This window comes from Agelaius phoeniceus (genome assembly GCF_051311805.1).
Source record: "Agelaius phoeniceus isolate bAgePho1 chromosome W unlocalized genomic scaffold, bAgePho1.hap1 SUPER_W_unloc_2, whole genome shotgun sequence".
Classification (NCBI taxonomy): domain Eukaryota; kingdom Metazoa; phylum Chordata; class Aves; order Passeriformes; family Icteridae; genus Agelaius; species Agelaius phoeniceus.
In genome coordinates, this window is record NW_027509867.1 from 2,573,656 (window position 1) to 2,715,718 (window position 142,063).

General features: G+C 51.6%; 4 protein-coding genes and 1 pseudogene across 4 annotated transcripts; 3 read left to right on the plus strand and 2 right to left on the minus strand.

The window, feature by feature from the left end:
• The first annotated feature begins 6,319 nt into the window (after positions 1 to 6,319).
• LOC143692646 (uncharacterized) lies at positions 6,320 to 69,074 on the plus strand (annotated as a pseudogene).
• LOC143692571 (olfactory receptor 14J1-like) lies at positions 14,758 to 33,687 on the plus strand. The gene is made up of 2 exons (XM_077172820.1): positions 14,758 to 15,588; positions 33,652 to 33,687. Exons 1-2 carry the CDS (start codon positions 14,758 to 14,760, stop codon positions 33,685 to 33,687), a joined length of 867 nt encoding a protein of 288 aa, XP_077028935.1.
• On the minus strand, positions 58,727 to 64,413 carry LOC143692572 (uncharacterized). Its single transcript, XM_077172821.1, has 2 exons — positions 64,393 to 64,413; positions 58,727 to 59,827 (listed from the first exon to the last, which is right to left on the minus strand). Exons 1-2 carry the CDS (start codon positions 64,411 to 64,413, stop codon positions 58,727 to 58,729), a joined length of 1,122 nt encoding a protein of 373 aa, XP_077028936.1.
• Positions 69,075 to 72,966: 3,892 nt separating the features above from the next.
• On the plus strand, positions 72,967 to 73,899 carry LOC143692647 (olfactory receptor 14A16-like). The gene has a single exon (XM_077172895.1). The coding sequence runs from the start codon at positions 72,967 to 72,969 to the stop codon at positions 73,897 to 73,899; it is 933 nt and encodes a 310-aa protein (XP_077029010.1).
• Positions 73,900 to 137,687: 63,788 nt separating this feature from the next.
• On the minus strand, positions 137,688 to 140,254 carry LOC143692648 (serine/threonine-protein kinase pim-1-like; the record flags this gene model as incomplete). Its single annotated transcript, XM_077172896.1, has 5 exons — positions 137,688 to 137,794; positions 138,043 to 138,219; positions 138,867 to 139,233; positions 139,437 to 139,487; positions 139,616 to 140,254. Coding segments are annotated over 5 exons (1,341 nt in total), but the record flags the coding sequence as incomplete, so codon positions are not given.
• Between the last annotated feature and the right edge of the window lie 1,809 nt (positions 140,255 to 142,063).

Consider the following 142,063-nt stretch of genomic DNA (forward strand, 5'->3'; position numbering starts at 1 on the left):
TCAGCCCCTTGTGCTGCCCTCAGCATCCCCCCCTAGCCCACATCCCAGTGGCCTCAAGGATCTGCTGCAAGGAGTCCCTGGGGAGCCCTGCTCAGCAATGGCCCTGGGGGCTCCTTCATGCTCCCTGCAGGGACTGCAGGTTTTTCAAAGGACTTTGGCTTTGGCTTTGCCTTGGACTCTCTGAGAGGTTTGTGCAGTCACAGCCCCCAATTATCTGCTGTAATTAGTCCCTGGAGAGGCTTTGTCAGTAACAACACTCAGTGGGGATCATTAATGCTTCAGGGTACTTCAGTTATTTTAAGGTATTTGGTGTTTCCCTTTTGATACAGACTCTGTGAGAGGTTTGTGTAATCATGGCCCCAATTATCTGCTTTAATGAGTCCCTTGAGAGCTTTGTACTGACACTCAGTGGGGCTCAGTAATACTTTGAGATACTCAAGGTTTTTAAGGTACTTTGGATTTTCCTTTCCACTCTGAATCTCTTAGAGGTGTTTTTTCCAATTCTGGCCTCCAATTCTCTTCTCCAAGGAGTCCATGAGGAGCCTGTGTTGGGGATGGACCTCAGTGGGACCCATTCATTCTTTGAGATACTCTGAGTTTTTCCTCTGCCTTTCCCTCCTGGAAAGGTTTGTGCAATCTCAGGCCCTGAGGTTCCAGGGCTCAGCTCCAAATGCACCACAGGGCTCATTAGGGTCAAGCAAGTCCTGACAAACCATGGCTCTGCCTTGATTTTCCTCGGCTCTGGAGCGTTTATTAGGCAAATTTCCTTTTACAGTTGTGAAGAAATATTTCAATGAGCTTCTAAGAAATAAGTAATCCTATTTTAGACAGTGTATTTTATTACTGTTCTCTTTAGAGAAGAACTGATTGCAGCTTTCTGTGATTTATATTGATGTAGGGCCGCTCCTAAGGAGGTCTCACCAGGTCAGAGAAGTTTTACCTTGAGAGTTGACCCAGTGTGGACAACCTTGCCCCACATTCCCCAACCTCATGTGAGAAACCATTTTCACTTTCAAAAATTTAAAATATTAAGATCTTATCAAAGTACAACAGAAGACTGAATAAAGAAAATAACACAGTGCTGGGAGCAAAGGATTCAGTCAGCGTGTGCTCATCTACAAAATGGATGTTCTGTCTTTTATACCTCTGGCCCGTCCCAAAGTCTTGTCAGTCAACTCCTTCTTCACTGTCCAGTGGTGGAGATCACTGTCTCACACCTTGATTGGAGGTCAGGTATCGCAGACATCTTTTCATGAAAAATCCTTTCTTTAGGATGTTTCCTCCTGAGAAGCTGAGAGGCCTCAGGAACCAAATGTAAACAATGGTTATCTGCTGCTGTGGAATGCAACAGGTGCATCTGTGATTGGTCTCATAGAGTTGTTTCTAATTAATGGCCAATCATGGTCAGCTGGCTTGGACTCTCTCTTTGAGACAGAAGCTTTTGTTATCATTCCATTCTATTCTTAGCTTAGCCAGCCTTCTGATGAAACCTTTTCTTCTATTCTTTTAGCATAGTTTTAATGTAATATATATAATAAAATAATAAATAAACCTTCTGAAACATGGAGTCAACATTCTCATCTCTTCCCTCATCCAAGAACCCCTGTGAACATCACCACAGTCAGGTGCTGCCATAAGAACAAGCCAACCCTCCCAAATGCCCCAAATACTGAGGCCATCCTGTGATAGCAATGCAAGGGGGAGGGGAAGGATAACTGTACAGCTACAAAACTTCTCCTAACACGTATTTAATATCCAGCCCTTAATTGTGAGAGTCAACCATAGGATTACGCATCTATAACAAGCCCCCTTTTTCTTTTTCTATAAGTCATTTTGCTCAAACAGTTAAGTAAAAAATTTTCTTTGTCTCTTGAATGAGTCATACCACCATCTGTGGATGTGGGCAAGGACAGTGGGAACAGGAGAAAAAATCTCAGGTTTTTCATTAGACACACTCATTAGGAATGGTCAAAAGGGCATCCCAGAGGTCCAGTGTGGCTTTGACTCCCATCTACCGTGCCTGTGTGGCTGCTACCCATAGTTAGTGCATCTTAGGGGTGAGCACAGAGGCCAACTCGGTCCTGCCCTCCAGTCCCTGTTGAATTAAAAGACAACTGAGGAATTACAGAGGTCTGGTCTGGCCTTTTGTCCCTACCTTACCATGCCTACAGGGTTGCTACCCACAGCAGGGCTATGGAGCCTTCTTGGTAACAAACAAAGGAGCCAACCTGGCCTTGCCTTCCTTCCTTTGTCTTATTTTCTTAAAGAAGCTGTCCCATTACCTTTTACAGTCCCTTGTGTGTTTCCCCTCAACAGATGCTGGTAATTCTCACCCATGAAAACAGCAAGACAGTTCCCGAGCTGGTTGGTGGAAGCTTGACTCTACTTTTTGGGTGTCTTGGTGTTTTCCTGGTTGTCTTTCAGTCTCTGCTTGAGAGTCAATCTTGTTTCACCCAGCCTGGATGTTACAGTCCACTCTTTGGGTTCTTCTCCTGGGCCTTTGACTCTGTTGCCATGAGTCCATCCCCGCTCTGCAGCTCGCACGGCCGATTCGGTGGTGAGCATTACCTGAAAGGGACCTTCCCACTGGGGAGTTAGAGGCTGATCTCTCCATGGCTTAATCATCACCCAATCCCCGGGATTAATATTATGGATTCTGAAATCCAGGGTGGTAGTTTGAGGAATTGCCCCTTTATGTCTTAGCCCTCCTAAGGTTTGTGCTATAGACATCACTTATTCCTTGGCATTGGCTTCCCCTTCCTCATGTGTGGCAGCCTTCTGGGGTGAGGTCAGGAAGGGAAACCCAAACATCATTTCATAGGGTGACACCCCCAGATCTGACTGGGGTTGGGTTCTCATTCTTAATAAGGCCAAAGGGAGACATTTTATCCATGACATTTGGGTTTCAATCATTATCTTAACTCGAGCTTTTTTAAGAGTTTCATTCATTCTCTCAACCTGACCAGAACTCTGTGGATGCCATGGAGTGTGTAATTCCCATTTTACTCCCAGGTCCTGAAAAACTTTCTGCAATATCTTCAATGTGAAGTGAGTTTCCCAGTCTGAATCAATCCTGTTTGCCATCCCATATTGGGGAATGATTCATTTTAGAAATGTTTTACTCACTTCACTGGCATTGGCTTTCACAGTGTCTACCACCTCTACCCAATGAGCCCTGTGATCTACTATCACCGGCAAAAACTTCCACCATTGTACCTGGGGAAGCTCAGTAAAGTCTACTCGGATGTTTTTAAAGGGACTTAAGGCCAGTTCTCACCCTCCTCTGGGTGTTTTCCTCATTATTTTCCTATTCACTTGTTGACATATCACACCCTGTTCAGTCACCTGCTTAGCTATCCCAAAAATTCCTGTGCATCCCCAATCCCTTAGAAATTGATCACTTAGCACTTGTGTACCCCAATGTGTTTTCCATGTATGCCTTCTAGCATTTTCCTGGCAACAGGATTATTCAACATTTGCCTCCCATCTGCTGATCTCCACTTCCCTTCGTTATCTTTCTTGGCTACTGTTTTGAGGACTTCTTCTTCTTCTGTCCCATGAATATGGGAATTTCTTGCATTTCTCTCATGGGTGTTAATACTATTATTAGTTTTTCTGTCTCTGATTCAGTTGCATTTTAAGCTTCTAAATCGGCTAAATTGTTCCCTTGCGCCTTTTGAGTCACCCTTCTTTGATGTCCTTTAACATACACCACTGCTACTTCCTCTGGTAATTGTAAGGTTTCTAACTCTTCTAAAATAAGCTTTTCATTAATCAGTCCCTTTCCCTTTGAATTTGATAGCCCCCTCTCTTCCCAGATTTTTTCCAAAGGTATGAACTATTCCAAAAGTGTATTTTCAGTCCTGTATATATTGTTCTCCTTTTCCATGCTAATATTTCCAGAGCTCATTTTAGGGCATATAGTTCACATGCTATAGATCACATGCTGACCAGTTGTAAGGTAACTTTCTCTTTTCTATGGCCACCAACCGTTCATGCACTGTAGCGTACCCCGATACCCTGTGCCCCTTTATTACCTGTGAAGATCCATTGATGTTCAGTCATTTTCCACCTTGGAGTGGTTGATCTGTTAGGTCCTCTCTTCTTTTAGTTTGATAGTTTATAACCTCTAGGCAATTATGTATTAATTCCTTACTTGGTTCTCCATACATAAACTGGGCAGGGTTGAGTTGGTTACTCACAATTAGCTCTAAACCATTATCTCTTAAATGGCTTCATACTTTAGCACTCAGGAATCAGTGAGCCATTTCTCAGCCTTTTGGCTCAGGATACTCCTTACTGAGTTTGGGATATATATCTTCAATTTTCCCCCAAAGGGTAATTTTTTGCTTTCTGCTATGAGTAGGGCGGTCACTGCCACAGCCTGAATGCAGGTTGGCCACCTCCGGCTGACAGAGTCTGGCAGTTTTGATAAATAGGCCACTGGTTTCCTGGATCCTCCCCAGTCCTGGGCTAACACTCCATGTGCTACCCCTTTTTCTATATCCACAAACAATAGAAGGGTTTGTCTAATGCAGGAAGACTCTGTGCCAATGCACTGACTGATTTTTGCTTTAAAGCTTCAAACTTTTGTTCATCGTCTTTTTCCCACCTAATCTCTTCTTCTGCTAACTTTTCATACAAGAACTGGATGGCCTGCATGTATCCTTCAATCCATAGCCTGCAATATCCCAACAGGCCTAAAAACCTTCTGACTTCCCTCTTAGTTTTTGGCCATGGGAGTGAAACAATCCCTGTAATTCTCTCAGGGTTCAGCTGCCAGCTCCCTTGACAAATCACGTCTTAGGTATTTCACTTCCCTTTCTACAAAATCAAGTTTCCCTTTTGATACCCGAAGTCCTTGGTCCCCCAGAAAATTTAACAACACTATGGTAGATTCCCAAACTTCTTTTTCTTCCTGTCCTGAGAAAAGCAAATAATTTACATATTGGATGAGCTTCATCTCAGGTTTGATGGAGAAGAGTTGTGTTACTTCTCCTAGGGTTTGACTGAAGAGGTTTGGGCATTCGGAAAACCCTTGGGGTAACCCAGTCCACTAAAGCTGTTGCTTCCTACCGGAATCAGAGTTCTCCCATTCAAAAGTAAATATATCCCTACTTTCCCCTGCCAGTGGACATGCCCAAAAAATATCTTTTAGGTGTATGACAATAAACCAGTGGTGTGCTGGGGGGACATTACTCAGTCGTGTTGAGGGGTTAAGCACTACTGGGTACCGATTCACTGCTCTTTTGTTCACTTCTCTCAAATCTTGGACAAGCCTGTAAGTCCCATCTGACTTCTTTACTGGTAATATGGGTGTATTATGGGGGGACATACATGGTTCTAAGGTCCTGTCCTCAAGTAGGTCCTGGATCAGTGGCTGCAGTCCTCGTCTCTCCTCCAGGGAAAGTGGATATTGTCGTACCTGGACTGGATAGCTGTCATCAATTAATTTCATTACTATAGGTTTCATGTTCAATTTGCCTCAATCTTTTGGTTTTGCCCACACCATCTCATGAATTTTGCCCTCATCCTCTTCCCCTAATTCGAGAAGTTTAACCACCATTTTTCCTTCCTCTGGGAGTACTCGAATGCTTAACTGCACTTGTAAATCTCAGTCTAATAGATTGCATCCTGCTTCTTGAACTAATAGAACATCTCCAATTCCTACTTTTGCCCCTTCAAACTTTACTTCCTTTATAACTGAGACCTTGAACCCCTCCTGTTTTGCACCTACTACCTGCATGGTATCTTGACCCTTTTTGCACCCCTTTGGGATTCTACAAACACAAGTTCTTTCAGACCCTTTGTCTACTAAGAATTCAAATTCTTCCTCCTGGGGATCTATTTTTAAAGTTATCAAGGGCTCCTGATGGTATTCTGTCCCCAGGAGGTAGAGCCCCTGATGTAGAGAGCTTTTTGGATAATTGGTTAGCTGAGAAAGGACATTTCGATGTGATACCAATGGATAAGGATAGGAGAAACAAGCTGGGAACTGAGCAACCAGTGTCCAATCACTGACAAAGGTCACAGTGACCTTCTCTGAAACGGGAAGACGGGGGAGAAAATTGCTTGCCAGAAAATGTAGTTATCTTAGGTAGAGAAGTTAGAAGAATGCAAACATAGAAGCAAAATAATTGTTAGAAGATAGAAGTAGGTGTGGTTGATCTAAGTGTGCTTTAACCAATAATGAGCTCAGCTTTTGCAATATGTATAAGCTTCATTAACACCAATATAAATATGTGTGGGTTTTCAATAAACTTGGGGATTTGCTATTCACGCATATGGTGTGTCACATTTCTCCCGCCGTTCACGACAAATGGTGACCCCGGACATCGGGACTAGCCACGGTCGGCGGTGTGAGCGGAGTTCGGGTCCTATCGCAGCTGAGGACGGCAAAAGCACCACTGAAAAAGGGAAGGTGCCGGCCCCGGGTGACCCCAGAGGGGGGCCCGGCTGATACGTGCTGCCGGAGACTGAAAAGAGCTGCAAGAAGCGCGCTGTTATCTTCAACATGGATAAAGAAAGGCAAGCAGCATATAATTTATTTCCTAGCTTTTTATAAAAGCGTAAAGTTAAGAGTATAGAGTTGCAGAAGAAGCTTCATGGGTTGTTAGCTCATGGGTATGCTCAAAGACTTTTCGGACTCCTCGCACAGGGCATAGGTTATCAGAGTGCCGTATATTTGGGGATTAGTTGTGGCAGGCAGTCATAGATGCTGAAAAAGCCGCGAGAAAGTTGGGAAATTTATGGCAAGTCGTGCATGCTGAATTCTTGAAATACCAGGTGGAGGAAAGAGCTGCCCAGCAGGCTAGCATAGCCCGTGAAAGAAACAGGAGTTACAGAGACTGGTTTGGGTCCCCGCCGACACTAGCTCCTGCTCTGAACGGCAGTTCCCCTCCCCTGGGGCAGGGCAAGTGTGCCATTGTCCCCTGTGTGTGTGGCCTTCCCAGGATGGGGGTTTCACACCTGAGCCAGTTTGGGTAAGGGGGGTGGTGTTCACCCCCTGAGCAGGGATTCTCCCACTGTTTCAGGCTGCAGTGTAAGATGGAACCCAATGCATGTTTTCAATGCCCATCTTCATCAACTGCTATAAACAGGTGGGGCAGTGTTCTTGATCTCTTCCATGCCTCAGCCCTGGTAACGCCCTCCAGGGGAGATATCTTCTGGGAATGGGCCATTGAGTGTCACTGCAGGACTGATAAAATTCCATCATCCCATTGTGGGATACTCTGCCCAGGGGGAGGATCCAAGCATTCCTACCTGCATATAAGCTGAGCCGTGCAACACCAGGAGCAGCTTGCCTACTGGATTCCCAGAGGACAAGAGCTCCAGAACCAACCCTGGACCTCCAGAGGAAGACCAGAGCCTTCTACAGGATCACTGCTTGGACAGAATCACGTTCATCACTCCCACAGGACTGCAGCCACCATTTAATGGGACTGCTGCCACCACCCTGAGCAACAGGGTGTCAGGTTATATCCTGACTCTTTCAGTTTAAGGCAGTGTTTCTGTATCATTGCCTTGATCTTCTTTTCTTATGAAATTGTAATTATGGTTTAGACTCTCCTCTCTTTTGCCTTGAAACCAGTACAAAATTCAATGCACTCATCCCTTGCTTTTCTCCCAAAACAGGATTTCCCATTCCCAAACCTTTGCCAGACGGAGGAGGAGGCTGCAAGGAAGAGGAAGGAGCCCTGGGACATGCAGGAAGGTGAGGAGGAAGTCAGTGCCCCTTTCCCCCTCTCTCCTGCTCCATCTCCCAGCCCAGCACAGCCCCCGGCTGCAGGACAACCCTGCTGCCAACCCCGTCCTGCCGGGGATGCACTGGGGGGATCTCCTTCCCCTTCCCTCTGGCACGGAGGCAAATCCCATCCTCTCCTTGTCCTTCCTCCCCCAGGGAAGAAACTGAGGATGGAGACCAGAGAGGAGAAATCCCCATAGCAGAAACTCATGGAAGAGGCCATTTTGAGTGACTCCTGGGCACAGGAATCCAATGGGGAGGAAAATCCCCAGAGATTCTGCAAGAAGAGGGGCTCAAAACCCAGCCCAGGGTGCTCTGAGGAGGAAAGACCCGCCCTGAGCCAGGAAGGTGGACAGAGCTTCAGCCAGAGCTCAGAGCTGGTGGTCCATGAGCAGCTTCACGATGGGGAGAAGCCCCACAAGTGCTTGGAGTGTGGGAAGAGCTTCAGGTGGAGCAGCACCCTGATCAGCCACCAGATGATCCACGCTAGGGAGAGGGAGAGGCCCTACGAGTCCTCTCGTCACCCACCGGCGCATCCACACTGGGGAGAGGCCCTACGAGTGTCCCCAGTGTGGGAAGAGCTTCACCAGCAGCTCTCATTTGACAAGACACCAACAGAGGCATCAGTAAAAGAAGCCCTGCACATGTCCCAACTGCAGGAAAAGCTTCATGCACCGCTCCAGCTTTATCCCCCATTGGAGACCCCATGCTGGGAAGAGCTCTGGTGATCCATGTTCCCTGTGATCCATGCTGGGAAGACACCTGTACCTTTTGTTGCCCCTGCCAATGACCTGATGTGGGGTTGGAGAACATGAGGGTCTGGCCATGGCCCTGTCATTACATTCACTCCCATCCTCAGGTCATTGCCAGGGGCAGGAAAGGGACTCTCTCTCTCTCTCCCTGAGGAGAAGGGTGTCCTTTCCAGACAGGAGGAAATACATTGCCAGGAAGAACTAGTTGTTGATGTTGTAGTTTTTTCTGTAAATAGTTTTACTTATCCCTTCTGTTATCAATATTGTTTCTGTTCCTGTTTGTTCTTTATCTCGTTGCTGTTCCCAATAAATTGTTCTTATCCCAGCCCGACTTTGCCTTATCTTTGCCTTATCTTTGCCTTTTGTGCTTTCCACGGGAGGCGGGAGGGCAGCGAGGGCAGCGCGGTTTTAGCGGGAGCAGGAAATTGGGGAATCCCATTCCTGAAGCCCGGCCCGTGGAAAACCGAGCATCCCAGCTGGTGCCAGCCCTGGTAGCCATGGCAACCACCACTGGCATGGGGTCTCCATGGAGCTGCCAAGGCACTGAGCATAGCAACAGGGGGCTGGTGATGGTTGCTATGGAAACTGACCATAGCAACAGTGGACTGGTGATGGTTGCCATGGAAACTGCCCATAGCAGCAGTGGACTGGTGATGGTTGCCTACTAAGGATCAGATTTGTCACAGGCCCTCAGAGGGGCTCCATGGGGACTTTCCAAGAGTCTCCAGGCGGTTCAAGAGCTGCAATGTCACACGCAGAGACAGGGGCTCCATGGAGACCTCCCAGGCGTTTCTGGGATGGTAAAGAGTCCTGGGGTCAGAGGCAGTCACAGCCATTCCATGGTGACATCCCTGGAGTCCCCAGGCTGCCAAAGAGCCGGGATGGCCCAGACACTATGGGTTCCTGTCATGGGCACAGTGGGAGCTTCAGGCAAAGTTTATTAGAGAAGCTCCTGTTGGGTCACGAGGTGCAGAAACGATCCCCAATGCTTCCCATAGATCCCCAAATGTCACTGTTGAATCAGTGTTCCGTGCTTTCTTTCCAATGGAAAACAACCATCCTTATCCTCCAGGTGTCCATGTCTGAAATTGGGATTCCACCTCCAAAATTCTGTATATCCAAGGGTTGCTCCCAGGCACAATCTGCCAGTACCATCAAGCCTGGCTGGCCTTGGCCTCTGGTGGCTGCCCCTGCAACACTGGGGCTGGGTCCTTCCCTTCCCATGGAGATCACTGGGACACTGTGGAGACCCCATGGAACCAAGGGGATCATTGTGGCACCCCTGGAGCCCATGGAACCAAGGGGCCGTGGTGACCCAGTGGGGCTTCATGGAACCCAGAGACCATTATGGCTCTGTGGGGCCTGATGGAACCATGGAGACCATGGGGACCCTTCAGGGCCTGGTGTCACCAAGGGGGCATTATGGCACCTCAGGGCCTCAGGGAAGCGAGGGACCATTGGGACAATGTGGGGCCCCATGGAACTGAGGGAACATTGAACAGGCCTGGCTGGCTTGGCCTCCCAGGGGCCACCTGACAGCTCTGGCTGATGTTGCAATGTCAAGGAATGCCTCTCATCAGCTCCTGGAACACTGGGGCTCCGTGCTTTCCTTGCTATAGAAAGGAACCATCCCTTTTTTTAAATGTCCATTGCCAAAATTGGTATTCTCTCTAAAAATTTTCCTATATGCAAGGGTTTCTCTCAGAAAAAAACCTGCCGCTTCTGGCTGGCCTTGTCCTCTGGTGGTCACCTCTCTTCTGCCTGGCAAACACTGGGGCTCTGTTCCTTCCTTCCTACGGAAAAGAACCAACCTTCATGTCCATGGTCCATGGCCAAAATTAGAATTTGGCTTCCCAAATTCCATATATCCAAAGATTGCTCCCAGACAAAAGTAGTAAGGACAGACAGGTCAGGCTGGCCATGTCTGCTGGTGATTTTCTTAGACTCTGAGTGGAATGCTTTCAGTTGAAAAAACCTTGGAAAGGGGCCAGAGATCTCCCAAGAAGGGTTTTTGAGGACTTGGGCACATGACCGATACATATGGACAAAGGAGCTCTGGGCTCTGTGCAGTTGAGGTGGTTTTGCATCATGGAAGTAATGTTCTTAGAGAAGCTGCTAGCAGTTTCATCTGTGTCTGACAAAAAACCAATCAGTAATCAGCTTTGAGAACTGACAATCTGTTAAACCACTAAGGAGACTGTACACCCCTCTGTGAAGGCACATGTTAAAGATGGGAAAGCCTGTGAGGGTCTCTTTCCCTTCTGGCTGGCACAGAGGTAACAAGGCTGACCCGGCCCCGTCTCAGCCAGGCCGGGCCGGGCGGCTCCTGCCGTGGGGCCGGGCCCCTTCCCAGGGACCCCGCCAGGCCCCATCGGCTGCCGGGCAGGGCAGGGGAGGCCGCGGGGCCGAGGCCGGGCCGGGCCATGGCTGCAGTTGGGAACATCTGGGCCCTGCTGAGCCCTGCCCCGCCGCCAGCCCGGGCCCAGCCAGGATCCGCCGGGCCCCAGGAGCAGCCCCGGGCCGGGCCGGCTCGGCCAAGATTCTGCCACCCTTGGGCTTCAGCCGCAAGCCCCGGGCAGGGGCAGGAGAAGCCATCGGCCCCGGCCGTGCTGCTGCTGTGCTCTGGCCTGGCTGCTGAGATCCTGGCCCTGCCCCAGCGCGGCCCATCCTGACACAGCCCCAGCGCAGCCGCTGCAGAAACCTCCATCGTAAAACAGCTCCGGCCGCAAGCACCGAGCCCGGCCGGGGGCACGGAACCATCTGCAGGCCCCGGGTGAGATATGAACTCTTTCAGTGCTTCCATCCTCCCTCCAGTGAGAGAAAAGGACAACGTGCAGGCACAGAGAAGAGCAACATGAAGACACCGAGGTCAGTGAAGGGGAAGTTGAGTCCCAGATGGGAGGAATGAGGAGATGCCTTGATCTTGGGGCTGAAATCCTCTTGTAAAGCTATGGGGAAGGATGTAATTGATACATAAGACTCTCTTTTTCCCTATAACTAATTGAAAATATGCGTAGATGACCTGTTCAGCAAAAACCTCCATGCTAAAGTAAGCAAATGTTGAAGTAGCTGTGATCCCATGAGAAGTTTCAACAGAGAAAGAGAGAAGAGTAATGAGATCCTGTGGTATCAGGGAGAGAAGAAGAAGATCTCTGTTCTCAGAGATGAAGATGATTTCAGAAATAGATGAAGAGATTCTTTGCTCTTGAACAGCTCATCTTTAAACTCATACCCCATAAGCTGACATGGCCCATAAAAACAGCTGTGGGAAAAGCTGTGAAAAATGGGAGGGACTTCACAATTGCAGATTTTCTGGGCAGCTGCTCTTCGTGGGAATTGAGAGCCACGAGCAAATGTTTTTCTTATGGAGAAGTCTCCATAGCATGAAAGAGAGACTCCTCTCCCTAAGTGAACTGAAGAAAGACTGTTCTAGATGGTGTAAACTGACTGAAACTTTCAGGTTTTGTCTCCTTGCATTGTCAGTAAGAAAGAAAAGGTTGTAGGGAGATGAGAAGTGTTCATATTCTTATTACTCTTTCTTCTATTTACTGGTAATAAACTTTTCTATATACCCTTTTAAAATTTTGAGCCTACTTTGCCTTTCTCCTAATCCTATCTCACAGCAGGAAATGAGTAAATATATTCCAGGGAGTGCAATGGTAATTAGCCAACACTGATCCCACTGCACTAATAGATGCATTGGCTGAGAAATCTCAAATTAGCAAACCAAAATCACTCCAGATACATCCCTGATAAAATGCAATAGAGCAGAGGGAAATCAAGGCAAAGCCATGGTTTGTCAGGACTTGCTGCATCCCAATGAGCCCCGTGGTGCATTTGGAGCTGAGCCCTTGAACCTCAGGGCCTGAGAGGAGATTGCACAAACCTTTCCAGGAGTCAAAGTCAGAAGAAAACCCCAAAGTGTCTCAAAGCATGAATGGGTCCCAGTGAGGTCCATCCCCACCACAGGCTCCTCATGGACTCCTTGGAGGAGAGAATTGGAGGCCAGGATTGACCAAAAACCTCTCAGAGTCTCAGTGTGGAAAGGAAATTCCAAACTACCTTAAAAAATTTGAGAAGCTCAAAGCATTACTGAGCACCACTGAGTGTCATACAAAGCTCTCCAGGGACTCGTTAAAGCAGATAATTGGAGCCATGATTGCACAAACCTCTCACAGAGTCTCTATCAAAAGGGAAACACCAAGTACCTTAAAATAACTAAAGTACCTTGAAGCATTAATGAGCCCACTGAATGTTGTTACTGATAACGGCTCTCCAGAGACTCATTAAGCAGATAATTGGAGCCTGTAAATGCACAATCTTTCTTATAGAGTCTGTATCAAAAGGGAAAGGGGAAGTAGCTTAAAAAACTTAAGTACCCTGAAGTATTAATGAGTCCCAATCAATGCTGCAACAGGCAGAGAATCTCCAGGGACTAATTACAGCAGATAATTGGAGGCCATGATTGCACAAACCTCTCAGAGACTCCAAGGCAGAAGCCAAAGCCAAAGTCCTTTGAAAATCCTGCAGTCCCTGCAGGGAGCATGAAGGAGCCCCCAGGGCCATTGCTGAGCAAGGCTCCCCAGGGACTCCTTGCAGCAGATCCTTGAGGCCACTGGGATGTGGGCTAGGGGGGGATGCTGAGGGCAGCACAAGGGGCTGACAGTGCCCAGCCTGGCTGGGGCTGGGCCAGGAGGCCCCAGGGCCTCAGGACAAGGTGTCTCCTCCCAGCCCTTGCTGGCACAGACCCTGCTGTGCCCCAGGGCACCAAGACTTGGCTTCTCTTTGTCCCCACCTGTCATCATTGCCTGCAGTTCTCTGCTCTGCCTGGGGCCTGGGGACACTTGCTCAGTCGTGTCCCTCACTGGGACCCATTAAAAGTCCAAGAAAGTTTGGAGGTGGATTCTGCCTTGGAGTTCTGGAGAGGTTTCTTCAGCTCCCTCTCAGGGACTGATGTTCAGGGCCTGAGCACAAAGCCCCCAGAGGCTGATTAAAGTCCTTGTGCTGTGTCTGTGCTGCTGAGCTGGGCTGGGCTCCTGGCACAGAGGCAGCTCCTGCTCACCAAGAAGAGCTTCAAAAGCACATTTCTCTTGAGGAGCAGCTCTTCTGCCAGCCCAGCAGGGCTGGGGCACTGCCTGCAGCCAGCCCGGGCACAGCCCAGAGGCACAGAGAGCTTCAATCAGTCAGGGCCGGGAAGGGGCTGAGAAGTGCCTGGGGCACAATCACTGCCAGCCCTTGGCACAGGAACCTCTGGCTGCAGGACAATGCAGCTGCAGCTCCTGGAGCCATCTCCTCAAGCTGGAACATCCCAATGCCTACAGACTCTGTGAGTACAACTCGAGTATTTCTGGGGCAGGGGAGGTGAAAGGTTCATGAAGCTCTGACATGCTCAAGGGTTCTGGTCAGTCATAGAATATTTCCAAGTCTAGGATTTTGATAAAATATAAGAAATTTCTTAAGACTTTGTATTCAGTTTCCTACTATTGAAGAATGGTAGGGAGGTGGTGATAAATATTAAAGGATGATTATAAATTTTGACAGTTGCCTGTAATGTCTGACCTGGTAAATTTTGCTTATGAATTATTATTTATGAAATTTTGAAAGTTCCCAAGACATCTGAACTGTTGCTCTTAGTGATCAATAGGTTCACAGGAGATCCCTAATGTACTTTCAGCCACTCTGCCCATGGACAGCAGCAGCATCACCTTTGCTGGAGCCATCAGGCTCAGTCTGAGCTCTCCATTCTCCAAGCTGCAAACAGAACCTGCCCCCAGCCAGTGCCCAGCAAACAGGCAGGGTTCTGTCAGGCCAAGGAGAGTGCACAGAGATTTGGGGTCTGTGAGTGGTGGCAGGGAGAGATCAGGCACAGGGAAACACCTGGAGGAGGGAAATCTCCAGGAAGCAAAGAGAGGATCAGGAAATGAGGCAAAGTAAAAGCAACAAATGCTGTGGCAGGGAGAGTTTAGAGATGCCCACAGGAGCCCCTGCAGTGCAGCCCCTCCCTCTGAACAAGCCCCCTCCCTCCTGTTCCCCCAGCCAAGCCTCTGCCCTCAGCCTGAGAGTTTCTGATATCTAAGAATAGAAGAAGAGACATAGGGGGAGCTTAAAAAGAACACCCTAGAACTCTTAAACACCAAAGGCTGTCTGTGTGTTCCAGGGGAGGGTGTATGAGAAATGGCTTTGATTTTGATTACAGGAATCTCCTCTAACTCTTCAATGTCCTTTTCTCCATGAACAGGTGCCCATGTGCAGCCCCAGCAAATGTCCAACAGCAGCTCCATCAGGCACTTCCTCCTGCTGGCATTGGCAGACACGCGGCAGCTGCAGCTCCTGCACTTCTGCCTCTTGCTGGGCATCTCCCTGGCTGCCCTCCTGGGCAACGGCCTCATCATCAGCGCCGTAGCCTGCGGCCACCACCTGCACACGCCCATGTTCTTCTTCCTGCTCAACCTGGCCCTCGCTGACCTGGGCTCCATCTGCACCACTGTCCCCAAAGCCATGCACAATTCCCTCTGGGACACCAGCAACATCTCCTACACAGCATGTGCTGCCCAAGTATTTCTTCTAATCTTCTTCCTTGGATCAGAGTATTTCCTCCTGACCGTGATGTGCTACGACCGCTACGTGTCCATCTGCAAACCCCTGCACTACGGGACCCTCCTGGGCAGCAGAGCTTGTGCCCACATGGCAGCAGCTGCCTGGGCCAGTGCCTTTCTCTATTCACTGCTGCACACGGCCAATACATTTTCCCTGCCCCTGTGCCATGGCAATGCCCTGGGCCAGTTCTTCTGTGAAATTCCACAGATCCTCAAGCTCTCCTGCTCCAAATCCCAGCTCAGGGAAGTGGGGCTCATTGCTGTCAGTGTGTCTTTGGTATTTGGCTGTTTTGTGCTCATTGTTTTCTCCTATGTGCAGATCTTCAGGGCTGTGCTGAGGATCCCCTCTGAGCAGGGACGGCACAAAGCCTTTTCCACCTGCCTCCCTCACCTGGCCATGCTCTCCCTGTTCCTCAGCACTGCCACATTTTCTGACCTGAAACCCCACTCCATGTCCTCCCCATCCCTGGATCTGGCCCTGTCAGTTCTGTACTCGGTGGTGCCTCCAGCCCTGAACCCCTCATCTACAGCCTGAGGAACCAGGAGCTCAAGGCTGCAGTGTGCACACTGATGACTGGATGGTTTCAGAAACATTAAACTGCTGGCCAATTTCTGCAAATCACTTGTAATAAAAGTTTTCTTTGATGTTTCTTGTTGGTTTGGTTATAGGGTATTTTTTCCTTTGTTTTAGTTATTCATATTGTCCAGAAAAAAAAGCAACTGTTTGTACCATTTTTCATTTGATTTCTCTCCACCTTCCCTGTAGCCAGAGACTGTGTCAATGAGGGGTTGTGCTCTTGGTGGCTTTAAATGAACTAAAGGAACTCCCAGCAGAGTTTTCTGCAGAGATGCCCTTTAGTTTCCTTCTCTGGAGCTGCAGCAGCAATGTCTGTGTGCAGAGCTGGGGCAGATCAGTGCTGGCACAGCAGCTCCTGTGGTCACACCATTCCTGCTCCTGCTGGCCACACCATTCCTGAGCCAGGCCAGGAGCCATTGGCCTTCTTGCCCACCTGGGCACACTGCTGCCTCATGTCCAGCCTGCTGTCCATCAGTCCCTGCAGGTCCCTTTCTGCCTGGCTGCTCTCCAGCCACTCTGTCCCCAGCCTGTAGCACTGGGGCCAAATATCAGGGCTTGGCACTTGGACTTGTTAAACCTCACCTTGTTGGATTCATCAGTCTCACAATGTCCTCCTTGTTTCCACAAGGCCACACAGTGTCACAGCATTATTCCAGATCCCTTGAGGCCCCATCGTGTCACAGTGGCCCCTTGGTTACACAGGATCCTGCAGTGTCACAATGTCCCCTTGTTCCATGAGGCCCTGCAGTGTCAGAACGGCCCCTTGGTCCCACTGGGCCCGGCAGTCTCCCAATGGTCCCCTTGATTTTGCAGTGTCAAAATGGTGAAACCCCTTGGTTACGCAAGGCCCTGCAGTGTCACAATGGCCTCTGTGGTTCCACGAGGGCCCAGAGTGTCACGGGGCACTCCCTGGTTCCATTTGGCCCCACAGCACCACCATGGACCCCTGGTTCTGTGGGGCTGCACGGTGTCACCATGGTCCTCTTAGTTCCACAAGGCCCTGCAGTGTCACAATGGCCCCAGCGTGTCCCAATCATCAGAGAATGACAGAATCAAATAGGCTGGAAAAGACCTTTGGGATCATCAAGTCCAAGCAATGCCCCAATACTGCCTTGTCACCCAGACCATGCCACTGAGTGCCACTGGAGAGGGACAGTGACTCTGCCACCTCCCCCCTGGCCAGCCCATTCCAGTTCCCACTCACCCTTTCTGTGAAGAACTCCTTCCTATTGTCCAGCCTGAGCCTCCCCTGGTGCAGCTTAAGGCTGGGTCTTCTTGTCCTGCCCTCCAGCAGATCCACACTCACACCCAGCTTGGTGCTATCTGCAATTTGTGAATGCTGGACTCGATCCCCTCACCCAGACCATCAGTGAAGATATTAAACAGGACTGGGCCCAGCACAGATCCCTGGGGACAGCACCAGTGCCTGGACACCAGCTGGGTGCAGCACCATCCCCACCACTCTCTGGGCCCAGCCTCCAGCCAGCTCTTAAATCTCCCAGCCAGGAGGGAACCTGCCCAAGCCGTGGGCTGCAGCTTTTCCAGGGAATGCTGTCAGAGACAGAGTCAAAGGCTCTGCTGGAGTCCAGGCACACAACATCCACAGCCTTTCCCCCATCCACAGGTGGGTCACCTGGGCATAAAAGGAGACCAGGTTGGTCAGGCAGGACCTGCCAGCCCTAAATCCACGCTGGCTGGCTCTGGTCCCTGGGCCATCCTGTGGGTGCCCTGTGATGGCACTCAAGGTGATCTGTTCCATAACCTTGCCAGGCACCCAGGTCAGGCTGACAGGCCTGGAGTTCCCCAGCTCCTCCTTCCAGCCCTTCCTGGGCATGGGCTCACACTGGCACCTCCAGTGCTCTGGGCCCTCCCTGCTGAGCCAGGACTGATGGTAAATGATGGAGAGCAGCTTGGGGAGCTCATCCACAGCTCCCTCATCCCCCTGGGATGGATCCCATCTGATCCCATACACCAGTGAGCATCTGAGTGGCTCAGCAGGTCAGCAGCTGCTTCCTCCTGGATTCCAGGGGGCTGTTCTGCTCCCTGTGCCAATCTACCAGCTCAGGAAAACACTTGTCCTGAGGACAGCCTGTCCTAATATTGAAAATTGAGGGAAACAGGTGTTAAGTAGCTCAGCCTTTTCTTTATCTTTAGTTACTGTATTACCCCTTGCATCCAATGAAGAGTAGAGGTTCTCCTTCTCCCTCCTTTTGCTATAATTTTTTTTATAAAAACTTCTTTTTTTTTTTTACAGAAGCTGATAGGTTAAGTTCTGATTGAGTTTTCAAGTATCAACTTTTCTTTCTGCATAACCTAAAGACATCCTTAAACATTTCCTGAGTTGTCAGTCCGTTTTCCCCTTGCCTTCCCACAAAAGCTCCATGGGCATCCAGGCCAGTCATTTTCCTCACCAGCTCATCTTTTGCCACACTGGGACAGGCTGCTCCTTCCTCCTTAAGATTACTTTCTTGAAATGTGTCCATCCTTCCCAGCCCTCTTTGTTTTTAAGGGCTGTTTCCCTTAAAAAATCAGTACCCGATTCAGTACTCTCCAAATCAGCATCCTAAACAGGCCAAAGTCTGCCCTTCCTAATTCCAGTGTAGAAGTTTTGTTGCTGCCCCTCCTTCTTTCACAGAACATTGAAAATTTGATTATTTCATGGTCACTGTGCCCCAGGCAGCCTCTGAGCCCCACATCTGCCCCCAGCCCTTCTCTGTCTGTGAACAGCAGCAGACAGAGCTTTCCTTGGCAGTGGGAGTGTTACCAAAAATTTGCTAAAATATAAATCTCCTTAACCCCAGTGTAGCATTAAGAAGCAGCATTCTTTATTCAGCTGGATGGACGGGGGAGAGCTCCTCCCAAAGCCCTGCATGCTGAGAACAGGAATATTTCTGTTTATTTTCTGTATTTTGCTCACATATTCATTGATTGTCCTGGACTAAACACACATATGATAATCATTTTCCTGAAGTCATTGACATATTTCCCCTACTCTTTACCCAAGCATTCATCTGTCCTGGGGGTCTCTCTGGTGGTCCCTGGTGGTCGTGGACCCCAATGTTCCAGTGGGCCTGGATGAGCTGGCAGGACCCTGAGGCTGCTGAACTTCCAGTTCCCCTTCTCACACAATGGGCCTTGTGTGGTTTCCATAGGCCTGGGGTTGTGGAGAACAAGCTCCAGGTGTGAGCTCAGCTGGTGTAGGCAATTGATCATCTGGTAACATGAGGTCACAGAGTGGGATATGACATCACAGAGTGGGTAATGTGAGGTCATGGAGAAGCTACAGCATCACAGACTCCCTCTGCGAAATCACAGAGCCAGCTGTGACATCACATGGCAGATGTCTGACATCACAGAGGCAGTCTATGACATCACTGAGTTGGCTGTGACATCAGAGACCAGCTGTGTGACATTAGAGAAGGGGCTGTGAGCTCACAGAGCAGGCTGTGACATCCCAGCGGGGCTGTGTGACATCCCAGCAGGGCTGTGTGACATCCCAGAGGGGCTGTGTGACATCCCAGCAGGGCTGTGTCAGGTCACTGGGTTGGTCACTCGGCCCCAGCTCCCCCTCACAGTTTCTCCCAACAAGTCCAATGCTGTCCATGCCCAGCGGGGTCCCTGTCCCCTGGGATCCCCCCGGCCCACCTGGAGCCACAGCCTCCACCAAAGGATGTTCCACAGGATCCACCCCAGAGCCTGGGACAAGGGGCCAGGGCTGTGTGACCAGGACATCAAGGACGGGGATTATCCAGGTCACTGTGGCCTGGGTTGGGTTGCCCAGGGCAGGAAAGATGTCTGGCAGCTGGAGCAGGGTCTGGGAAGGGCCTCCAAGGTGGGGCTGGAGCCCTTGGGCTGTGAGCAGAGGCTGAGGGAGCTGGGCTTGTCCAGCCCAGAGCAGGGAAGGCTGAGGGGCTCCTCATCCCAGCCTGGCAGTGCCAGCGAGGAGGGGATGGAGAACACAGAGCCAGGCTCTTCACCGGGGGCCTGGTGGGAGACAAAAGCCAAAGGGTGGAAGGGGAAAGAGGGGAGATCAGCCAGGACAGGAGGAGATGAAATGAGTCAGGCTGGTTTCAGCATTTCCTCAACACCAAGAGCAGCCTGACCTCCCTTCTCCATCCACCACTGACAGCTTTGCAAATCAGGAATTGTTGGAGCTGTTTTGCACCCACTCCAGGACGAGCATCCTGATACAAGTATTTAATTGTTTTTATATCTATGACAGAGACACATTTGTCTAAAATTACTTTTAGAATGGATATCACTTGTTGATGGAGGACTCCTCAGATGCTGCTGGGACGTTGCACATATCTCAGGTAAGAGTGTGATTGTTATTAAATTGTGTCCTCTTCAACCATGGTCTGTTGGCCATGAGGAGAAACTTTCTGTGCCTCTGAGTCTCACCAGTTCCTGGTCCCCCAAAGGACACAAACCTGATGAGTTGTGGTTCCCACTCCAGTAGTGGCACTTGCACCTCCCTCCATCCCCAGAGCAGAGCTCCCTTGTCCCAGAGAGTCCCTGGCAATGCAGGGATGAAGGAAACAGGACAGGCTGTGGGGATCAGGGGCAGAGCCAGGGAGAAGAATGACTTTTGCATTTGATGGGGCTGTGCCTTCCCTTGGCTTTGCTGGCTGACAAGAAATGAACATCCCTCTGTGTCTCGGACAGCTCCTTCTCCAAGGAAAGCAGGTTGGAGTTGGAGCCAAGGAGCTGAAAGCTGCAGGTGCAGCCTGGGCTGGAGGGAGCTCAGATTTGCACAAGGCTGCTCTGAGTGCCAGGGCTTGGATGGGGGAAATGGTTGGGTGGGGGTAGGGACAGAGTCTGATTGATTGTCAGCCATGAAAGGTCTTGATTTTCATATCTATTCAAACTGCATGAGGAGGTACTTGGATTCAGTGTCAATTGGAGACTGAACATATCAGTGAATTAACAGGAAAACCAAACTAAACAGGACCTAAAAAATCTTTTTTTGTTGTCTTTTTAAATATCATGTATTCAATTTCAATACACTACTGAGATCTACTTAACCAAAGGATTTGAAAATTAAAATCAAATGATTCCCAGAGGCTTGGCTTGTTCAGGTGTTCGGAATGTCAATGAGCCCTGGGACACTGAATTCCTGCACTGAAGAGCTGAAGGCTGAACAAGCCTCTGGAGCAGTGAAATTCAGCAGCAGCCTCCAAGTTGCCGAGGATGTCAGCAGCCCCCAGTGAGGCCATCCCTGCCCAGAGACCGTGGGGGAATGGGCAGACAAGGAGAGCGTCCCTGGGGCTGGGGCAGCACAACTCAGAGGCACCAGCGGCTCCAGCTGGGCAATGGAGTGTGGAATGTGGCTGGGAAAGCCCTGCCTGGGCTGGGCCAAGCAGGACACACAAGCCCTGACTCCCATTCCCCATACAACTCTCTTAATGAGACAATTAAAAGGAATTTACAGTTGTTTGTTTCCTCTGAATTGGATGTGCTGGAGAAATACCAACAAGGGATTGTCAGGAGCTCAAAGCAACAAAACAGATTTTACTGGCAACTTTAGAAAATCAGAGAAACTTTGGCAAATGGTTTAATACAACATTCATTCAACACAAAACACTTCTCAAAGCATTATCTTGGCCCATTCAACTTCAAAAATTCATAGCTTTTTCAATTTTAATTTAGTCAGAATTTGCAAGGGGACAAAAATAGAAGACACAGGAAGAGAGAAAAATGTGATATAGACAAGCATACACAGCTACCAACTCCTGGATTCCAGCAGAGTTCAGATGGAAATTCCAAGAGGATTCAGGGTCAAGATGTGTGCTTGCCTTGTGGTCAGCCTTCAATAGCCCTTGGTCTCCCTGGGCCCTTCCCCCAGGTGGGGTTGGGCTCATTTGGTCCCTCAGGAGCTGGGCTGGGGCTGCAGAGGTGGCTGTGGAGCATTGCCTGTGCTGTGCCAGGGACTGGCAGCCACTGCTGGGCTGGGATAGAGGCTCTGGGGGGATTGGGGTTCCAGGGCAGGGCAGGGCTGGGGTTCCAGGGCAGGTCAAGGCTGGACCTGCCCCCTCCTCCCCCCCACACACAAAATGTTTCCAGCCAACAATCTCCTCCAGGCTGTCACAACAGGCAGTGTTGGAGGTGAAATCCCAAATTTGGCCATGTGTGCCTGGCCCAGAAGGACAGTTCCTTTCCATAGGAAGGAAAGCACACACCCCTAGTGTTTGGAAGCCAGGTGAGAGCCTCTCTAGTCCAAGGCCAGCCAGACTTGCCAGGAATGGCAGATTTTGTCTGGGAGTAGTCTTTGAATATAGGGAATTTGGAGGTGACTCTTTGTGTCTGTGTGCACACAGGAGTGCCTGTGCTGGGGAAATGTGGCAGAAATGCTGCTCTCTGAGGGGTTTGAGAGCCTTGGATAGCTGAGTCAGTCAGGCCTGTAAGTAAGGTTACATCATGAGGAATAAGGTAAATGGTGTTAAGAGCTTTTTTTTGCTAAGTAAAGTTTAATATGATATAAGCTAAGTTGAATATTGTTTAATGTTATTCTACCATTAAATCATTAAGTCATAGGTTGTAAGTTAGGTTAAATACTGTTTGTGGGAATCCATAAAATTAGAGGGTTCTAGGAAAGCTGCAAAAGACAGGCCTCAGATACAGCAGAATTGTGAACAGTGCTAAAGCAACAGTCATGAGATAGGTCAGCAGAAAAATTATTTAAACTGTAGAAAAGGCAAGGGCAAATAGAACAATAGCCTATGTATTAATGCTTGTCTGAATAGCTCTCTAAGTTGCAGCAAGTTTATCTAGCAAGATATTAGGAAGGTTAAAGCTTAGTAATGGAGCTCTGTGCGTTGTCTCTTACAAACAGGTACTGTATTCTAAAAGAGCAAGCATTGTTTTAACCAAAGGTACGTGTGCTTATGGTGATTGGATAGAACTACTCTCAATATGCTTTTGCTTTGTGTGATTGGTCAAGAAGCTTATAAAGTATGTTGTAACATGAAGTTTTCTGGCCTGCTGCCTGGATTGTGAGCTGCTAGCATCTTCCCATTATCATAATCATGTAATGAGACTGATGCTGAAAAAAGAAACAGCTCGAGACACTTTCCATAGCAGCCCCATCTCGTTTGCATCTGTAAATAAACCCCCGGCCGGTGTTAAAGTTAAGTGCTGTTCTTTTGCTAAATTGTCAAGTTGAAGGTATCAGTTAAGGTTAAAGTGTAAGTTAAGTCCTGTTAAGTTTGAGCTCTGTTCAGCTTTTGGGCCGTATTCCTTTTATCCTTGCCCTCACTGTCCTTGTGTCACACACACACACACAGGGACAGTTCTCGGCTCATTTCTGGTTTGATTGTCCAGACTTTATTTGGTTTTGTTGTTGCTTTGTTTCCTTGGTGTGCCTGAAGTGTCCAGTCAGGAGCAGAGTGACTCCTGCCAAGGAACTTTGTGCTGCTGTACCTTAATATTAAAACTGGTTTTTGCTGATCCCTTGCTGGGGATTTTTTCAGCGCTCTCAAGGCCTTGTTGGTACCAGGGTGAAGGAGCCCTGGCCCAGGCTCTGGCCCTGGGGGACACGGGGACGCTGCCGGGGGGTCCCTGTCCCCCTGTGCCACCCCCAGGGCCCCGGCCCCCCGTCCCCGTGTCAGGCTCTGGGGTCGATCTCGTGGAACATCCTCTGGGGGAGGCTGCGGCGCCGGGGGCGGGGGGACCCGGGGGGACAGGGGACCCCTCTGTGCACGAGCAGGGTTGGACTGCTCTGGGGGGAACTGTGAGGGGGCCGGGGCAGAGTGACCTCCCCAATGACCTCACACAGCCCCTGTGATGTCACACAGCCCCTGTGATGTCACAGAGCCAAATCTGGGATGTCACCCTGGAATGTCATGCAGCTGCACTGTGATGTCGCAGAAGACTCTGTGATGTCAGAAAGTCACCCTGTGATGTCACAATCTGTACTGTGATGTCATAGCCTGCTCTAGGATGTTACACAGCTGGCCAGTGATGTCACAATGCTCTCTCTGATGTCACAGAGCCACCCTCTATGAATTCAGGATCTGCTCTATGGCCTCACACCGTACTCTGTGATGTCACAGACAGATGTGTGATGTCATAAACCCCTCAATGATATCACAAAACCCTCTCTGTGATGTCATATTGCCACTTTGTAAGGTCACAGTATACACTCTGACCTCACAGCCAGCTCTATGATGCCATACAGCCATGCCATGATGTCACAGCCTGCTCTGTGATGTCACAGAACCCCTCTATGATGTCATACAGTTCCCTCTATGATGCTCCAGCTGCTCAGTGACCTCACACAACAAACTCTGTCTTGTCATAGCCCTGTCTGTGACCTCACACAGCCCACTCTGTGCTGTCACACAGCCCCTTGCTGACATCACAGATGCTCTGTGCCTCCATGACACAGCCACAGAGGAGCTGCTGTGACACAGCCCCCTCTGGGACATGCCACAGCCCCTGCCAGTGCTGAGCCCCTGGGAGCTCTGTCTGTGCCCTGCTGGTCCCTGAGGGGCCCTGGCAGTGGCCCAGCCCTGCTGGGCTGTGCACAGGAGCTGCTCCTGGCCAGAGCTGTCTCTCTGCAGCTCTGCTGCCCTTGCCAGGAGCTGCCTCTGGGCCAGGAGCCCGGCCCAGCTCAGCAGCACAGACACAGCACAAGGGCTTTAATGACCCTCTGGGGCTTTGGTGCTCTTTGCATCAGACTCAGTCCCTAAGAGTGTGCTCAAAGAACTTCTCAGGGACTCAAAAAGAGGGTGAAACAAGAACGTTTCTCATATTTTAAATAGATCCATCTGAGGGACAGGACTGAGAAAGTGTCCCCAGGTTCCAGGTAGAGCAGAACACTGGTGGCAGTGATGACAGGTGGGGACAAGCAAGGCAAGGGTGTCTCTGGTGCTGAGCAAACCTGCGCCTCTGTCCCTGCAGGCTGTTGGCATCCCCTGGCACACACAGGGCACACACAGGGGAACACTGGGGCTGTCACTGCTGGGGTGTCACACACAGGGGAACACTGGGGCTGTCACTGCTGGGGTGTCACACACACACAGGGCAATGTTGGGTCTGTCACCGCTGGGGTGTCACACACAGGGCAATGCTGGGGCTGCCCCGCTCCTGCCCTGTCCCCAACAGCTCTGCCAGCGCCTCAAGGGGACACAAAGGCTGAGCCAAAGGGTGAGAATTGCAGAAGGGGCTGAGCTGGCAGGGCCCATTGGGATCAGCCAGTCCAGCCCCTGGCCCTGCACAGTCCCCCCAACAATCGCAGCCTGGGCAGCCCTGGGAGCGGTGTCCAAAGGCCTCTGGAGCTCCGGCAGCCTCGGGGCTGTGACCATTCCCTGGGGAGCCTGGGCAGTGCCCGAGCCCCCTCTGGGGGAAGAAGCTTTTGCTGATCCCCAGCCCAGCCCTGCCCTGGCCCAGCTCCAGCCGTTCCCTCGGGTCCTGTCCCTGCTCACCTGGGCAGAGATCAGAGCTTGCCCAGAGAAGCCGTGGCTGCGCCTGGATCCCTGGCAGGGTCCAAGGCCAGGCTGGATGGGGCTTGGAGCAGCCTGGGATAGTGGAAGGTGTCCCTGCCCAGGGCAGAGGGTGGAATGAAATGAACTTGAAGGTCTCTTTCAAACCAAGCCATTCTGTGATTCTGTGATTTTGGGAGAGATGCTGAAGCTCTGGCTCAGCTTTATCTCAGACCCAGCAGCAGCCATGGGTGGGGTCATCACCTCCTCCCTCTCCCTGAGGTGGGAACTCACCCAGTGGCAGTGTGAAAAATGCCAATCACGTGTTAAAATTTTAGAAGTTTAATAGTAATAAAACAGTAATAAAAATTAGAACAATAAGAATTTGGACAATCAAAGTTAGGACAATAAAAGACAGTAAAGGTAAAGAATTAGGGATGTCCAGGTGCTTTGCTCTGCCACAAAAGCACACTTCGCTAACAAAGGAAGGAACCCTTAAAAGAAATAGCCTGTCGCATATTCATATATCTCATACACTATTCAAACATTCCTTTCACACAAAGGGTGTCTTCTGCTTAATTTCTGCTGCCCCCCCTCATCTTGTACATCAATTTCTTGGCTCCTAGAAGTCTGGAAGAAGTCTGGATTGTCCCAATAAGGGGGCAATAATTCTTCTTTTGGTGTCTTGTTGCTGTTTTCTTTATGTGAAGAATTTCTTGGTTATCTTATCCATTCCTTGTGCTAGTTACAAAAAGTATCTTACATCACATAATTTTTTATTTTAATACTATGCTATAGCCTAAAACTATATTTACCACACTGCTTAAAAAGATTAATACAGCACTACAAAAAAATTAATACAACAAAACTTTCCAACATAACACATATTATATTCATTTTAATACTTGTGCAGAGCCAATCACATAATACGCATTTTTCACAATCAATAACAGATACACATCACATTCTGGCAACTCTCTAGGGTAAAAGCTTTTTAAAGACATACCTATAGGGATAACTTTATTCCCTACAGATCCTTAGAAGTACTGCACAGGCTGTGATTAAGTCAAAGAAAGTATGGCAATATACCATCTTTTCCCACCACCCTATGTGCAACTCATTTATTAAGTATTCATACAGTATGTCAGTTGGACACCAAAAGAGAAAACCTGCATCAGCAGCAGCTGAAAACAAAGCTAGAATCTAAGCTGACACATTTCAAAATTTAATTTCTGGGCTTGAAAAGTCATTTGGCTCAATCCAGAACTCTATAAAACAGTTTATTCTCCTACTGAAAAAAAAAATATTCTCATTACAACACATTTTCCAGTGATGCAGCTACTGTTAGACAACAAGAGGAAACACATAGACAGGCAGATTCCTTGCTCCTCTCTTTGTCGTCTCAATAAATTTGCCACCATTAAGATAAATCATGAGAAGCTGCTAGAACACAAAATTCTCTTCCAATTACATACATGAAAAGATCTTCTATTTATTCTTCTCAAGTTAATTTGTAAGGCTTTCATAAAAGATTAGAATTATGGTCTTCTCTACTCCAAATGGAAAATGTTTCATTAGACTAATTCAAGACAAGACTTCACTTTCAACTCGTAACACGTGAGAATGTCACATGAAAGCTGATAAGCAGATTCTGGCCAGAGCACTGGTGTACCTGCTTCAGGCTGGAGCCCCCTGACTGAGTTCTTTTGGCATGTGTTTGGAGTGTCTTACATTTAAACCATGCAAGAGCAAGTCAAAGGCAGGCATCATAGAAATAGCTACTATATATAAAAAAAGGTAACATATTTTATTATAAAAACTATGCTTTTCAAAGCTGAAAATCTTTGTGCTGAGCTTGAGACTGCACTGTATGGCTGACACGAGGCTTTGGTCACAGATTATGCATGAACAATCCAGAACCTCCTGCATTCTTCATGAATTTGTATCTTGTGTATTTTGTCCTTGCCCACACAAGCTAGAAAATTAAGGAAAACATGCACAATGATAAAGAAAACACAGTGCAATTTAGGAACCATTCAAGAAAATCATGGTTCATTTACCTATATGTTACATCCAGAGACAACTCAAACAATTGCTGCTGAAGAACTTATACCATTAACTTTATTACAAATTTTCAAAGGCAGGTGGATTTCCTCTTCCTGCTCAAACAATTTAACAGGATTCTTGCTATTGGCAATTAAATTATTATTTAATTCTACCTTAATATGATTTTAAAGATTCATTATAGCTCTAAAACTGTAGAATACTGTGTGCTTTGTGGATAAATAGGCCAGGGAACAGTTAACAATTCTAGGGATTTATGTCTATCATATTGATTGGTCAGGGTAACATGTGAGCTCCTGTAAAATCCTTTTACAAAACATTATAGTTTATCATACTGTCCTAGGCTAACTATATGATGCTTTTATCCCCAATCATCTGTTCTGTTTATGATGAATAATAAGTTTTGCACCTTTAAGACTTGTTCCAAGTGCGAAGTGGGGAGAGAAGAAGCACAGAGTTTTGTTTTCAGACACTGCACTCACTCCTCCACATTCCTGCTCCTGGACTGTGTTGTCTGCAGATGGACAGACACTGGGACAGAGCTCCCCTTTGTTTTGGTTAGTTTTAGCTAGCCGAGGCAAAAAAGTTCCCTGGACTGTGAGAATTTTACTTTTCTTTGGACCTGTTTAGACCTGCTCCGGACCGAACAGCAGAAGAGCACCAGCAGCTGCACCTGTGGCCCACCAGGCCAGGCCTGGGCTGTGGCATTTCCAGCACCAGAGGGACTGATCAGAGCCTGAGTGAGCTGAGCTGCAACCTGGGGAGGGACTTTCTGAGTTTGTCATCTCTTTTCCAGCAGCAAGAGGTTTTATTGATTAATCTTGTTTATGTTTTCTTGTTTAATAAATTGAGGTTTATTAAACAAGGTTTTTCCAAAAAACAGGTTTTTCCACTTTTCTCCAAGGAGGTATTTTTTCCCTGACTGGCTGGGGGAGAGGCTGATTGAATCTGCTTCCTAGAGGAACCCCTTAGGGGATTCTCTCCCAAATTTACCCTGAACCAGCACACATACTTAACTTGAAAGGATTGTCTGTCTTTACCAGGTGTTAACTTCAAAGAATCCCAGAATCAATGAGGTTGTAAGAGATCACTGAGATCATTGCCTCAAGCTTTGGACCAAACACCACCTTGTCAAACAGACCAGAGCACTGAGTGCCACATCCAGCTGGTCTTTGAACATATTCAGAGACCCTGGGCAATGCCTTCCAATGCTTAAGAAACCTTTCTGTGAAGAAATTCCTCTGATGTCCAACTTAACCTCCCTGGTGCAGCTTAAGACTGTGTCTTCTTGTCCTGTCACTGCTTGTCTGTGAGGAGAGCCCAATCCCCATCTTACTACAACCTCCTGTCAGGGTGGTGTAGAGAGTGAAAATGTTCCCCCTGGGCCTCCTTTGCTCAAGACTGAGCCCTCCTGAGCTCCCTTAGTTCTCTCAGCCATTTCTCATCAGACTTATTCTCTAGACCCTTAATCAACTTCTTTTTTCTTCTCTGGGTTTGGTCCAGATCCTCAATGTCCTTCCTTGGGTGATGTCAGGATGGGTCAGAGGGCAGATCTGCTGGAGGACAGGAAGGCTGCAGAGGGTCCTGGGCAGGCTGGATCCATGGGCTGAGACCACTGGCATGAGGGTAAACAGGACCAAGTGCTGGGTTGTACACTTTGGCCACACTGACCCTCTGCAGCTCCCAGCTGTGGAAAGAGTGGCTGTGAAGCCGATTGACAACACCTGAACCTGAGCCCAGGTGTGCCCAGGTGGGGAAAAAGGCCAATCAGCATCCTGGCCTGTATCAGCAATAGTGCAGCCATCAGGATCAGGGCAGTGATTGTCCTGTGCTGGGCACTGATGAAGACACATCTCAAGTGCTGTGTCACTTTTTGGGGCCTTCAACAATAATTAAAATTTCCCAAGCAATTGCTTTATTCATTATTTATTTGCCTCCCTTCCCTGCTTGGCTGTGACCAGAACTACACCAAAAGGAAAGTGCCTGCAGCCGAGGGAAAGCTGCCCTTGGGTATCTGTTTCTGTTTGTTGCTGCTGGTGGTGGTGTTTGTTTGCCTTGCTGTACATATTGGTAAAGAACTGTTACTCCTCTTCCCATATCTTTGCCTGAAAGCCCCTCAATTTCAAAATTATAATAATTTAGAGGGAAGGGGGTCACATTCTCCATTCTAGAGAGGTCCTGCAGACATCTGTCTTTCAAACCAAGACAAGCTGACAATCAACAATTTATTAACAATTGTTTATTAACAATTAATTGAGAATTATCAATTACTTATCAATCTAATAAACAGCTAATTAACTTAGGTAACTAAAAGGTAAGATAGAGGTCTTCACTGGAGCTTGAAAGGGTACTGCAGGGGTCCCTGCTGAAGGGGCCATCAGCAGCAGAAGGCACGGTGTTGCTGGCTCCTGCCGGATGCTCCACATGACACAAACGCTGTCTCTCAGGTGCTGCTCTCCACAGCCACTCCTTCTTGGGTCCCTGGCCTTTCTCTGTGTGGTGGTTTGACAGGAAATGTGTTTTTTGGGATGCTGTGTTTTGGGCCAATGGATATTCAGATTTTAATATTGGCATTTAACCTGGCCATTGGGACATTGGACACGCCTCTGAGAGCACGGGGTTAAAAGCAGAGCTCTCCCCTGGGAGGTTCTCTTGGGTTTCTGGCGGGAAAGAGTTCGGGTCTCTGCCCCGGCCCAGCTGCTGGCTGGGCAGGGGGAGGGGAAAGCCATGGCCGGGAGAGGTAGGCCTGAGCCCGGGGGTGGAAGGGTGGAAGAGAGAGAGAGAGACACCGGGAGCCATTGGGCAGCCCCCCCTGAGAGACACAGAGAGAGAGAGAGAGCCAGTGCCCGAGACTGTAACCTTGAAACTGGATAAACATGGGCCTGTGCCGGCAGCACGGCTGGGACGGAGAAGAAGGGGGGGTTGCAGCCGGCCGCTTGTAGGAGCTTTTAACCCCTTTTTGGAGAATGAGAACTTTACAGAACATTGACGTCTCCTAGAAGATCTAGTGGAAGATGATGAAGGAAATGTGCAAGTGTGAGAGGTCTGGCCGAGTGAGAGTGGAAGAATAGAGAAGAATCCTAGAGGGAAGAGATGATGGAGTGGATTTTGCTGGACTCTTTTTGTACAGCCATGGACAGAACCATGTTCCTTGTGACACAGAGACTGCATTCTAGGGGGAGGCAATGCCTCAGAACCAAGAGAGTTCAGTGTTGATGCCCCTCAGCCCCAGGGGGTGGAAAAATATGGGGGGGACAGGTGTCCCAAAGGAGAGATTGTGGGGACAGGTGTCCCAAAGGAGAGACTGTGCCTTTTTTGGATCGGGACAAAGCATCCTTAAAAAGACAACCCTAGAAGCAGCTCTGGTCTGTGTTCAGTGGTGAGAGCACTGGACATGAAAGGAAGAAGTCACGACGGCAGATGGACTCCGGGCGGTGCCACGAGTGACACGGAAACACACGAGGCTTCAGCTGTGTTTCCAGGGGAAGCCCATGGTACAAGAAGGACTCCTCTCCTCTTGATGAACTGAGGATTGATTGTCTAAAAGGTGGTGCTGGACCAGGAGTTGGTGATTTGGGGAATAGATGTATTGTGTTGGGAATTTGGTGGGGGGAGGAGGAAATGTACTTGTAAGGTTTTCATTTTCCTGTGTGTGTTCCTTTTTATCTATAGTTGTAGTGTAGTTAATAAAGTTTTGTTTTCTTCATTTCCAAGTGGGAGCCTGCTTTGCTTATTCCTGGTCACATCTCACAGCAGAAACCAGGGAGAGGGTATCCTCATGGGGGCACTGGCATTGTGTCAGTGTCAAACCATGACAGAATGTTAATGAGCCATGGGACACTGAATCCCTGCACTGAAGAGCTGAAGGCTGAACAAATGATTTGGAAAATTAAATCAAATTATTCCCTGAGGCTTGGCCTGTTAAGGTGTTCTGAATGTTAATGAGCCATGGGACACTGAATCCCTGCACTGAAGAGCTGAAGGCTGAACAAGTGATTTGGAAAATTAAATCAAATGATTCCCTGAGGCTTGGCCTGTTAAGGTGCTCTGAATGTTAATGAGCCCTGGGACACTGAATTCCTGCACTGAAGAGCTGAAGGCTGAACAAGCCTCTGGAGCAGTGAAATTCAGCAGCAGCCTCCAAGTTGCTGAGGATGTCAGCAGCCCCCAGTGAGGCCATCCCTGCCCAGAGACCGTGGGGGAATGGGCAGACAAGGAGAGCGTCCCTGGGGCTGGGGCAGCACAACTCAGAGGCACCAGTGGCTCCAGCTGGGCAATGGAGTGTGGAATGTGGCTGGGAAAGCCCTGCCTGGACTGGGCCAAGCAGCACAGACAAGCCCTGACTCACATCCACTAAAAAATGCTCTCAAGGAGACATTTAAAAGGAATTCAAGTTGTTTGTGTACTCTAAGTTAGATGCACTAAGAAATATCAATAAGAGATTTTTAGGAGCTCAAAACAACAAAACAGGAACTTTACTTGGAACTTCAGAAAATCAGAGAAGCTTTGGCAAAAGTTTTAATATGACATTCAATCAACAAAAAAAAACCTATCACAGCATTATCTTGGCCCATTCCACTTCACAAACTCTAAGCCTGTTCTATTTAAAGTTAAACAAAATGTCCAAGAGAACGTATATAGAAGTAGACACAGAAAGAGAGAAAATATGATTTAAAGAAGTGCACATATGTCAGGACCCTGAATATACCCCTGGCTGTCCTGAGCAGCCAAGAACCCTGCCAGGGGTCTCAGAGACCGTGGCACAGAGCCCAAAACACCTGTGGTTTTGATTATGACCCGTGGAGCAAATTACCAACCTTGTATGAAAATCGGCAAGCCACAACAGATTAAGTAGAATATTAGTGAAGTTATCATGGGGTGGAAAAGTAGATTTTAGAGTTTTTGGTATGGGGGTCCAGGAGGCAACATGGAGGGAACTTGGAACTGGGTATTTTCTCCTTCTTCTTCTTGGCCTCCATCTTCTGCTGTGATGTTGGCACTTAGAGATTGGTTTCGAGTAGAAGCTCACTGTCTAACATAGGTGATAGGTATTGGAAAGAAATTGTAAACATTCTACACGTAGTTTTTAGTATAAAGACATAACACCACCCTGGGGGCAGGCAGAATGCCTTGGACTGTCCTGCTGATCTGACCTCGGCAGGGCAGAAGAAAATTTTGTATAGATAAGGTAAAATAAACAACCTTGAGACCAAGAAATGAAGAGCTCTGACTCCTTCTTCAAGCGCCAGGCTGGGAAAAGAGACTTTCAAACTTTTCTTGGGATCACTCGGACGAGCTAACGATCCCGACATACACACAGCTACCAACTCCTGGATTCCAGCAGTGTTCCGATGGAAATTCCAAGAGGATGCAGGGTCAAGATGTGTGCTTGCCTTGTGGTCAGCCTTCAATACCCCTTGGTCTCCCTGGGCCCTTCCCCCAGGTGGGGCTTGGGCTCATTTGGTCCCTCAGGAGCTGGGCTGGGGGCTGCAGAGGTGGCTGTGGAGCATTTCCTGTGCTGTGCCAGGGACTGGCAGCCACTGCTGGGCTGGGATAGAGGCTCTGGGGGGATTGGGGTTCCAGGGCAGGGCACGGCTGGGCTTCCAGGGCAGGGCAAGGCTGCACCTGCCCCTTCCTCCCCCACACATGAAATGTTTCGAGCCAACAATCTCCTCCAGTCTGTCACAACCGGCAATGCTGGAGGTGGAACTCCAATTCTGGCCATGGGCACCTGGCCGAGAAGGACAGTTCTTTTCCATAGGAAGGAAAGCAGAGAGCCCCAGTGTTTGGAAGGCAAGTGAGAGCCTCACTAGGCCAAGGCCATTCAGACTTGTCAGGAATGGCAGATTTTGTCTGGGAGCATTCTTTGGATATAGGGAATTTGGAGGTGGAAGCCCAATCTCACCCATGGGTTCATGGAGAAGCTGGACAGTTCTTTCCCATAGGAAGGGGAGCATGCAGCCTTCCCCAGGGTTTAAGGGACAGATGAGGTGACCCTTGTGAAACCACTGCAAGACAGACTTGTCCTGGCAATATTCTTATGGGAATAATCACTGGATATAAGGAAATTTGGAGGTGAAATCCCAATTCTGGCAATGGGTGCCTGGAGGAGAAGGAGAGTTCTTCTCCATTGGGAAGGAAAGTGTGGAACCCCAGTGTTTCAGCAGGAGATGAGAAGAGACTTTCAACATGCCAAGGTCAGCTGGACCAGTCAGGTGGTCCCTGGGAGGCCAAACCAGCCAGACCTGTTCCATGTTCTTTTGGTTTTATGGCGCCCCATAAGGTCAGAAGGGCTCCTTGGACCCATGGGGCCCCGCAGTGTCATAATGGTGACTTGATTCCATGGGGTCCAGCAGTGTCACAACAGACCCTTCTTTTGATTGGGTTCCACAACGTCACAGTGGCCCCTAGGTTCCAGAAGGCCCTGCAGTGTCACAGTGGTCCCAATGATTCCATGAGGCCTTGCAGTGTCACAATGGTCTCCATGGTTCCACAGGCCCCCACGGTGTCACGTGACGCCTCTGTTCCATGAGCCCTGCAATGTCACAATGGACCTTTGGACCCTGGGAGTTTGCAGTGTCACAATGGTCTCCTTTGGCTCCACAGTGTCACAATGGACCATTGATGGGAGGAGGCCTGGCAATGTCACCCTGGAGCTTTGGTTCCATGCAGCCCTGCAGTGTCACAAAGGCCTCTTGGTTTCACCAGGCCCCACAGTATCACAATGGTCCTCTTGGTTGTGTGGGGACCCCCAGGGTCACAATGGTCTCACTGGTTCCATGAGGCCTCACAGTGTCACAATGCTTTGCCTATTCCATTCGCCGACATAGCACCACAATGGTCTCCATGATTCCATGAGTCCCCTCAGTGTCACAATGGTCTCCTTGGTGCCATGAGGCTATGTAGTGTCTTAATGGACTCCCCATGTTTCCATGATGCCTTGCAATGTCACAGTGGACCCTTGGCACCATTGTGAGACCATGGGGTCTTGCAGTGTCACAATGGCCCCTTGGTTCCAAGACACCCCAAAGTGTCACAATGGTCTCCACAGTTCCATGAGGCCCCACAGTGTCACAATGGTCCCCCTTGGTCTCACAGGGCCCTACAGTGTCACAATGCTCCCTTGGTTCCATGGGCCCTGTGCTGCTGCATTCCCCCCTGCCCTTCTCAGGCCGCCCTGCCAGCTGAGAAATGCTCCTTGGGGCTCGGCCAACAGCCCCTGGGCTCAGCTCCTCTGCAGCTCCTCACAAACACTGTCTGCTCCAGGCACTGCTGCTGCCCAACCAGCTCCTGCTTTCTGTAGGAGCAGCCCTGGGAACTGCTTTTGTTCCCTCCGTGGCACAACATCCCTGTTCTCACACTGCCAAAGAAAGCTGTTGGTGCCAAGTGCGGCCAGGATGAACCATTGCTGGGACTGAAGCCCCTCTCTTGGGGCCCTGCAAACAGCGCTCCAAAAGGAGCCCTTGGAGCTCTCCTGGGCCAGCGACTCCCTCTGAGTGGGGCCTCTCCCAGCCGGGAACTCTCCCGTTTGCTGCACTCGGGGATCCCCAACAATGATGGAGCCTGGGCCAATCCCCCCAATCCTCCAGGCTCAACCCTTGGCCCACTGGGGAGATGCCAAAGGATCCACAGGGAGCATTTCCTGCCCTCAGGGGAATTTCTCACAGGTGCCTTGCACTGACTCTTTGTGTCTGTGTGCACACAGGAGTGCCCGTGCTGGGGAAATGTGGCAGAAATCCTGCTCTCTGAGGGGTTTGAGAGCCCTGGATAGCTGAGTCAGTCAGGCCTGAAGGTAAGGTTAAATCATAAGGTCTAAGTGATGTTAAATGCTGATTTGAGTTTTTCTTTTGCTAAGTTTTATGTTTAATATAAGTTATAAGCTGAGTTAAATATTTTTAAGTCTTATTCCTCTTTTAAATTTCTAAGTCATAGGTTATAAGTTAGGTTAAATACTGTTAAGCTATGTTCTTTTGTTAAATTCTGAAGTTGAAGGTATAAGTTAAGTCCTGTTAGGTTTGAGCTGTGTTAAGCTCTTAGACCATATTCCTTTTATCCTTGCCCTCACTGTAGTTGTGTCACACACAAACCCACAGGGATAGTTCTCGGCTCATTTCTGGTTTGATTGCCTGGATTCTGTTTGGTTTTGTTGTTGCTTTATTTCCTTGCTGGGCCTGAAGTGTCCAGTCAGGAGCAGAGTGACTCTTGCCAAGGAACTTTGTGCTGCTGTTGCTTAATATTAAATCTGGTTTTTGCTGATCCCTTGCTGGGAATTTTTTCAGCGCTCTCAAGGCCTCGTTGGTACCAGGGTGAAGGAGCCCTGGCCCAGGCTCTGGCCCTGGGGGACATGGGGATGCTGCCGGGGGGTCCCTGTCCCCCTGTGCCACCCGCAGGGCCCCGGCCCCCATCCCCGTGTCAGGCTCTGGGGTTGATCTCGTGGAACATCCTCTGGGGGAGGCTGCGGGGCCGGGGGCGGGGGGACCCGGGGGGACAGGGGACCCCGCTGTGCACGAGCAGGGTTGGACTGCTCTGGGGGGAACTGTGAGGGGGGCCGGGGCAGAGTGACCTCCCCAGGGACCTCACACAGCCCTTGTGATGTCACACTGCCCCTGTGATGTCACACAGCCCCTGTGATGTCACCCACCTCTTTTGCGATGTCACACAGCCCCTCTGGTGTCACAGAGCCATCTCTGTGATGTCACCCTGGAATGTAATGCAGCTGCAATGTGATGGCTCAGAAGTCTCTGTGATCTCACAAAGTCACCCTGTGATGTCAGTCTGTTCTGTGATGTCACAGCCTGCTCCATGATGTTACACAGCCACCCAGAGTTGTCACAACACACTCTCTGATGTCACCGAGCCACTCTATGTGATGGCAGGATCTGCTCTATGGCCTCACACCCTGCTCTATGATGTCACAGCCAGCTCTGTGATGTCACAACCCCCTCAGTGATGCCACAAAACCCTCTCTGTGATGTCATACTGACACTCTGTAATGTCAGAGCACACACTTTGACCGCACAGCCCCCTCTATGATTTCACACAGCCATGCCATGATCTCACAGCCTGCTCTGTGATGTCACACAGTTCCCTTTATGATCCTGTAGCTGCTCAATGACCTCACACAACAAACTCTGTGATGTCAGAGCCCAATCTGTGACTTCACACAGCCCACTCTGTGCTGTCACACTGCCCCTTGATGACATCACAGCTGCTCTGTGCCTCCATGACACAGCCACAGAGGAGCTGCTGTGACACAGCCCCCTCTGGGACATGCCAGAGGCCCTGCCAGTGCTGAGCCCCTGGGAGCTCAGTCTGTGCCCTGCTGGTGTCCCTGAGGGGCCCTGGCAGTGCCCCAGCCCTGCTGGGCTGTGCACAGGAGCTGCTCCTGGCCAGAGCTGTCTCTCTGCAGCTCTGCTGCCCTTGTCAGGAGCTGCCTCTGGGCCAGGAGCCCGGCCCAGCTCAGCAGCACAGACACAGCACAAGGGCTTTAATGACCCTCTGGGGCTTTGGTGCTCTTTGTGTCTGCCATGGCCAAAGTGCTGCCCAAGTTGGCTCTGGCAGGGCTCTCTTGCAGCTGCTGCCCATCCCTGTGCCCTGTGCAGCCCAGGCTGTCCTACGGTGTCCCTGCCCTGCGCCTCTGTCCCTGCAGGCTGCTGGCATCCCCTGGCTGCCCCACCTGGCTGGCCCCTTCCTTTTCTGACAGCTCTGCCTCCTGCCTGCCTCTGCCTGCCCACACAAAGCCTTTGGCTTAATACCAAAAGGGTTCATTCAATTTTTACTGTGCCTGTGAACTTTCAGCACAGGAACAAGCCATGCAGGGGCTGCTTTCCCAGCAAGGATGGCTGGAAGACAAGAAGACATGTGGCTCAAGAATGTAGTGGCAGAAAAAAGAAGGACTGAAACTGGGAACTTGGGGTGGGTTTTATGGTAATGGGTAAATTGTGATACACATTTAGCAACGCTGGTAGAATTACATGTCCACATAAGATTGGGTCTATCCCTCACTAGACGTCAGGCCTGAATAAATGATACCCTCTTAAATAGGAAATTAGTGTTAAGGAGCCTTATTCTGATATTTTAGAGACTTGGTGATGGCAAGGCCTTACAGAACAAGGAGTCAGCTGTGACACTGTGCAAACTCATGGAACAAAGGGTCCATTGTGACTCTGCAGAACCCCATGGAACCAAAATCCATTTTGGCACATTGGGGCTACGTTGAACCAATTGTGATACACCACATGGTGATACTGCAGATCCAAGGACACCATTGTGACCCTGAGAAACCTCTTGGAACCAAGGGGCCATTCTGACTCATCAAGGCCTTGCGGAATCATGGGTCCATTGTGACACTGCAGAACCAAGGAGACTGCTGTGGGCAGTGTGAAAGCTCATGGAACCAGAAATCCATTGTGACTCAGCAAGGCCTTATGGAACCAAGGGTCCCTTGTTTAACTCTGTGGCCTCATGGAACCATAAGCCATTGTGACACAGCGTGGCCACATGGAGCCAAGGGGCCACTGTTACACTGCAGATCCAAGGAAACCATTGTGACTGAGGAACCTCATGGAACCAAGCGTTCATTGTTACACTGTGGGGGCCTGGGGAACCAAGGCGAGCACAGTGACATTGCAGGGCCTCAATGGACACTATTCTGATACTTTGGGACCCACTGGAACCAAGGGGCCATAACAGCGTGGCAGGGCCTCATGGAACCAATGGGACTACAGTGAACCCTGGGGGTCTCCATGGGATGAAGGGTCCAAGGAAGCAAGGATACCATTGTGACACTCTGGGGCATCATGGAACCAAAGGTCCATTGAGACACTTCAGAGCCTTGTGGAGCCAAGGGGACCACAGTAACACAGTGGGGCTCAGTGAAACCAATGGTCTGTTGTGACACTGCGAGGCCTTATGGAATCATGGAGACTATTGTGACACCAAAGGCTTCACTGAACCAAGGGGCCATTGTGACACTACAAGGCCTCATGGAAGCAAGGAATCATTGTGACACTATGGAGTCTTGGCAGGTCAAGGGGCAGTTGTCACACTGTGTGGCACCATTGAACCATGGAGACTGTTGTTGGTAGTACAAAAGCTCATGGAACCAAAAGTCCATTGTGACATTGTGGGGCCTCATAGAACCATGGAGACCATTATGACACTTCAGGACCCACTGGAACCTAGGGGCCATTGTGACACTGCAGGGCCTTGTATAACCAAGGCAACCACTGTGACACTGCAAGGTCTCATGGGAGCAAGGGGCCACTGTGACACTGTGGGTCCCCATGGAACCAAGGGGCCATTGTGACCCTGAGGAACCCAATAGAACCAAGGGGCCATTTTGAAACGATGTGACCTCATGGAACCAATGGGCATTCCATGGAACCTCATGGAACCATTGTGGCATTCTCAGTCCCATGGAAACAAGGAAACCATTTTGACACTGCAAGGCCTCATGGAATCAAGGGGCCATTGTGCCACTGTGGAGCCAAGGAGACCATTGTTATATCACTGGGCCTCATGGAAACAAAGATCTGTTGTGATCCTACAGACCTCATGGAACCAAGGGGCCACTGTGATGCTGCAGGGCCCCAAGGATCCAAGAACATGGAACAGGTCTGGCTGGCTGGGCTTCCTGGGGACTGCCTGACTGGTCCAGATGACCTTGGCATCTTGAGAGTCACTTCTCATCAGCCCCTGAAACCCTCGAGTTGTGTGCTTTCCTTCCTGTGGGAACAAACTGTCCTTCTCCTCCAGGGGTTCATGGCTGAAATTGGGATTCCTCCTCCAGATCTGATTATATCCAAAGACTATTCCCATATGAAACCTGCCAGGACAGAAAACTCTAGCTGGCCTTGGCCTCACCTTCTTGGGGGCCAACTCTCATCTGCCTTCAAAACACTGGGGACCTGTGCTTTTCTTCCCATTAAAAAAAAAACATCTTTTATGTCCAGGCATCCATGGCCAAACCTGGGAATCTGCCTGCAAAATTCTTTATATCCAAGGATAGCTCCCAGACAAAAGCTGCCAGGACTGTCCAGATTCCCTTGGCTTCCTGAGGGCCAGCTTTCATCTGCCTTTGAAGAACTGGGGCTCCGTACTGTGATGGTGTTCACAGGGGTTTTCAGGTGAGGGAAGAGACGAGAATGTTGACTTCATGTTCAGAAGGCTTGATTTATTATTTTATGATATACATTACAATAAAACTATACTAAAAAGCATAGAAGGAAAGTTTCATCTGAGAAATCTAGCTAAGCTAAGAATAGAAAAGAATGAATAATAATGGTTTGTCTCTCGGACAGAGAGTCCAAGCTAACTGGGCTGTGGTTGGCCATTAATTGTAAACACCCAAGATGGGCCAATCACAGATGCACCCGTTGCATTCCACAGCAGCAGATAACCATTGTTTACATTTTGTTGCTGAAGCCTCTCAGCTTCTCAGCAGGAAAAAATCCTAATGAAAGGATTTTCATAAAACGATGTCTGCAACACCGTACTTCCCTTTCTTATGGAAAAGAACTGTCCTTCTCATCCAGATGCCCATAGACAAAAGTGGGGTTTGGCCTCCCAAATTCTGTCTATCCAAGGATTCTTCCCTGACAGCAGATCTGGCTGGCCTTGGCCTCCTTGGGGCCGCCTCTAATCAGCCTTTGAAACACTGGGGCTCCATCTTTTCCTTCCTGTGGAGAACTGTCATTCCAGTCCAGGAACCCGTGGCTGAAATGGAATTCCACCCCCAAAATTCCCCATATATCCAAGGGTTGTTTTCAGACAAAAGCTGCAAGGACAGACAGGTCTGGCTGCCTTGGCCTCAGGTGACTGCTTCTCATCTGCCTTCAAACCCTGGGGTTCTTTTCCTTCTTATAGAAAAGAACTGTCCCTCTTGTCCAGGTGCTCTTGACCTCAAGTCCTTGACCACTCTATAGGGACACAGGAACTCTGTGCTCAGTGGAGTGGAGACTGAGGACATCAGAGGAGAGCCCTGGGAGGTATTGAAGGGTAGTTTCAGAGAGGGTGGATCCTTTTGACATAGTAGAGAACAGCAAGAGAAAGAAAGAATTAATGGAAAGGGCAGCTGGGGAAGGCCAGACAGGACATAACAAGAAAGAAATTTCCCTGGCAGGGCAGGGCTGTGGTGCAGCACGTCCCCCAGCAGGAGCCTGGAGCAGCCCAAGGCTTTGTGTGGGCAGGCAGAGGCAGGCAGGAGGCAGAGCTGTCAGAAAAGGAAGGGGCCAGCTAGGTGGGGCAGCCAGGGGATGCCCACAGCCTGCAGGGACAGAGGCGCAGGTTTGCTCAGCACCAGAGACACCTTTGCCTTGCTTGTCCCCACCTGTCATCACTGCCACCAGTGTTCTGCTCTACCTGGAACCTTGGGATGCTTTCTCAGGTGTGTCCCCGACAGGGATCTCTTCAAAGTACAAGAAACTTCAGTGTTTCAATGTAACTGAGTTCTTGAGGGTTCTGTGACATCACTGAGGGGATTGTGACATCACAGAGCTGGCTGTGACATCACAGAGTAGGATGTGAGGCCATAGAGCAGAGTCTGCCATCAGAGAATGTGGTTCTGTGGCATCAGAGAGGGGGTTGTGACATCACGGGGTGGCTGTGTAACATCACAGAGCAGGCTGTGACATCACAGAACAGACAGTGACATGACATAGTGACTTTTTGACATCTCAGCATCTTCTGTGACATCACAGAACAGCTGTATTACATCACAGTGTGACATCATAGAGTTGGCTCTGTGATGTCACAGGGAGCTGTGTGACATCGCAGAGGGACTGTGTGACATCACAGCGGCAGTGTGACATCACAGAGGCTGTGTGGCATCACAGGGGCTGTGTGAGGTCACTGGGGAGGTCACTCTGCCCCAGCCCCCCTCACAGTTCCCCCCCAGAGCAGTCCAACCCTGCTCGTGCACACCGGGGTCCCCTGTCCCCCCGGGTCCCCCCGCCCCCGGTGCCGCAGCCTCCCCCAGAGGATGTTCCACGAGATCGACCCCAGAGCCTGACACGGGGATGGGGGCCAGGGCCCTGGGGGTGGCACAGGGGGACAGGGACCCCCCGGCAGCGTCCCCGTGTCCCCCAGGGCCAGAGCCTGGGCCAGGGCTCCTTCACCCTGGTACCAAACAAGGCCTTGAGAGCGCTGAAAAAATCCCCAGCAAGGGATCAGCAAAAACCAGATTTAATATTAAGCAACAGCAGCACAAAGTTCCTTGGCAAGAGTCACTCTGCTCCTGACTGGACACTTCAGGCACACCAAGGAAACAAAGCAATAACAAAACCAAACATAATCTAGGCAATCAAACCAGAAATTAACCGAGAACTGTCCCTATGCATGTGTGTGACAAAAGGAGAGTGAGGGCAGGGATAAAAGGAATACGGCTTAAAAGCTTAAAAGAGCTCAAACTCAACAGGACTTAACTTATACCTTAACCTTAACTGATACCTTCAACTTCACAATTTAGCAAATGAACAGCACTTAACAGTACTAAACCTAAGTCACAACCTATAACTTAATGATTTAATGGTGGAATAAAAATGAAACAATATTTAACTTAGATTATAACATATTAAACTTTACTTAGCAAAAAAAAGCTCTTAACACCATTTAACTTATTCCTCGTGATGTAACCCCACTTACAGGCCTGGCTGACTCAGCTATCCAAGGCACTCAAACCCCTCAGAGAGCAGCATTTCTGCCACATTTCCCCAGCACAGGCACTCCTGTGTGCACACCGACACAAAGAGTCAGTGCAAGGCACCTGGGAGAAATTCCCCTGAGGGCAGGAAATGCTCCCTGAGGATCCTTTGGCATCTCCCCAGTGGGCCAAGGGTTGAGCCTGGAGGAGTGGGAGGATTGGCCCAGGCTCCGTTGTTGTTGGGGATCCCCAAGTGCAGCAAACGGGAGAGTTCCCGGCTGGGAGAGGCCCCACTCAGAGGGAGTCGCTGGCCCAGGAGAGCTCCAAGGGCTCCTTTTGGAGCGCTGTTTGCAGGGCCCCAAGAGAGGGGCTTCAGTCCCAGCAATGGTTCATCCTGGCCGCACTTGGCACCAACAGCTTTCTTTGGCAGTGTGAGAACAGGGATGTTGTGCCACGGAGGGAACAAAAGCAGTTCCCAGGGCTGCTCCTCCAGAAAGCAGGAGCTGGTTGGGCAGCAGCAGTGCCTGGAGCAGACAGTGTTTGTGATGAGCTGCAGAGGAGCTGAGCCCAGGGGCTGTTGGCCGAGGCCCAAGGAGCATTTCTGTGCTGGCAGGGCGGCCTGAGAAGGGGAGGGGGGAATGCAGCAGCACAGGGCCCATGGAACCAAGGGAGCATTGTGACACTGTGGGGCCCTGTGAGACCAAGGAACCATTGTGACACTCTGGGGCCCTGTGACACCGAGGGACCATTGTGACACTGTGGGGCCTCATGGAATCATGGAGAGCGCTGTGACATCACTGGGCCTCATGGAACCAAAGGGACTGTGCTAATGCTCTGTGGCTCCAAGGAATGTAGGGATCATTGTGACACTGAGAGGTCCCATCAGACCAAGGATCCACTGTGACACCGTGGGGCCTCATGGAACCGTGGAGACCATTGTGACACTTTGAGGTGTCATGGGACCAACGGGCCATTGTGACACTGCAAGACGCCATGGAGCCAAAGGTCCATTGTGACATTGCAAGGCCTCATGGAACCATGGAGACACCATTAAGACACTTCATGGCCTCATGGAGCTAAGGGGCCATTGTGACACTGTGGGGCACCATGGAACCAAGGAGACCATTGTGACACTGAGGGGGCTCATGGAATCCTGGAGACCATTGTGACACTATGAGCCCCCATGAAATAAGTAAAGCATTGTGACACTCTGAGGCCTCATGGAATCAGTGAGACCATTGTGACCCTGGGAGTCCCCACACAACCAAGAGGGCCATTGTGATACTGTGGGGCCTGGTGAAACCAAGAGGCCTTTGTGACACTGCTGGGCTACATGGAACCAAATGTCCATTGTGACATTGCAGGGCCTGATGTCATCAGTGGTCCATTGTGACACTGGGAACCAAAGGAGACCATTGTGACACTGCAGGGCTGCATGGAACCAAAGTTCCACAGTGACACAGAGGGGCCCCTTGTCATCAATGTCCATTGTGACACTGTGGAGCCAATGGAGACCATTGTGACACCAAAAACCCTCACAGTTCAAAAGTCCATTGTGACATTGGAGGGCCTTCTGGAAACAAGGACCCACTGCAACGCTGTGGAACTCAATTGAACCAAGGGTCCATTGTGACACTGCTGGATCCCATGGAATCAAGGCACCATTAAGACATTATGGAGCACCATAAAGCCAAGGGAACATGGAACAGGTCTGGCTGGTTTGGCCTCCCAGGGACTACCTGACTGGTCTAGCTGGCCTTGGCATCTTGAGGGGCTCTTCTCATCTGCTGCTGAAACCCTGGAGCTCCATGCTTTGATTCCTATGGAAAAGAACAGTCCTTCTCAGCCAGGTGCCCATGGCCAGAATTGGGATTTCACCTACAACATTCCCTATTGTGACAGACTGGAGGAGATTGTTGGGTCAAAAATTTTTATGTGTGGGGGAGGAAGGTGCAGGTCCAGCCTTGCCCTGCCCTGGAACCCCAGCCCTGCCCTGCCCTGGAACCCCAATCCCCCCAGAGCCTCTATCCCAGCCCAGCAGTGGCTGCCAGTCCCTGGCACAGCACAGGCAATGCTCCACAGCCACCTCTGCAGCCCCAGCCCAGCTCCTCAGCTCCTGAGGGACCAAATGAGCACAAGTTCCACCCGGGGGAAGGGCCCAGGGAGACCAAGGGATATTGAAGGCTGACCACAAGGCAAGCACACATCTTGACCCAGCCTCCTCTTGGAATTTCCATCTGAACACTGCTGGAATCCAGGAGTTTGTAGCTGTGTGTGTGCTTCTCTATCTCACATTTTTCTCTCTTCCTGTGTCTTCTTCTATTTTTGTCCCCCTGCAAATTTTGATTAATTTAAAATTGAACAAACTATGAGTTTATGAAGTTGAATGGGCCAAGGTAATGCTTTGAGAAGTGTTTTGTGTTGATTGAATGTCCTATTAAACCTTTTGCCAAAGTTTCTCCGATTTTCTAAATTTGCCAGTAAAGTCTGTTTTGTTGCTTTGAGCTCCTGAGAATCCCTTGTTGGTATTTCTCCAGTGCATCCAACTCAGAGGATACAAACAACTGTAAATTCCTTTTAAATGTCTCATTGAGAGAGTTTTTTGGGGGATGAGAGTCAGGGCTTGTGTGTCCTGCTTGGCTCAGCCCAGGCAGGGCTTTCCCAGCCACATTCCACACTCCATTGCCCAGCTGGAGCCGCTGGTGCCTCTGAGTTGTGCTGCCCCAGCCCCAGGGACGCTCTCCTTGTCTGCCCATTCCCCCATGGTCTCTGGGCAGGGATGGCCTCAGTGGGGGCTGCTGACATCCTCAGCAACTTGGAGGCTGCTGCTGAATTTCCCTGCTCCAGAGGCTTGTTCAGCCTTCAGCTCTTCAGTGCAGGAATTCAGTGTCCCAGGGCTCATGAACATTCAGAACACCTTAACAGGCCAAACCTCTGGGAATCATTTGATTTTAATTCTCAAATCCTTTGTGGCTAATTAGACAGATCTCAGTAGTATATCCAAAGTGAATGCATTATATTTAAAATGACAGTGAGAAAATATTTTTTAGGTCCTGTTTAGGATTTTTCCTGTTTATAAATCAATATGTGCAATCTCCAATTGACACTGAATCCAAGTACCTCCTCATGCAGTGTGAATAGATATGAAAATCAAGACCCTTCATGGCTGACAATCAATCAGACTCTGTCCCTACCCCCACCCCACCATTTCCCCCATCCAAGCCCATGAACTCAGAGCAGCCTTGTGCAAATCTGAGCTCCCTCCAGCCCAGGCTGCACCTGCAGCTTTCAGCTCCTTGGCTCCAACTCCCACCTGCTTTCCTTGGAGAAGGAGCTGCCCGAGACACAGAGGGATGTTCATTTCTTGTCAGCCAACAAAGCCAAGGGAAGGCACAGCTCCATCAAATGCCAAAGTCATTCCTCTGCTGGATATTAAATCCACTTTGCACAGCAGACAGTCTCAGAGCAATGGAAAACACCTTCTGTGCCCAGCACAGATCCCAAGGTCCCCCCAAGCCCTCCCTGCCCCGATTCTGCCCAGATTTGCTCTTTGCACACACGAGTCACACGCTGAAGTCAGGAGCTCCCTCCATGCCCAGAGGGAAGAAAAGAGAGAAAGGGGATGAAGAGCTCTCCTGTGCAGAGCCAAGGTCCAAGTGCAGCCCCTGCAGTGGGAACCACAACTCATCAGGTTTGTGTCCTTTGGGCTCAGGGCCTGGTGACACTCAGAGGCACAGAAAGGTTTCTTGCCAGCAAACAGAACCTGATCATTTGAACAGTTTAATAACCATCACAGCTCTTGCCTCAGCTCTCTGAGATGTCCCAGCAGCATCTGACATGTCTCCCATCCACAAGGTATTTCTGAACAGGAACTGTTTTAGACAAAGACATAAGAAAACACAGTTCTATGATAAATAAAACACAATTGAGTTGATAATTAATTATATATTTATTTGAACATGAGAAATATTGGGCAACTTCTTGCAGCTCAAATCATGAAACCAGTCAGTTGAGAGGTGCTTGAATGACCAGAGAGGACCTGGAGGAGCAAATCTGGGAGCAGCAGGAAGTAAAAAGATCCACTAGCTTGAAAAGTAGAGATGTCCTTTGACATGGCCATTTAAACAGGAGAGCTGGAAACACCTGGTACAAAAGAGAGATTAAATAATAAACTGAATAGTGGTGACAAAAGTAGAAGAGAGGATCAGTATTTCATCTACAGGCATCAGCAGATGTGCAGAAAATTCCCGTTCCTGGCGGGAAAACTTTGTCATTTCTTAAAAGTACTCAAATGACCCAGATAATAAAGATTTGCTTGTATATTATGAAACTAAGAGTTATTAACGCCTGTACACCTTTCCAGGCAGACATTACCTGTGTGCCCATGAACAGGATGTGCCATGTGTGCCCTGAGGTGCCCAGCTGGGATTGGATCTCTCCCAGAGCACCTGAGGGAGAGCAGAGCACCTTGCAAGCTGCAGGTCCCTGAGAGCCCCACAGGGCTCCTGTCCCATCAACATCTGCTCTGCTCCAGTCTGAAACAGGGCCCAGCATGGTGCCGGGATCATCAGAGAGCTGAGGTGTGTGCTGGAATTCAATGGCCTCCCCATCCCGCAGCAGCCCTGCATTTCCCTGCTGCAGCCTTGGTCTCCAGCCCAGCCATGGAGGCTCTTTGGGCTCTGGAGTGTTGCTGCAGCCCCCAAGGGCAGCTGAGCTCTGCCTTTGGCACAGTCAGGCCTGGCCAGCGCAGGCCATGCTCAGCAATTGCTTGTGTGTGCCTGGCCTTGCTGTCAGCCCCGGCAGCGGCTGCGTGGCCCCTTTGTGGCCCTGTGCTGGCCCAGCCATGGTGGCCCAGCCCCTGTGCAGGCCCAGCCCAGGCCAGGAGCATTGCGGCTGGGAACGGCCCCTGTGCCGTGGTGCCCACAGCAGCTTTGGGGCTCTGTGCCCCATGGCCTCCCTGCTGGGCAGCCTCTGCCAGCTCCTGCAGAGCCCCTGGCACCTGTGGGGCTGCACAGACAGCCCTGCCCCGGGCCCTGCCAGCCTCTGGGCCAGCAGAGAGGCAGCCAGGGCTGGCCATAGCCGGGAACAGGCCCTGAGCCCCGCAGGAGGATGGAGCTGGGCCACAGCCAAACTCAGCCCAGGCCAAAGCTGGGCTCAGCAGCCAGGGCTGCCAACGCATGGGCACAGAGGCTGGCGCTGACAAATGTCCTGGGCCCCCTCCCTGCTCTGTCCATGCCACCAAGGGCACAGAGCAGCCTCCTCTCTGGGCCACTTGCCTGTTTGCAATGCCTTGCACAGGCGCTGGCCCTGCCCCACAAGGCCTGGCCTGAGTCCTGCCCCTGCACGCTCAGCCAGGCTGAGATAGACACTGATGGTTTCTGGGCCAGGGTCTCTTAGCCCAGCCCAGCTCCCTGCAAGCTCTGCCAAGGGCCTCTCTGAGCCCAGCCCAGCCCAGCCGGCTCTGGCCCCACAGCTCTGCTCAGGCCAGGCTGCTCTGGGCACTGGCCCCACGGCCTCAGCCCCTGCCAAGGGCACAGCAGCAGCTGCAGCTGCCACAGGACTCAGCCCCGGCCATGGGGGAAGGTGCTTGGCCAAGGCCAAAGGAGGCTCCCTGGCTGCCCTGCTCCCCTCGGCCTGAGGTGCTGAGAGCTCTGCAGCCCCTGCTGCCATCCCATCTGCCCAGGGCAGCACAAGAGCCCCAGCCTTGGGGCCCTCAAGAGCTGCTCCTGCTCCAGGCCCAGGGCCCATGCCAAAGCTGGGGCAGCCACAAAGCTGTGCCCATTGCTGTTCATTGCTGTTTTGATGGGGATGGATCCTCAGCCACTTGGGGGTTGCTGATGAATTTTATTACTCCAGAGGCCTCTTCTTTCTTGAGCTCTTCACTCCAGGAATTCAGTGAGAAAAGCTCATAAATATTCGTTCGAAACACCTGAACAAGACAACCCCCTGGGAATAATTGAAGTTTTCAATTCTTCTGTGGCTAATTAGTCAGATTTCAGAAGTGTATTCAAAGTGAATATACTATATTGAAAACAATACAGAGAGAACTCTTTTGTCCTTTTCAGTTTTCTTTTCCTAATTATAGATAGATATCAGCCATGTCCAATTGACATGGACCCCCTGCACCTCCTAATGCAGTTTACAGATATGAAAATCAAGACCCTTCATGGCAGACAATCACACTTTGTCCCTACCCACACCCCACCATTTCCCTCATCCAGCCCCTGGCACTCAGAGAAGCTGAGGAATGGAGTCACATCCCGGGGCGTCCCCAGGGCTCAGGACTGGGGCCAAGTCAGTTCAGTCTCTTTATTGCTCATCTGGACGAGGCCATTGAGGATACTCTCAGTCAGTTCCCAGGTGAGCCCAAGCTGGGTGGGAGTGTGGCTGTGCTGGAGGGCAGGAAGCTCTGCAGAGGGATCTGGACAGGCCCAGGACAATGAGATGAGGTTCACCAAGGCCAAGGGCCAGGTCCTGCCCTGGGCTCACAACCACCCCAAATCCCAGCCATGCCCTGCCCCTGATCCATCCAGCCTGTCCTGTTTCCTTCATCCCTGCATTGTCAGGGACTCTCTGGGACAAGGGAGCTCTGCTCTGGGGATGGAGGGAGGTGCATGTACCACCACTGGAGCAGGAACCACAACTCATCAGGTTTGTGTCCTTTGGGGGACCAGGAACTGGTGAGACTCAGAGGCACAGAAAGTTTCTCCACATGGCCTAGAGACCCCAGTTGAACAGGACACAATTTAATAACAATCACACTCTTCTCTGAGCTATCTGCAACATCCCAGAAGCATCTGATGAGTCCACCATCCACAAGTGATTTCCATACTAAAATTAATTTCAGACAAATGTGGTTCTGTGATAGATAGAAACACAATTAAGTTCTTGTATCAGGATGCTCATCTTGGAGTGGGGGCAAAACAGCTCGAACAATTCCTGATTTGCAAAGCTGTATGTGGTGGATGGAGAAGGGAGGTCAGGCTGCTCTAGTGCTGAGGAAATGCTGAAACCAGCCTGACTCATTTCATCTCCTCTGGTCCTGGCTGATCTCCCCTCTTTCCCCTTCCACCCAGTGGCTTTTGTCTCCCACCAGGCCCCCGGTGAAGAGCCTGGCTCTGTGTTCTCCATCCCCTCCTCGCTGGCACTGCCAGGCTGGGATGAGGAGCCCCTCAGCCTTCCCTGCTCTGGGCTGGACAAGCCCAGCTCCCTCAGCCTCTGCTCACAGCCCAAGGGCTCCAGCCCCACCTTGGAGGCCCTTCCCAGACCCTGCTCCAGCTGCCAGACATCTTTCCTGCCCAGGGCAGGATAATCCCCTACAACAGGGGAGGCTCAGGCTGGACAATAGGAAGGAGTTCTTCACAGAAAGGGTGAGTGGGAACTGGAATGGGCTGGCCAGGGGAGAGGTGGCAGAGTCACTGTCCCTCTCCAGTGGCATTCAGTGGCATGGTCTGGGTGACAAGGCAGTATTGGGGCATTGCTTGGACTTGATGATCCAAAGGTCTTTTCCAGCCTATTTGATTCTGTCATTCTCTGATGATTGGGACACTCGGGGGCCATTGTGACACTGCAGGGCCTCGTGGAACTAAGAGGACCATGGTGACACCGTGCAGCCCCACAGAACCAGGGGTCCATGGTGGTGCTGTGGGGCCAAATGGAACCAGGGAGTGCCCCGTGACACTCTGGGCCCTTGTGGAACCACAGAGGCCATTGTGACACTGCAGGGCCTCGTGTAACCAAGGGGTTTCACCATTTTGACACTGCAAAACCAAGGAGACCATTGGGAGACTACAGGGCCCAGTGGAACCAAGGGGCCGTTCTGACACTGCGGGGCCTCATGGCACCAAGGGGACATTGTGACACTGCAGGATCCTGTGTAACCAAGGGGCCACAGTGACACGATGGGGCCTCAAGGAATCTGGAATAATGCTGTGACACTGTGTGGCCTTGTGGAAACAAGGAGTCCATTGTGACACTGAGGGGACTTGTGGAACCACAGAGACCATGGTGACAGTGTGGGACCTCATGTGGCCATGGCGCCATTGTGACACCCTGGGGCCCCATGGAACCAAGGAGCCACTGTGAAACTGCAGCACCAATGAGAACATTGTGACACTGTGAAGCCCCATGGAACCAAGGAGAACATTGTTGATCTGCATGGTCTCATGAAACCAAGGAGACCAGTGTGACAGTGCAGGGCCTGGTGTGACCAAGAGGCCATTGTGACACTGAGGGGCCCCTTGGAACCAAGGACTTCTTTGCAGATGTCACACAGCTGGATGTGAGTTTTGACCTGAGAGAACATAGGAGTGGTCTGCACAGTGACTTGACAGGCTGGATCCAGAGGATGAATCAAACAAGGTGAGGTTTAACAAATCCAAGTGTCAGACCCTGATATTTGGCCCCAGTGCTACAGGCTTGGGACAGAGTGTCTGGAGAGCAGCCAGGCAGAAAGGGACCTGCAGGGACTGATGGACAGCAGGCTGGACATGAGGCAGCAGTGTGCCCAGGTGGCCAAGAAGGCCAATGGCTCCTGGCCTGGATCAGGAATGGTGTGGCCAGCAGGAGCAGAGCTGCTGTGCCAGCACTGATCTGCCCCAGCTCTGCACACAGACATTGCTGCAGCAGCTCCAGAGAGGGCAACAAAAGGGCATCTCTGCAGAAAACTCTGCTGGCAGATCCTTTAGTTCCTTTAAATACACCAAGAGCGCAGCCCCTCATTGACACAGTCTGTGGCCACAGGGAAGGTGGAGAGAAACAAAATGAGAAATGGCACAAATATTGACATTTCTTTGTTGACAATATGAAAAAACTAAAACAAAGGAAAGAAATCTCCAAAATGAAACACACAAGAAGTATCAAAAACTAGTTTTATTACAAGTAATTTGCAGAAATTGGCCAGCAGTTTAATGTTTCTGAAAGCATCCAGTCATCAGTCTCCTCACTGCAGCCTTGAGCTCCTGGTTCCTCAGGCTGTAGATGAGGGGGTTCAGGGCTGGAGGCACCACCGAGTACAGAACTGACAGGGCCAGATCCAGGGATGGGGAGGACATGGAGGGGGGCTTCAGGTGAGCAAAGATAATAGTGCTGATGAACAGGGAGACCACGACCAGGTGAGGGAGGCAGGTGGAAAAGGCTTTGTGCCGCCCCTGCTCAGAGGGGATCCTCAGCACAGCCCTGAAGATCTGCACATAGGAGAAAACAATGAACACAAAACAACCAAATGATAAATAGGAGCTAACAACAATGAGCCCCACTTCCGTGAGATAGGATTTGGAGCAGGAGAGCTTGAGGATCTGTGGGATTTCACAGAAGAACTGGCCCAGGGCATTGCCACGGCACAGGGGCAGGGAAAATGTATTGGCTGTGTGCATGAGAGCAGTGAGAAAGGCACTGGCCCAGGCAGCTGCTGCCATGTGGGCACAAGCTCTGCTGCCCAGGAGGGTCCCGTAGTGCAGGGGTTTGCAGATGGACACGTAGCGGTCGTAGCACATCACGGTCAGGAGGAAATACTCTGCTGAGATGAAGAAGAGAAAGAAAAAGAGCTGAGCAGCACATCCAGTGTAGGAGATGTTGCTGGTGTCCCAGAGGGAATTGTGCATGGCTTTGGGGACAGTGGTGCAGATGGAGCCCAGGTCAGAGAGGGCCAGGTTGAGCAGGAAGAAGAACATGGGCGTGTGCAGGTGGTGGCCGCAGGCTACGGCGCTGATGATGAGGCCGTTGCCCAGGAGGGCAGCCAGGGAGATGCCCAGCAAGAGGCAGAAGTGCAGGAGCTGCAGCTGCCGCGTGTCTGCCAATGCCAGCAGGAGGAAGTGCCTGATGGAGCTGCTGTTCGACATTTGCCCTGGCTGGCCATTGGGAGCTGTTCATGGAGAAAGAACAGTGACAAGTCAGGAGAGGCTGCATGGAGCCAAACCTGGCCATTTCCCTGCAGATTGTCCTGCTGGGACTCACCCAGCCTTGTTCCTGCTCTGGGAAAACCTTCACCCAGGTCCCTGCCTGAGCTCCAGTTGTGCTGGCTGAGTGTGCCAAGAACAGCCAGGCCTGTGCATGAGGACACCCAGGAGGGCAGCTCAGAGCCTGGCAGGGCACAGCAAGGAGATCCCTGGCTGTGCCCATGATGGGATCTCAGGGAGGGGGCTCAGCTCATTCCCCTTTCCCATGGACTGCTTTGCCCACAGCCCCACAGGTGCCAGGGAAGCTTGGACACCCCATTGCCATGGACAGCCCTGCCTCGCAGGAACGCCAAGGGCAGTGCCTGACTCAGCTGCTGCAGATGCCAGAGCCTCCCTGAGAGCAGCAGATAACAGTGCCAATGTCAGGGCAGTGCAGAACCAAGAGCAGATGTTGTGGTGCTGTGCCTGAGAGGGCAGGGCAGAGACAGCCGGGCACTCAGGACAGTGTTCCCGTGCCCAGCTGTGCCCGGCACCTCCCACACACCAACAGTGCCCTCCTGCCCCAGCCCTGCTCTCTCCAGCCCCCTCTCCTTCCCTGAGCATCTCCCTGGGCCTGGACATTCCCTCCTGAGAGGAGCCTTGTCCCTGCCAGCGCTCACAGAGCCCATGCCAGCCTGTGTGCCCTGGCTGGGGCCCTACAGAAACCTGCCTGTGTGCAGGGCCCTGGCTGGGGCAGGCTCTGTGTGCAGCTGGGCAAGGGCAGCTCAGGAGAGCCCTGCTGGGCCCTGCAAAGGTGATGCTGCTGCTGTGCAGGGCTGAGGGCCCTTTGGGAGGCTCCCAGCAGAGACACTGATCAACTTAATTTACAGTTCTGCAGTCTCTGTAAATGCTCAAACATTCCTTTGATGATCCTGTGTGTCCCTTTCAACTCAGAATGTTCTGTGAGTATCTGATTACAATTCCTGTTCTGCTCCTCTCATCCCCTTGTTGTCTATAATCAAAAAAGAAAACAAAAAAACCCTTGCAACAGTGTTACAACAGTAAAGTAAAAACCAGACATTAATTGGAAGCTTCCAGGTGTCCCAGTGGGGATGGGAAAACCCGGCCCCTGATTTCAACAATTTATTAAGGTTGATTATTAGGATATTTAACAGGAACATCCAATAGGAGATTCAGTGTCCCTGGTTACACACCCCCTGCTCAACCTGTTGGAATAGGTCCAAAGGCTTCTTTGCCAAAAATTTTTGTTATGACTGCTCACATTCTGGTCAATTAAAAAATGTTTTTGTAGGTTCTCTTCCTGATAATAAGACAGTATTTCAGGAAGGTATTTAGACAGTGAGCTTATTGTTCTAAAATCTAACAGAAAGGTTAGGAAACGTACTAGAGTTAATTATTATAATTATATAAGTATGTAATATTAGTTTATTATAGTTAATTAGGAATTTAGTAGTGTTAGGTAAGGATTGTAGATTTATAACTATATAATATTAAGTTACAGAGCTATGAATATATGAAAAATGTGTAAAATGCAAAAATCTTTTTGTCATCACCCCAACTTTCCCATCCTTCTACAAGAATGAAATTAAAAACACTCTCAGGAAAGCTCCTGATCTATACAGCAATCCCAGGCTTACCTTCTTTGGGAAGTGCCCTCTGGAGCTGTGCCCAGGCTGGTCTGGAGCTGGGAGCAGCCCTGCCCCACCCAGCCCCTCTCAGCAGCAGCCCCTGCCCTGCTCAGGGCGGCTCCTTCCCCCCAGAGCTTCTCCCCAGCGCTGGGAGCAGCTGCCAGGGCTGGCTGAGAGCTGTCCCTGGCAGGCAGCAGAGTCCCTGCCCCAGCACAGCGCCCTGGGCTGCAGGACCCTGCTCTGCAGGACAGCCCTGGGCACCCCTGGCTGCAGCCCCGGCTGCTCAGCCCTGCAGCAGAGCCTGGCAACAGGAGCTGCCTTGGGCTGTGCCTGGGCTGGGGCAGCAGGGAAGGCCAGCCCTGCCCTAGGGCCACAGCCCTGCCCTGGAGCAGCCCTGAGAGTCCTCCTGAAAGGTCCTAAAAGCTCTGGGCTGTGCCAGCTCCAGGAGATCCCTGCAGGAACTGCAGCTTCTCTTCCCACAGCCAGGGAATGAGTGCTTCAAACCTGGGCTGATTTCTGCTCTAGTGAGCCCTGAGTGAGCTCTGCCCTGTGCTCCCAGCCCAGGCTGAGTTTAACCCCTCTGTGCCTCTGTGCTGTGCCCGGGGTGGCTGCAGGCAGTGCCCCAGCCCTGCTGGGCTGGCACAAGAGCTGCTCATCCAGAGAAATGTGCTTTTGAAGCTCTTCTTGGTCACCAGGAGCTGCCTCTGGGCCAGGAGCCCAGCCCAGCTCAGCAGCACAGACACAGCACCAGGACTTTAATCAGCCTCTGGGCCTTTGTGCTCAGGCCCTGAACATCAGTCCCTGAGAGGGAGCTGAAGAAACCTCTCCAGAACTCCAAGGCAGAATCCAACTCCAAAGTTTCCTGGACTTTTAATGGGTCCCAGAGAGGGACACAACTGAGCAAGTGTCCCCAGGCCCCAGGCAGAGCAGAGAACTGCAGGCAGTGATGACAGGTGGGGACAAAGAGAAGCCAAGTCTTGGTGCCCTGGGGCACAGTAGGGTCTGAGCCACCAAGGGCTGGGAGGAGACACCTTGTCCTGAGGCCCTGGGGCCTCCTGGCACAGCCCCAGCCAGGCTGGGCACTGTCAGCCCCTTGTGCTGCCCTCAGCATCCCCCCCTAGCCCACATCCCAGTGGCCTCAAGGATCTGCTGCAAGGAGTCCCTGGGGAGCCTTGCTCAGCAATGGCCCTGGGGGCTCCTTCATGCTCCCTGCAGGGGCTGCAGGTTTTTCAAAGGACTTTGGCTTTGGCTTTTGCCTTGGACTCTCTGAGAGGTTTGTGCAATCATGGCCTTCAATTATCTGCTGTAATTAGTCCCTGGAGAGGCTTTGTCAATAACAACACTCAGTGGGGCTCATTAATACTTCAAGGTACTCCGGTTATTTGAAGGTACTTGGTGTTTCCCTTTTGATACAGACTCTGTGAGAGGTTTGTGCAATCATGGCTCCAATTATCTGCTTTAATGAGTCCCTGGAGAGCTTTGTACTGACACTCAGTGGTGCTCAGTAATGCTTTGAGCTTCACAAATTTTTTAAGGTAGTTTGGAATTGTCTTTTCCACATTGAGACTCTGAGAGGTTTTTGGTCAATCCTGGCCTCCAATGCTCTCCTCCAAGGAGTCCATGAGGAGCCTGTGTTGGGGATGGACTTCACTGAGACCCATTCCTGCTTTGAGACACTTTGGGGTTTTCTTCTGGCTTTGACTCCTGGAAAGGTTTGTGCAATCTCCTCTCAGGCCCTGAGGTTCCAGGGCTCAGCTCCAAATGCACCACAGTGCTCATCAGGATGCAGCAAGTCCTGACAAACCATGGCTCTGCCTTGATTTCCCTCTGCTCTTATGCAGTTTATCAGGAACCTATCTGGAGTGATTTTGGTTTGCTAATTTGAGATTTCTCAGCCAATGCATCTATTAGTGCAGTGGGATTGGTGTTGGCTAATTACCATTGCACTCACTGTAATATATTTACTCATTTCCTGCTGTGAGATAGGATTAGGAGAAAAGAAAAGTAGGCTCAAAATTTTAAAAGGGTATATAGAAATGTTTATTACCAGTAAATAGAAGAAAGATTAATAAGAATCTGAACACTTCTCCTCTCCCTACAACATTTTCTTTCTTACTGACAATGCAAGGAGACAAAACCTGAAAGTTTCAGTCACTTTACACCATCTAGAACAGTCTTTCTTCAGTTCACTTAGGGAGAGGAGTCTCTCTTTCATGCTATGGAGACTTCTCCATAAGGAAAAAGTTCATTCATGGCTCTCAATTCCCACAAATAGCAGCTGCTCAGAAAATCTGCAATTGTGAGGTCTCTCCCATTTTTCACAGCTTTTCCCACAGCTGTTTTTATGGGCCATGTCAGCTTATGGGGTATGAGTTTAAAGATGAGCTGTTCAGGAGCAAAGATTCTCTTCATCTATTTCTGAAATCATCTTCATCTCTGAGAACAGAGATCTTCTTCTTCTCTCCCTGATAGCACAGATTCTCACCACTCTTCTCTCTTTCTCTCTTTAAACTTCTAATGGGATCACAGCTCCTTCAACATTTGCCTACTTTAGCATGGAGGTTTTTGCTGAACAGGTGATCTCCCCATATTTTCAATTAGTTATAGGGAAAAAGAGAATCTGACATAATAATTACATCCTTCTCCATAGCTTTTCAAGAGGATTTCAGGCTGCAAGATCAAGGCATCTCCTCATCCCTCCCATCTGGGGCTCAACTTCCCCTTCAGTGACCTCGGTGTCTTCATGTTGCTCCTCTGTGTGCCTGCACTTTGTCCTTTTCTCTCACTGGAGGGAGGATGGAAGCACTGAAAGAGTTCATATCTCACCCGGGGCCTGCAGATGGTTCCGTGCCCCCGGCCGGGCTCGGTGCTTGCGGCCGGAGCTGTTTTACGATGGAGGTTTCTGCAGCGGCTGCGCTGGGGCTGTGTCAGGATGGGCCGCGCTGGGGCAGGGCCAGGATCTCAGCAGCCAGGCCAGAGCACAGCAGCAGCACGGCCGGGGGCCGATGGCTTCTCCTGCCCCTGCCCGGGGCTTGCAGCTGAAGCCCAAGGGTGGCAGAATCTTGGCCGAGCCGGCCCGGCCCGGGGCTGCTCCTGGGGCCCGGTGGATCCTGGCTGGGCCCGGGCTGGCGGCGGGGCAGGGCTCAGCAGGGCCCAGATGTTCCCAACTGCAGCCATGGCCCGGCCCGGCCTTGGCCCCGCGGCCTCCCCTGCCCTGCCCAGCAGCCGATGGGGCCTGGCGGGGTCCCTGGGAAGGGGCCCGGCCCCACGGCAGGAGCCGCCCGGCCCGGCCTGGCTGAGACGGGGCCGGGTCAGCCTTGTTACCTCTGTGCTAGCCAGAAGGGAAAGAGACCCTCCCAGGCTTTCCCATCTTTAACATGTGCCTTCACAGAGGCGTGTACAGTTTCCTTCATAGTTTAACAGATTGCCAATTCTCAAAGATAATTACTGATTGTTTTTTTTGTCAGACACGGAGGAAACTGCTAGCAGCTTCTCTTGGAACATCACTTCCATGATGCCAAACCCTCACAACAGCACAGAGCACAGAGTTCCTTTGTCCATATGTATTAGTCATGTGCCCAAGTCCTCAAAAACTCTTCTTGGGAGATCTCTGGCCCCTTTCCAAGGTTTTTTCAACTGAAAGCATTCAGCTCAGAGTCTAAGAAAATCACCAGAAGACATGGCCAGACTGACCTGTCTGTCCTTGGGAGCAATCTTTGGATATATGGAATTTGGGACGCCAAATTCTAATTTTGGCCATGGACCATGGACATGAAGGTTGGTTCTTTTCCGTAGGAAGGAAGGAACAGAGCCCCAGTGTTTGCCAGGCAGAAGAGAGTGACCACCAGAGGACAAGGCCAGCCAGAAGTGGCAGGTTTTTTTCTGAGAGAAACCCTTGCATATAGGAAAATTTTTAGAGAGAATACCAATTTTGGAAATGGACATTTAAAAAGAGGGACAGTTCTTTTCTATAGCAAGGAAAGCACGGAGCCCCAGTTTTCCAGGAGCTGATGAGAGGCAGCCCTTGACATCCCAACATCAGCCAGACCTGTCAGGGGCCCTGGGAGGCCAAGCCAGCCAGACCTATTCCATGTTCCCTCACTTCCATGGGGCCCCACATTGTCCCAGTGGTCTCCATGGGAAGGGAAGAACCCAGCCCCAGTGTTGCAGGGGTAGTCACCAGAGGTCCAGGCCACCCAGGCTTGATGGTACTGGCAGATTGTGCCTGGGAGCAATCCTTGGATATACAGAATTTTGGAGGTGGAATCCCAATTTCAGACATGGACACCTGGAGGATAAGGATGGTTGTTTTCCATTGGAAAGAAAGCACGGAACACTGATTCAACAGTGACATTTGGGGATCTATGGGAAGCATTGGGGATCGTTTCTGCACCTCGTGACCCAACAGGAGCTTCTCTAATAAACTTTGCCTGAAGCTCCCACTGTGCCCATCACAGGAACCCATAGTGTCTGGGACATCCCGGCTCTTTGGCATCCTGGGAACTCCTGGGATGTCACCATGGAATGGCTGTGACTGCCTCTGACCACAGGGCTCTTTACCATCCCAGAAACGCCTGGGAGGTCTCCATGGAGCCCCTGTCTCTGTGTGTGACATTCCAGCTCTGGAACAGCCTGGAGATTCATGGAACCCTTCTGAGGGCCTGTGACAAATCTGATCCTTAGTAGGCAACCATCACCAGTCCACTGTTGCTATGGGCAGTTTCCATGGACACCATCACCAGCCCCCTGTTCCTATGCTCAGTCCCTTGGCAGCTCCATGGAGACCCCATGCCAGGGGTGGTTTCCATGGCCACCAAGGCTGGCACCTGCTGGGATGCTCGGTTTCCACGGGCCGGGCTTCAGGAATGGGATTCCCCAATTTCCTGCTCCCGCTAAAACCGCGCTGTCCTCGCTGCCCTCCCGCCTGCCATGGAAAGCACAAAAGGCAAAGATCCCGGGCTGGGAGAAGAACAATTTATTGGGAACAGCAACGAGATATAGAACAAACAGGAACAGAAACAATATTGATAACAGAAGGGATAAATAAAACTGTTTACAGAAAAAACTACAACATCAACAACTAGTTCTTCCTGGCAATGTATTTCCTCCTGTCTGGAAAGGACACCCTTTTCCTCAGGGGGAGAGAGAGAGAGTCCCTTTCCTGCCCCTGGCAATGACCTGAGGTGGGAGTGAATGTAATGACAGGGCCATGGCCAGACCCTCATGTTCTCCAACCCCACATCATGTCATTGGCAGGGGCAGGAAAAGAAACAGGTGTCTTCCCAGCATGGATCATGGGGAACATGGATCACCAGGGCTCTGACCAACGTGGTGTCTCCAATGGGGGATAAAGCTGGTGCGGTTCATGAAGCTGTTCCTGCAGTTGGGGCATGTGCAGGGCTTCTTTTACTGGTGCCTCCGTTGGTGTTTTGTCAAGTGAGAGCTGCTGGTGAAGCTCTTCCCACACTGGGGACACTCGTAGGGCCTCTCCCCAGTGTGGATGCGCCGGTGGGTGACGAGGGTGGAGTTGTGCTTGAAGCCCTTCCCGCAGTCGGGGCAGAGGAAGGGCCTCTCATCCGTGTGAATGCGCTGGTGCTGGAGGAGCTGAGAGCTGGTGTGAAACCTCTTCCCACACTCGGGGCACTTGTAGGGCCGCTCCCCACTGTGGATCATTTGGTGGATGTTCATTTGGGTCTTCCTACTAAAGGTCATCCCACATTCCCCGCAGTTGTATGGCCTTTCCCCAGTGTGGATCCTCTGGTGGCAGATCAAGAGAGATTTCTGCCTAAATCTCTTCCCACATTCCCCACATTCATAGGGTCGTTCCCTGGTGTGGGTCTTCTGATGGGAGATCAGGTTAGAGTTCTGGCTGAAGCTCATCCCACATTCCCCACACTCATAGGGCTTCTCCTGGGTGTGGATCCGCTGGTGCCTGATGAGGTGGGAGTTGCGCTTGAAGCCCATCCCACAGTCAGGGCAGCAGAAGGGCCTCTCATCCGTGTGAATGCACTCATGCAGGAGGAGATCAGAGCTGGTGTAAAACCTCTTCTGACACTGGGGACACTCGTAGGGCCTCTCCCTCTCCCCAGCGTGGATGCGCTGGTGGGTGATGAGGGTGGAGTTGTGCTTGAAGCCCTTCCCACAGTTGGGGCAGCGGAAGGGCCTCTCCTCAGTGTGAATCTGCTGGTGCTGGAGGAGACTGGAGCTGGTCTGAAACCTCTTCTGACACTCAGGACACTCGTAGGGCCTCTCCCCAGTGTGGATGCGTTGGTGGATGATGAGGGCAGAGCTGCAGCTGAAGCCTTTCCCACACTCCCCACACTCGTAGGGCCATTCCCCAGTGTGGATCATCTGGTGGCTGATCAGGGTGCTGCTCTGCCTGAAGCTCTTCCCACACTCCAAGCACTTGTGGGGCTTCTCCCCATCATGAAGCTGCCCATGGACCACCAGCTCTGAGCTCTGGCTGAAGCTCTGTCCACCTTCCTGGCTCAGGTTGGGTCTTTCCTCCTAAGAGCACCCTGGGCTGGGTTTGGAGCCCCTCCTCCTGTGGGATCTCTGGGGCTTTTCCTCCCCATTGGATTCCTGTGCCCTGGAGCCACTAAAAATGGCCTCTTCCATGAGGTTCTGCTGTGGGGATTTGTCCTCCCTGGTCTCCATCCTCACCTCCTTCTCTGGGGGAGGAAGGACAAGGGGAGGATGGGATTTGCCTCCGTGCCACAGGGAAGGGGAAGGAGATCCCCCCAGTGCATCCCCAGCAGGACGGGGTTGGCAGCAGGGTTGTCCTGCAGCCGGGGGCTGTGCTAGGCTGGGAGATGGAGCAGGAGAGAGGGGGAAAGGGGCACTGACTTCCTCCTCACCTGCCTGCGTGTCCCGGGGCTCCTTCCTCTTCCTTGCAGCCTCCTCCTCCATCTGGCAAAGGTTTGGGGATGTGAAATCCTGTTTTGGGAGGAAAGCAAGGGATGAGCGCATTGAATTTTTACTGGTTTGAAGACAAACCTTGGGGAGAGTCTAAACCAGAATTACAATTTAATAAGAAAAGAAGATCAAGGCAATGATACAGAAACACTGCCTTAAACTGACAGAGTCAGGATATAACCTGACACCCTGTTGGTCAGGGTGGTGGCAGCAGTCCCATTAAATGGTGGCTGCAGTCCTGTGGGAGTGATGAGCGTGATTCTGTCCAAGCAGTGATCCTGTAGAAGTGTCTGGTCTTCCTCTGAAGGTCCAGTGGTGGTTCTGGAGCTCTTGTCCTCTGGGAATCCAGTCGGCAAGCTGCTCCTGGTGTTGCAAGGCTCAGCTTATATCCAGGTAGGAATGCTTGGATCCTCCCCCTGGGCGGAGCATCCCACAATGGGAAGATGGAATTTTATCAGTCCTGAAGTGACACTCAATGGCCCATTCCCAGAAGATATCTCCCCTGGAGGGCGTTATCAGGGCTGAGTCATGGAAGAGATCAAGAACCCTGCCCCACCTGTTTATAGCAGTTGATGAAGATGGGCATTGAAAACATGCATTTGGTTCCATCTTACATTGCAGCCTGAAACAGTGGGGGAATCCCTGCTCAGGGGGTGAACACCACCCCCCTTACCCAAACTGGCTCAGGTGTAAAACCCCCACCCCGGGAAGGCCACACACACAGGGGACAATGTCACACTTGCCCTGCCCCAGGGGAGGTCTCTGTCCCTGTCACTCCCTTGCTCTTCCCCCTTTACTCTTTCTTTCCATCTCTCTCTTTACCCCGCATTTACTGTTCAATAAAATCCACTTTGGATTTGGTCTCATTAGCACTTTAATTGGGGCAGAGGCATCTCTCTAACAATTTTACTAACCTGATTGTGATATTATTTTGGCACAGTGAGTTCAGGGCACTGTTCTCTGACCCCAAGTGACTTTGACAACAGCATTGTTCCCTCCTCTGAGGAGGTTGTGGTTCTCTCTGGAGGAACTCTTGGAAACTTGGACGCAGCTTCCTCTGAGCAACTTACAGGAGAACTGATGAGGAAAATGGCTGTTGTCGGTGGCCAGTGTAAAGAAAATATTTTGATGCCCTTTCTTGAACAGCTTGTTAAAATCACTGGAGGAAAGGGAGAAAAAATACCAGCGAAACTAACAAGGTTCATTCACCCCAAGGTGAGGAACACAGGGCTGCTGAAAGTCTCAAAGAAGCCCAGCTCAAGCAGCTAAATTCCCAAATAACTCCCAAATTCACAGGCTGGTGGGCTTTGCCAAGTGTGAGAATCATTTGTCTCATTGTCCCTGTCACCTTTGTGACAGCTACACAGAGCTTTCCCTTCCTTTTCATACTCTATATTGGGCCGAATTTCCACCTTTCTTTTATCAGAATGCGCCAGCAGCGGAGCTGGAGCTGTGCAGAAACCAGTGGAAATTGGAATTGCCACAGAATTGCTTGTACTTCAGTTTATTAATGTTTGGGATTTGTTTGCATTTCCATCACAATTGTGTTTAGGGAAGAGCAACTTCAAGGCATTTTATGTAGGGTTAAGTTTGATTTCTGTCAAGAAACAATTTTACTTTGTCCGGTGCCCAGTGGATGCTCAAGGGGTCTCTGAGCCTCTCACACTGGGGGATGCTTGGGAGGGGCTTGGGAGGGTTTGTCCCCATCCCTGTGACCCCAGGCCATTCCCCAGGGGTGTCCCTGTCCCTGTCACCCCAGGCCATTCCCCAGGGCTGTCCCTGTCACCCCAGGCCATTCCCCAGGGGTGTCCCTGTCCCTGTCACCCCAGGCCATTCCCCAGGGGTCTCCATCATTCTCACCCAGGGAATGCCTGGGGGGTCTCCCTCCCTCTCTCCCCTGTGCCAGGGGGTGCTCGGGGCAGTCTCTGTCCCTCTCAGCCCAGGGGATGCTCGGGGCTCTCTGTCCCCTGGCCCTGGGGGATGCTCGGGGGGTCTCCATCCCTCTGGCCTCAGGCAATGCCTGTGCAGGGCTGGGCACCAGGGGCTCTGTGTCCCTCTCACCGCTGAGGCTGCTCGGGGCTGGGGGGGCTCTGCCACCTTCTCACCCCTGGCGAGGCCGGGGGGGTCTCTGTCCCTCTCAGCCCTGCTGGGACCCCACCCAAACATCATCGGGGTCACAGGGACAGAGACACCCCCAAAGCCCCAGAAGGGCTGAGCCTGGGATTTGGTTTGGGGCTGAGGATTTAGGAAGGGGCTGGAATTGGGGCTGGGCTTGGAGTTGGGGCTGAGATTTGGATTAGAGCTGGGATTGGGGTTAAGGCTAGACATGGGATTGGCTTTAGGGCTGGGGTTGGGATTGGCTCTGGGGCTAGATGAGTTTGGGGCTGGGATGGGATTAAATACAGAACTGTGAGTGTGTCTGAACATGGAGTGAGATTGAGACCAGGATCAGGGTCAGGTTTGGGACTGAGCTCACCCAGAGCAGGACAGGAGGGGATGTCAGTGTGGGAAGGTTTGGGGAAAATACTGATTTGGGGAGAAACAAGGTATGAATGCCTTGGGTTGGGGATTCCTCCCACCCAAGTCCATCTCTAGAAGTCACATGATGTCCATAAAAACCTCCAAAAATCAAGAGTGAATAAAAAAAGCGCCACCAGGAGTGTCCCATTTCCAGTCTCATCCCTCTGGGGTTCTGGTGGTCCCCTGTCTCTGGGCTGTTGGGGATCCCATGGGTCCTGGGGATCCCCCCCTCTCCAGGGTCCTGCTAAGGGATGCAGGTGGATTTTGGGGTCCCAAGGTCCCTCTCTCCAGCCTCCCCTCAATCCAGCCTCTTGGGCTTCCCCCCTCTTCCAACCACCCTGTCCTGCTTTAGGGCAAATTTGGGAGAAAACCTCCAAAAGGAGTTTCCTCTGGAATGCAGATTCAGCAGCCCCACCCTCAGCCAGTTCGGGAAAATATTTCCTTGGATAAAAGTGGAAAAAAACACTTTATTTAACAGGCAAAGCATTCACCAGCACAAAAATTGAACAATATTAAGCAATAAAACCTCCTGCTGCTGGAAAATAGGTGACAAACTCCGAAAGTCCCTCCTTGGGCTGGGGCTTGGCTCACTCAGTGTCTTATCAGTCTCTTATCACTCTCTTATCAGTCTCTTATCAGTCTCTTATCAGTCCCTCCTGTATTGGAAATGCCGCGACCCAGGCTCAGCCCAGTGGGCCATAGGTGGGAGATGCCGGTGGTGTTCTGCGTGTTCAGTCCAGAGCAGGTTTAAACAGCTCCAAAGAAAAAGAAAAACAATAGTCCAGGGAACTTCTCTGCCTCAGAGAGCTAAACACTAACTAAAAGCAAAGGAGAGCTCAGTCCTGCCCTCTGTCCATCCAGGAGCCGGAATGTGGAGGAGTGAGTGCAGTGTATGAAAACAAACTGCAGCTTCTTCCTCCTCCCCTTGGCTCTCAGAACCAGCCTTAAAGGTGCAGAACTCATTTCTGGGCTAAACGGACCGATGGGGCACGAGCATCATGAAGTCACCCCAGGACGCGCCCCTGTCAGGGTCAGGGGGTCCCGTCCCCGCCTCATCTCTGGGCTGCCGGGGGTGCCCCAGCTCCGCTATCGCCCCTTCCCCTCTCCCCGCCCCGGGGGTCCCCCATTCCACAGCCCCGGCTCTCACGGGGATCCCCAAAACCAATGTCCCGCCCCGTCGGTACCGGGCCATCCCCACGTGGACCCCCCGGGACCCTCCCGAGGGGCGATCGCGGCTCCTCTGCCCCCGAAAAAGCTCCTCTTAGGGAGCCCGGAGATATCCGGGGCTCGAGTCCGGGATCTGCCGGCTCCGAACACGCTCCAAAAAAATCCTCCCAGAGACCCCTGGCTGGAGTTATTTGGGAATTGAGCTACTAGAGCTGGGCTTCTTGTGGGACTTTCAGCAGCCTTGTGTTTCTCACCCTGGAGTAAATGAACTCTATCAGTCACTCTGATATCATTTGCTCCCTTTCCTCCAGTGTTTTTAACAAACTTTTCAAAGAAGGACAACAAAATATTTTCTTTTTCACTGGCCACCCACGACAGCCATTTTCCTCATCAATCCTCCTGTAAGTTCCCCAGGAGGAAGGAGGGACTGTGTCCAAGTTTCCAAGAATTCTTCCAGGAAGAACCACAACCTCCTCAGAGGAGGGTACCATGCTGTTGTAAAAGGCACCTGGGGTCAGACAACAGTGCCTAAACTCACAGTGCCAGAATAATGTCACATTCTGGTTAAGAAAATTGTTAGAGAGATGCCTCTGCCCCAATTAAGGTGCTAACAAGACCAAATCCTACGTGCATTTTATTGAACAGTAAATGTGAGGTAGAGAGAGATGGAAAGAAAGAGAAAAGGGAGGGACAGCAAGGGAGTGAGAGGGACAGAGACCTCCCCTGGGGCAGGGCAAGTGTGACATTGTCCCCTGTGTGTGTGGCCTTCCCGGGGTGGGGGTTTTACACCTGAGCCAGTTTGGGTAAGGGGGGTGGTGTTCACCCCCTGAGCAGGGATTCCCCCACTGTTTCAGGCTGCAGTGTAAGATGGAACCAAATGCATGTTTGCAATCCCCATCTTCATCAACTGCTAGAAACAGGTGGGGCAGTGTTCTTGATCTCTTCCATGAATCAGCCCTGATAACGCCCTCCAGGGGAGATATCTTCTGGGAATGGGCCATTGAGTGTCACTGCAGGACTGATAAAATTCCATCATCCCATTGTGGGATGCTCCGCCCAGGGTGAGGATCCAAGCATTCCTACCTGCATATAAGCTGAGCCTTGCAACACCAGGAGCAGCTTGCCTACTGGATTCCCAGAGGACAAGAGCTCCAGAACCACCCCTGGACCTTCAGAGGAAGACCAGGGCATTCTACAGGATCACTGCTTGGACAGAATCACGTTCATCACTCACACAGGACTGCAGCCACCATTTAATGGGACTGCTGCCACCAGCCTGACCAGCAACAGGGTGTCAGGTTATATCCTGACTCTGTCAGTTTAAGGCAGTGTTTCTGTATCATTGCCTTGATCTTCATTTTCTTATTAAATTGTAATCCTGGTTTAGACCCTCCCCAGGTTTGCCTTCAAACAAGTACAAAATTCAATGCGCTCATCCCTTGCTTTCCTCCCAAAACAGGATTTCACATCCCCAAACTTTTGCCAGATGGAGGAGGAGTCTGCAAGGAAGAGGAAGGAGCCCCGGGACATTCAGGAAGGTGAAGAGGAAGTCAGTGCCCCTTTCCCCCTCTCTCCTGCTCCATCTCCCAGCCCAGCACAGCCCCCGGCTGCAGGACAACCCTGCTGCCAACCCCGTCCTGCTGGGGATGCACTGGGGGGATCTCCTTCCCCTTCCCTCTGGCACGGAGGCAAATCCCATCCTCTCCTTGTCCTGCCTCCCCCCGGGAAGAAACTGAGGATGGAGACCAGAGAGGAGAAATCCCCACAGCAGAAACTCATGGATGAGGCCATTTTGAGTGACTCCAGGGCACAGGAATCCAATGGGGAGGAAAAGCCCCAGAGATCCCATAAGAGGAGGGGCTGCAAACCCAGCCCAGGGTGCTCTGAGGAGGAAAGACCCACCCTGAGCCAGGAAGGTGGACAGAGCTTCAGCCAGAGCTCAGAGCTGGTGGCCCATGAGCAGCTTCATGATGGGGAGAAGCCCCACAAGTGCTTGGAGTGTGGGAAGAGCTTCAGGCAGAGCAACACCCTGATCAGCCACCAGATGATCCACACGGGGGAATGGCCCTACGAGTGTGGGGAGTGTGGGAAGGGCTTCAGCTGCAGCTCTGCCCTCATCACCCACCAACGCATCCACACTGGGGAGAGGCCCTACGAGTGTCCTGAGTGTCAGAAGAGGTTTCAGACCAGCTCCAGTCTCCTCCAGCACCAGCAGATTCACACTGAGGAGAGGCCCTTCCGCTGCCCTGACTGTGGGAAGAGCTTCAAGCGCAACTCCACCCTCATCACCCACCAGCGCATCCACGCCGGGGAGAGGGAGAGGCCCTACGAGTGTCCCCAGTGTCAGAAGAGGTTTTAAACCAGCTCTGATCTCCTCCAGCATCCGCAGATTCACACGGATGAGAGGCCCTTCCGCTGCCCTGACTGTGGGATGGGCTTCAAGCGCAACTCCCACCTCATCAGGCACCAGCGGATCCACACCGGGGAGAAGCCCTACAAGTGTGGGGGATGTGGGATGAGCTTCAGCCAGAACTCTAACCTGATCTCCCACCAGAAGACCCACACCAGGGAACGACCCTATGAATGTGGGGAATGTGGGAAGAGATTTAGGCAGAAATCTCTCTTGATCTGCCACCAGAGGATCCACACTGGGGAAAGGCCATACAACTGTGGGGAATGTGGGATGACCTTTAGTAGGAAGACCCAAATGAACATCCACCAAATGATCCACACTGGGGAGCGGCCCTACCAGTGCCCCGAGTGTGGGAAGAGGTTTCACACCAGCTCTCAGCTCCTCCAGCACCAGCAAATTCACACGGATGAGAGGCCCTTCCTCTGCCCCGACTGTGGGAAGGGCTTCAAGCACAACTCCACCCTCGTCACCCACCGGCGCATCCACACTGGGGAGAGGCCCTACGAGTGTCCCCAGTGTGGGAAGAGCTTCACCAGCAGCTCTCACTTGACCAGACACCAACGGAGGCACCAGTAAAAGAAGCCCTGCACATGCCTCAACTGCAGGAACATCTTCATGCACCACTCCAGCTTCATCCCCCATTGGAGACACCACGTTGGTCAGAGCCCTGGTGATCCATGTTCCCTGTGATCCATGCTGGGAAGACACCTGTTTCTTTTCCTGCCCCTGCCAATGACATGATGTGGGGTTGGAGAACATGGGGGTCTGGCCATGGCCCTGTCATTACATTCACTCCCACCTCAGGTCATTGCCAGGGGCAGGAAAGGGACTCTCTCTCTCTCCCCCTGAGGAAAAGGGTGTCCTTTCCAGACAGGAGGAAATACATTGCCAGGAAGAACTAGTTGTTGATGTTGTAGTTTTTTCTGTAAACAGTTTTATTTATCCCTTCTGTTATCAATATTGTTTCTGTTCCTCTTTGTTCTTTATCTCGTTGCTGTTCCCAATAAATTGTTCTTTTCCCAGCCTGGGATCTTTGCCTTTTGTGCTTTCCATGGGAGGCGGGAGGGCAGCGAGGGCAGCGCGGTTTTAGCGGGAGCAGGAAATTGGGGAATCCCATTCCTGAAGCCCGGCCCGTGGAAACCGAGCATCCCAGCTGGTGCCAGCCTTGGTGGCCATGGAAACCACCTCTGGCATGGGGTCTCCATGGAGCTGCCAAGGGACTGAGCATAGCAACAGGGGGCTGGTGATGGTTGCTATGGAAACTGCCCATAGCAACAGTGGACTGGTGATGGTTGCCTACTAAGGATCAGATTTGTCACAGGCCCTCAGAAGGGTTCCATGGGGACTTTCCAAGAATCTCCAGGCTGTTCCAGAGCTGGAATGTCACAGGCAGAGACAGGGGCTCCATGGAGACCTCCCAGGCGTTTCTGGGATGGTAAAGAGCCCTGTGGTCAGAGGCAGTCACAGCCATTCCATGGTGACATCCCAGGAGTTCCCAGGATGCCAAAGAGCCGGGATGTCCCAGACACTCACATGGGTTCCTGTCATGGGCACAGTGGGAGCTTCAGGCAAAGTTTATTAGAGAAGCTTCTGTTGGGTCACGAGGTGCAGAAACGATCCCCAATGCTTCCCATAGATCCCCATATGTCACTCTTGAATCAGTGTTCCGTGCTTTCTTTCCAATGGAAAACAACCATCCTTATCCTCCAGGTGTCCATGTCTGAAATTGGGATTCCACCTCCAAAATTCTGTATATCCAAGGGTTGCTCCCAGGCACAATCTGCCAGTACCATCAAGCCTGGGTGGCCTGGACCTCTGGTGGCTGCCCCTGCAACACTGGGGCTGGGTCCTTCCCTTCCCATGGAGATCACTGGGACACTGTGGGGACCTCATGGAACCAAGGGGATCATTGTGGCACCACTGGAGCCCATGGAACCAAGGGGCCATGGTGACACAGTGGGGTTTCATGGAACCCAGAGACCATTATGGCTCTGTGGGGCCTGATGGAACAATGGAGACCATTGGGACCCTTCAGGGCCTGGTGTCACCAGGGGGGCATTATGACACCTCATGGAAGGGCCTCATGGAAGCAAGTGACCATTGGGACACTGTGGGGCCCCATGGAACTGAGGGAACATGGAACAGGCCTGGCTGGTTTGGCCTCCCAGGGGCCACCTGACAGGTCTGGCTGATGTTGGGATGTCAAGGGCTGCCTCTCATCAGCTCCTGGAACACTGGGGCTCTGTGCTTTTCTTGCTATAGAAAAGAACCATCCCTCTTTGTAAATGTCCATTGCCAAAATTGGTATTCTCTCAAAAAATTTTCCTATATGCAAGGGTTTCTCTCAGAAAAAAACCTGCCACTTCTGGCTGCCTTGTCCTCTGGTGGTCACTCTCTTCTGCCTGGCAAACACTGGGGCTCTGTTCCTTCCTTCCTATGGAAAAGAATGAACATTCATGTCCAGGGTCCATGGCCAAAATGAGAATTTGGCTTCCCAAATTCCACATGTCCAAAGATTGCTCCCAGACAAAAGTAGCCAGGACAGACAGGTCAGGCTGGCCCTATCCTCTGGTGATTTTCTTATATTCTGAGCTGAATGCTTTCAGTTGAAAACACCTTGGGGAGGGCCCAGAGATCTCCCAAGAAGTGTTTTTGAGGTCTTGGGCACATGAACACTACATATGGACAAAGGAACTCTGTGCTCTGTGATGTTGTGAGGGTTTTGCATCACAGAAGTGATGTTCTAAGAGAAGCTGCTAGCAGTTTCCTCCGTGTCTGACAAAAAAACCAATCAGTAATCAGCTTTGAGAATTGACAATCTGTTAAACCACGAAAGAAACTGTACACGCCTCTGTGAAGACACATGTTAAAGATGGGAAAGCCTGGGAGGGTCTCTTTCCCTTCTGGCTGGCACAGAGGTAACAAGGCTGACCCGGCCCCGTCTCAGCCAGGCCGGGCCGGGCGGCTCCTGCCGTGGGGCCGGGCCCCTTCCCAGGGACCCCGCCAGGCCCCATCGGCTGCTGGGCAGGGCAGGGGAGGCCGCGGGGCCGAGGCCGGGCCGGGCCACGGCTGCAGTTGGGAACATCTGGGCCCTGCTGAGCCCTGCCCCGCCGCCAGCCCGGGCCCAGCCAGGATCCGCCGGGCCCCAGGAGCAGCCCCGGGCCGGGCCGGCTCGGCCAAGATTCTGCCACCCTTGGGCTTCAGCCGCAAGCCCCGGGCAGGGGCAGGAAAAGCCATCGGCCCCGGCCGTGCTGCTGCTGTGCTCTGGCCTGGCTGCTGAGGTCCTGGCCCTGCCCCAGCGCGGCCCATCCTGACACAGCCCCAGCGCAGCCGCTGCAGAAACCTCCATCGTAAAACAGCTCCGGCCGCAAGCACCGAGCCCGGCCGGGGGCACGGAACCATCTGCAGGCCCCGGGTGAGAGATGAACTCTTTCAGTGCTTCCATCCTCCCTCCAGTGAGAGAAAAGGACAAACTGCAGGCACACAGAGGAGCAACATGAAGACACCGAGGTCGCTGAAGAGGAAGTTGAGCCCCAGATGGGAGGGATGAGGAGATGCCTTGATCTGGGGGCTGAAATCCTCTTGTAAAGCTATGGGGAAGGATGTAATTGATACATCAGACTCTCTTTTTCCCTATAACTAATTTAAAATATGGGGAGATGACTTGTTCAGCAAAAACCTCCATGCTAAAGTAAGCAAATGATAAGTAGCTGTGATCCCATGAGCAGTTTAAACAGAGAAAGAGAGAAGAGTAATGAGATCCTGTGGTATCAGGGAGAGAAGAAGAAGATCTCTGTTCTCAGAGATGAAGATGATTTCAGAAATAGGTGAAGAGAATCTTTGCTCTTGAACAGCTCATCTTTAAACTCAAACCCCATAAGTTGACATTGCCCATAAACACAGCTGTGGGGAAAGCTGTGAAAAATGGGAGGGACTTCACAATTGCAGATTTTCTGGGCACCTGGTATTCATGGGAATTGAGAGCCACGAGAGAACTTTTTTCTTATGGAGAAGTCTCCATAGCATGAAAGAGAGACTCCTCTGCCTAAGTGAACTGAAGAAAGACTGTTCTAGATGGTGTAAACTGACTGAAACTTTCAGGTTTTGTCTCCTTACATTGTCAGTAAGAAAGAAAAGGTTGTAGGGAGAGGAGAAGTGTTCAGATTCTTATTATTCTTTCTTCTATTCACTGATAATAAACTTTTCAATATACCCCTTTAAAATTTTGAGCCTACTTTGCCTTTCTCCTAATCCTATCTCACAGCAGGAAATGAGTAAATATATTACAGTGAGTGCAATGGTAATTAGCCAACACTGATCCCACTGCACGAATAGATGCATTGGCTGAGAAATCTCAAATTAGCAAACCAAACTCACTCCAGATACATTCCTGATAAACTGCATTAGAGCAGAGGGAAATCAAGGCGGAGCCATGGTTTGTCAGGACTTGCTGCATCCTGATGAGCACTGTGGTGCATTTGGAGCTGAGCCCTGGAACCTCAGGGCCTGAGAGGAGATTGCAAAAACCTTTCCAGGAGTCAAAGTCAGAGGAAAACCCCAAAGTGTCTCAGAGCTTGAATGGGTCAAACTGAGGTTCATCCCCAACACAGGCTCCTCCTGGACTCCTTGGAGGAGAGAACTGGAGGCCAGGATTGACCAAAAACCTTTCAGAGTCTCAATGTGGAAAGGAAATTCCAAACTACCTTAAAAATTTTGAGAAGCTCAAAGCATTACTGAGCCCCACTGAGTGCCAATGCAAAGCTCTCCAGGGACTCATTAAAGCAGATAATTGGAGCCATGATTGCACAAACCTCTCACAGAGTCTGTATCAAAAGGGAAACACCAAGTACCTTCAAATAACTGAAGTACCCTGAAGTATTAATGAGCCCCAGTGAGTGTTGTTACTGACAAAGCCTCTCCAGGGACTAATTACAGCAGATAATTGGAGGCCATGATTGCACAAACCTCTCAGAGACTCCAAGGCAAAAGCCAAAGCCAAAGTCCTTTGAAAAAGCTGCAGTCCCTGCAGGGAGCATGAAGGAGCCCCCAGGGCCATTGCTGAGCAAGGCTCCCCAGGGACTCCTTGCAGCAGATCCTTGAGGCCACTGGGATGTGGGCTAGGGGGGGATGCTGAGGGCAGCACAAGGGGCTGACAGTGCCCAGCCTGGCTGGGGCTGGGCCAGGAGGCCCCAGGGCCTCAGGACAAGGTGTCTCCTCCCAGCCCTTGCTGGCACAGACCCTGCTGTGGCCCAGGGCACCAAGACTTGGCTTCTCTTTGTCCCCACCTGTCATCACTGCCTGCAGTTCTCTGCTCTGCCTGGGACCTGGGGACACTTGCTCAGTCGTGTCCCTCACTGGGACCATTAAAAGTCCAAGAAAGTTTGGAGTTGGATTCTGCCTTGGAGCTCTGGAGAGGTTTCTTCAGCTCCCTCTCAGGGCCTGAGCACAAAGCCCCAGAGGCTGATTAAAGTCCTTGTGCTGTGTCTGTGCTGCTGAGCTGGGCTGGGCTCCTGGCACAGAGGCAGCTCCTGCTCACCAAGAAGAGCTTCAAAAGCACATTTCTCTGGATGAGCAGCTCTTGTGCCAGCCCAGCAGGGCTGGGGCACTGCCTGCAGCCAGCCCGGGCACAGCCCAGAGGCACAGAGAGCTTCAATCAGTCAGGGCTGGGAAGGGGCTGAGAAGTGCCTGGGGCACAATCACTGCCAGCCCTTGGCACAGGAACCTCTGGCTGCAGGACAATGCAGCTGCAGCTCCTGGAGCCATCTCCTGCAGCTGGAACATGCCAATGCCTGCAGAGCCTGTGAGTCCATTCTCTGCTTGTCTCTTGTGCAGAGCAGCCAGGGGTGCCCAGGGCTGTCCTGCAGAGCAGGGTCCTGCAGCCCAGGGCGCTGTGCTGGGGCAGGGACTCTGCTGCCTGCCAGGGACAGCTCTCAGCCAGCCCTGGCAGCTGCTCCCAGCACTGGGGGACAAGATCTGGGTGGGGGGAGGCAGCTGGTGAGGCATGGAAGTGTTCTCCTTGTGTGGGGAGGATGCTGCATTGTTCAGGGCTGCTCCCAGCATGGCATTTAACTGCAGAACATTTCCAAATAGATTATACAGGGTGCACAGTGAGGCAGGGGCTGCATAAAGGGGAAAATCCTGCTTTTTTATTCTACTGCTCAGGGTTGCTGGTATGGGAAACTGCTCATAGATATTATTCTCCCAATTCAGGTTAATAAGAATAAAAATTTTATTTCTCAGATCTTACAAAACAACGGAGTTATAGAAATCAGCACAGGGCCCCTCACAGGCAGCATCAGTGTTGCTTTTCCAGCCTCCTCAGGGTTGCTCTGACGTTGCCATCAGAGCCTGCAGAGCCAGAGCTGCCCCTGGGCAGTGCCTGAGCTGGGAGGGCTCTGCAGGGCAGAGCTGAGCCCCCAGGGCTGGGCTGGGCTCTGGCAGCACTGGCAGGGCCCAGCCCTGGGCACAGGGAAGCAGCTGCTGGCAGGGACAGCTCCAGGCAGCAGAGCCCTGGGCAGGCAGTGGGGGGAAAGTGCCCCCAGGCTGTGCTGGGATATTTCAAGTCCTCTCCAAACCCAACTATTCCATGATTACTTTTCTTACAGATCCTCATGCCAAGGCGACACAGCAAATGTCGAACAGCAGCTCCATCAGGCACTTCCTGCTGCTGGCATTGGCAGACACGCGGCAGCTGCAGCTCCTGCACTTCTGCCTCTTGCTGGGCATCTCCCTGGCTGCCCTCCTGGGCAACGGCCTCATCATCAGCGCCGTAGCCTGCGGCCACCACCTGCACACGCCCATGTTCTTCTTCCTGCTCAACCTGGCCCTCGCTGACCTGGGCTCCATCTGCACCACTGTCCCCAAAGCCATGCACAATTCCCTCTGGGACACCAGCAACATCTCCTACACTGGATGCGCTGCACAGCTCTTTTTCTTCCTGTTCTTCATCTCAGCAGAGTTTTATTTGCTGACCATCATGTGCTACGACCGCTACATGTCCATCTGCAAACCCCTGCACTACGGGACCCTCCTGGGCAGCAGAGCTTGTGCCCACATGGCAGCAGCTGCCTGGGCCAGTGCCTTTCTCCATGCTCTCATGCACACAGCCAATACATTTTCCCTGCCCCTGTGCCATGGCAATGCCCTGGGTCAGTTCTTCTGTGAAATCCCACAGATCCTCAAGCTCTCCTGCTCACACTCAAACCTCAGGGAAGTGGGGCTCATTGCTGTTAGCTCCTGTTTATCATTTGGCTGTTTTGTGTTCATTGTTTTCTCCTATGTGCAGATTTTCAGGGCTGTGCTGAGGATCCCCTCTGAGCAGGGACGGCACAAAGCCTTTTCCACCTGCCTCCCTCACCTGGCTGTCGTCTCCCTGTTCCTCAGCAGTGTTATCTTTGCTCACCTGAAGCCCCCCTCCATGTCCTCCCCATCCCTGAATCTGGCCCTGTCAGTTCTGTACTCGGTGGTGCCTCCAGCCCTGAACCCCCTCATCTACAGCCTGAGGAACCAGGAGCTCAAGGCTGCAGTGTGGACACTGATGACTGGATGGTTACAGAAACATTAAACTGCTGGCCAATTTCTGAAAACTACTTGTAATAAAAGTCATCTTTGATACTTCTTGTTGGTTTCATCTTGGAGATTTTTTTTCTTTTTTTTACATTTTTCAGATTGTCCAAAATGAAATGTTAATGTTTCTGCCATGTCTCATTTTTATTCTCTCCACATTCCTTGTGGCCACAGACTGTGTCAATGAGGGGCTGTGCTCTCGGTGCCTTTAAAGCAACTAAAGGATCTCCCAGCAAAGTTTTTTCCAGAGATGCCCTTTTGTTGCCTTCTCTGGAGCTGCAGCAGCAATGTCTGTGTGCAGAGCTGGGGGCAGATCAGTGCTGGCACAAAAGCTCTGCTCCTGCTGGCCACACCATTCCTGATCCAGGCCAGGAGCCATTGGCCTTCTTGGCCACCTGGGCACACTGCTGCCTCATGTCCAGCCTGCTGTCCATCTGTCCCTGCAGGTCCCTTTCTGCCTGGCTGCTCTCCAGCCACTCTGTCCCCAGCCTGTAGCACTGGGCCAAATAGCAGGGCCTGGCACTTGGATTTGTTAAACCTCACGTTGTTGGATTCATCCCCTGGATCCAGCCTGTCCAAGTAACTGTGCAGAGCCCTCTGACCCTCCAGCAGATCAACACTCACATCCAGCTGTGTGACATTTGTGACGATGTCCTTGGTTCCATGGGGCCCCTCAGTGTCACAATGGCCTCTTGGTCACACCAGGCCCTGCACTGTCACACTGGCCTTCTTGGTTCCATGAGACCATGCAGAGTACAATGGTCTCCTTGGTTCCGTGGGGCTTCACAGTGTCACAATGTTCTCGTTGGTGCTGCAGTTTCACAGTGGACTCCTTGGTTCAATGGGGCCCCAGGGTGTCACAATGGCCCCATGGTCACATGAGGTCCCACACTGTCACCATGGTCTCTGTGCTTCCACAAGTCCCCTCAGTGTCACAATGGACTCCTTGTTTCCACAAGGCCACACAGTGTCACAACGTTCTTCCAGATCCCTTGAGGCCCCATCGTGTCACAGTGGCCCCTTGGTTACACAGGATCCTGCAGTGTCACACTGTCCCCTTGGTGCCATGAGGCCCCACAGTGTCAGAACGGCCCCTTGATTCCACTGGGCCCTGCAGTCTCCCAATGGTCCCCTTGGTTTAGCAGTGTCAAAATGGTGAAACCCCTTGGTTACACGAGGCCCTGCAGTGTCACAATGGCCTCTGTGGTTCCACGAGGACCCAGAGTGTCACGGGGCACTCCCTGGGTCCATTTGGCCCCACAGCACCACCATGGACCCCTGGTTCTGTGGGGCTGCACGGTGTCACCATGGTCCTCTAAGTTCCACGAGGCCCTGCAGTGTCACAATGGCCCCAGAGTGTCCCAATCATCAGAGAATGACAGAATCAAATAGGCTGGAAAAGACCTTTGGGATCATCAAGTCCAAGCAATGCCCTAATAGTGCCTTGTCACCCAGACCGTGCCACTGAGTGCCACTGGAGAGGGACAGTGACTCTGCCACCTCCCCCCTGGCCAGCCCATTCCAGTTCCCACTCACCCTTTCTGTGAAGAACTCCTTCCTATTGTCCAGCCTGAGCCTCCCCTGGTGCAGCTTAAGGCTGTGTCTTCTTGTCCTGCCCTCCAGCAGATCCACACTCACACCCAGCTTGGTGCCATCTGCAATTTGTGAATGCTGGACTCGATCCCCTCAGCCAGACCATCAGTGAAGATATTAAACAGGACTGGGCCCAGCACAGATCCCTGGGGACAGCACCAGTGCCTGGACACCAGCTGGGTGCAGCCCCATCCCCACCACTCTCTGGGCCCAGCCTCCAGCCAGCTCTTAAATCTCCCAGCCAGGAGGGAACCTGCCCAAGCCGTGGGCTGCAGCTTTTCCAGGGAATGCTGTCAGAGACAGAGTCAAAGGCTCTGCTGGAGTCCAGGCACACAACATCCACAGCCTTTCCCACATCCACATCTGGGTCACCTGGGCATAAAAGGAGACCAGGTTGGTCAGGCAGAACCTGCCAGCCCTAAATCCACGCTGGCTGGCTCTGATCCCTGGGCCATCCTGTGGGTGCCCTGTGGTGGCACTCAAGGTGATCTGTTCCATAACCTTGCCGGGCACCCAGGTCAGGCTGACAGGCCTGGAGTTCCCCAGCTCCTCCTTCCAGCCCTTCCTGGGGATGGGCTCACACTGGCACCTCCAGTGCTCTGGGCCCTCCCTGCTGAGCCAGGACTGATGGTAAATGATGGAGAGCAGCTTGGGGAGCTCATCCACAGCTCCCTCATCCCCCTGGGATGGATCCCATCTGATCCCATGTGAGATCTCAGCACATCGTTCCCGATGTCCAGAGATGCCAGGAGAACCCTTGGGGGTCTCGGAAATCCTGGAATGTTGCCAAGAGTGTTTGGTGGCTTGATTTTGATCCATCCACAGAAGTAACAAGAGTTTGAGGACAAGAGAATCACTTTAGAGTAAAAGGTGTAAAAGAGACACATTTAGAGGGTGTGATATAAACTTTAAGGTTTTTGGTACAGGGGGGTTATGGAGACAAGATGGAGGGATCAGGGCGTGTCTCGTCCTTCTTCTTTCTTCTTCTTGTCCTCCATCTCCTGTGATGATGTTGGCACTTGGGGATTGGTTTCTGGTGAAGGTGCACTTGCTAACATGGGTGAAAAGCATTGGGAAATAAAGGTAAATATTGTGTACGTAAATTTTAGTATAAAAAGACATGACCGCCCCGTGGGTGGTCAGAGAGTGCCTGTGACTGCTTGCAGATCAGACCTCTGTTGGGCAGACAGAAAATTTTGTAGATAAGAAATAATAAACAATCAGAAGACCGAAAAGCTGAAGAGTCCAGACTCATCCTTTGCATCGCGTGCCACCCAAGAACCACTCTACCTGTGTCGGGGCAGAGACAGACAGCCGAACCCGACATCTGGCGTCCCTGGGTGGGCACCCGGCGGCGACCCGGGAGCAGCTCGGCAGCGACCGGCGATCCAGCAGCATCCAGCAGCACTCGCTGAGCCACGGTGAGCTCTGCTGTGCACCTCTTGCACAGGGGCAGCCTTGAAGCAACGAGTGGGCAGCTCCCGAGCTGGACTTATTCCCAGGAGAGCACTGATAACTCCTCGGGAAAACAGCCAGAAAGCAGCCAGGAGAATCTGAAAACGCAGCAGCCACAGAGGACATCGCACTCCACTTCGGCCGAAGAAAGTTCATAGCAGAACAGCCCGGATCGGAATCGGAAAGGCGCCTCCAGATCCATCTCCTGTGACCTGCAGGCAGAGACCAGGAGCCTTCGGACTGCTCTGACGACATAAATTCGGTGAGAAGGTCAAGAATTAAGAACATGGGGGGTACACTTTCCCAGAAACAAATAGAGATTCTGTCCGACCTACAAGGCGTGGCAGACACACACACTAAGGGGATCCCAAAGAAAAAGCTTAGAGAATTATTGCTGTGGGTGCGGTGTAATTACCCGTACTCCAAAACAAGGTTGTTATTTGAAGTAGGCTTTTGGCAAGAAGTTAACAGACATCTATATTTTCTAGCCATCAATGAGGATAAGACAGCCTTAAAATTGCTGTCTCCAGCAAGAATTATGTTAGAGGCGACCTTGACTCAATTTAGGGGGTCGGCCAGGCAACAAGTTGTTGCGAGTCCCACAAGGGCAGAGGGAGCAGAGCAAGGCTCCAAGCAGAGATTGGCTCTGATCTCAATTGGCCCGGGGGAAAAGGTGCCCGAGAAAAGAGGACAAGGAGAAATGGCATTGCCTTCAGTCCCACCATCCCGAAAACCCAAGGGAACCCTAAAGCACCCTGAGACCCCAGAGAGTGCAGGGGCTTCAGACTCCGACTCAGACACTGATGATACCATTCCGCTCCCTGATGAAATGAGGTTTTCTCCCAGTGATATCGAGGAAGCAGGCCACTCTTTAGGAGTGTACCGTCCCGATTCGCAGGAATCAGAGGGGGAGGAGGTGGAAAACGTGGCGGAGTTGGGGAGGGGGGTTCAAAGGGAACAAGCGGGGAGGGGGGATGCACTCTCTCGCGGCAGGCGCGGCGGCGCGGAAGCGGCGGTGGCCAGCGGGGGGGGCGTGGAGGCGATGGGGGACACGGGTTTCCGTGCGGCTTTTGCGAGCGCAACGCCGAGAGCGGCGGCGGCCACCTCTGGAGCGGTGCCAAGAGTGCGCGGGTCGAGCAAAGCTCAGGGAATGGCCGGGGAGACCTCTCAAACCAGCGCGGCAGCGTCAGACACGGGCAGCAAGGGCGGAGCAGCTGCAGAGCTCCGGCGAGCTGCTGTGGAGGGACGCAGGAGACGCGCGGTGGTGACGTCAGACCCAGAAGTCTGGACCCGGAGATCGGCTCGAATCGCAGCGAGAAAGGGGACACCCGCGGAGGGGGGGCTGCGCGCTTCGGCGGGGGGTGTGGATACAGCGTCAGAGGAGGAGGAGAGAGGGGCAGGAACAGACAATAGGGAGGAGACTTCGGAGGTGGAGCGGGACGGAGACAGTGACGTCAGTACAGGGGAGGCAGAGGGCGTCCCCGAAGGCACGCATGCGCGGGAAGTGCCGGCGGAGAGAGGTCGGGGGCGGGTCCGATCCTCTGTGACGTCTGGGGCAAAAAGGAGGGGCCATGCTCGGGGTTCGACATCCCGGGGCTCCACCCCCTCTCCGGGACCGATGCCTTTAGCCTCAAACCCTACGGTTCAAACCCCTTCCACTCAAAAGAAACGCTCAAGTATTCAGCCCTCAATGCCAGCTCAGTCAACAGCCATGCAAACTCGGTCTCAAACACGGTCGCGAGCGTTGCAGTCTGCTGAGCAAAAACCGATGGAGTTCGTGTCGTCATCAAGGTTGTCCAGGCAGGCGACAGCGCCACCTCGTGGAGGGACGACCACATTGCAGGACACGTCGGACCTGCTCGACAGCGCCACCACATCACCTGCTGGCCAAACTGCAACAATGCAGCAATTTTTTCCAACAATTTATAAAAAGGAAGCCACATTAAAGAAAATAAAAACAACAACAACACAACAAAAGGATAATATTTCATCAACTTCAGGATTATATGAAGTTGAAGACAGTTCAGATGAAGCACAGCCTCAAGGAGAAGAAATGATACACATTACAGCAAGAGAGGGAATTCCAGCATGGATGCTTTCAGCAGCGGAAGCAGCAAGGAATCTTCTGCAGTCTTTTGATGCAGCCAAAAGAACACGTTCAAGAGAGCCTCAAGTTTCTTTTCCGGATTTAGGACCGAGACTGAGGACTTCAAGTCAAAGAACATGGAGCGAAGGATCACCAAGAGCCTCCACGATTCCATTGTGCAGGCAATGGCCAATGGAGTTTCCAGAGGATGAAGAAGAACAACCAATAGAACCAATAGACTGGACAGAAATTAGAAATTAATTATCAAAAGAAAAGGGTCTGATCAGAGGATCAGGAGACATTATAATGCCAGTGACATATGATGCACAAGGTCAAAATCCAAGGTGGGAAAGGCTGGGTCACGAGGTGATCAAGGACTTATCAAAGGCCATTCAGAACAATGGTCTGAATTCGCAGTTCTTCAAACAGCTCCTGAAGGGGACATTCAATACGTATGATTTCACGCCATTTGACATTCGATGTCTTGTGTCGATGATTCTCACTGACACACAAAGTCTTATCTGGGACAGAAGATGGAGAAGATATCTCACAGAGTTGAGAGCCAGCTATCAAGGTGGGCCCAACGCGAACCTCACAGAAGCACAGTTGGCAGGAGATCCTCCAGATGACAATCCAGTGGAGCAAGCAGCACGGCTTCCACGACGGGTGCTGAATGACATCAAAGAAGCAGCACACAAAGCGATCTTGCAGATTGCTCCGGCGGGAGTTCCGGACGTCCCACTCTCATGTGTCAGGCAAGGTCCCACAGGACCATTCTCATCTTTCATAGATCGACTCTCGCAAGCTGTGGATCGACAGGTGACGATTGACGAGGCGAAGCAACCTCTCACGGAAAGTCGAGCTTTCGGCAATGCCAACCCGGATTGTCAACGGGTCATCAGCGCAATGCCAGGACGGCCATCCTTGGCAGAGATGGTGGAGGCATGCAGCAGAGTGGGAACACCTCAGCACGTCGCGTCGATTGTGAGGGATGAGCTGAGAGGAGAATGGGGAGAACAGATAAGAAGAAACCCGGAGAGGCAGTCAAAAGATCAGGACAAGGTAGTTGAAAAGATGCTGGAAAAGGTACTCCAACAACAGAATGAAAACATAAATAAAGTTCTTGCAACCATCCAGAAGAAGAACAATCCATCAGGAGGACAATGCTACAAATGTGGAGCGTTTGGACACTTGAAAAAGAATTGTCCACATGCACACGCCCAAGTGCAGACACAAAAACCTGCAAAGCCACTTTGTGCGCGGTGTGGAAGAGGAAGACACTCTGTGAAGCAATGTTTTTCCCAGACAGACATGGAAGGGAATCCTTTACCACTTCCAGGAAACGGGAGAAGGAGCGCGCCCGCAAGCCGTCAGCGCGCGTCGACACAAGTGATGGCGGTGACACAACAACCAACAGGACAATCATCGGGATCGTCAAGGAGACGCCCTCAGCAAACTCCTCAGTCGATTCTCAAGTGACCCAGAGCTCCTTCCACCAGGAGCACAGTGCACACTGGCAACTTCCAAATTAATTTGCTTTCTGGATGAAAGTCATGCGGAGGTTCCAACAGGGATCCGTGGAGATTCATACAAAAAATAAGATTTCTTAAAAATAGGACAGGACAGGAGCAGAATCCTTGGACTTACTGTTTATCCATCAGTTGTTTCCACAGACAAAAAAACGGAATTGACAGTTCTAGCAAAAGCACTTCGTCCACCATTGACCATGGCAGAAAACACTCAGATCGCGAGAGCTTTTGCTCTGCCACCACACGCCATTAAGTCATGTCAATCTTCGATGAAGAAGGGCTTCCTTTGAGGGAACATGTCGAAATACATACCACATGGGTAAAACACATAGGTCGAGATCGACCCACGCTCACATGCCAATTAACTTGTGGAGACAGAACAATAGAGGTCAGAGGCATGCTCGACACAGGGGCAGATGTCACCGTAATATCCTATATCTTTTGGCCTCGCAGCTGGAGCTTGATTGCGCCCTTGGGATCTCTCTCAGGCATAGGGGGAGTTTCTCTGTGTCTGCAGAGTGAGAATGCCATCGTTGTCACGGGACCAGGAAACAAGACGGCGATCATTCGTCCTTTCGTTGTGCAGAAGCCAATCACAGTTTGGGGACGAGATCTCTTGGCACAATGGGGCATGAAGATCGAGGTGGATTTTTAGTCGGGGTCACTGCAGCACTCGCCACATTGAAGTTGACTTGGAAAACGGATGATCCAGTCTGGGTGGATCAGTGGCCCCTGGAGCGAAAAAAGTTGAGTGCGTTGAAAACCCTGGTCCAAGAACAGTTGCAGAAGGGACACATCAAGCCAACAAACAGCCCTTGGAATTCTCCAGTGTTCGTCATCAAAAAGAAGCTGTCAGGCAAATGGAGGCTGTTGCACGATCTCAGGAAGATCAATGAAGTCCTCGAAGACATGGGACCGCTTCAGCTGGGTCTTCCATCTGTTTCGATGATTCCGATTGGCTGCTTGTGGTCATTGACCTCAAGGACTGTTTCTTCAGCATTCCGCTTCATCCGGATGATGCTCCGAGGCTTGCCTTTTCAGTTCCAAGCATCAACAAGGAAACGCCTCTGCAGCGGTACCATTGGGTCATTCTTCCTCAGGGCCTGAAAAACTCGCCGACAATCTGCCAATGGTACGTGGCACGAGCTTTGTCACCAGCATGGAAGAAATTCCCAAAGGTGAGAATCATTCATTATATGGATGATTTGCTCATTGCGGCATCGACACAACAGGAGCTACAAAAGGCTCGTGACTGTGTGATTGCAGAAGTGCAAAAGGCAGGTCTGGAAATCAGTGTTTCAAAGATTCAGGAGGTTGCGCCTTGGAAATATCTAGGGTGGAAAATCTCGGAGAGAACAATAAGGCCTCAAAAGATGGAAATCGGCACAAAAGTCAACAATCTACATGATTTACAACAACTTCTAGGGGAAATCAACTGGATGAGGTCGATTTTGGGAATCACAAACAGTGACATTCCAGCGTTGCTTGATCTCTTGAGAGGAGATGCAGACATTCGATCTCCCAGGACGCTCACAAAAGAAGCAAAGAAGGAGTTGGAAAAAGTTACAGATGCCATTCAGAAGAGACAGGCACATCGATTCGTTGAATCGTTGCCTTTCCAGATAGCAGTGTTGGGAAAGAAAGCACAATTCCATAGTTTAATCTTCCAATGGGACGCATCTCAGAGAGATCCTTTAATAATCATAGAGTGGATTTTCTTACCATATAGGCCTTCAAAGACAATTCTGACAGATTTGGAGATGGCAGCACAGATCATCATAAAGGGGAGAACAAGATTGCTGACAATGGTGGGACGAGAATTTTCAAAGATTTATCTGCCTTTGAAGAAAGATTATTTCGATTGGGCGATGCAGAAATCAAAAGATTTGTTAATTGCATTGTTAGCTTTTCCAGGAGCTTGCACAATCAATTTTCCACAACATAGAATGTTGCAATCACAATATGCTACAGAGCAAAGCCAAAAATAAGTGAAGAACCTCTGGACGGGATCACAGTGTTCACTGATGGCTCAGGAAAGACACACAAGTCAGTGATCACGTGGATGAACTCAACGACAGGGGAATGGGAATCAAACGTGAAGACGGTTCAAGGCTCTCCACAAATTGTGGAATTGGCAGCTGTTGTCCGAGCATTTCAGTTGTTCCAACAACCGCTCAATTTGGTCACGGACTCTGCATATGTTGCAGGTGTGGTCAAACGATTGGAAGGTTCGCTCTTGAAAGAAGTCAGCAATGAAGTTTTATATTCCTATCTAGTGAGCATGAAAACAGTGCTAGAAAGCAGGGAAGAAGAATATTTCATCACTCACATCAGAGCGCACACAACACTTCCAGGATTTCTAGCGGAAGGGAATGCTCAGGCCGACAGGTTGACAATGCCCATTTCACAAACACTTCCGGACATTTTTGAGCAAGCACGACTGAGTCATGAATTTTTTCATCAGAATGCGCAGGCGCTGATGGAATCCTTCCGTCTCATGAAAACTCAGGCGAGGGAAATCATTAGTGCTTGTCCAGATTGTCAACTCGTGCAACCACCTGCTTCCACAGGAGCAGTCAATCCACGAGGACTGCAAAGTCTTCAGCTGTGGCAAACAGATGTCACAAAATATCCATCATTTGGGAGACTCAAAAATGTTCATGTATCCGTAGATACATTCTCAGGGGCAGTCTTTGCTTTAGCACATGCAGGGGAAACAGCAGAACATGCTTGTCGACATTTTTTACAAGCGTTTGCATCGTTAGGTGTGCCTCAAGAACTAAAAACAGATAATGGTCCAACATATACAGGCAGGGTGCTTGACAGATTCCTGAAAAGATGCGGTGTCAGACACACATTTGGCATTCCACATTCACCCACAGGTCAGGCAATCATTGAAAGAACACATCACACCCTGAAATCCCTTTTGGACAGGCAGAAAAGGGGGGAGCCAGAGGCGACACCACACATGAAGTTAAACAAAGCATTGTATGTTTTGAATTTTCTTAACAGTTCGTCTTCTGAACCCAATCCACCAATCGTGAGGCATTTTTCAAACAGGTCTCAGGCAAAACTAAGGGAGAATCCTTTGGTTTTGTTCAGAAACCCAGAGACAGGACAAATAGAGGGTCCTTTCAAACTAATCACTTGGGGCAAGGGTTTCGCTTGTGTTTCCACAGGGAGAGGGCTGAAGTGGGTGTCAGCACGACACGTGAAGCCATTTCGAACAAGGGAGCAGGAGAGCACAGATCCCAGAAGCAGAGAAATGAACACGCAGACGGAGGAAGAAACTCAAGTTGTGAACAACAACTCAGAAGAGGGATGAAAAGAATAAAAACTTTGGGGTTTTTTTTCCTTTGTGGCTTTGAGTGGGAGCATGACAATGGTTTTTCATAAGGGTGAAGTCGTGAGCTTCATGATGCTCATGCTTTCATCTGTCGCTTTAAGCAATGGAGCAAATCTACCCGTCAGTCAACCAAAACAAAATGTTTGGGAAACGTTAGCCCAGGCAGCAAATTTAGAAAGTATCTGCCTGACACATTCGAAACCAGGGAAACCATTCACGGCATGCATGGTTGGGTTGCCAGTGGGCGAATGGCCAATTCCAGGGCATTCTCCAATGGAGATTTCGCAGGTCATCAAAGATCCTGTGAATGAATGGTGTGCTTGGACACATCTTTTACCTGTGGCTTCTACCGAACCGCAGGAATTGGAAATTTTCGGGTCCACAACAATGGAGCTATGCATGAAATTCAAAATTTCGAATGTGTCAAGGACAAACAACAGCATTGATGTCACACCAAATCACGAATATTATAGAGACGCATCAGCTTGGTGCAATCACACTGTGACGACAGCCAAAGGATCAATCCAGGTCCCAGTGCAATTGCCACGTGGGTTGTTTTTAATTTGTGGGGACAGAATTTGGCACGGCATTCCTGCAAATGCCAAGGGAGGTCCATGCAGCATTGGGAGGATTTCAATGTTGTCACCAGATTTGAAAGTATTGAGAGAGCAAAAACACAAAGAGAAAAGGTCCTTGCAACATTACAGTGCAGACTGTGATGATGAAGTATACACCTGGAACAAGGCAAGGAGAATTGTGGCAGCAATTTTCTCACCTCAGACAGCGTCGGGGGTGGCCTTGACTCAACTGGACCACATGGGTTGTTGGTTGAGCAAGCATGCTCAATCAGTCTCTCTCACTTTGAGTGATATGTTAAACGATATAAGCAGTGTGAGAGAGGCAACTCTTCAAAATAGGGCAGCAATCGATTATCTATTGCTTGCTCATGGACATGGATGTGAAGAGTTTGAGGGAATGTGCTGCATGAATCTCTCGGATCATTCAAGATCAATTCATGAAAGTATTCAAAATATAAAAGACAGTATAAAGAAACTAGGCGAAATCACTGGGTCATGGATTGATGATGTGGCGGGATTTTTTGATCTTTCTCCCTTACGGAGAGGGTTTTTAAAAATGGGATTTTATATTTTAATAATACTCTTAGTCCTCATGCTCATCGTCCCATGCATCTTTTTGTGTGTGAGACGTGTCATGAGTCAAGTTGCCAAAGAAGTCTTCTTGGTGCAAACAGAAGGGGGAGATGTGGGATCTCAGCACATCGTTCCCGATGTCCAGAGATGCCAGGAGAACCCTTGGGGGTCTCGAAAATCCTGGAATGTTGCCAAGAGTGTTTGGTGGCTTGATTTTGATCCATCCACAGAAGTAACAAGAGTTTGAGGACATGAGAATTACTTTAGAGTAAAAGGTGTAAAAGAGACACATTTATAGGGTGAAATATAGACTTTAAGGTTTTTGGTACAGGGGAGTTATGGAGACAAGATGGAGGGATCAGGGCGTGTCTCGTCCTTCTTCTTTCTTCTTCTTGTCCTCCATCTCCTGTGATGATGTTGGCACTTGGGGATTGGTTTCTGGTGAAGGTGCACTTGCCAACATGGGTGAAAAGTATTGGGAAATAAAGGTAAATATTGTGTACGTAGATTTTAGTATAAAAAGACATGACCGCCTCATGGGCGGTCAGAGTGCCCTTGGCTGCCTTGCAGATCAGACCTCTGTTGGGCAGACAGAAAATTTTGTAGATAAGAAACAATAAACAATCTGAAGATCGAAAAGCTGAAGAGTCCAGACTCGTCCTTTGAAATGCGTGCCACCCACGAACCACCCTACCCGTGTCGGGGCAGAGACAGACAGCCGAACCCGACAGCTTTGGTGCTCTTTGTGTCTGCCATGGCCAAAGTGCTGCCCAAGTTGGCTCTGTCAGGGCCTTGCAGCTGCTGCCCATCCCTGTGCCCTGTGCAGCCCAGGCTGTCCTACGGTGTCCCTGCCCTGCGCCTCTGTGCCCCATGGCCTCCCTGCTGGGCAGCCTCTGCCAGCTCCTGCAGAGCCCCTGGCACCTGTGGGGCTGCACAGACAGCCCTGCCCCGGGCTCTGCCGGCCTCTGGGCCAGCAGAGAGGCAGCCAGGGCTGGCCATGGCCGGGAACAGGCCCTGAGCCCCGCAGGAGGATGGAGCTGGGCCACAGCCAAACTCAGCCCAGGCCAAAGCTGGGCTCAGCAGCCAGGGCTGCCAACGCATGGGCACAGAGGCTGGCGCTGACAAATGTCCTGGGCCCCCTCCCTGCTCTGTCTATGCCACCAAGGGCACAGAGCAGCCTCCTCTCTGGGCCACTTGCCTGTTTGCAATGCCTTGCACAAGCGCTGGCCCTGCCCCACAAGGCCTGGCCTGAGTCCTGCCCCTGCACGCTCAGCCAGGCTGAGATGGACACTGATGGTTCCTGGGCCAGGCTCTCTGAGCCCAGCCCAGCTCCCTGCAAGCTCTGCCAGCTGCCCTGAGCTCTGGGCAGCACCAAGGGCCTCTCTGAGCCCAGCCCAGCCCAGCCGGCTCTGGCCCCACAGCTCTGCTCAGGCCAGGCTGCTCTGGGCACTGGCCCCACGGCCTCAGCCCCTGCCAAGGGCACAGCAGCAGCTGCAGCTGCCGCAGGACTCAGCCCCAGCCATGGGGGAAGGTGCTTGGCCAAGGCCAAAGGAGGCTCCCTGGCTGCCCTGCTCCCCTGGGCCTGAGGTGCTGAGAGCTCTGCAGCCCCTGCTGCCATCCCATCTGCCCAGGGCAGCACCAGAGCCCTGGCCTTGGGGCCCTCAAGAGCTGCTCCTGCTCCAGGCCCAGGGCCCATCCCAGAGCTGGGGCAGACACAAAGCTGTGCCCATTTCTGTTCCTTGCTGCTCTGGTGGGGATGGATCCTCAGCCACTGGGAGGTTGCTGATGAATTTTATTACTCCAGAGGCCTCTTCTTTCTTGAGTTCTTCAGTTTAGGAATTCAGTGTGAAAAGCTCATAAACATTTTCCAAACAGGAAAAGCCCCTGGGAATCATTCAAGCTTTTAATTCTTCTGTGGTTAATTAGACAAATTTCAGAATGTATTTAAAGTGAATATACTGTAATGAAAACAATGAAGAGAGAACTGTCCTGTTAAGTTTTCTTTTCCTGTTCATAGATTGGTGTCAGCAATCCCCAGTTGATATTGACCTCTAGCACCTCCTAATGCAGCCTGAACAGATATGAAAATTAAGACCCTTCATGGCTGACAGTCAATCACAATTTGTCCCTTCCCCCTTCTACCATTTCCCTCATCCAACCCCTGGCACTCAGAGGAGCTGAGGAATTGAGTCACATCCAGGTGTGTCCCCAGGGCTCAGGATTGGGCCAGGTCAGTGAAATCACTTTATTGCTGATCTGGATGAGGCCACTGAGGGCACCCTCAAGTCAGTTCCTAGGTGAGCCCAGGCTGGGTGGGAGTGTGGCTGTGTTGGAGGGTAGGCAGCTCTGCAGAGGGATCTGGACAGGCTGGAGCCATGGGCCCGAGGACAATTGGATGAGATTCACCAAGGCCAAGGGCCGGGTCCTGCCCTGGGCTCACAACCACCCCAAATCCCTGGCTGTACCTTGCCCCTGATCCCCACAGCCTGTCCTGTTTCCTTCATCCCTGCATTGCCAGGGACTCTCTGGGACAAGGGAGCTCTGCTCTGGGGATGGAGGGAGGTGCAAGTCCAGCCTCTGGATTGGGAACCACAACTCATCAGGTTTGTGTCCTTTGGGGGTCAGGAACTGCTGAGAATCAGAGGCACAGAAAGGTTCTCCTCATGGCCAACAGACCATGGTTGAACAGGACACAATTTAATAACAATCACACTCTTCCCTGAGCTAAGTGCAATGTCCCAGCAGAATCTGATGAGTCCACCATCCACAAGGGATTTCCATCCTAAAAGTAATTCTGGACAAACATGGTTCTGTGATAGACATAAACACAATTAAATTCTTGTATCAGGATGCTCATCCTGGAGTGGGTGCAAAACAGCTCAGAACAATTCCTGATTTGCAAAGCTGTCAGTGGTGGATGGAGAAGGGAGGTCAGGCTGCTTTTGGTGCTGAGGAAATGCTGAAACCAGCCTGACTCATTTCATCTCCTTCTGTCCTGGCTGATCTCCCCTCTTTCCCCTCCCACCCAGTGGCTTTTGTCTCCCACCAGGCCCCCGGTGAAGAGCCTGGCTCTGTGTTCTCCATCCCCTCCTCGCTGGCACTGCCAGGCTGGGATGAGGAGCACCTCAGCCTTCCCTGCTCTGGGCTGGACAAGCCCAGCTCCCTCAGCCTCTGCTCACAGCCCAGGGGCTCCAGCCCCACCTTGGAGGCCCTTCCCAGACCCTGCACCAGCTGCCAGACATCTTTCCTGCCCTGGGCAACCCAACCCAGGCCACAGTGACCTGGGTAATCCCCGTCCTTGATGTCCTGGTCACACAGCCCTGGCCCCTTGTCCCCATGTCAGGCTCTGGGGTGGATCCTGTGGAACATCCTTTGGTGGAGGCTGTGGCTCCAGGTGGGCCGGGGGGATCCCGGGGGACAGGGACCCCGCTGGGCATGGACAGCATTGGACTTGTTGGGAGAAACTGTGAGGGGGAGCTGGGGCAGAGTGACCAACCCAGTGACCTGACACAGCCCTGCTGGGATGGCACACAGCCCCTCTGGGATGGCACACAGCCCCTCTGGGATGGCACAACCTGCCCTGTGATGTCACAGCTGATCCTCTACTGTCACACAGCTGGTGTCTGATGTCACAGCCAACTCAGTTATGACATAGTCTGCTCTGTGATGTCAGACATCTGCCATGTGATGTCACAGCTGGCTCTATGATGTCAAAGAGGCAGTCTGTGATGCTGTAGCTTCTCCATGACCTCACACTACCCACTCTGTGATGTCATAGCCCACTCTGTGACCTCATGTTACCAGATGATCAATTGCCTACACCAGGTGAGCTCACACCTGGAGCTTGTTCTTCACATCCCCAGGCCTATGGAAACAACACAATGCCCACTGTGTGAGAAGGGGAACTGGAAGTTCAGCAGCCACAGTGTCCTGCCAGCTCAGCCAGGCCCACTGGAACATTGGGGTCCACGACCACCAGGGACCACCAGAGAGACCCCCAGGAGAGAAGAATGGCTCCTGGCCTGGATCAGGAATGGTGTGGCCAGCAGGAGCAGGGCAGGGATTCTTCCCTTGTGCTCAGCACTGCTTGGGCAGCGCCTCGAGTGCTGTGTCCAGTTCTGGGGGCCCAAATTTAGGAAGGACATGGAGGGGCTGGAGGGTGTCCAGAGAAGGGCAACAAGGCTGGGGAGGGGTCTGGAGCACAAGTCCTGTGAGGAGAGGCTGAGGGAGCTGGGATGGTTTATCCTGGAGAAGAGGAGGCTCAGGGGAGACAAGGCAGTGTCAGGGCACAGGTTGGACTTGATGATCTCCAAGGTCTTTTCCAACCTTGCTGATTCTGGGATTCCCTGAAACCACCCTTGGAGCAGTTGCAGGATGAGCCCTGGGCCTCCTCTTCAGGAGCTCCAGCAGCCCAGGTCCCTCAGCTTCTCCTGGCAGCCCCAAAGCCCATCCTGTCAGTCCTGCAGAGCCCCTGCAGCTCCTCCTCATTGCCCAGAACAGGGAGCCCCAGAGGCAGACACAGCAGCCCAGATGTGCCCCCCTGGCCTGGGGTGCCTCTGGCAAGGGAGCAGCAGCAGGCACTGCAGGAGCCTGCAGACAATTCCTGCAGCACTTGTAGGATGATCCTGCTGCCCAAGGGACGTTCCCATGGGGCCAAGTCAGGAACTGCAATGGGGAGTGGGGCCAGAGAGGAAAGGGCAAACAGGGATGGGCTGTTTGCAGGGGAGGGAACAGGGGTTGGCAGTGGGATGAAATTTCTAAAAGCAATAGTAAAGAAAGCAAAGGTGGCACACAGGAAATGTTGAGGGCAGTTTGTGGGTGGCTGCCAGGCAGCCCTGGCTCTGAACAACAGCGTCTGCAGTGGCACAGGAAAGTCCCAGCTGATGGGAACAAACTTTCTGGCTGACTGCAGAGGCCAGGACAAAGCTGGGTGGTTTCCCTGGTGTCCCGCAGGCCTTGCTGGCCCCAGGGGCTGATGGCATTTGTGCTCCCTCAGGTTCATGTCCCCACAGCAACAGCATGGGGGTGCTGGCCCTGCTGTGTGCAATGCAAGCAGGGGCTGCTGAGGCAGTGCTGCCGTGTCTGTGCCTGCAAGGATGGGGCACCTGTGTGTGGAGAGCTTTGTGGACAGCTGGCTAGCTGAGAAAGGTCATGTAGACATGATACCGCTGATTAAGATAGAAGAAAGCAAGTCTAGGAGTCAGCAGTCAGTGTCCAATCACTGATGCAACCTTGCTGCAACATGAGGATGGGGGAGAGGATCTTTTGCCAAAAATATGGAGATAGTTTCAGCAAAATAACCACAAGAATGTAGAAGTAATAACAAAATAACCATAAGAAAATAGAAGTAGGTGTGGTTGCCCGATAAGTAATTAACCAATAATGAGCTCAGCTTTGCAATATGTATGAGCTTCATTAACACCAATATAAATATGTGTGAACTATCAATAAAGTTTGAGACTTGCTGATCACGCATATTGTGTGCCGCATTTCTTCCGCCGATCTGACAAATGGTGACCCCGAGACGTGATACCGGCAACAGCAACCATGGTGGATCGGTGTAGGAGTTCGGGTCCTGTCGCAGCAAGGACAGTGAACAAGCACCGCTGAAAAAGGGAAGGTGCCGCGCCCTGGGTGACCTCAATGGAGAGCCCAGCCGATACGTGCTGCCGAGACCTTGTAGGGCTGCAGCAGCGCTGACATTTTTAAAATGGATAGAGAAAGGCAAGCAGCATATGATTTATTTACTAGCTTTTTACAAAAGCGTCAGGTTAAGGGCATAGATTTGCAGAAAGAGCTTCCTGGGTTGTTAGCTTATGGGTATGAACAGGGACTTTTTCAAAATCCTCATACAGTACATGACTTAACAGAGTGGTGCAAATTTGGGGACAAGATGTGGCAGGCAGTCATAGATGAGGATAAAACTGCAAAAAAGTTGGGAAAGTTTTGGCGAGCTCTGCATGATGAGTTATTACAATATCAGGCAGAAGAAAAGGCTGCTCAGCAAGCTAGCGTGGCGCATGAAAAGAATAAGGGTTATGGGGACTGGTTCAATTGTCCGTTACCTCCTGCCACATCCACAATCATTTTGCCACCAACATCGGCTCCTGCTTCAAGCAGCAGCTCACCCCCTGTCTGTGCTGTAACAGCACCGTCCACACCGCCTGTGTCAAACCCTCCATCTCCTCCTCCTAGTGATGAGCCGATCCCTGGGTCAGAGAGTGACCTAGCTGGGGCCATTGCACGGGGGCGAAGGGAGGCATGGGCAGCGTTAGCAAAAGATATCATGGATACGGGAGATGAGGAGGCTATAAAAGCAGCTATGGAGGTTGCTTGTCCGGTTATATATTTACCCGTGGCAGGGGGCGGGTTTCAAGCAACAATAACTGCTCTAGACTGGAAGTTGTTATCGCAGTTACGGTCCACAGTTAGTCAATTTGGGGTAACCAGTGAGCCCACAAAACAAATGTTTGATTATATCTGGGGGACTCGGGTTTTGCTGTCGGCTGATTGCAGAGGAATAGCGAAGCTTACCTTCATTCAGCATCAGTAGCTCTTATTTAATGCACACTGGCAGTCACTCTGTCAGGAATGTGTAGCAGTAGCACGGCAGCCAGGTGACCCATTACATGGAATAACCCTAGGGGAGTTAATGGGTCTCGGGCCTTTTCTTTGGACAGAAGCACAAGCGTTAATTGGTCCTGATAAGTGTCGGGAGGCCATGCGTCTGGTACGGTTGGCTATAGATAGGATAAAAGAGCCAGGCGGGATTCCTTCTTATATGGGAATAAAGCAAGGAAGAGATGAGTCATTTGGAGCTTTTATAGATAAGGCAGCCAATGCTATTGAGCGGGCAGGAGTCCCTGATTTCATTAAGGGGACTTTGTTAAAACAATGTGCACTCCAGAACAGTAATCAGGCTACAAAGAAAGTATTAAATACCCTAGGAGCTAATTGGTCTATAGAAGAAGTTTTAGAACGATTGGCAAATGTGCCCGTAGGGAATCAAGCGATGGTAGTAGATGCTATTAAGGAGTTAGGAGCAGGATTACAAAAACAGGCAGAATCATCACAGAACCAAATGCTAGCCGCCCTCGCTCCGCTGCAGGCAGCAGCAATAAATACTCCATGGGCTCCATCTCCTAGCTGATTCAAATGTTACCGGTGTGGAAGTATAGGGCACACGCGACGGGCTTGTCCAGCAGTCAGCGTCTGGTGCCAGAATTGTCTCTTGGATACCCGCAACACTGGAGCCTGCCAACGCTGCTCGGGAAACGGGAGAGCCAGCGCGCCCACCAGCCGCCGCGCCCAGACACAAGTAGCTGCTGTCAACATCTCAGCCCAGCTTCCCTTCAACCAGCCACCGCCAGGAGCCTCGGATTGGATGTGGCAGCAGCAGCAACAATAACTTTGATGACCATTGTCCTAGGGTGATGTTATGATGCTTGTATCCCCATTCATGTGTTCTGTTAATGTTGGATATTATGTTCTGTACCTTTAAGACTGGCTCTGAAGAGGGAAAGTTTTGTTTTGGTTTTCTTATCAGCCTGGCGGGACACAGAGACTGCAGCTTTTGCTTTTGCTGCTTTTGCTGCTTTTGCTTTTTGCTTTGGCTCTCTCGCTCTTGCTTGCTTCGCTTCTGCTTGGTTTTGCTCTTTAGCTAGTTTAGCTAAACTGTCCAATTTCTTCCTGGATGGTTTCTCCTTTCCTTTTTCTGATCATTTCGAACCTGCTCCAGACTGGGACCTGAGAAACACCAAGATCCTGCACCTTCTGGCCTGCAGCAGCAGCCCCAGCGCCAGAGGGACTGAGAACAGAGTGACCACCCCCAGAGAGACTTTCTGAATTTGTCATCTTTTTTCAGAGTGGTGTCATCCGGTATTGTTCATTTTGTGTGCTGGGGGGTGCTGTGCCTGTTAAATAAACAGGTTCTTTCCACTCCTCTCCGAGGAATCCTTCCCAAACCGGTTGGGGGGAGGGGCTGTGTGGGTTTGCTTACTGGAGGAGCCCTAATTTGGAAATTCTCCTCCAAATTTGCCCTAAACCTCGATACTTGTTTAACACCTGAGCTAAATTGTTTTACTGTTTTAAACCTGAGAGATGCCTTCTTTTGCCTCCCCATCCCTGAAGCCAGCCAGAAAATTTTTGCATTCGAATGGGAAAGCCCTAAAAGTGGGCACAAAACCCAGCTCACATGGTCGAGATTGCCCCAAGGCTTCAAAAATTCCCCCACTCTGTTTGGGGAGCAACTTGCAAAAGATCTGGAGTCCTGGGAAGCTCCACAGGAAGAAGGGAGGCTGTTGCAGTATGTGGATGATCTAGTAGCCACTGGGACAAGGGAAGCATGTGTGGCCTGGACAGTAAGCCTTTCAAATTTTCTAGGACTCCAAGGATACAGAGTATCAAAGAAAAAGGCACAGGCAGTGAAACAGAAGCTGGGCAATGGACTTTAGGGCAGGGAAGCCATATGCCAAACCCTGAAACCCCAAACGACAAAGGAGCTCCGAACCTTCTTAGGCATGGCAGGGTGGTGCCGGCTGTGGGTTTATAATTATGGACTGCTCGTCAGACCCCGCTATGCTCTTATTGCCAATGGAATCAGAGATCTCCAGTGGACAAAGGAACGCACACGGGCCTTTTACCAGCTAAAGAGTGCCCTCATGTCAGCTCCAGCTTTGGGACTTCCAGATGTAAGTAAACCATTCTTTCTATTTTCCCATGAAAGACAAGGAATTGCCCTGGGAATACTGGCTCAGGACTTGGGTCCATACCAGAGGGCAGTTGCTTACTTCTCTAAGCAACTGGATGCAACAGCCAAAGGATGGCCAGGTTGCCTCAGAGCTGTGGCAGCAGTCGTGCTGAATATTCAAGAGGCACTCAAGTTTACCCTGGGACAGAAAATGACTGTGCTGGTGTCCCACACAGTGTCCGCAGTACTGGCAGTGAAGGGCAGCCACTGGCTTTCACCACAGAGGTTTTTTATGTACTAGGCCATTATGGTAGAGCAAAATGATGTAGAGATAGTGGTGACTGATACTGTCAACCCAGCTTCTTTTCTCAGCGGAATCAAGGAGAAGCAGTGCACCACGATTGCCTGGAGACCACTGAAGCTACTTACTCCAGATGCCCAGACTTGAAAGACACTCCTCTGGACAATGCAGAGACCTGGTTCACTGACAGGAGCAGCTGCATTGCCAGTGGAAAGAGACATGCTGGGTACAGTGACTACCTGCAGAGAGGTAATACAGTCTGGACCCTTACCAACAGGTACCTCTGCACAGAAGGCCAAGATAAATGCACTGACCCGTGCCTTCAAAATGGCAAAAGGAAAAGAAAATAAATATCTATACAGACTCGAGGTATGCATTCAGACTCATGCATGCACATGGAGCCATCTGGAAGGAGAGGGGACTGCTAACCTCACAAGGAAAGAAGAGACCATCCGGCTGCTGGAAGCACTTCAGCTGCCTGAAAAGGCATATTAAGGCACACCAGAGAGTGAGCTCAGAATTGGAGGAAGGAAATGAGCTGGTGGGTGGAGAGGCAAAGAAAGCAGCAAAAGGTGAGGTAATTATGGACAGGTTTCCTCGAAGGTAAGCCAGAATATAATAATACTAATCAAAAGAGACATGCAACCACAAGGGGTGGGCTACCATTGAAAGAGAGCTGGTAATCCCTTCCCATTTTTGTGGTCACTAGTGAAGGAGGAGCACTAGAAAACACACTGGGGCCTAACTACTTAAAAGCTTTATAAAGTGTGGCTTCTTTCCCAAAATGACCAAGGCTGCCAGTGATACAGAGTGCATGGAAATGAAGTGTTGACTTTGAAGTAGGAGTTTCCACAGGCTTTCTAGAACACACATCTGATTGAAAGAATCGTTGTCAGGAATTTATATTTCTCTATTACTCAGGTAAACTGACAGTGTGATCCTTGCCTCCAGACTAACCCCAGGGCGAAACTCAGTCAGATTGGGAGAGGCCATGGGCCTGGACAGCAGTGTCAAATTGACTTTTCAGAACTCCCAAGGAAAGGGGGATATCGGTATTTACTGGTATTGACAGATACATTTTCAGGGTGGCCAGAAGCATTCCCCACCAGAACTGTCAAAGCTCGAGAGGTGACCAGAGTATTATCACAAGAAATAATACCACGCTTCAGAGTTCCAGCCACAATAACCTCAGATAGAGGATCACATTTTATTTCCAAAGTAGTGCAACAGATTAGTAGCCACCTGGGCATAGATTGGGAACTTCACACTCCATACCGCCCCCAGTCAAGCAGCCAGGTGGAGAAAATGAATCATTTGATTAAGCAGCAGATTGTAAGACTGGGGCAGGAAGTTAATCTACCCTGGCCCCAAGCTCTTCCACTGACACTATTACAAATTTGAACTAAACCTTGGGCTAAAGGAAAGCTGAGTCCTTTTGAAATGCTTTATAGAAGACCATATGGAATACAAGAGGGAATGTCCACCCACACTGGGGAGGTAACACTGGCCACCTACACGGTGGCTTTAAGCAAACAGCTCAGAGAAATTGAGAAACACGTGGCTGGAACTCGGAGCAGGGAGCTAGATAGACCAATACATAACATACAGTCTGGAGATTATGTATAAGTTAAGCCTCTTGCAGAAAAGACTTTGGAACCACAGTGGGAGGGACCGTTCCAAGTGCTTCTCACCACCTTCACTGCAATCAAGATCAAGGAGCAGAATGCCTGGTTCCATCACTCTCAAGTGAAGAAGGCCCCAGGAGCCCCTTGGAGAGTGACACCAGGAGACAATGAACTGAGATTAGGCTTACTCAGACAAAATGAGCATATTGCAGCTGGATGTAGTTTGTAATTTCTTTTACAGAATTGTTTTATATATAATTATAACTGGAGTCTTAGAACTAGAGAGTACCTCTATCCAAAGCGATGCTGAATGGCCTTGGTCCCAGGCTTTTAATCAGTATACTGGATCCATGGGAGAAGTTTCTGAGATAGAAGATTTAAACCTATCCACTGTAGTACTCCTCGGGGATCAGGTATATGAGGAGCAGGAGTGGCAGGAATGGGAACAGTGGACACTTCAAGGGATCAGAAGAGAAGAAATCAAGGTAGGGTGCTGGGTGGTGAATGGGACGGTTCATGAGAGACCAGATGCAATTAGTGTCTCAAGCTCTCCTGTATACAGGCACCAGGAAGTTTGTGATAGCCTAAGTGAATCAGATTGTTGGTGTCATTTCACCTTGATACAGCCTGTAGAAGTGACTTGCCTTTGGGCTTGTGATCAGGCTCTCATTTAAATTTAAAATAGACACTGCACTTTTTACAACAGCAGGACCTTATACAACCCAGACTGAGACTCAAATACTTCAGACTCAACCCAAACTTGAACCTGAAGTATGAAATAAGCCCCTACATAGTGAGGAATGTGGGTGAACAACAACTGTTGTTCAATTCAAAATTGTCTCTCAAACATGTTGAGTTGCTAATGCAAATTAACATCTCAAAAATCCAACCAGCCTGCTCCTCTTTCCTAAGAACATCCTTTGAGGGCTGGACAATGTGGTTACAAAGACAGGTATACCTCAGGAGCAGAATAAGAAAGGATCTAACTGGGATATTAGGAGTTTTAAATGGAATTGATTCAGAAATAATGATGAATAAGCTGGCCACTGCAGCAGGTGGCCTAACAAAATTGAAACAGCCATTACAGTCATCTCTATTGGCATTAGGAACTAGCCAGTGGCAGATTTCAAAAATACTGCCAAAGTGGGAAAAGGCCAGGGACCAAGACCACAAGTTAACAGTAGAAGCACTTAGTACAGTTCAAGATAATGTGTCTTTAGCTTTCAGCTGTATACAAGCACAGTTATGGATGCAGGCAGCAGCAGCTCTGATCATACGGGAAGGGGGTGAAGGTAATTTTCCAGCTGAAATTCGGAAAATTGTCTGGGATAATGCGATTGATTTTGAAAGAAAGTTTCAATCCAGGTGGACTATGGTAAATTTCACCTATGATCCTGCTTCTAATGTGGCCACTGCCTTTGTGCTTACCATACATAATGCCACTGTTTACGTTATCCATCCCGTCATTGCACTAGGATTAAATCATGAAAAAACAGTGCTCTACCCTTCAGAACATAGAGTGTGGGCATGAAAGGTGAATGAAAAGTGGCAAACAGTAAACTTAGAATCCTGCATTACTAGAGAACAACTAGGATACATTTGTGAAAGCAATACCATTAATGCCCAGGATGTGTGTCTAGACACTGAACAGAGTATTTGCCACTTCGAAATTCATCCAGTCACTGATCAGAAAACTGCCCTCGTATATACTGGTAAAGGTTGTGTGTGCCTGAGAACTGCCTGTGCTACTATAAAAATTGATAACAATGATGTTATTTTGTCCAGTAGAAATCATTCTAATTTCTGTATTTTTAATTTTGTTAAGATTATTGAGTGTGACTTTTTGTAGGTGGCTCCAGTGACATCCCACCAGTTGATTAAAACCAATTACAAAATGTATCACAGACTGTCACCTACTCCTATTGGAATAGACCTCACATTGGTAAAACAATTAATTAAACACCATAGAGCTACTGGAGATCTTGAAGAAAACCCAAGAAAGTGGAGAGAAAACCCTAATTACTGTCCAACATGATACAAAAGAAATAACCAGAATTCTGCAAAGTATAAAACAAAATGCAGATCATCACTGGTGGGATGTAATCTTTGTGTGGTCACCAACTGCAAATGGAATCTTTATTGAGCTTGTGTCATCCTATTGTAGTTTTGTTAATATTAGTTGGAGTAAGTTTAGGGTTCTCCTTTTTATTGTTAATTTGGAATTGGAGAATACTACAGCGAGTAGCTGTGTTAACCTCCTTATCAAACGTACATGGTAAAGCACTAAGGCACACTGATTGTCATAGGAATTTGAATTAAGTAAAATAATTTACTTATTCCTTTTAGGAAAGGGGGAAATGAGGATTAGTGGAAGATATCCAGAGTAGAAATCCATTTTGATTTAGGGGAAATGTACATCTTTGAGTTAGGTCTGCAGCTTGCTGTTTAGTCTGACTGCCTGTTCTTGCAAAGGGCCTGTGCTTGGAGGGAATGCTTCAGCTGAAGGACAAGAGATAAGGGGGGGTGAGGGGGCCAGGCAGACAGAGCAGGGCTACCTGACCCAGGAGTTCATTCTGATAAAGAAGAATTACCAGCAATTGTCATGAGAAATAAGTGGAATGAACACATATGAACCAATTGTGAAATTGCATGCCTATGTATTAGAGAGGGAGATAAAAGGGAATCTGCAGAACCCAGAGGTACGCATGTCATTTTAGGGGAATGATTCCCAAATGTGTCCAGCGCTGTAATAAACATACTGGCTTTACAACTTTCACAAAAGCTGTGGAGTCTGCTTGATTCCTCAGAACAGGATGCTGCCCTGGGCTGTGCAGCGCACTGGGCATGGATCAGCCCCTGCTCTGCTGCTCCTTCCCGTCTGCCCCATGGCCCTTGCAGAGCCCCAGCCATGCTGTTTGCCCCCAGCCTGCCCACAGCCAGCCTGGGGCTGCTCACGGGGGTTTCTGTGCTGAGCATTGGCCTGGCCGTGTTCTTGAGAGAGCCTGGGCAAGGAGCCTGGAGCCCCCAGGGCCTGGCCTGAGGCGTCAGCGCTGCCCCAGCAGTGCCCATGGCCTGTCCCTGCTGCACCCCCGGCACTGCCACCCCCAGGGCTGTGCCCGGCCCCGAGAGCACTCAGGCCCTGCAGCAACACCAGGGCCACCAGGGCAGCGGGGCAGGGCCACGGCAGCAGCACTGGCAACACCAAGTGCTGCTGCTGCTGCTGCTGCTGGGCACAGCTGCTGGGCCAGCACTGATCTGCCCCAGCTCTGCACACAGACATTGCTGCCGCAGCTCCAGAGAAGGCAACAAAAGGGCATCTCTGCAGAAAACTCTGCTGGGACATCCTTTAATTTCTTTAATGCCACCAAGAGTGCAGCCCTTCATTGACACAGTCTGTGGCCACAGGGCAGGTGGAGAGAAACAAAATGAGAAATGGCAGAAACAATGACGTTTCTTTGTGGACAATAAGAAAAAAATAGAACAAAGGTAAAAAAACTCTAAAATGAAATCAAGAAGAAGTATCAAATATGAATTTTATTACACGTGATTTGCAAACACTGGCCAGCAGTTTAATGCTTCTGAAATTTTCCAGTGATCAGTCTCCTCACTGAATCCTTGAGCTCCTGGTTCCTTAGGCTGTAGATGAGGGGGTTCACAGCTGGGGGCACCACTGAGTACAGAAATGACAGGGCCAGATCCAGGGATGGAGAGAAGATGGAGGGGGGCTTCAGGTAGGCAAACACGACAGTGCTGACAAACAGGGAGACCACGGCCAGGTGAGGGAGGCAGGTGGAAAAGGCTTTGTGCCGTCCCTGCTCAGAGGGGATCCTCAGCACAGCCCTGAAGATCTGCACATAGGAGAAAACAATGAACAAAAAACAACCAAATACCAAAGACACACTGACAGCAATGAGCCCCACTTCCCTGAGTTGTGATTTGGAGCAGGAGAGCTTGAGGATCTGGGGGATTTCACAGAAGAACTGGCCCAGGGCATTGCCATGGCACAGGGGCAGGGAAAATGTATTGGCCGTGTGCAGCAGTGAATAGAGAAAGGCACTGGCCCAGGCAGCTGCTGCCATGTGGGCACAAGCTCTGCTGCCCAGGAGGGTCCCGTAGTGCAGGGGTTTGCAGATGGACACGTAGTGGTCGTAGCACATCACGGTCAGGAGGGAAAACTGTGATCCAAGGAAGAAGATTAGAAGAAATAGCTGTGCAGCACATCCAATGTAGGAGATGATCCTGGTGTCCCAGAGGGAATTGTGCATGGCTTTGGGGACAGTGGTGCAGATGGAGCCCAGGTCAGCGAGGGCCAGGTTGAGCAGGAAGAAGAACATGGGCGTGTGCAGGTGGTGGCCGCAGGCTACGGCGCTGATGATGAGGCCGTTGCCCAGGAGGGCAGCCAGGGAGATGCCCAGCAAGAGGCAGAAGTGCAGGAGCTGCAGCTGCCGCGTGTCTGCCAATGCCAGCAGGAGGAAGTGCCTGATGCAGCTGCTGTTGGACATTTGCTGTGCCTTGGCATGGGGATCTGTAGGAAAAGTAATCATGGAATAGTTGGGTCTGGAGAGGACTTGAAATATCCCAGCACAGCCTGGGGGCACTTTCCCCCCACTGCCTGCCCAGGGCTCTGCTGCCTGGAGCTGTCCCTGCCAGCAGCTGCTTCCCTGTGCCCAGGGCTGGGCCCTGCCAGTGCTGCCAGAGCCCAGCCCAGCCCTGGGGGCTCAGCTCTGCCCTGCAGAGCCCTCCCAGCTCAGGCACTGCCCAGGGGCAGCTCTGGCTCTGCAGGCTCTGATGGAAACATGGTAAAAACCTTGAGGAGCTGTTGGAAAAGCGACACTGATGCGGCCCCTAAGGGCTGATTTCTTTCACTGCCTGGTTTTCTAAGATCTCAGAAAAAAAAAAAAATTTCTACCTGAACTGAGGGATGAATATCTGTGTGCAATTTGCCATCCATACAACCTAGAGAAGTAGATTAATAAAGCAGGATTTTCCCATTTATTCAGGTCCTGCCTTGCTGTGCTCCCTGAATAATCTACTTGGAAATGTTCTGCAGTTCAATGCCATGCTGGGAGCAGCCCTGAACAATGCAGCATCCTCCCCACACAAGGAGAACACTTCCATGCCTCACCAGCTGTCTCCTGCCACCCAGATCTTGTCCCCCAGTGCTGGGAGCAGCTGCCAGGGCTGGCTGAGAGCTGTCCCTGGCAGGCAGCAGAGTCCCTGCCCCAGCACAGCGCCCTGGGCTGCAGGACCCTGCTCTGCAGGACAGCCCTGGGCACCCCTGGCTGCTCTGCACAAGAGACAAGCAGAGAATGTACTCACAGGCTCTGCAGGCATTGGGATGTTCCAGCTTGAGGAGATGGCTCCAGGAGCTGCAGCTGCATTGTCCTGCAGCCAGAGGTTCCTGTGCCAAGGGCTGGCAGTGATTGTGCCCCAGGCACTTCTCAGCCCCTTCCCAGCCTTGACTGATTGAAGCTCTCTGTGCCTCTGGGCTGTGCCCGGGCTGGCTGCAGGCAGTGCCCCAGCCCTGCTGGGCTGGCACAAGAGCTGCTCATCCAGGGAAATGTGCTTTTGAAGCTCTTCTTGGTGAGCAGGAGCTGCCTCTGTGCCAGGAGCCCAGCCCAGCTCAGCAGCACAGACACAGCACCAGGACTTTAATCAGCCTCTGGGGCTTTGTGCTCAGGCCCTGAACATCAGTCCCTGAGAGGCAGCTGAAGAAACCTCTGCAGAACTCCAAGGCAGAATCCAACTCCAAAGTTTCTTGCACTTTTAATGGGTCCCAGAGAGGGACACGACTGAGCAAGTGTCCCCAGGCCCCAGGCAGAGCAGAGAACTGCAGGCAGTGATGACAGGTGGGGACAAAGAGAAGCCAAGTCTTGGTGCCCTGGGGCACAGCAGGGTCTGTGCCAGCAAGGGCTGGGAGGAGACACCTTGTGCTGAGGCCCTGGGGCCTCCTGGCACAGCCCCAGCCAGGCTGGGCACTGTCAGCCCCTTGTGCTGCCCTCAGCATCCCCCCCTAGCCCACATCCCAGTGGCCTCCAGGATCTGCTGCAAGGAGTCCCTGGGGAGCCTTGCTCAGCAATGGCCCTGGGGGCTCCTTCATGCTCCCTGCAGGGACTGCAGGTTTTTCAAAGGACTTTGGCTCTGGCTTTTGCCTTGGAGTCTCTGAGAGGTTTGTGCAATCATGGCCTCCAATTATCTGCTGTAATTAGTCCCTGGAGAGGCTTTGTCAGTAACAACACTCAGTGGGCTCATTATTACTTCAGGGTACTTCAGTTATTTGAAGGTACTTGGTGTTTCCCTTCTGATCCAGACTCTGTGAGAGGTTTGTGCAATCATGGCCCCAATTATCTGCTTTAATGAGTCCCTTGAGAGCTCTGTACTGACACTCAGTGGGGCTCATTAATGCCTTGAGATACTCAAGGTTTTTAAGGTACTTCATGGATTTACGAATACTTTTACGTACTTCTAAGGATTTTCCTTGCCACACTGAGTCTCTGAGAGGTTTTTGTGCCTTCCTGGCCTCCAATTCTCTCCTCCAAGAAGTCCATGAGGAGCCTGTGTTGGGTATCTTACCCCTTTCTCTTTTACAACAAAGACGGAACTGAAAGAATTTTGTATAACTTTCTAAAAGCATCCAAACAAACATGGGACAATTAACAATACAGGAACAACCCCTAAGAGATTAATAGTCCTCTTTTAGCTAGACATCATCCAACCCTTTCGTCCCTTCAGTTGGAGGAGTTTATTGAACCAGTCTTTGTTTTCCACTTGAAGCTTCTTGAACCCTTCCTTCAGTACCTGAATGCTCTTGTGGATTGACTCGCTGTGGCTGGAGAGGTTCATGCAGCACATGCCCTCAGAGTCTAAACAGCCATGCCCATGTGCCCAGAGTAAAAACTCTATCGCTGTTCTGCACGGTGGCGTGTCTGATGGTCTCTGTGTCTGAGAGCAGCCACTCAATGTGAGGGAGGCAGCATTGGTTTGCTTACTTAACAGGCACCCAGGATGGTCTGATTGCCCTAAAGCTTTTGCTGCAGCCACCCAAGGCAGAAACATGGAGGCTGCCATTCTCTTCTTTTGACTCCAATAGATGACATTATTTTTGCAATCAGATTCAAAGTAGTGTGTAGATCTTTTTGCTCTGTTTCTCTGGCCATTAATCATTTTTGTGTTGGGTGCCAGCAAGGTAAGCCTCCCCAAGCTACAATGTCCGCCTTTGATGTCTGAAGGGACACCAGGCCATGATCTATTGTGACCATGGTCACAAGCATTTTCAGGATGAAGAAGAGACGAGAATGTTGACTCCATGATCAGAAGGCTTGATTTATTATTTTATGGTATATGTTACATTAAGACTATACTAAAAAGAAATAGAAAGGAAAAGGTTTCTTCAGAAGCTAGCTAAGCTAAGAATAGACAACAATGAATCACAAAGATCTGTGTCTCAGACAGAGAGCAAGAGCTAGCTCTGCCATGAGTGGTCAGTAAATCCAAACATCCACAGGAGACCAATCACAGGTCTACCTGTTGCATTCCACAGCAGCAGATAAGCATTGTTTACTTTTGGTTGCTGAAACTGCAGCTTCTCACAAGGAAAAATCCTAAGAAAGGATTTTTCATGAAAGATGTCTGCGACACTCTATCCCTGCAAATAAGAAACACACCCTGCAGCAAGTTGAGTGGGTAGCTACTGGACCAAGAAATCATGGAAGAGGTGTAATTACACCATCAGGTCTGGTTTTTGTAAGTGGGATGGTATGGGGAGATAGTGTCTCCTGATAGTTTCTTTTTTTTTTTGTAATTTTGTGTCTTTCACCCTCTTCCCATCTCAGATGGTAATAAAACCTTACACAAAAGTCCATTTTTACAGAGCTGAGAATTTCTACCCCCTGAGTTCTAGTGGTGCATGCAGGAGCTTCTGGGTCCAGTAGTCCCAAGCACCGACAGGGTTGCACTTCTATTTGCCGTCAGGATTGTCACCTGGCATACTGCAAATGGCACCCTCAGTTATTGGCCAGACATCTGTAGGCAACCCCACTAGGCAGGTGGAGAAGGGGTCGTCAGGGCTAGCGACAGACAGGCACAGGGTGTCTTGTTTCATGGCTTTGCTAGAGTTATCCATACATTGTGCTTTGTGTTTTTGAGGGCTACCCATCCACTCAGTAGGAGCATTGTTGCAAACAGGCTGAGGAATGTGAGTAGAAGCTTCCGATGTGTCATCTTCAAGAGAATTGTCTAGTCCAGGTGCCAGAGTCACTGTCTGGTGGGTTTTGTCTTGGGGTGGACTTGGGGGTTCCTTTGCAGAATCCACACTCAGTGGCTACAGGTAGGTCTTGATGTTCTTATCTGGGATACACCAAGGTCCTTTATCACAAATGGTCTCATTGTGGCAATTTGGCCTTTGGGTCCTTTGATGTTAATAAGTTCTGCACTTCGGACACTGTCACTGTCACCTCCAATCTCGGACAATATTCCTGCAGTAGCTGTAAACACCCAGTTAGGAGCCCACTTGGAATGTGAGATACCTGTCACATCTGCTCCCATGTCCACAAGCCCTGTCAAAACAACCTTTTCACTGTTAAGTTCCAGAGTGCAGGTGATTTTTGGTCAATCCTGATTTATCACATCCCTAGTGAAGTGTCATCAGTATCCTGCCTGGGCAATTGTTAGTCCTTGGGGTATAAAACAAGGTGGGTTGGGAGACAGGGCCAGCACTGTAATTTCTCATTGTGAGGACATTGATAGTATGGATGGCAATACAAAAAATCCTTCAGTGCTTGATTGGTAGTTTACTAAAATTAATAGTTCAGAGGGCTGATCTTTGGGCCCCAGCTGTCCTGTTGATATTTCATGGGCAAAATAATCAGTTAAAACAACAGATTCCAGACTCAGCAACTTCAATTTTGCCCCTGGTGGTAAGGTGGTTGGCAAATGGGAGATGAGGTGCTGGAGTTTAGGGCTACATTATCTGTAATGGGTGTACAATTCAGCGATTGTAGGCATCATTGGCTTGAACATTTGTGCCATAGCCTGAGGCCACCTTGCACTCCAATGGCAGTTTTTGGCTGCTTGGTGTAATTACCTTTTGAGAAATTCCACCTAATTTGATGTTGATTATCCATTAGGGACCGGATAGGCTCCTCCTCCTTGGGGACAATCTTCTCTAAAATGTCCTTGTTGACCACACTGGAAACATATTTTTGGGCCCTGTAGATGTTGCTGGGGCCCATTAAAAGGGAATTGCATGGCCCCTAGGGTTTCTCTAGTGCCTGTTTAAGGTGATCAATAAATTTCATGTAGGGCTCTCCAGGTTCTTGTCTTATGTTTACATAGTCCAAACTGGGGGTGGTACCATCCAGTACCTGGATTCACGCTTTCAAAACCATTTTTTTTTAATATCATCTAATGCTCTTCTGGGGATACCTGCTGCTTGATCATCTGGCAGGCTGTGTGGTCCTTCTCCAGCTAGATGGTTGATTGTCAATTCCACCCTTGCCTCATTATTAGCATAGTCTGCTATTAATTGATTTAGCGAACGTTTTCATCCCTCTTCCGACAAGGTTATTCTGTAGGTGACAACAACATGGTCATAATATATTTTAAATAATAGGGAGTTGAGATGTGCTGTAAACATGGCCCTCATTAGGCCATTAAAACAAGGTAAATCCTTCCTATGGTCTTTATCTTCCCTACACAGCTCCTTGATTTCCCCATAAACCAATGGCTGATCCCTGGGATTCTGCCCCCTTCTTTCATAACATATGGGGGCAACAAGGAGTTTCGAGACTATTTGCCAGTCTCCTTCCTTAACTGCTTCCTTCCAGATCCTTTCCTAGGGATCTTCTGGGGTTGAGGGGCGAGGTGGCTCTGGGGAGTCCAAACTTTCTTCCTGGGAGGAAGAATAACTTGGACCAGAAACATTTGGATTAGAAATAGTGTGACAGTTGGGCTTAGTATCTTTGATCATGGGGTTATATTCTTGCTGGAGGGTGAGGCAAAGGGTGCTGCCACTTTGTCAGGTGTTGGGGAGGAAGGGCCTTGATTTAGGATGGCGGACTTCTGAGGTGGAGCTCTGGAGGCATGGCCCAGGGTGGAGGTGGAATGATTGACAGTGGGGGCGTGACCCACATCCATGGGGGTGGAGTCTGGAGGTTCGTTCAGGGCAGAAGAGAAGGCTGTGGTAGAAGGAAGTGGAGGAGCCAAGATGGAGGGAGGATGGTCGGGCTCCCGAGCCACATTCAGGCTCCTTTCGTCCTGAGTCTCCAGGGCATGATGCTCCAAGACCGCGTGGCCATTGCCATCTTGGACCATCTTGGAAGGTCTGAGAAAGGCAGGTTTGAGGGGAGCTCCCAAGTTAGGAGTGACCAATGGATTGAGTTTTCAACACACTGCTTGCTGGTGAAGGGTCTCAAGGATGGTGTGGAAGATGGGGAGCATGCAGGATGCAATGGGGTCCCTTTTGATCGAAAGGTTGTACAGTTTAACTCCCAATGAGTCCCAAAATTCAGTGATATGGATTTCGTCAGCAGAGGTGTCTGGAAAATTTTTAATGATCTACCTCATGATTGATTTTAATTCATTCTTTGAAAATGTTATGTCATGATCAGTGAGAATTAAAGCATCCATATATGCTCCTTTCTACTTTCGACATCCAGCTGCCCATTTTTCTCTTTCTCTGCCTTATGGGGAAGAGCCCCCAGAACACCCCTAATCAGTTATGGGATTTGGGTGCATATTGTAAAAACACAGTAGCAAAATGGGCAATAAATGTCTTGCATTTCCCCAAACCCACCTGCAATCCTATGCAGGTGAAACCGTCGTCCCTGCTGATCCTGGGCAAGGTCCCTTGAAGCAACGATGAATCCACTGGGCCCAGCACAATCCAAAATCCCAGGGAGCCCTGGCCTATCCATCAGCTAACTCCAGCTGACGTGACTGACACAGGGAGCCCTGAGTGTCAGGGTCCCTGTTTGGGCGCCAAAGGTCACAATGAGGGTGGCTGTGTCAAACCTCTCTGGTTCCCTGACTTCACGGCGAGGGTGGCAAAAATGAAAAGGAGCAGGATCAATGGAGTTGTTTAAAAGGAACTTTATTAACAGGGTGAAAAACAATAAACATGGAGAAGTCGAGAACAGTATGAGGGGCAGGATCCAAAGACCCGAGACAAAGGGGAGCAACAACATGTACACATGGGGGTAGAAACACTCTAGAACAATAACCCTATAGGGGAAACAAGTAACCATGAGGGGAGGAGAACTTGGACAAGTTAGCATAACAACACTAAAGGCTTTTTGGAGAACTTTCAAGCTCACTTTAATTTAAACAAATGATTCCCAGGGCTTGAAACTCATGCCCAATTCTTTTGGGGTAAAATCTGGCTGGCTCTGAGTTACAGCTGGGCTAACTCCCGCACCGCTGCTTTGCTCTGGCCCCTTGGGACCCTGCGGCCCAACAGAGCCACAATGATGTCCTTGGTTCCACAAAGCCCCACAGTGTCACAATGGTGCCTTGGATCCATGGTGCTCTTCAGTGTCACAGTGGCCCCTTCATTTCACAAGGCTCCCAAGTGTCACATTGGTCTCCATAGGAAGGAAACCACGGAGCCCTCGTGTTTCAGGAGCTGATGAACGGCAACCACCAGAGGCTAAGGCAAGCCTGACCTGTCTGTCCTGGCAGGTTTGCTTGGAGCAGCCCTTGGATATTTGAAATTATGAATCTGGAATCCTAATTTCAGACATTTGTGCCTGGAGAAGGATGATTTTTTCCATAAAAGGAAAAGCACAGATCCCTTTCCAGTGTTTGGAAAACAGGTGAGTTCTGGCACTCAGGAGTTAAAGACCAGCCAGACGTGTCTGTCCTGGCAGCTTTTGTCTGGGAGCAATCCTTGGATGCACAGAAATTTGGAGGTGGAATCCTAATTTTGGCCATGGATACCTGGAAAAGATGGACAGTTCTTTTCCATAAAAAGAAAAGTCCAGAGCCCCAGTGTTTCAGGGGCAGATGGGAGTGGCCTTACACATTCCAAGGTCAGCCAGACCTGTCAGGTGACCCCTGGGAGGCCAAGGCAGCCACACCTGTTTCATGTTCCCTTGGTTCCACAGGGCCCTGCAGTGTCACAATGGCTCCTTGCTCCCATGAGGTCCTCAGGTGTCATAATGGCCCCTTGGTTACACAAGTCCTTAAGGATCTTAATGGTCCCCATGGTTCCACGAGGCCCCATTTGTCATCATGATCTATTGGTTCCATGAAGCCCCTCTGTGTCACAATGGCCCCTTCCTTCCATGAGGCCCTGCAGGGTCACAATGGTCTCCATGATTCCATGGGGCCTTGCAATGCCACAATGCTCTCCATGGATCCACGGTGCCCTGCAGGATCACAACAGCCCTTTGGCTCCACGAGGCCCTGAAATGCAGCAATGGCCTCTTGGTTCCACAAAGCCCTGCTGCTTCACACTGGCCCCTTGGGACCATGCGGCCCAGCAGAGCCACAAAGATGTCCTTGGTTCCACGAGGCCCCACAGTGTCACAGTGGCCCCTTGGATCCATGGTACCCTGCAGTGTCACAATGTTCCCCTTGGTTCCACAAGTTCCTACAGTGTCACAGGTTCACAAGGGCCTGCAGTATCACCATGGCCCTTTGGTTCCACAATGCTCCGCAGCGTCACAATGGTCTCCATAGGAAGGAAACAAGTGAGCCCCAGTGGTGCAGGGGCAGATGAGAGGCAGCCACCAGAGGCCAAGGCTGGCCAGACTTGACTGTATGGGCAGATTTTTTTGGGAGTAACCCTTGGATATAGGGAATTTTAGATGCAGAATCCCAATTTTGACCATGGGTGCCTAGACAAGAAAGACAGTTCTTTCCCATAGGAATAAAAGCACAGAGCCCCAGTGCTTCACGGTCAGATGGGAAGTGGCCCTTGACATGCCAAATTCAGTGGGACCTCTGAGACAGCCCCCAGGAGGCCAAACCAGGCAGACCTGTTCCATGTTCCATTGACTTCATGGGTGCCCACCCTGTCACAATGGTCTCCTTGATTCCATGAGCTCTGGCAATGTCACAATGGCTTCTTGGTTTCATGAGACCCAACAGAGTCACAGGGTTCCCGTGGCTCCATGTGGCCCCGCTGTGTCACAATGGCTCCTTGTTTCTATTTTAAATCAATCACAATCAAACCACAGTTTGATCATTGATCCTTGCTTCCATAGGGCCCATGATTTGCACAATGGTCTCCTTGATTCCATGATTCCGGGATTCCACAGTCTCACCATCATTTCCTTGGATCTCCATTGTCACAACTGACCCATGGCTCCATGAGGTTCCGTAGTGTCACCGTGGTCGCTGTCAGAGGCTGGATGAGATCCATGTCCCGAGACACCTTGGGATGCTCGGAATGCCCGTGTGGGGCCAGGGCCGGGTCAGGCCTTGGTTTGTGGTGGGACAGAGCCCCGCCCCCAGCCTTGGCCCGGCAGAGCTGCCAATCACACAGCAGGGGCGGTGCTAACCCAGCTCTGATTGGCCCAGCTGTCAATCAATCAGTCACACTGCAGCAGGTGGTGCTACCCTGACTCTGATTGGACAAGCAACTGGCAGTCCCACCCCAGGGGCGGGGCCATGAAGGCCCAGAGGGTTTAAAGCCGGAGTGAGGCCAGCCCAGGGTCTGGATCCTGCCTTCTGCTGGGGTTCCTCTGTTGGTGATGCTGGAACCTGAGCAGTTGGTACCCCTGTGTGTGTGTCTTTGTATGGGTCTTCTGTCTTTCTGTTGTTCTCTATTTCTTCTACTTCTTATTCTACTTACCTGAAACATTTTTGGGTAACTTAAAATCTAAAAGGTTAAAGGATTTTAGGTTAAATGTGTGGGACTCCAGGGCACAGGGAATATTTCTCTGTCTGCTCTGAGGAATCCTGACACTCAGAGAAACACTGCCTTGAACCTTCGCCAATGGAGAGGACTTCCAGGACTTTGGGACAGATGAGAATTTACCCAAGTGTAAAATAGATCAGAGGGTAGTACAGCATGTCACTTGGGTGAGAAATTTAGGTTTTGGGATTTTTAGTATGGTGTAGATAGGAAGAAAGATGGAGGTCTTGGGGTGTAGTCCCTGTCTTCTTCTTCATCTACTGCATTTTCTGCAGTGTTGGTGGCACAGGGTGATTGGTCAAGGAAAGCACAGTGCAGAGGTTATGTGGACAGTCAAGGGACGAGTTATTGGTAAACAAGTAGAAATAATGTATATTTTGAGACTTCATTGGATGAGACAACTTCAGAAGTCCTTGAAACTATATTTTGGGGCCATTTTGTGGGGCTTTTCCAGCGCGCTGAGCCTGGGGTGGACAGCATGCAAAACTTTCAAGAAAATAACAATAAACCACAAGCTGAAGACTGAAATAGTCCTGTGCATCACATTTTACCTGGCACAGAACTGCTACAGGAGGCTTTCCCCCATCCAAGGAGCCCTCAGAAAGGCCCAACATAAAGCAAACATCAATACCTGGTGCTCTGAAAACATTTGTAATAAGTTGGCTGTTTTCCAAAACGTTGTTTACTGAGGGGGTGTTGTCTTAATTGGCCAATCATGTGAATTGTGTTGATTAAATGACCAATGAGGTCCACCTGTAGCAAACCAAGATATAAAAGAAGAGGATTGAAAAAACAGGTGGCTTTTAGCCCTTAGCCTTCTGATCTGAGTCTGTGTCATCTCTGACTCAACGGTGACATTTGGGGATCTGTGGGGGCTATTGGGGATCCTTTCTGCACCTCGTGACCCAACAGGAGCTCCTCTAATAAACGCTGCCTGAGGCTCCCACTGTGCCCATGACAGGAACCCATGTGAGTGTCTGGGCCATCCCGGCTCTTTGGCAGCCTGGGGACTCCTGGGATGTCACCGTGGAGCCCCCGTGAGTGCCTGTGACAGATGGGTGCCTTTGCAGCCCAAGGTGCCCTGGGATGTCACCATGGGATGGCTGTGACTGCCTCTGACCACAGGGCTCTTTACCATCCCAGAAAGCCCTGGGAGGCATCCATGGAGCTCCTGTCTCTGCCTGTGACATTCCAGCTCTGGAACAGCCTGGAGACTCTTGGAAAGTCCCCATGGAACCCCTCTGAGGGCCTGTGACAGATGTGATCCTTAGCAGGCAACCATCACCAGGCCCCTGTTGCTATGGTCAGTTTCCATGGCAACCATCACGAGCAACCCTGTTGCTATGGTCAGTTTCCATGGCAACCATCACCAGCCTCCTGTTGCTAGAGTCAGTTTCCATGGCAACCATCCCCAGCCCCCTGTTGCTATGGTCAGTTTCCATGGCAACCATCCCCAGCCCCCTGTTGCTATGCTCAGTGCCTTGGCAGCTCCATGGAGACCCCATGCCAGGGGTGGTTGCCATGGACACCAGCTCAGGCCTGCAGCCAGAGCCCGTTGCCATGGCAACCATTGGCAGCCCCATCCCCAGGCCCATGGGATCCCAGAAGCACAGAATTGGCTGAGCCGGGAGGGACCCATCAGGATCCTCCAGTCCAACTGCTGGCCCTGCACAGGACACCCCAACAATGCCAGCCTGGGCCTGGCAGCGCTGGCCAAACGCTGCTGCAGCTCAGAGAGCCCTGGAGCTGGGACCCTGCCCTGGGGAGCCTGGCCAGGGCCCCAGCAGCCTCTGGCCAAAAACCTTTTCCTGAGATCCAAGCTGAGCCTGCCCCGACTCAGCTGCAGCCGCTCCCTCCACTCCTGTCCCTGGGCACCAGAGGGAAGAGGTTCCCACAGCCCCAGCCAGGGACCCGCTCCCAAGGCTGCTGCCATGGCCACCAGGGCTGCCACCAGCTGGGATGCTCGGTTTCCACGGGCCGGGCTTCAGCAATGGGATTCCCCAATTTCCTGCTCCCGCTAAAACCGCGCTGCCCTCGCTGCCCTCCCGCCTCCCATGGAAAGCACAAAAGGCAAAGATCCCAGGCTGGGATAAGAACAATTTATTGGGAACAGGAATGAGATAAAGAACAAACAGGAACAGAAAAAATATTGAGAACAGAAGGGATAAATAAAACTGTTTACAGGGAAAACTACAAGACAACTCACAGGGTCTGCCTGGCTACAATATTTCCTGTCTGGAAAGGACACCCTTCTCCTCAGGGAGAGAGAGAGAGAGAGTCCCTTTCCTGTCCCAGGCAATGATCTGTAGTTGGACTGAATGTAATGACAGGGCCATGGCCAGACCCTCATGTTTTTCAATGCCACATCAGGTCATTTGCAAGGGCAGGAAAAGAAACAGGTGTCTTCCCAGCATGGATCACAGGGAACATGGATCACCATGGCTCTTTCCAATGTGGGTTCTCCCATGGGGGTTGAAATTGGAGTGGTGCATGAAGCTGTTCCTGCAATCAGGGCATTTGCAAGCCTTTCCTTACCGGTGACTCCGTTGGTGTCTGGTCAAGCTAGAGCTCTGGGTGAAGCTCTTCCCACACTGGGGACACTCGTAGGGCCTCTCCCCAGTGTGGATGCGTTGGTGGATGATGAGGGCAGAGCTGCAGCTGAAGCCCTTCCCACACTCCCCACACTCGTAGGGCCATTCCCCAGTGTGGATCATCTGGTGGCTGATCAGGGTGCTGCTCTGCCTGAAGCTCTTCCCACACTCCAAGCACTTGTGGGGCTTCTCCCCATCATGAAGCTGCTCATGGGCCACCAGCTCTGAGCTCTGGCTGAAGCTCTGTCCACCTTCCTGGCTCAGGGTGGGTCTTTCCTCCTCAGAGCAGCCTGGGCTGGGTTTGCAGCCCCTCCTCCTGTGGGATCTCTGGGGATTTTCCTCCCCATTGGATTCCTGTGCCCTGGAGTCACTCAAAATAGCCTCTTCCATGAGTTTCTGCTGTGGGGATTTCTCCTCCCTGGTCTCCATGCTCAGATCCTTCCCGGGGGGAGGAAGGACAAGGAGAGGATGGGATTTGCCTCCGTGCCAGAGGGAAGGGGAAGGAGATCCCCCCAGTGCATCCCCGGCAGGATGGGGTTGGCAGCAGGGTTGTCCTGCAGCCGGGGGCTGTGCTGGGCTGGGAGATGGAGCAGGAGAGAGGGGGAAAGGGGCACTGACTTCCTCCTCACCTGCCTGCGTGTCCCGGGCCTCCTTCCTCTTCCTTGCAGCCTCCTCCTCCATCTGGCAAAGGTTTGGGGATGTGAAATCCTGATTTGGGAGGAAAGCAAGGGATGAGCGCATTGAATTTTTACTGGTTTGAAGACTAACCTGGGCGAGAGTCTAAACCAGAATTGCAATTTCATAAGAAAAGAAGATCAAGGCAATGATACAGAAACACTGCCTTAAACTGACAGAGTCAGGATATAACCTGACACCCTGCTGGTCAGGGTGGTGGCAGCAGTCCCATTAAATGGTGGCTGCAGTCCTGTTGGAGTGATGAACGTGATTCTGTCCAAGCAGTGATCCTGTAGAAGGGTCTGGTCTTCCTCTGAAGGTCCAGTGGTGGTTCTGGAGCTCTTGTCCTCTGGGAATCCAGTAGGCAAGCTGCTCCTGGTGTTGCAAGGCTCACCTTATATGCAGGTAGGAATGCTTGGATCCTCCCCCTGGGCGGAGCATCCCACAATGGGAGGATGGAATTTGATCAGTCCTGCAGTGACACTCAATGGCCCATTCCCAGAAGATATCTCTCCTGGAGGGCGTTATCAGGGCTGAGTCATGGAAGAGATCAAGAACACTGCCCCACCTGTTTCTAGCAGTTGATGAAGATGGGCATTGAAAACATGCATTTGGTTCCATCTTACATTGCAGCCTGAAACAGTGGGGGAATCCCTGCTCAGGGGGTGAACACCACCCCCCTTACCCAAACTGGCTCAGGTGTAAAACCCCCACCCTGGGAAGGCCACACACACAGGGGACAATGTCACACTTGCCCTGCCCCAGGGGAGGTCTCTGTCCCTGTCACTCTGTGGCTGTCCCCCCTTTTCTCTTTCACAGGCTGGGACGCTTTTCGAAATGTGAGAATAATTTTTCTCTTTGTCCCTGTCACCTTTGTGACATCTACAAAGAGCTTTCCCTTCTTTTTCATAATCTTTTCCTAAAAGAGGTATCACAATGTGTTGGGCCGAATTTCCACTTTTCTTTTATCAGAATGTGCCAGCAGCTGAGCTGGAGCTGTGCAGGACCAATGGATTTTGGAATTGCCACAAAATTGCTTCTACTGTCAGTTTATTAAATTTTGGGATTTGTTTGCATGTTCACAACAAGTGACTTGTGGGAAGAGCAAATTCAAGGCATTTTCTGTAGGGTTAAGTTTGATTTCTGTCAAGAAACAACTTTACTTTGTCTGGTGCCCAGGGGATGCTCAAGCGGTCTCTGTGCCTCTCACACTGGGGGATGCTTGGGAGGGGCTTGGGGGGTTTTTCCCTGTCCCTGTCACCCCAGGCCATTCCCCAGGGGTGTCCCTGTCCCTGTCACCCCAGGCCATTCCCCAGGGGTGTCCCTGTCCCTGTCACCCCAGGCCATTCCCCAGGGGTGTCCCTGTCCCTGTCACCCCAGGCCATTCCCCAGGGGTCTCCATCATTCTCACCCAGGGAATGCCTGGGGGGTCTCCCTCCCTCTCTCCCCTGTGCCAGGGGGTGCTCGGGGCAGTCTCTGTCCCTCTCAGCCCAGGGGATGCTCGGGGCTCTCTGTCCCCTGGTCCTGGGGGATGCTCAGGGTGGTCTCCATCCCTCTGGCCTCAGGCAGTGCCTGTGCAGGGCTGGGCACCAGGGGCTCTGTGTCCCTCTCACCGCTGAGGCTGCTCGGGGCTGGGGGGGCTCTGCCACCTTCTCACCCCTGGCGAGGCCGGGGGGGTCTCTGTCCCTCTCAGCCCTGCTGGGACCCCACCCAAACATCATCGGGGTCACAGGGACAGAGAAACCCCCAAAGCCCCAAAAGGGCTGAACCTGGGATTTGGTTTGGGGCTGAGGATTTAGGAAGGGGCTGGAATTGGGGCTGGGCTTAGAGTTGGGGCTGAGATTTGGATTAGAGCTGGGATTGGGGTTAAGGCTAGACATGGCATTGGCTTTAGGGCTGGGGTTGGGATTGGCTCTGGGGCTAGACGAGTCCGGCATTGGGATGAGATTAAATACAGAACTGTGAGTGTGTCTAAACGTGGAGTGAGATTGAGACCAGGATCAGGGTCAGGTTTGGGACTGAGCTCACCCAGAGCAGGACAGGAGGGGATGTCACTGTGGGAAGGTTTGGGAAAAATACTGATTTGGGGAGAAACAAGGTGTGAATGCCTTGGGTTGGGGATTCCACCCCCACAAGTCCATCTCTAGAAGTCACCTGATGTCCATAAAAACCTCCAAAAATCAAGAGTGAATAAAAAAAAAGCCACCAGGAGTGTCCCATGTCCAGTCTCATCCCTCTGGGGTTCTGGTGGTCCCCTGTCTCTGGGCTGTTGGGGATCCCATGGGTCCTGGGGATCCCCCCTCTCCAGGGTCCTGCTAAGGGATGTAGGCGGATTTTGGGGTCCCAAGGTCCCTCTCTCCAGGCTCCCCTCAATCCAGCCACTTGGGGTTCCCCCTTCTTTCCACTACCCTGTCCTGCTTTAGGGCAAATTTGGTTGAAAACCTCCAAAAGAAGTTTCCTCTGGAATGCAGATTCAGCAGCCCCACCCTCAGCCAGTTTGGGAAAATATTTCCTTGGAGAAAAGTGGAAAAAACCACTTTATTTACCAGGCAAAGCATTCACCAGCACAAAAATTGAACAATATTAAGCAATAAAACCTCCTGCTGCTGGAAAATAGGTGACAAACTCCTAAAGTCCCTCCTTGGGCTGGGGCTTGGCTGACTCAGTCTCTTATCAGTCTCTTATCCGTCTCTTATCAGTCCCTGCAGCGCTGGAAATGCCGCGACCCAGGCTCAGCCAGGTGGGCCACAGGTGGGAGCTGCCGGTGGTGTTCTGGGTGTTCAGTCCAGAGCAGGTTTAAACAGCACCAAAGAAAAAGAAAAACCACAGTCCAGGGAACTTCTCTGCCTCAGAGAGCTAAAAACTAACTAAAAGCAAAGGAGAGCTCTGTCCCGCCCTCTGTCCATCCAGGAGCCGGAAAGTGGAGGAGTGAGTGCAGTGTCTGAAAACAAACTGCGGCTTCTTCCTCCTCCCCTTGGCTCTCAGAACCAGCCTTAAAGGTGCAGAACTCATTTCTGGGCTAAACGGGCCGATGGGGCACGAGCATCATGAAGTCACCCCAGGACGCGCCCCTGTCAGGGTCAGGGGGTCCCGTCCCCGCCTCATCTCCGGGCTGCCGGGGGTGCCCCAGCTCCGGTATCGCCCCTTCCCCTCTCCCCGCCCCGGGGGTCCCCCGTTCCACAGCCCCGGCTCTCACGGGGATCCCCAAAACCAATGTCCCGCCCCGTCGGTACCGGGCCATCCCCACGTGGACCCCCCGGGACCCTCCCGAGGGGCGATCGCGGCTCCTCTGCCCCCGAAAAAGCTCCTCTTAGGGAGCCCGGAGATATCCGGGGCTCGAGTCCGGGATCTGCCGGCTCTGAACACGCTCCAAAAAAATCCTCCCGGACACCCCTGGCTGGAGCCGGGGCGAGCTCGGCCTCGCCCTCACCTGCGGCTCGGGGCTGGGGGCGATGCTCCCGGGGCAGGGGCTGCTGCAGGCTCAGCGTGCGGGCGCTGCGAGCGCCGGGATTCTCCCGCTCCCGCTCCTGCTTCTCCTCTCCCTCCTCTTCCTCCCGCATTTCCTCCGCTGCCAGCCCGGACCCCCCTTTCCCACCCCTCTGCCCCGCGGCCCCGCAGCCCCGGCTGCTGGGTGGGGGAGCCCCCGATCGGCCCCAGGGCTGGGCAGGGGGCTCGGGGACCCCCCCGGGGCGGATCCGTGCCCCCGGCCCGAGCCCCAAACTCCGCTCCGGGGCCGCTGGGCTCTGCGGGTCTGCCTGGCAACCGGTGAGTCACCGGCGAGAAAAGCTCTGGTTGGCTGGAAATTGTTCAGCGCGTTCTCTGATTGGCTGGAACTGTGAAAGGCGCTGAGCCCTGCGGTGTCCCCGGGAGCTGCGGAGTCCGGGCCGGAGCCTTTTCCTCTTTCTTTCTCCCCCTCTGAGAACTCTTTCCTATTTCTTTCTCTCTCTGAGATCTCTTCCCGATTTCTTTCTCTCCCTCTCTCTTCCCCATTTCTTGTTCAATTCAATCCAAGTTCGAGCAGATCCACAGGTTGCGTTCCCACGCTCTCATTCGCACCTTCACTGGGGCAGAGGCGTCTCTCCCTTGCGAAATCGTAACCCATGGGCAGGGTCCTTTCCCAGCCCAATCCTTCCAAGATTTTGTCAGGGACTCGCTTCCATTTCCTCCCTCCCTCTGCTTCCAGCGGGGAAGGTGCTGGGAAATGTCCATCAAAGCCACCTTTGCCGTGTGCTCTGGGAGCCCACAGAGCTGCTGGACCTTGTCCCCTGGCCCTGCACAGCTCCTTGGGAGGCACGGCAGGAGCAGCACCCTGGCAGCCTCGGGAATGCCCCTCTGGGATCCATGGCACACACTGCCAGGGGCTGGAATTCCAGTTCCCAGCCAGGAAAAGATGTTCCTGCCCTGGAAAGCAAAGCTCTTAAGAAGGAGCCAAAAGCCAAGTGGAGCAAGATCCTACAGTGACATTTCACTGCCAGCCTTCATAACTTCACCCATGGTTGTTGTAGCTCATGGACTGGGAATTAAATCAGGGCAGGGTCTGTGGTGGGAGATGCCCTGGGTCAAGGGAGACACTGAGAGAGAAACAGAGCAGGCAGAGAAAGGCAGGAGAGAAAGGAGTGAGATAAGGGACTACATTTTGTTCGTCACGAAAAAGAGACCAGTGTGTTACAAGAGTTGTCTGCTGACTATTTCTGTACTACTTCATGAGATATGAGCCACAAGGATACCAGGGAAGGGGAGGGGTTGCAGGGGCCCACACATAGTCCCACCCAGCAAATGGTACAAACAGATAACTCACAGAAATAACGACCAGGGAAAGGCTGGGGAAGGGGCAGGGACAGATTAACACCCAGCAGGGAAACCTTTCCCACTGACAAATGGTACAAGCAGATAACTCACAGAGATAACGACCAGGGAAAAGGTGGGGAAGGGGCAGGGGCAGATAAACAGTCTGCAAGACAGGATATTTGCTTGCTTAAGCTTGATAGGACACATATTGCATTAATCATAAGATTTTGGTAATTTTCCACGGAGAAGTCACCAAATAAAGACATAGGGTGAAGAAGACGCGGCTGAGGAAGACTCCGCAGCCTTTTATCACCGACCACCAGGAGACAGCAGGATGACCCTCTAGCAACAACCAGCGCAGGCGCAGAGAACTCCGAGATAACATGGACTCCTGAAGGATAGAGAGGATAAAAGGACTGAATCAGAAACTAGTTGGGGCGGCAGTAGGTGGAGCGGAGACTCCCCTGTCGCCCAGCGCTGAGCCTTTGCTTACGTAGTATAACTGCTTCAATAATTAATAAATTCTTTGATTGGAAATTACTCGTTTTGAGTCAATTTTATAACAAGGAGGACACAAGCACAACCAGCTGAGAAGGTGGCACTCTGAAAACAGACCAGAACTGACTGAAAAGGAATATGAGAGAAAGAAATAATTTTGCCCCTTTTATTTCCTATCAAAATACAATTTTTTCCCCTTCTCACAAACCTTTTGCCGTTGTCATTCAGCAGGGCTGTCAGAAAGTCCTTAATTCTGGGTGGATGTTCCAGACTGCAGCCACAGGCAAACAGGGAATGGGGATTTTCCTGCTCCTGGGGAGTGACATCCTCAGCTGAGGAAAGGAGGAGACACCAGAAGAAAATGGCAGCCGGGCTTCATCCTCCCACAGGAAAGAGAGGGGGGAAATCTCTCATCCTGTCTGCAGCTGCTCCCACAGGGATGTGAGGGCTGATCCCAGAGCCCCAAGGGTCACATTTAGGGCTGCCCTCAGGGAATGCTCACCTGGTATTGAGGGGCAGCGTGGGAGCACCTGGATCTTGGGGCACCCAGCTGCCCCCCATGTTTGGAGGTGCCTGAGGAGGGCTGGGACAATGCCAGGGACATCCTGCAGTGACATCCCCCCTGTCCTGCTCTGGGTGAGCTCAGTCCCAAACCTGACCCTGACCCTGGTCTCAATCTCACTCCATGTTCAGACACACTCACAGTTCTGTATTTAATCTCATCCCAATGCCGGACTCGTCTAGCCCCAGAGCCAATCCCAACCCCAGCCCTAAAGCCAATGCCATGTCTAGCCTTAACCCCAATCCCAGCTCTAATCCAAATCTCAGCCCCAACTCTAAGCCCAGCCCCAATTCCAGCCCCTTCCTAAATCCTCAGCCCCAAACCAAATCCCAGGTTCAGCCCTTTTGGGGCTTTGGGGGTTTCTCTGTCCCTGTGACCCCGATGATGTTTGGGTGGGGTCCCAGCAGGGCTGAGAGGGACAGAGACCCCCCCGGCCTCGCCAGGGGTGAGAAGGTGGCAGAGCCCCCCCAGCCCCGAGCAGCCTCAGCGGTGAGAGGGACACAGAGCCCCTGGTGCCCAGCCCTGCACAGGCACTGCCTGAGGCCAGAGGGATGGAGACCACCCTGAGCATCCCCCAGGACCAGGGGACAGAGACCCCCGAGCATCCCCTGGGCTGAGAGGGACAGAGACTGCCCCGAGCACCCCCTGGCACAGGGGAGAGAGGGAGGGAGACCCCCCAGGCATTCCCTGGGGTGAGAATGATGGAGACCCCTGGGGAATGGCCTGGGGTGACAGGGACAGGGACACCCCTGGGGAATGGCCTGGGGTGACAGGGACAGGGACAACCCTGGGGAATGGCCTGGGGTGACAGGGACAGGGACAACCCCCCCAGCCCCTCCCAAGCATTCCCAGGGCATGAGGTACAGAGACCCCTCGAGCATCCACTGAGCACTGTGTTATAAATGAGAAGCTTGACTAGCCCAATATTCAAGCAACAATCAATTTATTAATTCATATGTTAAAGCATGAGCAATACAGCGCTGGGTACCGTGGGGGAGGTTTTCCCTCCAACTGCACACCCATAGTTGAGGCTTACGGGTATTTATAGGGGTACTCATCAGCTTTCTCAGCAGTTTCTATTCCCAATTTTTACCTCACAATTCTATACACTATTGTGATTTAGTCTTTCTCAGGATGTTTCCCAGAAAGGAGTATCCCCAGATGGTGGTGGTTCGGTTTCTGAAAGAAGGAAGAAGTCTCCCACATGGTGGGGTCCGGCTCTGCAGATGTGGGTCCACATTTTAATTGCAAGGACTATAAATCTCATCTAATTCCATGAGCCCCTGCAATGTCAAAATGGACCTTTGGATCCATGGGGGCCCACAGTGTCACAATGGGCTCTTTTGGTTCCACAGCTTCACTATGGCCCCTCGGTTCCATGTGTCCTGCACTGTTCCATGAATCCTTAGTTCCATGGGGCCCTGTAGGGTCACAATGGTCTCCTTGGTTTCATGGTGCCACAGCTGCCATAATTTCCATGGTATCACAACTGCCCTTGGATCCCAAGAGGCCCCATCGTGTGACAATGGCCCCTTGCTTCCATGGCGCCCTGCAGTGTCACAATGGTGCCCATGATTCCATCAGGCCCTGCAGTGTCACCATGGACAGTTGGTTCAATGACACTCCACAATGTCCCCACGGCCCCTTGGTTCCACAGGGCCCCACTGTGTCACTGTGGTCCCTTTGGTTCCAAGGCTCAGAAGTGCCAGTATGGTTTGGTTCCATCAGGTCTTGAAGGTTCACAATGGTCTCCATGGTTTCACGAGTACCCCCTGTGTCACAAGAGACTCTTGGGTCCCTGAAGTTCTTCAGTGTCACAATGGGCCCTTGGTTCCATGAGGTTTGGTAGAGTCCCAATTGACTCCTTGGTTCCATGAAGCCCTGCTGTTGTCACAATGGCCATGGTTCCATGAGTTTCCATGGTGTCACCACGGTCTCCTTGGATCCCCAGTATCACCATGGTCTCCTTGGTACCATCCAGGCCTTGTAACAAGAGGTACTGAGCCATTTTGTGCCTTAGATGAAAGGCTGCAGAACTCACGGTTGTGAGGCTGTGTCACTGATAAGAAACAAAAACAACCTGAATCTGAATGCAAAATATCATCTCAAGTATCTTCAGTCCCAGCCTCGACAGAGGTAGAAAATACAAACAGAGATTCCACAGTAAAGCAAAAACAGGGACCGGACTTTGAATGCATGCAAAATGCATTGAATGCATTCCAATGCACTCGATATGATGGGGAGGTGATGATCCCCTATTCCAAGAGTGAACCTAAGAAGGGCTGACTATTGAAGGAACCACAGAGAACCACAATATAAGAAAAGCAGGTGGCATGGGTAATTCTGGGATAGGCAGACCAGAAAGCAAGAGCAGATGAGCCAGTGTAGTCGCCACCAAGGAGATCACGTTCACATGCTGTGGGCAGCAACCCCATCAGGCCGTGTCACCATCCCCTGGCACAAGGGGGGTCACAATGGTTCGTTTTACTGATCTCAGAGCGCAAAGACACACAGCAGGGGACCTTCAGTATTAACCAAAACAAATGCACCTTTTATTGAGTGCCCATAGCAGATGCAACACAAGGATTAGAAAGCAGATAAAGGATAGAGAGACAGAGAAAAGGAGGGGGGGAATAGCTGCCAACAGAGAGATGAAATCCTCGTGGTCCGGCCAATAGATCTGTCTTGTCACATCGGGGAGAATCTCAAAGTCTTTGGTTAACTCAGGGCTCTTTTATAATCTACCACCGGGAGGGGAGCAGGACGGCACATGGAGGGAACAGTGGAGAATAAATGCATTGAGAACAGGTACAGACAGCCCAGTTCTGAACAGCACAAACTGGTGCCAGCAGTGAGCGGGGCCCGTTGTTTCAGGACTGGCTCCTATGGGAAACATCCCGCTTCCCATGGCAGACATCCCGCTCCAGTCAGGCCAGCACCCCTGGGTTAGAATTTGAAGGGTCTCAGTCTCAGTCCTTGGGGAGGGCTTCAAGCTCTGTCCTTGACAGTGGTTGTGAGGCAGATGAGGGATCTTTGGACCGTCTCTTACAGACTGACATGCCAAAACATAATTATGCATTTCCCCTTAAAAATAAAATTTACTGAATTAATAACATTATAATTATTTTTCTTATTTATAAAAGAATTATTCTATATTTGTATTATCAAATTTGAATGTTTACATTAAAAATCCATACCATTTTAGCAAGCAAAAAATTTATTGGTCATTGGTTCTAAGGAAGACAATTCCCTTCATTAATTCATTGACCAGTGTGGCTATTGATTTCTCCTTCTTTATGCTAATTAGTCCCATTTTAAATCCTTCTGTCATCTTTTTTATCATTTTCACAGACAGGATAAAAGGGGCCACTTTGGGGTCCAGGGAGACATTTCTGAGGCACATTTGGGGCAGGTCTGGATCTGGGGAGGGAATTCAGAGAGAACTTGAGAGTCTGGAGGACACTTGGGGGAGCCGGGTGGGCACCTGGAGGGGCACTCAGGGATTCCGAGGGACAGTTCGGCGGCTCGGGCAGCACTTGGGGGGTCCAGGGGGGCCCTTGAAGGTCAGGGAGGGGAATTTGGGGCACTTCGGGGTCCGGGGCAGCACTTGGGGGGCTCTGATGGGGCTCTCTGGGGCGCGGGGGGTGATGGGAGTTGTAGGCACGGGTCTAATACAGTTTAACGGGGCCGGGGAGCATCACGGGAGTTCGACGCGCAGCTGCAATGGCTCTCGGTGGAAGCGCGGGGCATGACGGGAGATGAAGTCCCGGCTGGAAAAGCTCTGGACGTGCGCCGCGGAGCATGATGGGAGCCGTAGTCCCGGAAGTGGCTCGAACACTTTGTTTAGGGGTCCGGGAAGGCACTTGGGGGACACTTTTGCGTCCGAGCCGCGACTTGAGATCCTCGTGGTAACGTAAACGGTTCGAGAGAACTTGCGGGGATCTCGGGGAGCTCTAACCGGGCTGTTTAGGGTGCGGAGTACAGCAGGAGCTTTCGGCGCGGGACTGTTCTGAGGGGCTCGGGGCCGCGGGGGATGAGAGGAGATGAATTCCCAGAAGTGGCTGTACCGGGCATCTGTGGGGTTGTGAGGACTGGGGGATCCGGGGACGCTTCTGGAGGGTCCCGAATGGGCGCTGAGGGGGCACTGACGGATCCTGGAGGGTCTGAGGGACACTTAGGGGACAGAGGGGGGGCGGGTACCGGGGGTTCTGTGGAGCGCGGGGCATGACGGGCGTTGTAGTCCCGGCTCCAATGGGGCTCAATCGGGCCGCGGGGCATGACGGGAGTGTAGGCAAAAAGGAAAGATGGCGCCCAGCCGAGGACCGCCTTCGGGGCCCCTTTCCAGGCGCTGATTGTCTGTGGGTGGTGATGGGCGGAAGCCTCGGCAAATGGGATGCGGTGGAGGCGGGAACAGCCCATTCAACCTCTCCAGTCCCTCCCAGTACAGCGCAGTTCATCCCAAGTACAGCCCAGTTCATCCCCAGTACTACCCCAGTACAACCCCAGTGCCCCTCCAATCCCTCCCAGGACAGCCCAGTAAAACCCCAGTTCCTCCCCAGTCCCTCCCAACACACCTGAGTGTACATTCCCTGTCCCTTCCAGTTCCCACCCAATGTCATCCACAGGATGCCCCAGTGTCTCCCAGTCTTCCCCCAATGTTCCCAGTGTCCCCAGTATGTCCCAGTGTCCCCCCAGTGTCCCTCCCAGTATATCCCAGTGTCTCCCACAGCGCTCCCAGTGTTCCCCAGTATGTCCCAGTCCCCCCCAGTGTTTCCAAGGACAGTTTAATTTCTCTCGGTGCCTGTGGCAGCCAAACCCACCAGTGGGGTCAATGCAGTGCCCATGGGCACAGCCCCTTGCAGCAGCCCAGTGCAGCTTGGGCTGATGATCCACCCTCACAGCCGGCCCAGGGCAGCTCTGCAGTGCCTTTGGTGGCACCTGGGGCTGGCACACACCTGAGCAGTGTGTCTGTTTGCAGTGGGGAAACTCAGGAGTTTGAGATTGCTGCAAAAAGCACAAAAAGGGAAAACCCCTCTTCGGCTGGGTGCAGCCAGCTCTCCAAGCACAGCAGCTCCCAGGGCAGTGAGGACAGACAGGATGGGGCTGGGCAATGTGGAGCAAGGCTGTCCACGCTGGGTCAGAGCTCCAGGCACAGCTTCTGTGAGCAGGCCAGGGCTGCTGAGGAGAGACCCTGGGTCAATATCAATCACAGAATGCTGCAACTACTTCTGATCTAAAGAGAAATAAAGGACACCCTTTAAAATAGGAATGTGTATTTCTTACAAGTTCTTTGAAATCTTTTTCCATAACTGGACTAGGAAAACTTTAATGACCCTCTCAGGGCTTTGGTGTTGTTTACATCAGACTCAGTGCCTGAGAGTGTCTTGAAAAAACTTCTCAAAAACTCCAAGTCAGTTTCAAACTCCAAATTTTCTTGAAGTTTTAATGGGTCCCACAGAGGGACACGACTGGGAAAATGTCCCCAGGTTCCAGGTAGAGCAGAACACGGGAGGCAGTGATGACCGGTGGGGACAAGCAAGGCAAAGGTGTCTCTGATAGTGGAGCCCTGGAAAATGTTAAAAATAGTCTTTGAAAATATTGGGCTTTGTGTTTTCTCAGATTGCTGCACCTGCGTAAGCAGTATGATAAAAGATATAATTATTAGATGTGGTGGTTGTTTAGTAATTAAATGTAATTATTACATAACCATAAGAAGAATCATGAGAAACTATGTTGGAAATTTAAAGGGGGCTATGTTTAGCTGAAATCTGTGTATACAATAGAACAATATAAGTTTAATAATTAACATGAAAGTTATGTAATGATAGAGTATAAAACACGTTCACCTCGAATGTATGGTTAGAATCAGATTTGGGTGGAAACTACCCCGATTCCCAGAGCTCTTGAATAAAAAGCACCACATATAATCGCTGATGTGATTATGTGTTTGTGAACACTAACATCTCTGGTGCTGAGCAAACCTGGATGTGTTTCAGGAATGCAAAGGGCCAAGGCCTGAGCCCCAGCCCCTGGCCAGGCAGATCCTGTCCCTCCCTCAGTGCTCAGGGCTCTTCCCGGGATGGGCACTGGGATGTGGGGATGGGCATTGCCAAGGGCAGGAGCATGGGGCAGCCCCTGCCAGGCTGCTGAGCAGGGACAAGGAGGCAATGAGGCCCCAGGCCTGCAAGGGTCACTTGTCCCCTCATGGCCTCAGGCCCAGGCCCAGCAGCCATGGCCAAAGTGCTGCCCAGGTTGGCTCTGTCAGGGCTGTCTTGCAGCTGCTGCCCATCCCTGTGCCCTGTGCAGCCCAGGCTGTCCTACAGTGTCCCTGCCCTGCGCCTCTGTCCCTGCAGGCTGTCGACCCTGAGCAATGAGAGAGGGACAGGATCTGCCTGGCCAGGGGCTGGGGCTCAGGCCTTGATCCTTTGCATTCCTGAAACACATCCAGCTTTGCTCAGCAACAGAGACACCTTTGCCTTGCTTGTGCCCAGCTGCCATCACTGCCTCCCGTGTTCTGCTCTACCTGGAACCTGGGGACATTTTCCCAGTCAAGTCCCTCAGTGGGATCCATTAAAACGTCAAGAAAATTTGGAGTTTGAAATTGACTTGGAGTTTTTGAGTTTTTTCAAGACACTCTCAGGCACTGAGTCTGATGTAAACAACACCAAAGCCCTGAAAGGGTCATTAAAGTTTTCCTAGTCCAGTTATGGAAAAAGATTTCAAAGAACTTGTAAGAAATACACATTCCTATTTTAAGGGGTTTCTTTTATTTCTCTTTAGAGCAGAGGTGATTGCAGCATTCTGTGATTGATATTGACCCAGGGTCTCTCCTCAGCAGCTCTGGCCTGCTCACAGAAGCTGTGCCTGGAGCTCTGACCCAGCGTGGACAACCTTGCTCCACATTGCCCAGCCCCATCCTGTCTGTCCTCACTGCCCTGGGAGCTGCTGTGCTTGGAGAGCTGGCTGGACCCAGTCTAAGCGGGGTTTTCCCTTTTTATGCTTTTTGCAGCAATCTCAAACTCCTGTGTTTCCCCACTGCAAACAGACACACTGCTCAGGTGTGTGCCAGCCCCAGGTGCCACCAAAGCCACTGCAGAGCTGCCCTGGGCCGGCTGTGAGGGTGGATCATCAGCCCAAGCTGCACTGGGCCACTGCAAGGGGCTGTGGCCATGGGCACTGCACTGACCCCACTGCTGGGTTTGGCTGCCACGGGCACCGAGAGAAATTAAACAGTCCTTGGAAACACTGGGGGGGACTGGGACATACTGGGGAACACTGGGAACGCTGTGGGAGACACTGGGACATACTGGGAGTGACACTGGGGAGGACTGGGACATACTGGGGACACTGGGAGTGCTGTGGGACACACTGGGACATACTGGGGACATGAGGAATGCTGAAGGAGAATCTGTGGACTGGGATGGACTGTGGGGGTGGACTGAGACAGACCGGGACATACCAGGACATACTGGGAGTGATACTGGGAGATACTGGGACAAACTGGGGACACTGGGGCCATTGCAGAGCAGACTGGGAGACACTGGGGCATCCTGTGGATGATACTGGGCAGAACTGGAAGGGACTGGGAATAAACTCAGGTGTCTTGGGAGGGACTTGGCTGTCCTTGGAGGGATTGGAGGGGCACTGGGGTTGTACTGGGTTCTACTTGGGATCAGTTGGTCTGTACTGAGGATGAACTGGGCTGTACTGGGAGGGACTGGAGAAGTGGAATGGGCTGTTCCGGTCTTCACCGCATCCCATTTGCCGAGGCTTCCGCCCATCACCACCCGCAGCCAATCAGCGCCGGGATCGGGGCCTCGAAGGCGGTGTCTAGGGTGGGCAACATATTTTCATTGTGCTTACAACTCCCGTCATGCCCCGCGGGCCGATTGAGCCCCATTGGAGCCGGGACTACAACGCCCGTCATGCCGCGCGCTCCACAGAACCCCCGGTATCCGCACCCCCTCTATCCCTTAAGTGTCCCCCAGACCCTCCAGGATCCCTCAGTGCACCCTCAGCGCCCATTCAGGACCCCCCCAGAAGCGTTCCCGGACCCCCCAGAGCTCCCAAGCCCACAGATGCCCGGTACAGCCACTTCTGGGAATTCATCTCCTCTCATCCCCCGCGGCCCCAGAGCCCTTATAACACGGTCCAGCGCCGAAAACTCCTCCTGTGCCCCACGCCCTAAAGAGCCCGGTTAGAGCTCCCTGAGATCCCCGCAAGTTCTCCCGAACCGTTTACGTTACCACGAGGATCTCAAGTCGCGGCTCGGACGCAAAAGTGTCCCCCAAGTGCCTTCCCAGACCCCTAAACTAAGCGTTCGAACCACTTCCGGGACTACGGCTCCCATCATGCTCCGCGGCGCACGTCCAGAGCTTTTCCAGCCGGGACTTGATCTCCCCTCATGCCCCGCGCCCCACCGAGAGCCATTGCAGCTGCGCGTCGAACTCCCGTGATGCTCCCCGGCCCCGTTAAACTGTATTAGACCCGCGCCTACAACTCCCATTACCCCCCGCGCCCCAGAGAGCCCCATCAGCGCCCCCAAGGGCCCACCTGGACCCCGCAGGGCCCCAAATTCTCCTCCCTGACTTCCAAGGGCCCCCCTGGACCCCCAAGTGCTGTCCCGGACCCCGAACTGTCCCTCGGAATCCCTGAGTGCCCCTCCAGGTGCCCATCCGGCTCCCCCAAGTGTCCTCCAGACCCTCAATTCTCTTTGAATTCCCTCCCCAGACCCAGAACTGCCCCAAATGTGCCCCAGAAAGTTCTCCCTGGACCCCAAAGTGGCCCCGTTTATCCTGCCTGTGAAAATGATAAAAAAGATGACAGAAGGATTGAAAATAGGACTAATTAGCATAAAGACGGAGAAATCAATAGCCACACTGGTCAATGAATTAATGAAGGGAATTGTGTTACTTAGAACCAATGACCAATAAATTTTTTGCTTGCTAAAATGGTATGGATTTTCAATATAAATATTCAAATTTGGTAATACAAATATAGAATAATTCTTTTATAAATAAGAAAAATAATTTTATTAATTCAGTAAATTTTATTTTTAAGAGGAAATGCATGATTATTTTTATGTTTTGGGATGTCAGTCTGTAAAAGATGGTGCAAAGATCCCTCATCTGCCTGTGAGATGCAAAGCTGTGTTTCATGTCAGGTGCAAACAGGTGAAGTGTGTACTTGCGAATGCAAAATGTGAGGACATCGACAATGGGATAGTTGCGAATTCTAATAATAACTGAGGAAAATAAAGCATGGAAAAAGGCCTTTGACCCTATCTTTTGTTTGCAATTAACCCTGGTTGATTTAAGAGCATTGGAATTAAGGTGTTAAGGATGTTGCTTTTTTCTTGCATTTAATCCATAAAAAAGCTCTGCAATAATAACATTTTGAAGTGTAATTTTAGAACATTACTTGTATCCTTGAAACTATAGCTTTGGATCATATATATAGGAAATATGCTTATCTCACACCTTATTGAAGCAGAGAAAAACAGTTTGAGAAAGGAAGATGAACATCACCTCAAGGATTTATGGTTTCGTCCATAGGGAAGCTGGACATCACTGTTATGAGATTTATAGTCTCTGCAATTAAAAGGTGGACACATCTGGGGAGCTGGACTCCACCAGATGGGATTCGTCTTTCTTCTTTTGGAAACTGGACCATCACCATCTGGGGATACACCTTTGAAAATACGTCCTGAGAAATTAAAATCACAATAGTGTATAAAATTGTGATGTAATAATTTGGAATAAAAATTGCTGATGAGTAAAAATTGGAAATATAAACTGTTGAAAAAAGCTGATGAGTACCCCTATAAATACCTGTAACCCTCAATTATCGGGGTGCAGTTGGAGGGAAAACTTCCCCCACTGTCCCCAGCGCTGTATTGCTCATACTTTACCATATTAATTAATAAATTGATTGCTGCTTGAATATTGGCCTAGTCAAGCTTCTTATTCATAACATGCCTCATAATCACTGTCAAGGATGGAGCTTGAAGCCCTCCCCAAGGACTGAGGCTGAGACCCTTCAAATTCTAACCCAGGGGTGCTGGCCTGACTGGAGCGGGATGTCTGCCATGGGAAGCGGGATGTTTCCCATAGGAACCAGTCCTGAAACAACAGGCCCCGCTCACTGCTGGCACTGGTTTGTGCTTGAATAATGGCCCAGTCAAGTTTCTCATTTATAACAGTCCCAAAGGGATCTGGGCTGATCTGGATCCAATGGCTGCAGTAGGTGTGCCACTCCTAAATCCAGTTTGGGAGAGCCATGGCCGTGTTGCTGTGTGAGCTCTGAGGTATCTGATGCTGGGAGATGCTCAGGTTTGTCCTGTTTGCATCCCCAGCTCCTGCAGAGCCGCTGTCAAACAGCGCCAGGGGATGATCCTGGCACTGACCCTGGCCTGGCTCAGGGCTCAGCTTTCCTCCATCAATCCCACTTCAGAGCTTCACTCTGGGGGGAAGGTGTAAGTGGGTCAGGAGCAGCACAATCCAGAGAATTGGAGGATGGCTTTATGTTGGTAATTCTGGGAATGGGTTTCTCTGGCAGGATGCTGGACACTGGGGATTTCTGCCCTCCTTTCTCAGGAGAGTTTGGGTTTCTCGTGTCAGTGCTGTTCCACAGCTCCCACCATCCCTACTCCTTTCACTGACACTTCCCCAGCTTCCCAGTGTCCTTTCTGAGGGGAAGAAAGGAACATCCATGGTGGCTCCCCTTGGCTGCCTGGGGCTCCAGCTGCTCCTGGAGCTGCAGCGTGTCCGGCACAGCCGCTCTCAGTGGGGCTGGGCCTTGGTTCAGGCCCCACAGTCCCTGTCAGTGCCCACTCCCCACTGGGCTCACGCTCTGGCCGTGTGGGGCTGCTGAAGGCTCAGCGGCTCTGGCTGAGCACTCCCAGCTCTGCAGCTCCTGACTCATCCCAGGGATGGGGTCCCGCAGCCCCGGTCAGGGCCGTGTTGCCAACGGGGCCCTGCTTTGGGGTGGCCATGGGTACCTGCTGCTCCTCCACCCTCAGCAGCCCCACAGCAGAAGGGTCCTCTGGGAGCCCAGGCAAGGGATCCAGCTGTGCCATTCCCTCTGTGTCCACAGCAGCTCTCCCCAAAGTCCTTTGGGCTCCCTGAAATCCTGTCTCCTGAGGTGATCCATGCCAGGGAGTCCCAGGGCCTCTGGGCCAGTCCCAGGGGGTGTTTTTGCCATTCCCAGTCGTGGTCACTTCAGCTGCTGATGTGCTCAGGCCTGAGTGGCAGCCCTCAGCCAGAGCTGGCTTACAGGACAAACCCTGGGCATTATGTGACTAACACCATCAGTTTTAGTTAGCTAAAAATAGATGACCAAGGTGCTTCTGCAGCTGTTTAACACCAAATCAGCTGCTTTGGAGACTTTCACATAATCTTGTGTAGTTACCTGCAAGAAATGTGTCATTCTAAGAAATTTTCCCAACTGACATGAATAGAGGCTTGTAGGATATTTTAGGGGAAACTCTCCAAGCCAGGGACTGGGCTCTGGCCAAGCCATGGGTCCTCCTGGTCAGCAAAAGTGCCAGGAGACCCAGGAGTTCATGGGCAAAAAATATAATCCAGTTCCTTTGACTTGCTGATTTAGGCCTAAAAACCTGGACCCACTTTTGGAGCAAATTGGGAGACCTCACCTATGGGTGGATGGACCACGTGGGATTTTCCCAAGTGCTTGCAAGAGTTCTCCAGGTCCTCGCTGTGAAATGGGGCTCCCCAGCGACTGTAGACTCTGGATGATGGTAAAGTGTTTAGGCAATTGGGGATGTGTCTTTCTCAGTCCCTATCCTTTCTCTCCTATAATAATGATTAGGTGCATTACCTTGCTTCTTTTTGCTTGTTGCTAAAGCCAAGCATGTAGTTGTATTGAATGTATAATTTTAATTTTGTGTTGCCTTAACACTCACAGTAAAATAAGACCATTCTTCCCATTGGTTTCTGTGTTCTTTAAATCAGCCCTGTCAGCTGGCAGAACAGGTATCAGAACCTGATGAAAGCCAGGCTCTGCTGTGATCTAGCTGGGCCCATGGAATGCAGAGGGCCACTGTCAGTCCATGGAACCCATGGGAGCAAGGCTCAGATGGGAGAAAGGCGTGCACCAAGGAACCCCAGAGACCCTGATGGAGCCAGGGCTGCAGGGTGTCACACAGGGAGTGACCTCACGGCAGCAGGAGAGCACTGTGAGGCTGGGGAATAACGTGGCACCAAGGTTCCACTGGAACTTGACAGAACCCCATGGACGTGGATGGCCCCAAACGGGGCCCAGAGACACTTCCCAGACAAAGCCCAGGGAGGGGGATTTGCTTTATTCAGCACCAGGTGTGCGGGGATATCTCCTCCTGACAGCACACAGCACACAGAGATTACAATGGATGGTTATACTCTGTGCACATTCATGGTTTTCCTTAGAAAAGGTGTGGTTATGCAAACGATCTCTCAGCACTCATTACCATCATTAGCATGCGCCAGGCGCAGGCGCAGCGCGCACTGGTGCTGGCACTGAGGAAGGCTCCGCGTCTTCCTCGGGGGGCTCCTGATGAAGGCTGGACGTCTTCATCGCCGTGCCCTTTGCACCTTTCTCCTCTAGGCATGCACAGTCTCTTGTTGGCTGTTTCAGCAATTTCCTCACTGGTTTTAGCAAGCTCTGCCCTTCATTTCTGCCAGTTTTGTTCTCTGTTTCTTGCCAACATTCATCCTGTGTCTTGAGCTTGTGGCTGAATCTTTGCAAGCTTCCATATTGGGTGCAGTGTCTCTTATTCTTGCCCAGGTATGCCTGGGCACAGTGCTTTTAACCCTTTCACAGCCAAGGACTGGAGAGCCACTCCTGGACCCTGGGAATTCCTGCAGGTGCACCCACCTTTGCAGACAATGAGGCTCCAACCTCACTGTGAGAGGGCCCAGCTTTTACACTGTTAAACAAACAAGCTGACACCACTGCTGGTGTGGGAACATCTGGTTTCATTCTCCTGATTGGCTTCTCCCAAAGCCTGGCCAGGGCTCAAGGAGGAACCAAGGGAGGTGACTTTGATCCCACAGCCTCAAACAAAGCCAGATGGGATCTGGCCTGCTTTCTAAATACAGGAATGTAAATCCATATTTCACCAATGAACACATACAGAGATCATATTGCTAATAATGATTCATTGATGAGTGGATACAAATATTACCTTTGGTTGGAAGGTTCATCTGGAGCTCAGCTTTGCCTCAGGGCCTGTTGTTCAGGCCTCACTCAGGGCCTGGTGAGGCCTCAGTGCTTCAATCAGTGCTTTGACCTACAGATGAACTGCAACCTTCAGAACAATTGCAATAACACAGTTTAGATTTAGGTATTAGGCACAAAGGCATCACCTCTTGTTCTTCAATTAAGTGCTGTTCAAGTTCATTACTCAGAGCTATAATTTTAATTCCTTTTAAAACATGCCTAATTAGTTGCTATTCTCTGTTCTTTATCAAATGCCCGTTCTTTCCTTGAGACTGTGTCTCTTTTCAGACAAGTCCCAGTGCTCCATTTCCAGCACAAGGTGTCACAATAACTCCAACATGGAATCATAACACACCAAGTGCTCACAATGCAATGATTACAGTGACTGCCACGAATGCACTTCACAGCAGCCTCCAATTTGGGAGCCAGTCCCACCATGAGGAATTTTCTTCTTTCTGCCTCTCTTCTACTGATCTTTCTATTGAGGTGATTCCTGATTGTTGGACCTCAAACCCAGCACTGATAGACATTCCTGCAACATTCCTGTCCTGGAATAGCCCAGGATCCTCCCTGGCCAGCAAGCAGATAATCCAAGGCCGTGCAGTTCTGCAGAGCCCCATTTGTGTTTGTTGGAGCTCGCAGGATGTGCTGTTGGATATTTTAACAGCATCACTTCTTACTTCTTCTAATAATTGATTTAGTTCATTAATGTAAATTGGGTGCAGCCATGCACAGCCAGGGGTTTCCATTTCCCCAGTGGGCCATTGTTAAGGGCATGGAGCACATCTGGGAGATGGGTTCTCCATGGGGACAGGTTCCCATCTCCTCATTTTTTCAACTGCTCTTTTAACCCCTTCACCCATTCAACCAATCCTGCAGCTTGTGGATTGTCTGGGATATGAAAAACCCAGCAGTCTTAATCACTGCATTTCTCACAGTAATAGAAAAAGCACTCTGCATCACAGTATCAGCAAATCCTGTAAAAACAGCCAATTTCATCCCTTCCTCATTTATTCCTTGTATACAATTCACAAAGTTTACCACTGACATTTGGGTCCTGGCCAGTCCTTTTCTGTAGAGTATTTAGTGTCAGAGTGAGCAGACAAAGCTGACAAATTAGTATTGTCAGCATTATTTCACATTATCAATTTTTAAATACATAGATAAAAATATAAATTATTGTGTTATATTACATATAAGTATTACAATATTATTATTATTATTATTATTATTATTATTATTATTATTATTATTATTATTATTATTATTATTATTATTATTTCACTTGTCCAAATGAACCTGAGCTCAAGATTAAAACCTTCTGTCACTCCATGTGGGAGTGTTACAACAACAGTTTTTCCTTCTGTTGGTGCTGTTTCCAATGTGTTGTTAACAAAATTCACCCTCATCTTCCCACACCCACAAGGTCTTTTCCTTTTCCATGTGCAATTTTTGGATGCATTTGAAGCCATCCAGGGGTTCAGCCTCTTTTACCCGACTGCCCCACTGCTCCCACGGGGCTCCCACCTCAGCCCACTCCAGAGCCAGGGAACTCCAGGGAAGGGCTTCCCATCTGGGAATTTCTGATGGCACTGATTCCTCACAGTTACACTGAACAAGTGACATTTTGTTGGGATCTGGCCAGACTGGGCCAGTTTTTTTTTGCCAGTGGGCAAAGTCAGCACCAAAGACACAGACTCCAACTGAAGGAATCAGTGTCATTTCCTGCAGCTCAAAGCAGCAAAGAATCACAACAGGAGCAGCTCAGCAATGCACCCAACCATCCCCACCAAAGATTGCCTGCAGTGATTGAGAAAGATCCAGCCCCAGTTACCCTCAGCCTTTACCATCCCCCAGACCCACACAGCAGCTGGGGAAGCTGTCACAGCCAAGGGCTGCAGAGCCACTCCTGGGCACTGGCAATTCCTGCAGGTGCCTCCAGCCACAGCTGAGGCTCCAACCCCGCTGGGAGAGGGCCCAGCTCTGACAGTGCTGAATGGACAAACTGACAGCACTGCTAGTGTGGCAACATCTGGTTTCATTCTCCTCTTGGCTCCCTCCCAAAGCCTGGCCAGGGCCCCAGGAGGGACCAAGGGAGGTGACTTTGACCATTCAGCCCCAAACAAGGCCAGATGTCAGATTTCATGGCCTGGTCTGGCTTCTAAATACACAAAGGTCAATACATGTTTCACTAATGAGTGGCTACATCTATCACAGTGCTAATGACCATGCACATTTCATCAGGGAGCAGATACAAAGATAACCTTTGCTTGGAAGGTTCATCCAGAGGCCACCTTGGGCTCAGGGCCTGCTGTTCAGGCCTCACTCAGGGCTGCTGTCCAGGCCTTGGCACTTCAGGGACGTGGTTTAGTGCTGGGCTTGGCACTGCTGGCTGAGCGGCTGCACTGGGTGAGCTCAGAGGGCTTTTCCAACAGAAAGGATTCTGTGATTCCATGATTCTATCCACTGCATTCAGCTGGGTCCATGTTAGCAGCATTCATTTGCTCAGAAAGTCTCCTCTTGCCCAGCTCCTGTGGCCTGAGGCTTCAGCTCCTTCAGCTGCTGGTGCTGAGCTGCTCATGCTGAACGAGACGACTCGGAGAGAAGAGCACAGTCCATGCAATTCCTTCTGGGACACGGAGAGGGGAGGCTGTGCAAACAGGAGCATTGTTTGCTGTGGCCTCCTCTCTGCCCTTCACGCCTTTCAGCGCTTGGAACCAGCCAAGAGCTTTCTCCAAGAGTGCAATGGAGCAGCTGTTCCTGCTCTGGCTCTGGCTCTCTCCAGTCTCTGCCCTTGCCTGCTTCTGTCCCTCGTGCTGTGCCCTCTGTTCCCCCAGGGCTGGTTGGCTGCTGCCCAGGACTGTGGCACTGGCACAGATCCAGTGCTCCAGAGCCTCCTTTCTGTGCCCTTGCAGCTGCCTGGGCACAGCAGCCTTTTCCATCTGCAAGCTCCCCATGGACAGGGAGTGCCCAGCTCCGTTCCTTGCACAGCCTCCAGGAGCCCAGGGCTGCCATCTCAAGTCCCTGCTGGCACTGGGGGCTCCCAGGTGCCTCAGGCTGCTGTGACACCGCTGCACACGGGAGGGAACAGGGCCAGGGGCTGTGCTGAAAGTCAGCTCCATCTGCTGCTGCTGCTGCTGCTGTGGGGTCATTTGTGCAGCCCTGGCCCAGAGTCAGGGATCAGATCCTGCCAGTCTCTTCCAGCCCTGGCTGCTCAAAGTTTGGACCTTGGAGCCTCAGGTGGGCAAAGGCAGCTGCTCCTGGTCCCTCTGTGTGCCCGTGTTCAGCAGTGCTGCTCCATCAGTCTGTGCCCAGCAACGGGGAAAAGCCTCAGCCCTGCAGGGCCAGGAGCTGCCGGGCTCTGCCTGAGCAGCTCAGCCAGCAGGAAGGGAGCTGCTCCACACAGGAACCAGGAGCAGAGGACATTCCTTTGATAGGACATGTTTTCTATTTAAAGGAAAAAAAAGGAAAAAGGAAAGAAATGGGTAAATTGTAAAAGATAAGAATAAAATCCAAGTGTTAGTGAAAAAACATAACATAATGTTAGTGAAAAAAACAAAACATAAATGCAAAGTTACATTCTTTGCATTAAGAGGTAAATGATCTTTTTAAAAAGAGAACTCAGTTATTTACATTGTAAATGTGCTGATGCCATGGATCCATCTTACTGACCTCAGCAGCCTTTTAAAAGATTTTGGGCTTTGTTTCCAACATTGCCACTTGAAATTGTGGTCGAAGCAAGAGGAAATTGGTTTGTGCCCTTCCAGCTCCAAGCAGGACTGGGAATGGAAACTCTGTCAAACCCCAAATCCTTTAGAAGATGCCCTTCCTTCTCACCCTGTGAATGAGCTGCACATTCCCTTTGAAAGTGTCAGGGATTTCTTAGAGACACAAAGTCCCACTTAGGGCTTTTTGCTCTGGTTTGGCAGTGCAGAAGGGCAATTCTCCATCCACCAGCTCCAGACTGCACTGCCTCAGGAGCATGGCCCACTCGCCAGCTTTGGCCCACTCGTGGCATTGCTAGAGGAGGAAGAAAGTGCAACTGCACAATTCCAGCCAATCAAGAAGGAAGAATGGGACAGACAGAACAGCCTGTGCAGATCCAGGCGTTCAGCTGGGACTGTGGAGAGTTTGGGTCCTTGCCAATTGGATGTGTGTCCCCAGCTGCAATCTCTGGGCCTGCAGCAGAGTCTCACTCACCTGCCAAAGCAGAAAGCTCAGGCGCTGTGCTCGCAACGGGCTCGTCTGATGCAGAGCTGTCAGAGCAATGTGAGGGCAGAGCCAGCCCAGCTGGGCCCAGGGCTGAGCCCAGCAGAGCCCTGGCAGAGCCCAGAGCAGCCTCAGCAGCCGCAGAGCCCGGCTGCAAGGAGAGAAAGCAGAAACCGCCCGTCAGCTGAGGGCTCCTGTGCCCTTGTGCCAAGGCCTGCGGGGCCCAGGCCATGCTGGCTGTGCCCAGAGCTGTGCCCAGAGCTGCCCATCCCTGCTGTCTTTGGCAGCAGAGCAGGAGGGCAGGACATGTGCCCAGCCTGCAGCCAGCCACGGCACATCCAGCCCTCAGCAGCTGCCCAGAGCAGGATGCTCCTGTGCTCGCTGCCATCTCCCAAAAGCTCTGATCCCACCCTGCCAAGCACACAGGGACCCACCTCACGCCAGCCACGGCTGCAAGAAAAGCTGCTCCCAAACCATGGCCTCAGCCTTCTCCAAGGGCACGGCCCATCCACGCCACAGCTGCTCCCAAGCACTTCCCCATCCACACTGGACCACCTAGAACGCTTCCTCTGGAAAAACAAACAACACATTCTTGAAAAGAGATTAGATGCAAAAAGGGAAAACAAGAAAAATGGTGAAAACTCTTATCTCTGTCAGGGCCTTGAGGAAGGCCCAACTCCTACATGGTAGGGAAAAACCCAGCCATGGCTGAGGGAAGCCCACACTTTCTCTCTTCCCCCCTGCACTGCCCCCCAAAATCACCGTGATCCCAAAGCAAACAAGGGGAGTGGAGCAGCCCAAGCCCTTCCTTGCCTGCACAGCAAAGCAGCCCCTGCACAGGTTCTGGAGTCCCACCTCTGCTCCCACCATGGGGCTTTGTTTGTGTCGGGCTGGCTGCCCCAGCCCCAGCCCCAGCCCCAGCCCGGGGCACGGTGGGTGCTGGGGGCTGTTGGCAGGGCCAGGAGCCCACTCCCATTTCGTACCCAGCCCAGCCCATCCCCCCAGCCCTGCCAAAAAGCAGCTGGGCAGCGACTGAAGGTTGAGTTGCATCTGCCCCAGCAAAGGGGGAACCTTTGGTTCCAAGCCAGGCTGGGCCGTGCCCAAATCTGGCAGAATTCCCCCAGGTGGGGACTCATCTGCAAATTCCCTGTGGAGTTTGGCTTTGAAGAAGGTGCCAGAATCAAAGTCCATCACCTTCAGCCTCCAGTGGCCAGGCTGAGGAAGAGCTTCTCATCCTTGATGTCATCCTGGCTGTCTCCAGCAGCAGCAGCAGCAGCAGCAGCAGCAGCAGCAGCATCCCCACCCGGTACAGCTTCTCCAGGGGCTCCTGCTCCTTCCCTGGGGGATACCAGGCTCTCAGGGCTCTGCCCAGGGCCCCAGCTGTCAGGGAACCAGCACAAGCAAAACCAGCTTGGATGGCAGCCACCAGTGCTGAGCAGAGCAGCTCAGCTCCAGCACAAGGGCTGTGTGTGCCCATCCCATGGCCCCGGTGCAGTGACACAGGCAGCACAAAAAGGTCTGGGTTCCTTTGCTTCTGATTGCCAAGGCATGTGTGGAGCTGCAACTTACCAGGGCCCTGGATCAAAGTGTGCCTGTGGCTCTCTCCCTTCTTCTATGGCAGAGGAATATCCTGCACCCAAGGATCACAGAACAGGTCTTCTAATGTGGGTCTTTCCAAGGAGTTCACGGATAAACACCACCTGATCAGATCTTTGCACTCTGGGGAGAGAAAGCAGAAACTGACGGTCAGCCAGAGAAGGCTCCTGTCTGCTTTGCCCCACTATTCCCATGGCCAGGCCATTCTGGATGCGCTCAGGCTTGGGCCTAAACTTTCCCATCAATTCCCTGTTTTGGAGGAGAGCAGGACCTGTGCCACCTCCTCAGCAGCTGCCAGAGCGGGATGCTCACGAGTCCGCTGCTGGCTGCCAGCACTGGGATTCCCCCCGTGCCCAGAGAAGAGGATCCACCTTGAGAGAGCCCTTGTGGCAGCGGGAGCTGGCCCCAGCTGAGGTTCCGGCCCCTCCTGAACGGGTGCTCCCCGCAGACCATCTGGTGCAGCAGGATGCCCAGGGACCAGATCGTTGCTGCCTCGCCATGGTACCAGCCAAAGTCGTTCCATTCCGGGGGGCTGTAGGACAGTGTTCCTATGGAATACAGATGGAGTTCAGCAGGGGGATGCTGCTGCTCCCACAGCCTGGCCCCAGCATCCCTGGGCCTGCGGGGGCTGCATCAGTGGCACACAGGGTGACCACTGCCCTCTCGCCAGCACCTTGGACTTGTGCACAAACTTAGGCTTGGAAAAGAAGCCACTGGTGTCAGAAGAGGGCAGAGGAAGCCCTGGCTAAGCCTGACCCTGACATGTAAAGGAAAAACCCTCTCCGTGCTGGGGAAAAAACATGCCCTTATCCTCCCTGCCTGCGTTGCCCCAAAAATATTAGGAAGCCAAGGCAAACAGGGAGAGTGGATCAGTCCAAGCCCTTCCTCTCGCCTGCACACCAAACTGGCTGGGGCACAGGTTCCGCCCCCCTCTCTGCTACCCCCACCCACGGGGGTTTTGGTAGGGCTGGCTGCCCCAGCCCAGCCCCAGTCCTGGGCAGAGTGGCTGGCAAAGGCTGCCAGCAGGGCTGGAAGATGGCTCCCCACCCAGCCCCACTCTAAAGCAACTCAGCTGAAGACTCAGTCCCCTGACTGGCAGCAAAAGGGAGAATCCCCGCTGCCACAGCCAGCTTGGGCTGGGAGATGTTGGGCCATGAGATGCTGGGACCAGGAGTACACCCTTACGTGGGCTCACCTGCAAAGTGGGTGTAGGCTGTGTCTTGCAGGTAGGTGCCACAGCCAAAGTCGATCAGTTTGGCCTTCCCGGTGTGCAGGTCAAGCAGGATGTTCTCGGGCTTGATGTCGCGGTGCAGGACCCCGCAGCTGGTGCAGTGCCGCACGGCCTCCAGCACCTGGCGGAACAGCTCCCGTGCCACCTCCTCGGGCAGGAACCGCCGTGCCCCAATGAAACGCTGCAGGTCCTGACACCGCTCTGGCCGCTCCAGCACCATCACGATGTGGTTGGGCAGCTCAAGCCACTCCAGCAGCTGCACCACACCAGGGAAGCCAGTGGACACCTTGGCCTGCAGCACGACCTCCAGCGGGGCCCTGCTGCCGTCGGGCTGCGAGAGGAGCACGATGCCCTCAGTGGGGCCGATGCCGTGCCGGGGCTCGGGGAGCCCTCAGCCAGCCCGGGATGCTCTGCGCCCTGCGCTGGACCCACGCCCGCTCTCCCTCGAGGCGTCCTGGCGGCTTCCACCGTGCCGGGCCTCGGCTCATCCCCGCCCGGCAGCCGCGGCTGCTGCCGCTGGCCCCGCTCACTCACCAGCTCGCCCCAGTGCCGGACGCGGTTCCGTGGCACCCTTTTGATGGCCACCTGCAAGCCAAGGACAGCAGCGGGCTCAGCTCGCCGCCCGCCCTGCCCAGCCATATCCTCCTCCTCCTCCTCCTCCTCCTCCTCCTCCGCCCCCTCCTCCTGCGCCCGCCGCCGGCCCCGCCGCTCACCGGGGCGCCGTCCGAGAGCCGTGTGGCCGCGAAGACGCTGCCGAATCCTCCGCGCCCCAGCAGCGAACCCACTCGGTACCGCTCCTGCAGGGCCTCCTGCGCCTTCCCTGCGGGCGAGACGCGGCTGTCAGAGCTCGGCCCGGGGCCAGCAACGGCCCCCGAGCGCCCCTCAGCCGCCCCGGGCCGGCCATGCCCAGGCGTTCGCTCTTTGGAACGTGGCACGGGAGGCTCGGGGCCGGCGGCCGCGCTGCCGAGCGGCGGAGCTCGGGCCGGGGAAGCCCCAGCGGAGGCGGCGGCAGCGGCCGCCCCGCCTGTGTCCTCCGCGGGCCCCGGGAGGAGCCGGGGCCGGGGCCGGGGCCGGGGCCGGGGTCGGGGCCGGGACTGGACCCTGCGTCGGGTCCGGGGCCGGGCTCGGGCCAGGCGGAGCCGAAGGGCGGCGATGCCGCCCCCGCACCAGGCACTGACGCCCGCCCAGCAGCGCCACCGCCAGTACGGCCAGAGCCGGGCGGAGGCGAGAGCGCGGCGGGACGGGCGGGGCCGGGCACGGGGCAGCCCCGCCCGGGGCCGGGGGCGGGCCGGGGGCATGGCCCGGCCCGGCAGGGCAGAGGGAGGCGGGGAGAGGAGAGGGACGCCGGGCAAGGGACCCCGAGAGAAGGGTGCCCGACCGCGGGAACGGGAGAGAAAGAAAAACAGAAGGAAAAACAGAAAGAGAAGGAAAAAGAGAAAGAGAAAGAAAGAAAGAAAAAGTGATCTAAAATATCTGTTCTGCTGCCGCCGCTGCCGCTGCCGCCGCTGCCGCTGCTGCAACTGAAGCACCGGGGCCGTTCGTCCCCGTGTCCGTTCCCCGCTCGCCCCACGAGCCCCACGTTCGAGTCCCGCGCGCCCCGGGCACAGCCCCTGAGTCTGTCCAAACACGGGAACTTTGCAGCGGTGAGCCCAGATGCAGAGCCCTGACTCCTGCACACTGGCACAGCAATCCCCTCGCTTGCTGCTCTGCATTGGCCTGGCTGAGGGTCAAACACTGTCGGGCCACCTTCCCTTGCTGTAGGATTCCTACCTGACCCCAGCACTGCACTTACATCTCCAGTGTTGCCTTCCAGTAAAACCAGGGGAAGGAAAACTCTGTGTGGCTCATGGTTATTTTTGAGTGTCTAAAAATCACTAAGTCACCGATCTTAGAGGTGCGTTGCATCTGGAATTCCTGGGATGGAGAAGTAGTGCAACATGGAAAAGGGGAGCATAGAAATAAATAGAGGAAAAGATCTTGGATTGTTTCTTTCATTTTCATTTCCCTTCTGGAAAGCTGTTTCAGTTTTCCAGGAATCTTCTCCTGTCTCTCTTCCCAAGAATGTCTCATGGAGAACAAGGTCAAGCTTCTGTCACAAGATTTGCCAGCAGGAAATTATGCCACTGGTGAAATTTTCATGATGACTGTTTGTGCTGGCTTAGGGCAAATTTGGGGAGGAAACCTCCAAAAGGGATCAGTCTAGAAAGCAAGTTCAAGCATCCCCTCCCCCTACTAGTTCAGGAAAAGACTTCCCTCGAAAAAAGTGAAAAAAACCCAGTTTATTTAACAAGTAAAGTATTCACAAGCATGAAAAATGCATAATATTAAATAAAACCTCTGACAGTGCTGAAGAGATGGCAAATTCAGAAAGTCCTTTTTGTGGGTTGTAGTTGGCTCACTCGGTCTCTTCTAAGTCCCTCTGGTGCTGGAATGCAGCGTCCCAGAGCTCGGTGGGCCACAGGTGTGAGCTGCCGGTGTTTTTCTGGGTTTTCAGTCCAGAGCAGGTTTAAACAGTTCCAAGAGAAAGGAAAGTCACAGTCCAAGGAACTTCTCTGCCTAAGCTAGGTAAAACCAAATTGCTGGACCTGGGCTCTGCTGGCACCAGGAAATTTCCAAATCCGGGAACTGGCAGTCCCAGCAAACACCAGATCTGGATGGTGCTGGAGCCAGAACCTGGAAATTTCCAAATTTTGGCTTTCTGTGCCAGCAAATCACTGGACTTGGGCTGTGCCAGCACCAGGAAGTTTTCAGATCTGGCACTGGCACTGCCAGCAAACACCAGATCTGGGTGGTGTCATTGCCAGTGACAGAAATCTGCCGGATTTGGGCTCTGCTGGCACCAGGAAATTTCCAAATCTGGGCACTGGCGCAGCAAACACAAAATGTGGGCAGTGCCAGAGCCAGTAGCAGAAAGTTGCCGGGTTTTGGATTTCTGTGCCAGTAAATTGCTGCTGCGCTTGGGCTGTGTCAGAATAGGGAAATTTCCAGATCTGGGCACTGGCGGTGCCAGCAAACACCAGTGAAACCTTCTGGCCCTTGTCCGGACCGTTGACCAGTGGTTTCCCTGAGAACCAGCTCTGGCCACTTTACAGACAGAGACTGCTTTCATCTGGTGCTCTGGAAACAGAACTTTAATGAAGGCAAACACAACAAACAGGACG

Coding starts and splice junctions, on each gene's coding strand:
- LOC143692647 (XM_077172895.1), top strand. CDS start 72,967: ATGTCGAACAGCAGCTCCATCAGGCACTTCCTGCTGCTGGCATTGGCA.
- LOC143692571 (XM_077172820.1), top strand. CDS start 14,758: ATGTCCAACAGCAGCTCCATCAGGCACTTCCTCCTGCTGGCATTGGCA. Junction 15,589..33,651: donor CCCTGTCAGTTCTGTACTCG/GTGGTGCCTCCA, acceptor ATGGTTCCACAG/GCCCCCACGGTGTCACGTGA.
- LOC143692572 (XM_077172821.1), bottom strand. CDS start 64,413: ATGGTACCCTCCTCTGAGGAG. Junction 59,828..64,392: donor TGGTACCCTCCTCTGAGGAG/GTTGTGGTTCTT, acceptor GGGTGCTCTTAG/GAGGAAAGACCCAACCTGAG.